Source organism: Stomoxys calcitrans, chromosome 3 (genome assembly GCF_963082655.1).
Source record: "Stomoxys calcitrans chromosome 3, idStoCalc2.1, whole genome shotgun sequence".
NCBI classification, from domain to species: Eukaryota; Metazoa; Arthropoda; class Insecta; order Diptera; family Muscidae; genus Stomoxys; species Stomoxys calcitrans.
This window is the reverse complement of record NC_081554.1, coordinates 97,418,932-97,563,110: the sequence shown is the minus strand read 5'-3', so window position 1 is coordinate 97,563,110 and position 144,179 is coordinate 97,418,932. Positions and strand designations below refer to the sequence as shown.

Genomic DNA, 144,179 nt, shown 5'->3' with positions numbered 1-144,179 from the left:
AACGGAGGACATATTGAAGCTTTTGATGAAAACCCATTTTCCACAGGATACGAAGGGACTCACGGAGACACCGGAATTTTGGAATAATGACGTTGATCGAAGGTTTATAATAACGGAATTTATGGTGAAGGAATCTTTGAGGAGCTTCAAACCATTTAAGTCACCCGGACCTGATGGAATATTTCCGGCGTTACTGCAGAAAGAGGCAGACTATCTGGCGCCTAGTCTGGCCAAAATTTTCAAAGCGTGCCTAGGGCTTTCATATACTCCGAAAGTCTGGCAGGAGGCAAGGGTGGTGTTTATACCCAAGCCCGGTAAGGCAAGTTATGCCTTACGTCCTTTCTACTCAAAACCATGGAACGTATTGTGGACACCATGATAAAGAGTATGACATCCAGCGAACTACTCAAATACAAACAGCATGCCTATGTCAAGGAAAGGTCTGTGGAGACAGCCCTACACGAGGTTGTGCATAAAATAGAAGAATCCTTGGAAGCCAAAACGTACACACTGGCGGTATGCATTGACATCGAGGGGGCATTTTACAATGTGCGGAGCGACACACTAATCCAATCCTTAGAACAGTACCAGGTGGAACCGGTCCTTAAAGACTGGATAAACCATAAGCTAAGGAACAGGTGGATAAATTGTGTGTCCCATGGCATAAATATAAGGGAGAAAGTGGCACACAGGGGCATTTTATCGCCACCCCTATGGTTGACCACCATAAATGACCTATTACGAATGCTGACTGAGAAGGGACTTGAACCCGTCTGCTACGCAGACGATGTTATAATACTTCTAAGGGGTAAGGATCCGAACGAGCTATGCAGAAGGGTTGAAAAGGTCTTGCATATGGCATATGCCTGTTCACGAGGAAGATGTAGGTGGGCCAATTTAACGCACCACGTTTCCCCAATAAGACGATTTCGATATCTGACAATTTCAAATACTTAGGTGTAATCTTCGACAGGAAACTGAATTGGAAGTGTCACATTCAGGAGCGTACTGAAAAGGCTCACAGAAGTTGGGCACTATGTAGTAGACTCGAAGGCCAGGTGAAGGCCAGAGGACTGCCGTCAATAAACTTGCTTCACCCAAAGCCTTTTGGGTCGACGCAGACCGAGTTAAGGGAGTGGGCGACGAATGCGGATGCAACATTGTGGAACAATGAAACGATCGGTAGGAAGGCGAAAATCCTATGGGGGGATCGGGATCGTGTCTGGACGAGGCTATTACAGAAAGGAAGCAAGAAGGAGGTCAGTATAGCTATTGGTATCATGACGGGACACATAGGACTATGAACTCAATTATGTAAAATCGGTGTGGAAGCGATAGCATGTGTAGGGCATGCGGGGAAGATGATGAGACGTTGGAGAATTTCCTTTGTCATTGGCCGTCTTTCGCGTCTAACAGATACCGGCACTTAGGTGGAGACAGGATACCAAACATGAACAACTTAGGGGAGTGGTATTAAAAACATTTAAGGATGTTGTCAGTAGCAACAAAATCCTAATATAAAATTTTTTTTTTTAGAGGTTACTTTATAGTTTTTAAAGCGCACAACAAGCCGATTACTGGATTAGGTGTATTTCCATTGTGGCATGGGGCGGATTAATATCTGCACCCTCTTTTCAAACTAACCTAACCTAACCTGCAGTAGGCAACGGATATAAGAATGTCCAAAAAATCCAACATATTTTTCTCATATGCGTTTTTTTCTATACAGAACGATTACATATAAGAAACCAGCTCCTTATACACAAACATACAGATAAAAGACATTTTAGGTTTAAGTGGCAGTCTGCCATCAGACTCACGTAGACGTTTTCATCCATTGTAATACCACAGGAACAGTAGATGGAAGATGTCTTCTAGTTCCTACCGTTGAACCATCCAAATCGCTTTAAAAAGTCCAATAACTTGCGAATGTTCACATCCGCTTAATTAGACAGGTTCCCAACGAAATGTGAATCTAAAGTGGTTCTCCTTCTAACTGCTAGTGCGGGACACACATACAGAAGGTGTTCTATGGTCTCTTCTTTTTCTCACAGCTCAAAGCTCCTCACAGCTTCTGCAAAAGTCGTTACTGGCAACCTTCAGTTTTGGAATGCTCACATTCCAAAACTATGTATAAAGGATAACACAGTGTCCGTAGCCGCCACATGACCAAAGAGAAAACTCTCTTAACCTAACGGCAATGGTTGCTGCAATTTGGGTAACCACAATGTCCAGAGGCATAAGATGTAGCATTAAATTCAGTGCATCAGATGGTGTCGCCCTTAGTGCGGCTGTGATGCACAAACAAGCCATCCTTTGGATCCGTTTAAGCATTGAGCAGTAGGTGACAGCATAGTGACAGGTGATGAATCGCGGATTTACGCGTATCAGCCCGAAAGTAGACAACACTCGACTGTATGGGTGTTTCAAGATGAGCCAAATCCAACAAAAGTTGCTCGGGTACGAAGCACTTCCAAGCAAAAAAAAAAAAACTGGACATGCCCCAATCGTACGACTAGAACAAAGCAAAACAGTCAATTCTGAGTGGTACACAACCATTTGTTTGTCAGTTGTCTTCACAAAAATCAGGAAAACCAACCGCCGAAGACGGATCACTCTTCACGACGACAATGCGAGCTCTCACCCATCGGGTCAAACAACTGCATTTTTGAGCACTCAAAACATTGATTTGATGAGTCAACCACCGTATAGTCCTGATTTGGCACCGAATACCTTCTCTTTATCCCCATACGTAAAAAAATAAAATGAGAGGCAAAAGTGCTTCGACAATTAGTTCAAATGCATGCAAACAGTCTTACTGGGAAATATTTTGAAAAACAATTAAGCGATTTTCGACGATTAATATTTGTTTTTGTTCACTAATTCCGGAATACAAATCGAATACCGAAATACAACCATCGTATTCCTAAATAAAGTGTTTTGGTCAGTTAATATTTAGATATGGCCCCCATATATATTTTTAATGATTTGCAATAATGTGGTCATTTGTTAACCGATTGTCACGAAAAATTTGAACACATTTGCTCGAAATTTTATTTGAATTGTTTTTTAGCCTATTTGAAAATCTAAACCGAATTAATTCAAAATCGGTTCGGAATTAGGTATAGCTCCCGATTTTCACTTAAAGTGTTTGTAAAATATAGTCGGCCCTTGAACACCGGCAGATATTAATACCCTACACCACTTCTGTGGTACAGGGTACTACACTTTAGTGAATTTGCTTGTAACACCCATTGATAAGTATACCGATCGACTCAGAATCACTTTCTGATTCGATTTAGCTGTGACCGTCTGTCTGACCGTCTGTCGAGGTTAATTTGTGTACAAAGTACAGGTCGCAGTTTTCATCCGATCGTCTTCAAAGGGGTGGGCGGACCCTCGGCGGACCCTCAGGTCGCAGTTTTCATCCGATCGTCTTCAAAGGGGTGGGCGGACCCTCCCCTTACCCTATTTTTCAGAAACGCCAGATCTCGGAGATGGATGGTGCGATTTAAGCGAAATTTTGCATGCTCTCATATAGTACCCTAAAAATAAAAATTTTGTATCCAAATTTCGGATGGGGTACCCAGGGAGCTGCCCCAACCCAATCACGACAATATGGGACTCAAATGAAAGGTATTTAGGATAAGAAAAAGTATCTGATATCCAATTGTCGGACCAAGTGCTAGGGGGACCACCCCAAGCCCCAAAGCACCCCTAAATCGGACATATTTATCGACCATGGTAATATGGGACTCAAATGAAAGGCACTTGCGAGTAGAATACGAATCTGATATCCAAATGTGGGACCACGTTTCTGGGGGTCCACCCCTTCTCCAAAACCCACCCCAAACAGGACCTATTTACTGACCATGGGAATATGGGGCTTAAATAAAAGGTATTTGAATGTAGAATACGAATCTGATATCCAAATATGGGACCAAGTGTTTGAGGGCCGCCTCTCACCAAAAACATCCCCCAATGGGGACAAATTTACGACCATAGCAATATGGGGCTCAACTGAAAGGTCTTTGAGAGTAAAGCACGAATTTGATATCAACCCACAACCACAACACCACCCAAATAGGAAGTATTTGCTGACTATTGCAATATGAGGCTCAAATAAGAGGATTTTTCGAGTAAAACACGAATCCGATATGTATTTTCAAGCCCAACTCACTGAGTGGCCGCCCATCTCCCAAAACACCCCCAAGCCGGTCATTTTTGCCGACTATGGGGCTCAAATTAAAGGTAAGTGGGAGAAGACCACGAATCTGACAGTATAACATTAGGGGCCAACTGTCTAGCGGACGTCCTACCACCATAACAACCCCCAAACAGGACTTATTTCCTCACCAAGACAATTTGGGTCTTAAAGAGAGTGGAACTAAATATTCATAGTTTTTAGGGCCAATACCCCAAACCGGACTTATTTGCAGTAAGGAGTTTAATTGAGATTAAAAAACGAATTTGATATCCAATTTGCCATTAATATGGGGTTCAAATAAATGATATATAGATATATGAGAATAGATTACGTTACTGATATATTTTCCGAGCTTAGTGTTTTGGTGACCTCCCCAATCCCCAAAACACCCTTAAATCGAGCATATTTACCGACCATATCAATGTGGAGCTAAATGAAAGGTATTGGGGGTTAGAGCAAGAATTGATGCCCATTTTCGGGACCAATTTTCTGGGTGTCTACTCCTTTCCCAAAATACCCCACAAACAACAATTTTTTAGTGACCATCGCAAAAGTATTTGGGAGTAGAATAGGAATTTGATATCCAAATGAAGGACCATGTATTTAAGGCATTACCCCTTTCCCAAAATACGCCCAAAGGGAAAACATTTTTCGACCATGCCAATATGTGGCTCAAATGAAAGGTATTTGAGATTAGAAAACGAATTTGATAACCTATTTTGGGGCCATGTGTTTGGGGGCCGCTTCATCCTGTATACTCCTCTTAAGCCAATGGCAATATGGGGTTTAAATGAATGGTATTTGAGAGAAGAGCACGATGCTGATATTTTTTCAGGGCCAAGTATTTGGGGGACCACCTCTCCCCCGAAAACACCACTAAATCAGACATCATGAGAATATCGGGCTGAAATGAAGTATTTCAAGAATGGAGTACACCGTACATCCAAACTTAAATTCGTAGACTTATAAAGATAATATGGGAATCAGACAAAGGCACTTATATTGTTAAACTGTTAATCAAGTTAGCATGGTATTTCAGTAAAAGATCTTTAATTGTCGAAAATAAATATTTCAAGGAAACTTTAGTTCCACATAAAGTAAATGAAGGCGCAGCGGAGCGGGCCCGGGTCAGCTAATATATACATGTATATCGCCCGATTTTCACTACTAGAGCAACTGCAAGCACATTTATTGACCAATATTGCACGACGCTTTCCTCGACGACTACCACAATATACACAGAGTTTGGTCGAAATCGGTCCAGATTTAGATATAGCTCTCAGGCTATATATGTATATATATACCGCCCGATTTTAACTTCTAGAGTCACATCAAGCGCATTTATTGATCCATCTTGCCAAAATTGTGCAAAACGCTTTTCTCGACGACTGCCACAGTATCCAAGAAGTTTGTTCGAAATCGGTTCAGATTTAGGTATAGCTCTCATATATATGTTCGTCCAAATGTTAACCGATTCTGTTGAAATTTTGCAGGAAGGATTTTCTTATGACTCTCAATATTACTGGTGATATTCATCGTCCCAGATTTAGATATAGCTGTCATACATGTATATCGTCAGATTTCCTCGACGACTACCACAATATCTGAGAAGTTTCCAGGAAATCGGTTCAGAATTAGATATAGCTCCCAGGTCAGATTTTTGGTAATTTGCCATAATGTTGTCATTTGTCACTTAACCATTTTTACAGTTTGATCACATTTGCTCGCCGAGGTTCATCAAAATTGGTTCAGACTTGGATATAGGTCCCACGTTGTACTTATAAGGTAGGTGTAGGGTATTATACAGTCGGCCCCGCCCGACTTTGGCCCTTCCTTACTGTTTTTTTTTTTCGTTTTTGGCGGTATCACCAAATTTTTAATGGAGGTTGTCATTCAGGAATCATTTTTTTTTAGTGATAATCGACGCCTTTGATGTGGAAGGTCACATAATCATAATTGAATTGAATGATGTTATCGTGCATATGCCATTCAAAAACCCATTGACTTTTGTCGAGTCAATTTAATTTATTTTAAATTAATGATGTAAGCTTTTGCTTTTGTTTTTGGTTTTTTTTGCTCAACGCAGGCCTTCACAAAAACCCATCTGTAGGTTTCACGGGAAATAGCAGTTATGGTTATGTAGCTTCCCCATAGCCGTAATGCCAAGCCTGAGCGGCCTGTATCTCCTCTGGGGGCCACAGGTTACTCGCACATCTCCCCATGGGATCTTTCACTGATCTATGTTAAATAAACTTATAACATTTTTATTAATTTAAGACAGCAAAAACAGAGAAATTGTTGTTTTTATACTTACTCAGCTGGTTGAAAAAGTTCATTGTGTTCCGATGAAATATGTGTTAGCAGTTCACATTGAAAAAAGAGCAACAAAAAGGACACAATTTTATGCATGTGTCAGAACATAAAATACTTTAAAATGATTTTATGTATTTTTTGTCACCGCAAACATAAACATAAAATTTCAATTCCCCGAAAACGCACGGCAGCAAAAACGACGAACACAACCGAAGCAAAAGGCAATGCAAAACAAAAGCCGCAAAAACGGGGGTTGAATTAAAAACGACAAAAGAGTGCATCCCAGTGACACACTGCTGCATCTTTAGCCACATATCCCGGTGGATACATTGTCGGCAACAATGCATAAAACAAATAATACAACTCCCACGGCAGCATGCCACAGCACATCCATGGCTTTTTCAGCCACCTCTGGCTCTGTCGGCGAATGGGAGAGTCTGTGCAGGTAAATAAAATAAAAGAGCTGAAGTGTACGCCGCGTGGAGGGAAAGGAACAGTGTGCGAAATGATGCAACCAACGTTTATGACAGTTTTTACAGGTGCTGTCAACATTTACAACGAAGAGTAGGAAAAAAGTCTAATAAATATTTATGGTTGGCCAGATCCAATTGAATTGTCCCAGATCCCATCCGTACACCCACACCTACCCTCCATTTGACTTCCACTCGGATATTTGTAAAGAATCTGGGTCACATATTGCTGAGGGCTAAATACCAGCTGAATGAATGACGAATGTTAAGAACTTAGCGTTTTTTTTTTTTTTTGTTTTGATCTTAAAATTTTGAGCTTGAATTCTTTAATTTTTCCAGTTGTAGGCCAAATCCTTGAACCGTAGGAACAATTTCAAACAAGTAAAAAGGCATTAAGTTCAGCCGGGGCGAACTTTGGCTACCACCACCTAGGGTATATATGAAAACCCCCTTTCGGCACAATTTGTTGAAAATTGGATAACTTATGCACCCAAATTCGACACGGATATTGAGTGGGCTATAAATACAAATCACTGTTGAATTTTGTATTTCAAATTTCAACAGAATCGTGTAATAAATAAAGCTTTTATGGGCTTTAGACCCTTAATCGGCACATCGGTCTATATGACAGCTATATCTAAATACAGTCCGATCCAAACCATATTTGGGACGATTGTCGATAGAGCTAAGACTACCCACTGTTTCAAATTTCAGCTAAATCGGGTAATAAATAGAGCTTTTATGGGCTTTAGACCCTTTATTGGCAGATCAGTCTTTATTGTAGCTATATCTAAATATAGTCCGATCTGAACCACATTTGGGCCCTATGTTAAAAGGCGTAAAACTACTCAATGTTTCAATACTCAGCGAAATCGGTTAAAAATAAAGCTTTTATGGGCTTTAGACCCTTTATCGGAATATCGGTCTATATGGCAGCTATACCTAAATATAGTCCGATTTGGTCCATATTTAGGTCTGATATCAGGAAGCTTAAGGTAACCCTCTGTTTCAAATTTCAGCGAAATCGGGTAATGAACAAAACTTTTATGGGCTTCAGACCCTTTAACGACAGATTGATATATCTTAATATCTTAATTCTGGAAGGCTGTAGAGTGATTACAACAGACGCACGGACAGACACTTGGACATCGTTAAATCGTCTTAGAATTTTACGACAATCCGAAATATATATAGTTTGTAGGGTCGGAAATTGATATTTCGGTGTGTTGCAAACGGAATGACTAAATGAATATACCCCCTATTCTACAGTGTTGGGTATAAAAATGTTCAAAGTTAATGTGGCTACCCAAATTGCAGCGATCACTGACGTGAGGTTAAAGGAGCTGTCTAATTGATCATGTGGCGGCTACGGATACTGTGTTATCCTTGATACAAAATTTTATGTTCCAGGCAGTGTGGACTACACCCTACCTGCGCCCCTTTTTGATAAAAATTACTGTACCTTTATTCCTGATAGAACCGATTGGAACTACGATATCCCTACTAGTAGAACCTTAATAGACTTGTACACTGATGGTTACAAGCTAAACGACCAGGTGGGCTTTGGTGTGTACTTTAAAGTACTAGAACTGGTCGAATATCGAAAAGGTTACCCGACCACTGCAGAGTGTATCAAGCAGAGATCATTGCAATTAAGGAAGTGGTGGAATGGCTAAGATATAATGTCGTTACGACGTTTGGCATAAATATCTTCTCAGACAGCCAGGCAGCCATTAAATGCCTGGAGAACGTATTTCTGAACACAAAAACCGTCCTCGACTATCGCAGATCTCTTAACGAGATGGCTGAACAGTTTAAATTCACCTGTTTTGGGTGCCGGGCCACAGAGATATCCCAGTGAACTGTAAAAAGGAAGATCTTGCGCGACTAGGAACTACCCTACACATTCTGTGGGTATGCATCTAGGGACATGAAAGCTAAGTTTTTAGGACCAGGCCCGAAGGACAACGAATGATATATGGTCACAAAGAGGGGACTGTGAGAATTCCAAAACAATGTGGCCTAATCTAGACTTGAAGAGGTCTACTGCTTTGCTGTCATTGGCTAGAAAAGACGTCTCAGTCATTGTGTCCGAAATGACAAGTCACTGTTTAATCGGAAAACATGCTGACAGACTGAAGATTGCCAGCAACGATTTTTGAAGAAGCTGTGGGGACATCGAGGAAGAAGAGACTATAGAACACCTTCTATGTGTGTGTGTCCTGCACTAGCAGTTAAGAGTTCCAATTTAGGCTCTCAATTCTTTGGGAACCTGTCTGATTTAGCGGATGTGAACATTCGCAAGTTATTGGGCTTTTTAAAGCGATCTGGATGGTTCAACGGAAGGAACTAGAAGGCATCTTCCTTCTTCTGTTCCTGTGATATCACAATGAACGAAAATGTCTAGGTGAGTCTGATAGCAGGATTCCACTTAAACCTAAACTAACCTTCCTATATACCAACGGACATAACCATCCGCTTCAAATTTCGTTCGCTGATTGATTTTTACTATACCCTCCACCATAGGATGGGGGTATACTAATTTCGTCATTCTGTTTGTAACACCTCGAATAAGCGTCTAATACCCCATAGAGTATATATATTCTTGATTGTAGTGATGTTTTAAGTCGAACTAGCCATGTCTGTCCGTCCGTCCGTATGTCTGTCGAAAGTACGCTTACTTTTGAAGAAGTAAAGCTTGAAGTTTTGCACAAATTATTTTTATTAGTGTAGGTTGGTTGGGATTGTAAATAGGCCAAATCGGTCGATGTTTTATTATAGCTTCCATATAAATCGATCTTGGGTCTTGACTTCTTGAGTCTCTAGAGGGCGCAATTCTTGTCCGGTTTGACTGAAATTTTGCTCATAGTGTTTTGATATCACTTCCAACAACTGTGCTAAGTATGTTTTGGGGTGTTTTTATATGACTTCCAAGAACTGTGATGAGTATGATGCAAATCGGTACATGTTCTGATATAGCTGCCATATAAATCGATCTGAGATATTGACTTCTTGAGCGTCCTACAAGGCGCTATTCTTATCCGAATGGACTGAAATATAACAAAATGACTTCTACGATGTTCAGCATTCAATTCATTTATATTCCGAATTGGATATAACTATGATATAGCATAATTTTCCTTATTAATTTTTTTCCTAAAAAGAGAAACTGCGCAAAGAACTTGACAAATGCCATCCGTGGTGGAGGGTATATTAGATTCGGATCTTATGATTATTTGGCTCAATATTGGCCTTATTGGCAGCTATATTCAAATATAGACCGATCTGAACCATATAAAACACCGATGTCGAAAAGTTTAACATAAGTCACTGTATCAAATTTCAGCGAAATCGAACTCATTTTATTTGACCAAGGCCTTAAGTCGAGATATCGGTCTATATTGCAGCTATAACCAAATCTGAACCGATCTGGGCCAAACTGAAAAAGGATGTCGAGTGGCCTAACGTAACTCACTGTCTCAAATTTAAGCAAAATCGGATAATAAATGTAGCTTTTATGGGACATTGGATCGGCAGATAAGAAAGAACCTAGGGTCAGAAATGAATATATCGATGTGTTGAATGCGGAATGACAAAATTAATATTCCCTTATCTTTCGGTGGTGGGTATAAAAATCCCAAATTTTTGGGACAACTTTTTTCCTGTGTATTTTGACTTCCAACATTGTACCAGTTTGGTCTGAATCGGACCATACCTAAACGTAGGTCCCACACCAATTGCTCTGTCGATTTGACTTTTTGATCATTAGTACGCAATTCTCTCCGAATTAAAATAAAGTCCAAATACCCTCTTTATACCCGTTATCAGTACTAAGGTACAGGGTGTTATAACTTGCATTAAATTGCCACGCTAAAGAGGAGAAGAGCCACACCCATTTTTGTACTCTAAAACATTAATGTGTAGTTCTGCCGCTCTGCCCGCCTGTCTATCTTCCGACTTGTTTTCATCGCTGGAGCTGTCGAATTTTCGAATGATGTATTCAGCCCGTACTGAAAAACATGTACGTTTTCTACTTGCTTAACCACACTCCATCTCTTATTTCCGATCCCGAGAAACTGCCAGATGGCGTTTTTTCGCAGATAGGCCAACTCGATTGAAGCATTTTCCTTTTTTCTCAGACACTATCTACACTCGGTAGCTCTGTGTCCTTTCGGGAGATCTTTTCCTCCTTCAGTCTTTTATGAACAATTGTTATATACGCGTCTACGGCTCTACAATTCTCCTCCGATTCGAAGTTCGATTGAAGGTTCCTATACTGTCTTCCGATTGAAGGTTCCTATACTGTTAGCCTTAAACCGTTTATTTATGAAGGACTCCAAAGCGAAGCTTTACTTTACGAGATTACTTTTGTAATATTTAGAACTCCCGACCGGTGAGTTGGACGGTGGATGGATTTTCCCTCCACCCCACCAATCATACTCTGGTCTAGGAAGCGCTATCATTCTCTGGTCTAGGGAGGGGCGGGCCTTCGCCGCCGAGATCTTTTCCAAGGGTTGCTCTATCGTTGCTACGCAACGTGGCTTCCTCGAAGGCTTTGAAATTCCTCCTCTCATACTCGTTCCTGGCTGTAATTCGACTCTGTCGTGGGTTAACTCATTTCGGGACTTCAATGGACCATCAAAATTCCGGAAAATATTGAAACAGTGAGGCAGTCAGTTGTGCGTCCTCCGCGGCGTCTTTATTTTTATCACTATAAATTGGCTGTTGTGCAAGTATTAACTGAACGCGATTTTGTTTCTTGTCAAAATACATGTGAAATGCTGATTGACAACCTCCCTAATGGCGCCATAGCTTTTTTTCCAGTGACGAGCTTCACTTTCCCATTTGCGGCTGCGTCAACAAGCAAAGCATGCGTTATTAGAGTGGTGTAAATCGGACCTCGGACCATAGCACACCTCAAGAACAACATTCGCGACCACATTTTCAACATACCGATTGATATGCTGCAAAGAATGGACACGAATTTCAGTAATTGAATTTGGATATTATTGACCTTTCAAATAAGTAAGTTTCTCTGGCTCACCCTGTATATACATGCCCCTGTTCCTTAATAGAATATATGTATTTGTTTGCACTTATACATCGCTATATTTTGACTTGAAAAATCATATTTATATCAATTTTGAGCAGATTTGCTCGAAATGTATTACAGATTGCTTTCTAACCTATCTGAAAACCACCGTCGAAATTAATCACACATTAGGATAGTATATAGTAGGTATAGGGTATTATAGAGTCAGCAATGCCCGACTTTTCTCTTTCGTAAATTGTTAAATAAACCAATCGGTTTAGACTCATTTCATGATTCCATTTATTCTCGAATTCAATGTACAGGTCATTATGTGTGTTGGGCACCGGATGATTTTTTTATACCCTCCACCATAAGATGGGGGGTATACTAATTTCGTCATTCTGATTGTAACTACTCGAAATATTCGTCTGAGACCCCATAAAGTATATATATTCTTGATCGTCATGAAATTTTATGTCGATCTAGCCATGTCCGTCCGTCTGTCCGTCCGTCCATCCGTCTGTCGAAAGCACGCTAACTTCCGAAGGAGTAAAGCTAGCCGCTTGAAATTTTGTAGGTCGGTTGTAAATGGGCCATATCGGTCAATGTTTTGATATAGCTGCCATATAAACCGATCTTGGGTCTTGACTTCTTGAGCCTCTAGAGTGCGCAATTCTTATCCGATTGGGGTGAAATTTTGCACGACGTGTTTTGCTATGATATCCAACAACTGTGCCAAGTATGATTTAAATCGGTTTATAACCTGAAATAGCTGCCATATAAACCGATCTTGGGTCTTGATTTCTTGAGCCTCTAGAGTGCGCAATTCTTATCCGATTGAAATGAAATTTTGCACGACGTGTTTCGTTATGATGTTCAACAACTGTGCCAAGTATGGTTCAAATCGGTCTATAACCTGATATAGCTGCCATATAAACCGATCTGGGGTTTTGACTTCTTAAGCCTCTAGAGTGCGCAATTCTTATCCGATTGGAATGAAATTTTGCACGACGTGTTTTGTTATGATATCCTACAACTGTGCCAGGTATGGTTATAATCGGTCCATAACCTTATATAGCTGTCATATAAACCGATCTTGGGTCTTGATTTCTTGAGCCTCTAGAGGGCGCAATTCTTATCCAATTTTAATGAATTTTGGCACGTAGTTTTTTGTTATAATATCCAATAACTGTGCCAAATATGGTTCAAATCGGTTCATAACCTGATATAGCTGTCATATAAACAGATCTGGGGACTTGAATTCGTAAGCTTCTAGAGGGCGCAATTCCTATCCGATTTGGCTGAAATTTCGCAAGACGTTTTTTATTGTTACTTTCAACAACTATGCCAAATAAAGTACAAGTCGGTTCATAACCTGATTTAGCTGCCATATAAACCGATCTGGGATCTTGACTTCTTGAGCCTCTAGAGGTCGCAATTATTATCCGATTTGCCCGAAATTTTGTACGACGTATTCTCTCATGACCATTAACATACGTGTTTATTATGGTCTGAATCGGTTTATAGCCCGATACAGCTCCCATATAAATCGATCTCTCTATTTTACTTCTTTAGCCCCAAAGAGCGCAATTCTTATTCGAATTGGCTGACATTTTACACAGGTCTCCAACATAAATATAATTAATTGTGGTCCAAACCGGACCATATCTTAATATCGCTCTAATAGCAGAGCAAATCTTTTCTTATATCCTTTTTTTGCCTAAGAAGAGATGCCGGGAAAAGAACTCGACAAATGCGATCCATAGTGGAGGGTATATAAGATTCGGCCCGGCCGAACTTTGCACGCTTTTACTTGTTTTTTTTTTTTTTTTTTGGTTAAGACTTCAAATTTTTGGGTAATGAAAAACAACTGGCACTGTATCTGCAGCCATCTATTTTAATCTCACATATGTTGAAAATTATGCCAAATAAAAGCATCCCAGAATACGTTTTGCATAGCCTTGAATCAGGTGGATTTCAAACTAGGCTCCAGCAGCATTTTATTTAAAATCGTCGACGATTTTACCAGTGTGTGTAAGAATGGGTTACCATTTGTGCGTTTCCCTATTTCGGCATTTCACACATTTCTACTTGGGTAGAGCAATATAAGAATGGCAGGGCACTTGTTGTTTTTATTGCTGAAAAACTGTGGAAATCGTCAATCCCTGTGTACCACAAGCAACTCGTATTTGACCAGTTTCGCAACGAATATGAAGAGGAATATGTACACGTATGACACAACCCGTCGCATGGGCGGGTGTGTGGATGGGGTCGAATATAACTCCAACTACTGTGAGTATTGTGGAGAGTTAACGCGTACGTGAGAGCCACTTTAGCCGTTTGATCCCATAAAACAGCATACCGTTCAGATTTGTTCAACGTTTATTACATTTAAACAAATTGCAAATTTAATTTTACTACAACTGAATTCGAATTCGCATGCGACTGATGCGAACGCAAGCGAATGTAAGCGAAGCTGCCACACCAATGTATGTTACGTGGAGCTAAACAGCTTTTTGGAGATGTGTCCTCTTGGTTCGTTGAAGTGGTGGAGTTGTTCCTGATGTGTGAGATGTGCAAGGAAGGCGAATGTTTTAATACCAACCTTTATTGCTTTAGAAACGTTTTATGTACTTGACAATAGATACGATTTGACGTGTACGTACATGTCCCAACAAGCTGGGCCATTTCTTGAAAATCTTCCATATATGAATGTAGCTAAATATTTTCTGTCAAGTTGGGGAGTTTATCTGCGGTTTTTATACCCTCCACCTTAAGATGGGGGGTATACTAATTTCGTCATTCTGTTTGTAACTACTCGAAATATTCGTCTGAGAACCCATAAAGTATATATATTCTTGATCGTCGTGACATTTTATGTCGATCTAGCCATGTCCGTCCGTCCGTCCGTCTGTCTGTCTGTCTGTCGAAAGCACGCTAACTTCCGAAGGAGTAAAGCTAGCCGCTTGAAATTTTGCACAAATACTTCTTATTAGTGTAGGTCGGTTGGTATTGTAAATGGGCCATATCGGTCCATGTTTTGATATAGCTGCCATATAAACCGATCTTTGGTCTTGACTTCTTGAGCCTCTGGAGGGCCCAATTCTTGTCCGATTTGAATGAATTTTGGCACGACGTGTTTTGTTATGATATCCAACAACTGTGCCAAGTATGGTTCAAATCGGTTCATAACCTGATATAGCTGCCATATAAACCGATCTTAGGTTTGACTTCTTGAGCCTCTAGAGTGCGTAATTCTTATCCGATTTGAATGAAATTTCGCACGACGTGTTTCGTCATAATATCCAACATCTGTGCCAAGAATGGTTCAAATCGGTTCATAACCTGATATAGCTGCCATATAAACCGATCTTGGGTCTTGACTTCTTGAGCCTCTAGAGTGCGCAATTCTTATCCGATTGGAATGAATTTTTGCCCGACGTGTTTTGTTATGATATCCAACAACTGTAGAGGTCGCAATTATTATACGATTTGCCTGAAATATTGTACGACCGATTCTCTCATGACCGTCAACATACGTGTTCATTATGGTCTGAAACGGTCTATAGCCCGATACAGCTCCCATATAAATCGATCTCTCTATTTTACTTCTTGAGCCCCCAAAGGGCCCATTCTTATTCGAATTGACTGACATTTTACACAGGTCTCCAACATATAATTTAATTGTGGTCCAAACCGGACCATATCTTGATATCGCTCTGATAGCAGAGCAAATCTTTTCTTATATGCTTTTTTGCCTAAGAAGAGATGCCGTGAAAAGAACTCGACAAATGCGATCCATGGTGGAGGGTATATAAGATTCGGCCCGGCCGAACTTAGCACGCTTTTACTTGTTATACCCTCCACCATAAGATGGGGGGTATACTAATTTCGTCATTCTGTTTGTAACTACTCGAAATATTCGTCTGAGACCCCATAAAGTATATATATTCTTGATCGTCGCGACATTTTATGTCGATCTAGCCATGTCCGTCCGTCTGTCCGTCCGTCCGTCTGTCTGTCGAAAGCACGCTAACTTCCGAAGGAGTAAAGCTAGCCGCTTGAAATTTTGCACAAATACTTATTATTAGTGTAGGTCGGTTGGTATTGTAAATGGGCCATATCGGTCCATGTTTTGATATAGCTGCCATATAAACCGATCTTTGGTCTTGACTTCTTGAGCCTCTGGAGGGCCCAATTCTTGTCCGATTTGAATGAATTTTGGCACGACGTGTTTTGTTATGATATCCAACAACTGTGCCGAGTATGGTTCAAATCGGTATATAACCTGATATAGCTGCCATATAAACCGATCTTGGGTCTTGACTTCTTGAGCCTCTAGCGTGCGCAATTCTTATCCGATCAGAATAAAATTTTGCACGACGTGTTTTGTTATGATATCCAACAACTGTGCCAAGTATGGTTCAAATCGGTTCATAACCTGATATAGCTGCCATATAAACCTATCTTGGGTCTTGACTTCTTGAGCTTCTAGAGTGCGCAATTCTTATCCGATTGGAATGAAATTTCGCACGACGTGTTTTGTTATGATACCCAACAACTGTGCCATGTATGGTTTAAATCGGTTCATAACCTGATATAGCTGCCATATAAACCGATCTTGGGTCTTGATTTCTTGAGCCTCTAGAGGGCACAATTCTTATCCGATTTGAATGAGTTTTTGCACGAAGTATTTCATCATGATATCCAACAACTGTGCCAAGTATGGTTGAAAGTGGTCCATAACCTGATATAGCTGTCATATAAACAGATCTGGGGATTTGACTTCTTGAGCTTCTAGAGGGCGCAATTCCTATCCGATTTGGCTGAAATTTTGCATGACGTATTTTATTTTTACTTTCAACAACTGTGTCCAATAAGGTTCAAATCGGTTCATAACCTGATATAGCTGCCATATAAACCGATCTGGGATCTTAACTTCTTGACCCCTAGAGGTCGCAATTATTATCCGATATGCCTGAAATTTTTTACGACAGATCCTCTCATGACCATCAACAAACGTGTTTATTATGTTCTGAATCGGTCTATAGCCCGATACAGATCCCATATAAATCGTTCTCTCTATTTTACTTCGTGAGCCCCAATGGGCGCAATTCTTAAACGAATTGGCTGAAATTTTACACAGGTCTCCAACATATAATTTAATTGTGGTCCGAACCGGACCATATCTTGATATCGTTTTAATAGCCGAGCAACTCTTTTCTTATATCCTTTTTAGCCTAAGAAGAGATGCCGGGAAAACAACTCGACAAATGCGATCCATGGTGGAGGGTATATAAGATTCGGCCCGGCCGAACTTAGCACGCTTTTACTTGTTTCATTTTGTTTTTTTCTGCATGTTCACATAAACAATTTGATTTTTCGTCTAGCTTTCCTTCCATAAAGGTGTGAGAGTCGCTGATTTTCTAAACGAAAACGAAACGAATAATATTATGTTTTTCTCATGATAAATGCACCTGCATGGACTAATTTCCTTCAAATAGTTTAGTACGTGTAGGTGCAGGATTTGCAGCGCCGACTAAATTTAAGCTTTTAATCCATGAAATGATCACAGGGCATTGGCGGGCCTTTTATCTCCTTTTATTCCCTTAAGTTATTTTCAATGCTCATGGAATTTAACAATTAGAAGGTTTTGTATAACTAAATGTTAAAACAATTTCAGTTTAAGACCACTCCCAAGTATTAAATGTAATAAGTAAAAAGGCGTTAAGTTCGGCCGGGCCGAACTTTGGATACCCACCACCTCGGGTATATATGTAAACCACCTTTCATCAAAATCCGGTGAGAATTGCATACCTAATGTCCCATAGCAGGTATATCAAAATATGTTTAGATTTGGACCAAATACTAATAAATATAAGGCATTGTTCAATTGTGTACAACAAATTATTGGTCTTTTTAGTAGTTATATCTAAAAATAAACCGATCTGAACCATATACAACATGGATGTCGAAAAGCCTAACATAAGTGACTGTATCAAATTTCAGTTAAATCAGATTATAAATGCGCCTTCTTTGGGGCCAAGATTTTAAATCGAGATATGGGTCTATAGGATGTCGAAGGATCTAACACAACTCACTATACCAAATTTCAGCAAAATCGGATAATAAATGTGGCTTTTTTGTGCCTAAGACACTAAATCGGAGGATCGATCTATATGGCAGCTATATCCAAATCTAGACCGATCTGGGCCAAATTGAGGAAGGATCTCGAAGGATCTAACACAACTCAGTATACCAAATTTCTGCAAAATGGGATAATAAATGTGGCTTTTATAGGCCTAAGACACTAAATCGGAGGATCGGTCTATATGGCAGCTATATCCAAATCTGGACCGATCTGGAAATTGCGAAAGGATGTCGAAGGGTCAAACACAACTCACTTTCCCAAATTTCATCAAAATCGGATAATAAATGTGGCTTTTATGGGCCTAAGACCCTAAACGGTGGATCGGGCTATATCCAAATCTGGACCGATCTGGGCCAAATATGCGAAGGTTGTCAAAGGGCCACAACTTACTGTCCCAAATTTCAGCAAAATCGGATAATAAATGTGGTTTTTATTAACCTAAGACCTTAATCGGCGGATCGGTCTATATGGGACCTTATGGACAAAAAAAAAAAATAATCTGTGCAAAGTTTCAGCTCAATATTTCTATTTTTAAAGACTGTAGCGTGATTTCAACAAACAGACGGACGGACATGCCTAGATCGTCTTAGAATTTTACGCTGATCAAGAATATATATACTTTATAGGGTCAGAAATTGATATATCGATGTGTTGCAAACGGAATGACAAAATGAATATACCCCCCATCCTTCGGTGGTGGGTATAAAAAATTGAACTCTGACTGTTCACGAGGAAGATAAAGGTGAGTCAATTTGACGTTCCCATTTTCTTAACTGAACGATTTCAATATCTGACAAGGTCAAATACTTAGGAGCGATCTGTGACAGGAAACTGAATTGGAAGTTTCATATTCAGGATCACACCGAGAAGACTTAGATGTTGGGCACTATTTTATCTGGCCGTAGATTTGAAATGGGGACTGGATCCGAGAATAGCCCACTGGCTCCACAGGAGCGTGATTAGACCAATACTTACTTACGCCTCAGTAATTTGGTGGACTGGTATGGATAAAAAGTGCAACATAAGAACCACACAACAGGTTCGTTTTGTCTTAGCATAGGCGGAGGGATGAAGACGACGTGCTCTAGGGCACTGAAAACTATTCTAGATATCCGACCCAGCCGTTGCGGCTATGAAACTGAAAGTGATGGGAGAATGGATAGATGACAGAAACAGGTCATACGGTTTAATCGCGGTATTATCGAGGCGACGATAGGAAACCTGGAAGGAATGGAAAAGGTTTCCGATCGGATACCTTAGATGACACTTGAGGTCGAGTGGTAGACACTGCTGCCAGGGACACAGTCTTGGATTGACGGAACTCTGTTATTGCCATCTGGGAGATCATACTATACAGATGGATAAAAGCTAGAGGACATAGTTGGCCTGAGGGTCTACATTGAGAACCCATGACATCTGACATCTGTTTTCGACTGCCTGACTATAATACGATCCTACTGGTAGAGATCCGGGCGATCAAGTAATGCGTGAGGTGGTGTGGTGTTCACGACAGGATGTCGTGTTTGAACATTTTTATCGACAGTAGACTAGCCATTAAGGCAATTAGAACCAGGACGGTAAGTCCACGAATAGTCTTGGAGTGTCAAAAGGAGGGCCAGAGGACTGTCGTCAATAAACTTGGTCCACCCGAAGCCTTTCGGGTTGGCGCAGTCCGTGGAACAGGGAAACGGTCGGTAGAAAGAAGAAACTTCTATCGAGAGATCCGAATCATGGGGAGATGAGGCTATTACTGAATGGAAGTAAAAATTAGGTCAGTATAGCTTTTGGAATCATAACGGCACACATTTGACTACGAACGCACATATGCTGTAACGGTGTGGCAAGTGATAACATGTGTAGGGCATGTGGGGAGGATGATGAGACGTTGGAGCGTTTCCGATGTCATTGATCGGCTTTCGCGGCTAACAGACACCGGCACTGAGATGGGGACACAATACCAGACTTGAACCAACTTAGGGGCATGGTATGGAAAACAATTGGGGATTTTGTTTTCAGCACTGAATTCTTGATCTCCCTATGACGTAGCATAAATTGCATATACACAGAAAACAATAAAACTTATGGGACATTTTTACGACAAACAAAATACATATATCACCAAGATTTTCTTTTCTTTTAATGTAACTTTGTAATGTTTCGCTTTAACATATCAAATGTTACGATTATTCGTTTACTCTCTTGTGTCCCTCCTATTACAAAGAAAGTTTGAGTATTTGTACCTATAGACCAGTAATGGTCAAAAATACTCACACTCTTACACATTATAGTATACGTGCACAAGCAAATAATCGCAAGCAAGCCAATGAGGTTGAAAATAATGGCGATTGTGCGCCAGTCACTGATATAGACACCATTTCACACACAACGATTTTTTTCTTCTTTTAACTGAGCAAAAAGCAGTCAGTATGTTGAGCAGCGGATGGAAAACTGTGCAATGACAGAATTCCTTAGCGCAAGAGACAAGTGGCTGCCAGGTTCAAGAAAATACACACTGTAAGAGTAATCGTATACATGGGGACATTCTTTTATAGGACATTGTAAGCTCTTTAAAACTAGTTAAATATCAGACCACAAATACTAATTTCGCACACCGAACAAATTTTGTAGTGGCCAATTTTAAGGCCCCGGACATCCTAAGCAGCGCTGCGGAGTCGAGCAAATTTTACTCGACTCCGACTCTGAGAAGATTACTCTACTCCGACTCCGGAGTCGACTCCGAGCACTTAATTTTTGAGAATTTTTTGACAAAATTTTATCCGATTATACGAATTATTTCAAGACCGAATACAATTAGCGCAAAACGTGCGAATGAACGGCCTGTCCCAAACAGTGTTGGCTGCAATATACCTTCACTGAAAATTTATTTATATGGCAACTGACGATTGTTTAGATTAGCAGTTAGGCAATTGTGGTTTAGTGTAAAAGTTTGATGTCTTCATTTGTTGGAAATATATGAGGTAGAGTAAATTTCGCTCTTGCTGTGCTACAAAAGGAGATACTCTTAAGAGCATAGTTTCAACATAGAAGACATACCTTTTTGACAAATTCAACTGACGAGTTTGGATGTACCAAATGACATCGCAATCTTCGAAACCAGTCACATGCTTTTAAAAAGCAAAAAAGAATCTGTGCAAACTTTCAGCTCAATTCCGCTATTTTTAACGACTTCAGGTTGATTGTAATAGATAGAAGGTATTCTAGATATAGATCGTCTTAGATTTTTACGATGATCAAGAAGCAGATCAACAAAGGCAGCAATGCAGTTGTTGATATGTTTCAAAAGGGGAAAAAAACAAAACGTCCACCTCATCAGTAGATGGGAAGACGAATATAAACAAAGCCATTATTGTTGTGATCGATTGAATTGAACGCATGGGAATTGGCGATGACTGTAATTCTCAAATAATAGAGAATAATATTGTTAAACAGAGATTTGAAAATAAGATTTTATTATAGAGATATAGACCTGCAGGTAACGGCGACGTTGTTCTCTGCGAGCAGCCTCATTTGCGAATTGCATAGGATGTTGTTTCACAAAAATGAGCTGCGAAGCCGGCCACATGGCCTCAGCAGCCATGTGTATATGAGCAAAGCGATGGTAGTGAACAAGAAAGTCGAGCCACCTTTCGAAACGGAACGTCTACCAATGGCTGCTGCCTATGTCAAAGGATCTGTTGATCAAGCAATCATTATACCCACCAACGTAGGATAGGGGGTATATTCATTTAGTCATTCCGTCTGCAACACATCGAAATATCAATTTCCGACCCTACAAAGTATATATATTTCGGATCGTCGTAAAATTCTAAAACGATTTAACGATGCCCGTGTGTCTTTCCGTCTATCCGTGCGTCTGTTGTAATCACTCTAGAGCCTTCAAAAATTGAGATATTGAGCTGAAATTTGGCACAGATATGTCTTTTTGATGCATGCTGGTTAAGTTCTTGGACGGGCCAGAACAGACCATATTTGGATATAGCTGCTATATAGACCGACTTTCCGATAAAGGGCTAATGCCCATAAAATCCGATTTTGCTGAAGTTTTAAACAGTGAGTAGTTTTCAACCTCCCGACATCTGACCCGAATATGGTTCAGATCGAACCATATTTATATATAGCTGCCATATAGACCGATCTGCCTATAAAAGGTCTGACGCCCATAAAAGCTTTATTAATTGCCCAATTCAGCTGAAATTTCAAACAGAGGGTTATTTAAAGCCTCCCGACATCTGACCTAAATATGGTTTAGATCGGACTTTATTTAGATATAGCTGCTATATTGACAGATCTCCCGATAAAAGGTCTGAAGCTTTATTTAAAAGCTTTATTTATTAAAAGCTTTATTTTTTAACCGATTTCGCTGAAATTTGAAACGGTGAGTAGTTTTAGGCCTCCTAATATACGACACAAATATAGTTCAGATCGGACTACATATTTAGATAAAGCTGCCATATAGACCGATCTGCCGATAAAGGGTCTGAAGCCCATTAAAACTTTATTTTTTAAGCGATTTTGCTGAAATTTAAGTGAGTAGTTTTAGGCCTACCAACATCTGACCCAAATATGGTTCAGATCGGACTATATTTATATATAGCTGCCCAATAAAGGGTCTGAAGCCCATAAAAGCCTATTTATTATCCGATTTCGCTGAAATTTAAAACAGTGAGTAGTTTTAGACCTACCAACATCTGACCTAAATATGGTTTTGATTGGGCAATATTTAGATATAGCTGCCATATAGACCGATCTCTCGATAAAGGGTCTGAAGCATTATTTTTTATCAAATTTCATTGAAATTTGAAACAGTGAAAAGTTTTAGGCCACCCGCCATCCCACCCAAATATAATAAAAATTGTACTGTATTTAGATATAGTTGTCATATAGACCGATATGCCGGTTAAGGGTCTGAAGGTCATAAAAGCATTATTTATTACCCGATTTTGTTGAAATTTAAAATACAAAATTCAATAGTGACTTATATGTATAAGACCACTCAATGTCCGCGCCGAATTTGGATGCATAAGTTATTCAATTTTTATCGGATTGTGACGCAAGGGGGTTTACATATATACCTGAGGTGATGGGTATCCAAAGTTCGGCCCGACCGAACTTAATGCCCTTCTATTTGTTTTTTATTCACTTTTCAATAATCAAATTTCCACTTAACATGATTCAACTCCACTTTGGAGAAAACAAAAAAAACTAAACGATCAACAATATATATATATTTATAGGGTAAGATATGTTGCAAATGAAATGACAAAATGAATATATGCCCATCCTTCGGTGATGGGTATAACAAACGGAATGACATCCTTCGGTGGTGGGTATAAAAAGAATATACATATACATAACCAAGGCGTTAAATAAATTTATAAATAATGAGAAACTACAATATTTAAAACCCCGAAAAATATGTTTTATATATCAGCAAAAAAGGTATTTCTAGGGTAAAAAAAAAACTTTATATTTGTCAAAAATTCTTGCAAGAATTTATGCAAAAAAGCATGTTCTTTCATCATAAACAAAGTCCAACATTTTTCACATAAACATCATTATAACAAATAGAGACTGACTGCCAAAATAAACTTCAGATTTAGCCACATCATTGTCGCAAGAACAATTAAACGAATTTTCGATATAAATCTGCTTGTCATGTAAACTATTTAATACACATCCATTTAATTTTAATGGCTGCAAATTACACTATTTAGAATGTTACTTTTGCATGTTTCACATCAACGAACCGCTCCAATTACTTATGGTCTTAATTAATATATTAAATTTTCATACACAATGAGTGAGTGAGTGATTGTGGCCGGATGCAGCTTACCAAATGGATGACTGGAAGACTGAAGGCAAGCGGCAGGCATGGTGTAACGTGACCCTAACAGCAGAGTCATCCATAAAAGAGTTTGCCCAGCCGTACAATATTTTAATACATGACACACACGAACACGCATTCACAAATAATTAATAACTCCACAGGAACAGAAATAACAAATAAAAGCGTGCTAAGTTCGGCCGGGTCGAATCTTGGGAACCCACCACTATGGATTTTCCTAAAATATGGGAGCTATATCTGGTTGTTGACCAATTTGGACCGTACTTGGCAAAATTTCAGCCAAATCGGGTGAAAATTGAGGCTTCTAGGGGGTAAAGAAGTCAAATCGGGAGATCGGTTTCTATGGGAGCTATATCCAAATCTAAACCGATATGGCCCACTTGCAATCCGCAACGACCTACCTCGACATTAAGTATCTGTGCAAAACTTCAAGCGGCTTGCTTTACACGTTCGACCGCTATCGTGATTTCGAAAGAGCGATCAAGGATATATAATAAGGCGATAAGGGATATATATATACATTATGGGGTCCTAGATCAATATCTCGAGGTGTTACATACGGAATGACTAGACTAGTATACCCCATCCTATGGTGGTGTGTATAAAAATACTGGGAAACAAGAGGCTTTGAATAGTGCTTTGAGAATTAAAACAGTTGTTGATAATATTGTCATTGTTTCACAAGCCCTGAATTAGCAGGTTAATCTAATTAATATAAAGTCCAGTAAATTTTTTCAATTTCGTGTTTGAAGTTTTCATTATTATACCCTACACCCCACTGTGGTACGGGGTATTAAAACTTGGTGCATTTGTTTGTAAACCCAGAGGAAAGAGAGCTAGACCCATTGATAATAACACAGATTGAATAAGAATCACTTTCTGATTCAATTTAGCTATGTCCGTCTGTTCGTCTCTCTGTTCATGTTAATTTGTGATCAAAGTACAGTTCGCAATTTCCTTCCGACAGTCTTCAAATTTGACGCGGGAATGTTTTTCGGCTTAGAGACGAAGCCTATTGAAATCGGAAAAACTCGGTTTAGTTTTGGATATAGCTCCCATATATATGTCCGTCTTTAGTAGGCTATGTATATATGTATGATGATTTATTATACCCACCACCGAAGGATGTGGGTATATTCATTTTTTTTTTTTTTGTCATTTCGTTTGCAACACATTGATATATCCATTTCCGACCATATATACTTGATCAGCGTAAACATCTAAGACGACCTAACCATTTTCGTCCGTCCGTCTGTCTGTTGAAGTCACCTTACAGTCTTTCAAAATAGAGATATTGAGCTGAAACTTTTCACAGATTATTTCTTTGTCGATATGCAGATTAAGTTCGAAGATGGCCTTTGTCGGACTATATCTTCGTATAGCCCCCATATAGACCGATCGACCGATTTAGGGTCTTAGGCCCATAAAAGCTACATTTATTATCCGATTTTTCTGAAATTTGGGACAGTGAGTTGTGTTAGGCCCTTCGACGAACTAAACCTGATTATAGGCAAAAAAAAAAAGAAATTTGTGTAAAGTTTCAAATCAATATCATTTTTTAAACACTGTAGAGTGATTTCAACAGGTAGATGGACGTACATAGCTAGATCGTTTAGATTTTTCCGATCAAGAATATATATATACCTTATAGGGTCGGAAATGGATATTTCGATGTGTTGAAAACAGAATGCCAAAATGAATATACCCCCATCCTTCGGTGGTGGTTATAAAAACGCTAGCGATCATGAGAAAAAAGAAAAAAGCAAGTAAAAGCTTGCTAAATTCTGCCGGTCCAAATATTGGGAACCCACCACCATGAATTATATATAAAATGATCTTCATTAATGTGAAGACCTGTGCAAAATTTCAACCAGCTAGCGTGCGACCGGTCATGACTTTGACAGACGGACGGACGGACATAGCTAAATCAACTCAGAATTTTGAGACAGTCAAGAATAATACAATTTTTATGGGGTCTCAAACGAATATTCCGAGGTGTTACAAACGGAATGACTGGATTAGTATACCCTCATCCTATGGTGGTGGGTATAAAAAGAAATAAATAAATGTATCAAAGGATTCGAACCTAGAGTCTATATATTAATTTGAAGCCATTTGGATGAAGTTTTCCAGATGCTTCCAGATGAGTATTAACAACTAAAAGTGTGCAAAGTTCGGCCGGGTCGAATCTTACATACCCTCCACAATGGATCGCACATTTGTCGAGTTCTTTGCAAGGTATCTCTTTTTAGGCAAGCAAAGGATAATGGATAGGAATTGCTATGCTATCGGATCAATATCATGTTATGTAATTGGAATGAATGTTGGAGACCATAGGAGAAGTCATTGTTTAAAAATTCAGCCAATTCTGATAAGAGATACGCCCTTTAGGGGCTCAATAAGTAAAATCGGGGTATAGGTTTATGTGGGAGCTCTATCAGGCTATACATCAACTCAGAACATTTTTGAAACGTGTGTTGAAGGACATGGGTGAAGCCGTTGTACAAAATTTCAGCCAAATCGGAAAAGAATTGCGAACTCTGAAGGCTTAAGAAGAATAATCAGGAGATCGGTTTATATGGGAGCTATATCAGGTTATGAACCGATTTAGGGCATAGAAGTCAAGATCGAAGATCGGTTAATATGGCAGCTATATCAAAACATGGACCAACATGACCCATTTACAATCCCAACCGACCTACACTAATAGGAAGTAATTTGCCAAAATTTCAATATTTTATGCTAGGACCTAAAATACTCAACTAGATTCCTTAAAAAGCACAATATACATTTTTGGACGTCGTGGCGGAACGAGTTATTGTTAACCGATCGCCATAGTATTCCGTATTTTGCTTATAGGGATCATAAGACAACAAAATCGAGGGTATGCGTTTTTCTGTTTGCAAAAACAATATTTCTCCCTCATAGGATGGAACGGTTTAAAGCATACGCCCAATTATTATTTCCAAATTTTCACTAAATGTACAGCTTATGAAAGTTATTCGATAGTAGTGTATGATTCTTATGTTATTATTTGAAACCAAGTGTGTTGGGGTGACCACAGTATACCACGGCTCCGAACATCTGGGCTCACTTAACTGGAAACGTAGTGGGATTTCCTGTAACTCTGGTCGGGTGGACTAACACCACCGTCCGTCCATTGATGGCACCAACAAATGTAGAACCAGGTGGATGACCCTTTTTAGATAGCCTCAGGTGAAGGAGTATGGAGCCAATTGCCGCCTTCGTAGGACAAGCCCATTTTAATTTCTACACCTGGATGCATCGGCAGTGGATTGTGCTGGGACAAGCGGTGGTACGTGAAGAGCTAGTGAAAATACACGCTTCTCGTTAGTCCCTCACTCCACTGCCCTACTATACAAAGGCCCCTTATCCAAATTTGAATTGATTTCAACAAAATTATGTGAAAGTCAAAAAAGAAAACACTATGCCAACTTTGGAGAAGATTGGCTAATAAAAGAAATGTGCTTTCGAAGGCTCTAAAATTGCCATTTGGGCGACTAATGTATGCGAGAACTATATATTAATCTATAACTCTGTTTTCCAATTAGAATAGACAACGTGCCTAGACTAAAAAAAAGTTTTTGCCAACTTTCAAATTAAACCGATCAAAACTATTTTATTTACCCATTAAGGCAGCTACTGTAATTGCTTTTCGCGATATTTTTCGTCCATTACTTTTTTTCGATAATAGAGATTAAAGCAAACAAAAACTTGTTGATTTCATTCAGTAGGACATTCCCTCATTACTTACGGTAGAATTTTAATAAAATTGTGATTTTATCATTGATATTTGTGTACTGTTTTAAAAAACAATCGCGAATAAAATGGGTTTTCAATGGTGAAAAACGAATATAGTGCCAGCCTTTAATAGGATTTTCTCGTTTAGTTTTTATGGACAAAAATGCTATCCCCGATTGGCTAAGCGACTAATCTCATCGCCGTTTATTAAAAGATATGGTGCCATCATTCAATTTGAATGACAAACTAAAAGAGAAAGTATACAACATATTTATTCAATGATTAAAATATTTGGAATGGCAAAATTGCTTAGGATTTTAATAAAATCACATTTATAACAGAAACATTTTTTTAAAATTAAAACCGCTTTTGTTTATTTTTTTCTATTTTTTATAATCAAATATTACTTCGGAAGTGTGTCAGTGCTGCCAACGTTGAAGTACACAGCATTAAGCGGCAAGAGTGTTTTATTTGTCCATAAGCTAACGAATCCGCTAGAACGCTAATGAATGAAGAGAGACATTTACCGAAAGTGATTCTGAGTCGATGGTTCAATAGATGAACCAATACGTCAATGGTGTATAATAAGAAAAGTTTTGCACTTCATACGCTTACATTTTAATGTATTTGTGAGTGTTCAAGATAAGAGTACAATTTCAATTGACAAAGGATCACAAGGGAACATTCCCTTCTCCAGCAGAATTTATGTTGTTATTTCATACTTTTCCGATGTGGTTGAGTTAGGTTGAAAAGAGGGTGCGGATATTATTTCGCCCCTTGCCACTATGGACATACACCTAAGCCACTAATCAGCTTGTTGTGCGCTCTAAAAAAAAAAAAATTCTTTGAAAATACCGCTATTGCATAAGTGAGCTCGTAGTCCTAGGTGTCCAGTGTTGATAACAAAAGCTATACTGACCTCCTTTTTCCTTTCTTTGTATAATAGCATCGTCCTCTCACGATCCGGATTATCCCATAGGATTTTCTCCGTCTTACTTGTTACTGAACAAGTTATTTTGGTGTATGTCCGGATTATAGTCAGGTAAATGATAAAGTCGGACCAGACCAAGTTGCTTGCTTTAATTGGCTATGACAGAACATTTGTTCCACTAGCCGAACGTAGAATAGTGTTCCAAGCGCCTCGATCTTTTGCGCTCATTCTAAAATCTCTGACACCAAGTTTCGAGGTGTCTCCCACCATTTGTTCTTTCCATCGGGCTTTTGGTCTTCCCGGTTTGCGTGCACCACCGTGTTTGCCTTCAAAAGACTTCTTTGCTGGAGCTTCTTCATCCATTCTGACAACATGACCTAGGCAACGCATTGTTGTATTTTGATGCGTGTAACTATGCTATCGTCGTCATACAGCTCGTGGTTCATACGTCGCCTATATTCTCCATTAACGCAAACTGGTCCATATATTTTACGAAGAATCTTCCTCTCAAATACTCCAAGTACTGCCTCATCTGCTTTCACAAGTACCCAAGCTTCAGAACCATATAACAGCACGGGTAGTATCAGTGTCTTGTTATACCCTCCACCATTGGATGGGGGTATACTAAATTCGTCATTCTGTTTGTAACACCTCGAAATATGCATCTGAGACCACATAAAGTATATATATTCATGACCGTCATGTAATTTTAAGTCGATTTAGCCACGTCCGTCCGTTTGTCTGTCGAAAGCACGCTAACTTTCGAAGGAGTAAAGCTAGCCGCTTGAAATTTTGCACAAATACTTCTTATTAGTGTAGGTCGGTTGAGATTGTAAATGGGCCAACTCTGTCCATGTTTTGATATAGCTGCCATATAAACCAATCTTGGGTCTTGACTTCTTGAGCGCCTTGATGGCGCGATTCTTATCCGATTAGACTGAAATTTTGCACGTGGTGTTTCGGTATTACTCCAACAAATGTGTTCAGTAGGGTTGAAATCGGTCCATGATTTTATATAGCTGTCATATAAACAGATCTGAGATCGGAGGCTACCATAGCGCAGAGGTTAGCATGTCCGCCTATGACGCTGAACGCCTGGGTTCGAATCCTGGCGAAAACAGAAATAATTTTCAACGGTGGTTTTCCCCTCCTAATGCTGGTAACATTTGTGAGGTACCATGCCATTCAAAACTTCTCTCCAAAGAGGTGTCGCACTGAGCCACGCCGTTCGGACTCGGCTATAAAAAGGAGGCCCTTTACCATTGAGCTTAAAACTTGAATCGGACTGCACTCATTAATATGTGAGAAGTTTGCCCCTGTTCCTTAGTGGAATGTTCATGGGCAAAATTTGCATTTTCATATAAACAGATCTTAGGTCTTGACTTCTTGAGCCTCTAGAGGGCGCAATTCTCCTCCGATTTGACTGAAATTTTGCACCTAATGTTTTGGTATTACTTCCAACAATTGTGTTAAGTATGATTCAAATCGGTTCATAATCTGGTAAAGCTGTCATATAAACTGATCTTGGATCTAGACTTCTTGAGCCAATAGGGTGCGCAATTCTCATCCGATTTGGCTGAAATTTTGCATGAGTTGTTTTGTTATGACTTCCAATAATTGTGATAAGTATGGCGCAAATCGGAACATAACCTGATATAGCTGCCATATAATCCGATCTGGGATCTTGACTTCTTGAGCCTCTAGAGGGCGCAATTCTCATCCGATTTGGCAGAAATTTTGTACAACGGTTTCTCTCATGACCTTCAACATACATGTCTAATATGGTCTGAGTCGATCTATAGCTTGATACAGCTTCCATATAAACTGATCTCCCGATTTTGCTTCTTGAGCCCCTACAAGGCACAATTGTTATCCGAATGAACTGAAATATTACACAATGACTTCTACAATGTTCAGCATTCATGTATGGTCCGAATCGGTCAATAACTTGATATAGCTCCAAAATCATAACAGTTCTTATTCAATATTCTTTGTTTGCCTAAAAAGAGATACCACGCATAGAACTCGACAATTGCGACCCATGTGGAGGGTATAAAAGATCTTCGTCTGTCGAGAGGTGGCCTTGTTTCTAAGCTGCTTACTTAGTCCAAAGTAGCATCTGTTTGGCAGTATTATTCTCTTACTTATAGCAAAACTATTAGCACTCGTTTCGGTAACGGCGGTGTCAAGGTAGATTAAGTTCCTGACTATCTCAATGATATGAATACCAACTTTCTCCATTTTCTTTATCTGATCGGTTATGCAAGGCTTTTGGGAGTTGAAACCATCCATTTCGTCTTATCTCTATTTACTGCCAGTCACATTTTCACTCACCCTCTTTCGATTCTTTCAAAGGCAGCAGTTACTTCTTCTGATGACCTATGATATCGATGTCGTCGGCATAAACGAGTAGCATGTGTTCTCTTCTGATTAGTGTGCCATATCTATTGACATCTGCATCTCTTATAATCTTCTCTAGCAGGATATTAAAGAGATCACACGATTGGCTGTCTTCTTATCTGAAACCTAGTTTGGTATTAAATGGTTCGGAGAGATTCGTTCCTATTCTTACTGAGGAACGCGTATAAAGGAGTATCGAAAGCGACTTTGTTAGTCAACAAAGAGATGGTAGGTGTTGATTTGTCCCTCTCGGGTCTTCTCCAGGTTTTGGCGCAGTGTGAATATCTGGTCTAGGGTAGATTTACCAGGTCTAAAGCCGCATTGATAGGGCCCAATTATCTCATTAACTTAAGGTTTTAATCTTTCAAACAGTACGGCCGAAATTATCTTGTATGCGATGCGGAGGAGACTTTTCCCTCCTCCAACTTGTGTGGTGTGCATCGTTACCACGGGAAGCTTAGCTGAAAGCTACCGGGTTCGTCCGCAGGTTGTTCCGTTTTTATGCGGGGTAGCTGCAAATGCGGCTGCGAGCAGCCAGCGATTTTCGAGAGGAGAGTCTCAGTGAGGAGTCAGGTGGCACTGGCTCTTAATTAAATACTGAGTGCCAATGATTCTCGAAATGACAAGGCGAATTATTGGCGCCTTCAAATAACCAATGGCCAAGATCGGCGTCTGTTCCCAGGTTAGAGGCGGTAAGAGGCGAGTGTCAGATCTTGGAGCAAGCGGCTCGCCACAAGGAGGGATACATGTACAATCCCACAAAAGCCATGCGGTCGGGGCGCTAGGCCAGTAACCCGCGCCCGGAAAACTATGAGATCTACTATGGGAAACAAGGGAATAGTAAAAGCGGACCAGACCAAGTTAAACTAGTTGTAAAGTTGAAAACAGACTGTCTTCGGTTTAGTGTTGTAATTTTACATGGAATTGGATATTATAAAAAAATCAATTAAATCATGAATTAACGTATGCTTTTCACTGCCACGATATTTTATACTGCTCGATAAGATTTGCTCACTTAAAATAAATCTGTGGTGGGTCGCTGTTATTGGGAATTACATTTAATGGTGTGTGGTCACTGAATGGGAAATGTTCATTCGTCACGGATCAATTCGTTAACACTAATAAAAACACCTCAATATGTCCCATATGCAGGCAATCCCACTCATTCGAGGGTTTATGAAAGTAAATCCTGTTGATGTGTATTCGTGGTCATAACATAACAAATTAATACAACTATTACCTACACAAATTTGGCGCACAAAAATTAACACATACATATTGACACGAAAAAGTTCAAAGTCGGAAATCTACGACCAGGATGGGCTTCGTTCAGGCCTGCTCAACTTTATGTGCTGTTTGACTCGAGGCAAGTAGCAGGGAAATGACCTTACAAATGTATTTATTTCTCAGTAAATCGCGCTAAGTTCGGCCTCGTTGAATGTTGGATACTCAGCCCCATGGACTCAGCAAAAAAGTAACACAAATCAATTTTGTTGAAGGGCAAATTTGAAGCTTCAGGTTATACACCGATTTAGACCATACTCGGAACGACTCTTGGAAGTCGAAAATTTCAGCCCAAATGGATAATAATGTGGGTTTTTAGTGACTCAAGAATTCAAGTAGAATATCCACATTATATGGAAGCTATATCCACATCCGAGCCGAGAAAATTATCTTTGCAAAATTTCGAGCGGATATCCTTGTTCGTTCAAACGCTGTCGAGGTTTTTACAGATGGACGGGCGGACATGGCCAGAGAGAAAAAGCGAGAACACACCAAATCGACAATGTATATACAAGATATATATATCTAAACCGATTTTTATAAAACTACTAGCTGACCCGGCCCGCTCCGCTGCGCCTTCTTTTACTTTACATGGAACAAAATTTTCCCAGGAATATTTATTTTCGGCAATTAAAGAGCTTTTAGTTAAATACCATGCTACGAAAATAGTATATCGCTTGACTACCTTTATCTGAATCTCATATGATATTTATTGGTCTACGAACTTGAGTTTGGATGTAAGGTGTACTCCACTCTTAAAATACTTTATGTAAGCCCGATATTCTCATGATGTCTGATTTAGGGCCACTTGGCCTTGAAACAATATCAACATCGTGCTCTTCTTTCAAATACCTTTTATTTAAACCCCATATTGCTATTGGTTTAGGGGAGTTTACGCTATGAGGCGTCCCCCAAACTCATGACCCCAAGATAAGTTATCAAATTCGTTTTCTAATCTCAAATACCTTTCATTTGAGACACATATTGGCATGGTCGAAAAACTTTACCCTTTGGGGGTGTTTTGGGGGAAATACGTGGTCCTACATTTGGATATCAAATTCGTATTCTACTAACAAATACCTTTATTTGAGCCCCATATTGCGATGGCCACTAAAAAATTGCTGTTTGTGGGGTATTTTGGGAAAGGGATAGACCCTCAGAAAATTGGTAGCGAAAGTGGGTATCACTTCTTGCTCTACCACCCAATACCTTTCATTTAAGCTCCACATTGACATAGTCGGGTGGTTCCCCAAACACTAAGCCCGGAATATATATCAGCAACGTGCTCTATCCTAATATATCTATATATCATTACTTTGAATCCCATATTGCCTTTGGTCTCAAAATTGGATATGAAATCCATTTTCTAATCTCATATAAACTTCATATTGCAAAAGTCAGCAAATATGTCCGGTTTGGGGTATTGGCCCTAAAAACTATAAAAATTTAGTTCCGCTTTCTTTAATACCCAAGACCCAAGACCTTTCATTTGAGCCCCATCTTGCTATAGTCGTAAATTTGTCCCCTTTGGGCGATGTTTTTGGGGAGTGGCGTCCCCCCAAACACTTGGTCCCATATTTGGATATCAGATTCTAATTATACACTTAAATACCTTTTATTTAAGCCTCATATTCCCATGGTCAGTAAATAAGTCCTGTTTGTTTGTTTAGGGTACTATATGAGAGCACACAAAATTTCGCTTAAATCGCACCACCCATCTCTAAGATCTGGCGTTTCTGAAAATTAGGATAAGGGGGAAGGTCCGCCCCCCTTCAGATATCAAAAAATGTAGTACCCTATTTTCACCATGGGATCATTATGCACCATCTGTGAAAATTTTAAGAAAATCGGTTCAGCCGTTTCTGAGTCTACAAGGAACACACAAACAAACAAACACAAATTGATTTTTATCAATTCAAAAATCAGATCCGATTTTATTCAAGATCGCATGAAAAATATATATGTGAGCTTTATTCATATCTAAACTGATTTTATTGAAATTTTCCACAAATTTTGAGACATCCAATAGAATATCTTTTGCAAAATTTTGTTTCGTAAGATACATAGGAGTGTCATATGACAATCTTAGTCGGTTTCTTCCAAACAATAGGGGTCGTCTTTGGACCCAATTTGAGATTGGTGTAAAATTTTAAGACAATCGGATAACAAATGGGGTCTGTAGTTGGATCACAAATATACTTAACAGACAGACAAACGGCCGCGTCTACTTCGATGGTTCTATATCTTCTCTTTTTAGCAATGCAAAGGAATGCACAAAGCTATTGTAAAATGCACTGTACCACAGTAGTGGTGTGTGATACGAAAAATTCAATCTTGTACTTTGTAACTACACTAAAAACAATATTGGCTTTTTATACCCTCCACCATAAGATGGGGGGTATACTAATTTCGTCATTCTGTTTGTAACTACTCGAAATATTCGTCTGAGACCCCATAAAGTATAAATATTCTAGATCGTCGTGACATTTTATGTCGATCTAGCCATGTCCGTCCGTCTGTCCGTCCGTCCGTCCGTCTGTCCGTCCGTCCGTCCGTCCGTCCGTCCGTCCGTCTGTCTGTCGAAAGCACGCTAACTTCCGAAGGAGTAAATCTAGCCGCTTGAAATTTTGCACAAATACTTCTTATTAGTGTAGGTCGGTTGGTATTGTAAATGGGCCATATCGGTCTATGTTTTGATATAGCTGTCATATAAACCGATCTTGGGTCTTGACTTCTTGAGCCTCTAAAGTCCGCAATTCTTATCCGATTGGGATGAATTTTGGCACGACGTGTTTTGTTATGATATCCAACATCTGTGCCAAGAATGGTTCAAATCGGTTCATAACCTGATATAGCTGCCATATAAACCGATCTTGGGTCTTGACTTCTTGAGCCTCTGGAGGGCGCAATTCTTATCCGATTTGAATGAATTTTGGCCCGACGTGTTTTGTTATGATATCCAACATCTGTGCCAAGAATGGTTCAAATCGGTTCATAACCTGATATAGCTGCCATATAAACCGATCTTGGGTCTTGACTTCTTGAGCCTCTGGAGGGCGCAATTCTTATCCGATTTGAATGAATTTTGGCACGACGTGTTTTGTTATGATATCCAACAACTGTGCCTAGTATGGTTCAAATCCGATACAGCTCCCATATAAATCGATCTCTCTATTTTACTTCTTGAGCCCCCAAAGGGCCCATTCTTATTCGAATTGACTGACATTTTACGCAGGTCTCCAACATATAATTTAATTGTGGTCCAAACCGGACCATATCTTGATATCGCTCTGATAGCAGAGCAAATCTTTTCTTATATGGTTTTTTGCCTAAGAAGAGATGCCGTGAAAAGAACTCGACAAATGCGATCCATGGTGGAGGGTATATAAGATTCGGCCCGGCCGAACTTTTACTTGTTCTAAAATTAAAGTAATGCATTATTTTCTCCAAACACCCAAATCCAAAGCTTCAAAACTTTGTTATATTAATAAAATTTTTCTAAGCTACATTCTGTTGAGGTCCTTTTTATCTTAATTTTTTGTAGAGTGTGCAATTTCACATAAACTGAGTGTAGTTTAAGTTAACTATAATGGCTTTTTCCTTCTTCCTCATAACGTCCTATTGGAAAATAAAAAATGGGAAACACTGTTGTGCTCTTCCCGTTTTACATGCAAAATATTCCGATGACTGTAATTACGTCCGCCATCGACAACTGATATGAGTATCAAGCCTCTATGAACATATACAGCGGTGTGCAGAAAAAAGTACATACACCATATTCCATATCTCTTTCACTGAAACATGAAACAATCGGTTTGTGGTCTTGAGTTATTTTATATCGTATTACGGTATAGCTCTTTAAGAACTCAATGGTCGACGTGAAAGGAAGATTATTTGGTGGTTACTCGTACTGCAACAACTACTTTTTTGCATGGCTCTGTAGGTTCGTTTGTGAACACATTTGAGGGTATGGCTGCATGTGCGTGAAAAAGTGAGTGTACGAATGCTTGTAACCACTATTAGCCAAGGCGCAGCTAAGGCCATATAATTATACGTAAATAGCTTTCAATAAACATTGTTGGAACATACCTAAAAGCCGACATCATTATATGCATTACAGCATGCATACACAAACACACTCTCTGGAATCCAGCACTCACACAGTCATGCTCACAATTGCAGCAGTTGAATACTAGCGCAACGGAAAGAGTTTTGAGAAAATAGCCAAAAACTCTTTGTTCAAATTATTTATTGGTCGAAAGGGAAATTGCGACGGAGCAACCAAATGCTGCTGCCACTTTATATGGGTGATTCAATGGATGTTGTTTGGTATGAAAAAAATTGCAAATATTTGGCTGTGTATAACTAAACTTTTTTACTTAGTCGCAGTCAGTAGATGAGTAAAATAGCAATAAACATCGAATACAGACTGTATGGAAATCATTTCCATAGACAAATAAATAAACCAGTAAAGAAAGGCAAAAGTTGGGCGGAGCCGACTATATAATACCCTACACCTACCCTACAATTTAAAATTCGGGCAATATATAAATATATATTTATTGAGAGCTACATCTAAATTTGAACCGACTTTTAAACAGATCATTTGAAAATTGTTGTTACTACGGTCATTTTGATGAAATTTTGGAAATTTGTTAAAATCAGTAACCAAACGGTAGAAAATTTTAGCTTCGGGCGATACATATATATGGGAGCTTTATCTAAATCTGAACCGATTTTGATGAAGTATCGCAGATATTTTAAAATCGGTAAGGAAACAATCCGTGCCAATTTTTGTGTGATCGGATAAAAATTGTCCTTACTACGGCAATTTAAATGCAAATCGGGCAATACACATATATGGAAGCAATATCTAAATCTAAACCGATTTCAAAATCAATAGCGTTAGTCCTTGGCCCAAAAAAGTGATATGTGCAAAATTTCGTGATGATTGCACAACAAATACGACCTGCACTTTGATTACAAAAATGCATGGACTCACAGACGGACATGGCTAAATCGAATCAGAAAGTGATACTGAGTCGATCGGTATACTTATCAATGGGTCTAGCTCTTCTCCTTCTTAGCGTTGCAAACAAATGCACAAATCTATAATACCCTGCACCACCGTGGTGAAGGGTATAAAAATAGACCCAAAAAATAAGTTTTTTGATGTTTTAAAATTTGAAAGAAACAGTCTCAAAAAATTTAACATTTCAAAGATAGTTATACAATTTCGTATATAAAGTGTGATTATATAAGAGCTATAGGAAAGTTTTTGAAAAAAAACAAATACAAAATTTAGAAAAATGCATAACATTTTTATTTGAGTCTATAGTACGGTTCATATAATTTAATGTTTGAAGATTACTTCATGCAAATGTTGACCGTGACTGCGCCCTAAAAGGTCCATCCGTTGGTCCAATTTGGCATACTCTTTCCAACATTTCGGCCGGCATCTCTCGAACAAATAATTCAATGTTGTCTTCCAGTGCGTCGATTGAAAAGGGTTTGTCTGTATAGACATGAGCTTTAACGTAACCCCACAAAAAGTAGTCTAAAGGCGTTAAATCGCACGATCTAGGTGCTGTGTGGCATGTGGCACCGACTTGTTGAAACCACATATCATGCAAATCAAGATCTTGCATTTGAGCGAGAAAAAATTGGATATCATCTCACGGTAGCGCTCACCATTAACAGTTACGCTTAGATTCGCATCATCTTTGTAGAAGTACGGTCCAGTACGGTCCAATGATGTCACCAGCCCATAAACCGCACCAAATTGTGACTTTTTCGGGATGCTTTGGAAGCTCTGGCAATGCTTCTGGCTAATCTTCGCTTAAAAATCGACAATTCTGTTAATATACGTACCCATTGAGCTAAAAATTAGCTTCGTCGCTAAACACAGAAGCGAGCGATGAGCAGGATTTTTATAATAAAATTTAATAATTTGCAAGCGTTGTTCGTCACCCTTTATTATTGTACGTCTTGACAATTTTCTGCGTTAGTTTTTTGTAAAGGAACATAACTATGATGCCCAAGAACATTCCGTTAATGAACAAGTTCAAGTTCAATTATAAGTGGTCCCCTTTCTGTAGCCGAGTCCGAACGGAGTGCCGCAATGCGACACCTTTTTGGGGAAAAGTTTTTACATGGTAAGGTACCTTACCAAATGTCGCCAGCATTAGAACGGGATAACCACCACTGAAAATTGTTTCCTGATGTTCTCGCCAGGACTCGAACCCAGGAGTTTAGCGTCATAAACACAAAAGCTAATCAATGCGCTACGATGGCCTGGACTCCGACTGCAATTAACTGAACTTCATTAAACAAGTAAAAAGGCGTTAAGTTCGGACGTGCCGAATACCCGGATACCCACCACTTCGGGTGTATATGTAAACCACCTTTCATCAAAATCCGGTGCGCCTTTTATGGGCCCAAAATCTTTAATCAGAGATTGGTATACATGGCAGCTATATCCAAATCTGATTCGGTCAGGGTCAGGGCCAAATTTACGAAGGATATCGAAGAGTCTAACACACCTCACTGTACCAAATTTCAGCAAAATCGGATAATAAATGTGGCTTTCATGGGCATAAGACCCTAAATCGGAGGATCGTTCTATATGGCAGCTTTATCAAGATGTAGCCCATCTTCGAACTTAACCTGCTTATGGAAAAAAAGAATGTGTACAAAGTTTCAGCTCAATATCTCTATTTGTAAAAACTGTAGCGTGATTTCAACAGACAGACGGGCGGACATGTCTAGATCGTCTTAGATTTTTAAGCTGATCAAGAATATATATACTTTATAGGGTCGGAAATAAATATTTCGATGTGTTTCAATCGGAATGACAAAATGATTATACCCCCATCCTTCGGTGCTGGGTATAAAAATTAATCAATTGTAGCTAATTTGATAAATTTGTTTTCTGAAAAACTTTAAAAATTAAAGATAAAACTTAATTTACAAGTTTTTAAAGTATTGTCGCCATTTTGAGGCTATATTTTTTTTGCTGTTTTCATTTAAATATATTTCTGAGTGTAGATTATAATATTCGTCGGTGTTTGAACCTCATTTTAAACATCACATTCCTTCTGTACTCCCGAATAACTTTCATTCGTGCCCCATTTAGTTCTGCCTACATATTAAAAGTTTTCAGAAATTAAGGTGTAGGATCCTTCCCCTTCACTTTGTTCAACAGCAAGGCTGGTGGGTTGGAAATTCCAAGTTGAGGTGACGATATTACATCACAAGAGCAGATCCTAAAAGTTTTTAAAGTAAAGATATTTGGGAGCAGACTACCAATCTGTTGTACTAAATTTGCGGCCTGTTTTCAGTAGGCTGTCCCATCCTCTTCTTTTTCGGTCATTTAAAAGAGCTCTAAAATGTTTTACCTTAAAGCTATAGGCGCTTTTTGGGTTTTTCCCAAGCTTGGCCAACTAATGAAGGTCCTTAAAGAAACTGGAATAAAGGGGAAGGAGCTACTATGCATAAGAATCAGTTGCCACGAGCTAATGTTAGTGGAAGGAAAACGAAGAAATCGAAAAATCGAAATCTCCAAGGAGGCAGGCGGGGGTGTATATATCCCCACTGCTCTCAATATATATATATACATATATATATATATATATATATATATATATATATATATATATATATATATATATATATATATATATATATATATATATATATATATATATATATATATATATATATATATATATATATATATATATATATATATATATATATATATATATATATATATATATATATATATATATATATATATATATATATATATATATATATATATATATATATATTAATTGCGGATTTTTTAAAAGAAAATAAATGCATTTTTAATAAAGCTTAGAATGAACTTTAATCAAATATATAATTGCCATTTTGTTCGATAACCTCTTGCCATCTTCCTGGCAAATTTAGTATTCCACGCTCATAGAACTTCTGGCCTTTATCTGCAAAAAACTGAACCAAGTGCGATTTTATAGCCTCATAATTGCCGAAAGTTTTACCATTTAAGAAGTTCTGCAAAGATCGAAATAAATGGTAGTCTGATGGTGCAAGGTCAGGGCTATATGGTGGATGCATCAAAAGTTCCCAGCCAAGCTCACTCAGTTTTTGGCGAGTCACCAAAGATGTGTGCGGTCTAGCGTTGTCCTGGTGGAATATGACACCTTTACGATTGACCAATTCTGGTCGCTTCTCCTTGATGGCTGTATTCAATTTGTCCAATTGTTGACAGTAGACATCCGAATTAATCGTTTGTTTCCTTGGAAGCAGCTCAAAATATACCACACCCTTCCAATCCCACCAAACAGACAGCATTTCGACTAACGTTGTTGTAAACAATCCAATTGATCACCAGCTATGATTCGTTTTAAAAACGGATCGAATTCATTGCGTTTAAGGTGCATATCACAAGCGATAATTCAGTTTGTTAAATGAATTTCTTTCAATACATGTGGTACCCATATTAAAATTGACGCCAAACAAACAAATGTAAACAAAATTTCGCGCACTTTTTTTCTAAAGCAAGCTAAAAGTAACAGCTGATAACTGACAGAAGAAAGAATTCAATTACAGAGTCACAAGCCGTTGAAAAAACTTGTCAACGACGACTATATTACTACTATATTACCGACAATTACTTTTTGGGCAACCCGAATTTGGGCAAAACGAATTTTCCAAGAAACGCTTTAAGGTGAAAATACTGTCATTAAGTAAACGGCAAGTTCATATATAACATAAGATATGCACACGATGCTACAATATTAGCCGGTGGCATATCCGGTCTGCAAAAAAAACTTTCACGTATAAGTGAGACATATGCACTTACGGTGATTTCAATTCTGAAAAATATGTTTCACCTATACAGGACGACATTTTGCAAATGAAAATGTTCATATGTTGTCATTTCGACCAAATAATACGATAAAGATCGCCTCCTTTTCTTCGGATAAAGAACTTTCTAGAAAAACCTCTAATATGCCGTTAGCTAAATAAAACGCGATCACTTTTTTTTTTTATATATTCTTGACCATCTTAATATTCTAAGTCGATTTAGCCAAGTCCGTCCTTCCTCTTGTCCGTCCGTCTGTGAAACTCACGACAGCGGTCGAACGCGTAGAGCTAGCAGCACGAAATTTTGCACAGATACTTCTTATTGATGTAGGTCGTGGGTATTGCAAATAGGTCATATAGGTTCAGATTTGGATATAGCTCCTATATAAAGTGGTCCTTCGACATGACTTCTTGAAGCTGCCCCTAGAAGCTGCAATTATTAACCTATTGGGCTGAAATTTCGCACATAGTGTTCCTTTTAGTTACCAACAATGGTGCCAAGTATGGTCTGAATCGGTCTATAACCTGATATAGATCGCGTGTCATGCATTGTGTATATACTGCAGTTGTCAGACCTATAATGCTACATGGTGTTGCGGTCTGGTGAACGGCGTTTCAAAAGTCCACCCACTGCTCAATACTTAACCGGATCCAAAGGATGGGCACCGTAGCGCAGAGATTACCAATCGACTATGACGCTGAACGCCTGGTTTCGAATCCTGCCGAGACCATCAGAAAAAATTTTCAACGGTGGTTTTCCTTCCTAATGCTGACAATATTTGTGTCGCACTGCGGCATGCCGTTCGGACTCGGCTATAAATAGGATGCCCCTTATAATTGAGCTATAACTTGAATTGGACTGCACTCATTGATATGTGAGAAGTTGCCCCCTGTTCCTTAGTGGAATGTAAATGGGCAAAGATTTGCAAATTTACAAAGGATGGCTTCTATATGCATCACAGCCGCACTGAGGACGACACCATCTGATGCACTGGGTTTAATGCTACATCTTATGCTTCTGGAAATTGTGGCTACCCAAACTGCAGTGACCATTGCCGTGCGGTTAAGGGGGATTTCTCTTTGGTCATGTTGCGGTTAGGGACACTGTGTTATCCTCGATAAAATATCCGATGTTCCAGGCAGTGTGAATTACACTCTACCTGAGCTGCTTTTTGAAAAAAATGTACTGTACCATCATTCCTTATAGAACCGATTGGAACTACGATATCCCTGGTAATAGAAGTTACATAGACTTCTACACGGATGGTTCCAAACAAAACAAAGATATATAATATAGAATTGAAGAGGTCTACAAAAGGAGTTCCACTTTAGGTTCTCATTTCTTTGAGAACCTGTGTGATTTAGCAGACCTGGATGGTTCAACGGTAGGAACTAGAAGTCATCTTCCTTCTTTTGTTCGTGTGGCATCACAATGTACGAAAACGTCTAAGTGAGTGTTATGGCAGACTGTCACTTAAACCTAACCTTACCTAATGGTTGCTACCAGAAACCCGCCCTTAGCCGATCGGTATAGTTATCATCAATATGAATTGGTCTAGCTCTTCTTCTTTTTGGTGTTGTAAACAAATGCACAAATTTATAATACTCTGTACCACAGTGGTAGTGTAGGGTATAAAGATGGTGGGTCTTCGGTCTTCTTAGTTTTAGCCTTGTTTCATATATTCAAATTTAACTTTAGAAATGCTATGTTAACTTTAGCAAATGTTTTGTAAGTGCCCCAAAAAAACTCTTAAAGTTGTCAAATTATCTCGTTGGCTTAAACTCCATATGTCACATACCATGAATTCTGTCAAATGTCCATACATGGCACAATTCTAGTGGAAATCATGATATGTAAACATCATCATCTTTTTTGGTGGCTTCATACGCCATTCTGTTCAACAAAACATCTCCATTATATTAATGGTCAGTCATTTGTTGTTGTCAAGCAACAAATTGTAGAGTCTCTGAAACAAAGTCATTTGCATTATGCGGCTTAGGGTCAGCAACAACTGCCACAGGCAACATGACTTCCGCCAGTCACATGAGGTCGCGCTCACAGGACACGTATAGCGAGCAGCTAGAGGTGTAGCGTATCCCCCAACCCAAGTGGAACCACACATACCTAATGCAGAGCATTAGAATTTCACAAATTTGCCCGTTTCGCTGTCAATGATGTCGATGCTGTTTAACTTATTTACTAACGTGGTCGATACGGTCGGCCTACCATTTCACACACCAGTGCCTAGGAAGCTTAACAACAAGACCTGCCCATAGGCACCACATGCCGCCACCATTGACGTCGTTGTCATTTGATAATGTTGTCGTAGCTAATATTTTTATTGCCCTGGGCTTCACAAACATGTTTCCTTTTTCCTGTTCATTTCCAGCGGTGTTGCTTTTTTAGTGGGTGCGTGGGTGTGGGCGGTTTGTTGTCGAAAAAAGAAAAATTGAATTATGCCTATGCTAGTCAAAGGGTGTCATTGAATGACGCTTAATTTCCACCTCCACCGATATGTGTTCTGTTGGTGTTCCTCCAAATCGGAGGGCGTGTTAATATTGTAAGGTGTTGTCCTGTAATTTTGTGACCAACTTCATTAGTGTAATTAAATGTGAGCACCTCCTGATTTCCCGTTCAACCTGCACAGGTTTTGTACATAAAAGCCATACGGATTTTATATATTGATGTATAAATGATACAAACACACATTATTGTTGTAATGTATGTGTTCTCAGGCTTTCAGATATTTTCATTTTACTAAACTACTGCAAGTTTCGCATTTAAATCCATCATGGTATTAATTTGTTATAACTTTGTGCATTTGTTTGCAACGCTTAGTGGGAGAAGAGCTAAACCCACTGATAAGTATACCGATCGTCTTAGAATCACTTCTTGATTCGATTTTTTGTATTATTCTTAAGTCTATACATACATATATCCTTACAGACTAATATAAATATACATATACACAAACAACATTGATATTTAACTAGGATTTAAGTTTAGTATAATTTTTATACCCTCCACCATAAGATGGGGGTATACTAATTTCGTCATTCTGATTGTAACTACTCGAAATATTCGTCTGAGACCCCATAAAGTATATATATTCTTGATCGTCGTGAAATTTTATGTCGATCTAGCCATGTCCGTCCGTCTGTCCGTCCGCCCGTCCGTCCGTCTGTCTGTCGAAAGCACGCTAACTTCCGAAGGAGTAAAGCTAGCCGCTTGAAATTTTGCACAAATACTTCTTATTAGTGTAGGTCGGTTGGTATTGTAAATGGGCCATATCGGTCCATGTTTTGATATAGCTGCCATATAAACCGCTGCCATAAATTTTGCACGACGTGTTTTGTTATTATATCGAACAACTGTGCCAAGTATGGTTCAAATCGGTCCATAACCTGATATAGCTGCCATATAAACCGATCTGGGGTTTTGACTTCTTGAGCCTCTAGAGTGCGCAATTATTATCGGATTGGGATGAAATTTTGCACGACGTGTTTTGTTATTATATCGAACAACTGTGCCAAGTATGGTTCAAATCGGTCCATAACCTGATATAGCTGCCATATAAACCGATCTGGGGTTTTGACTTCTTGAGCCTCTAGAGTGCGCAATTATTATCCGATTGGAATGAAATTTTGCACGACGTGTTTTGTTAAGATATCCAACAACTGTGCTAAGTATGGTTCAAATCGGTCCATAACCTTATATAGCTGTCATATAAACCGATCTGGGGTCTTGACTTCTTGAGCCTCTAGAGGGCGTAATTCTTATCCGATTGGAATGAAATTTTGCACGACGTGTTTTGTTACGATATCCAATAACTGTGCTAAGTATTGTTCAAATCGGTCCATAACCTTATATAGCTGTCATATAAACCGATCTTGGGTCTTGACCTCTTGAGCCTCTAGAGGGCACAATTCTTATCCAATTTGAATGAACTTTGGCACGTAGTATTTTGTTATGATATCCAACAACTGTGCCAAATATGGTTCAAATCGGTTCATAACCTCATATAGCTGCCATATAAACCGATCTGGGATCTTGACTTCTTGAGCCTCTAGAGGTCGCAATTATTATCCGATTTGCCTGAAATTTTGTACGACGGATCCTCTCATGACCATTAACATACGTGTTTATTATGGTCTGAATCGGTATATTGCCCGATACAGCTCCCATATAAATCGATCTCTCTATTTCACTTCTTGAGCCCACAAAGGGCGCAATTCTTATTCGAATTGGCTGACATTTTACACAGGTCTCCAACATATAATTTAATTGTGGTCCAAACGGGACCATATGTTGATATCGCTCTAATAGCAGAGCAAATCTTTTCTTATATCCTTTTTTTGCCTAAAAAGAGATGCCGGGAAAAGAGTTCGACAAATGCGATCCATGGTGGAGGGTATATAAGATTCGGCCCTGCCGAACTTAGCACGCTTTTACTTGTTCTTTTTAATGAGTATCTATCCTCAGTAAGATCAAAAAGATGATATTTAATAAAATCAAAAGGATCATTATTTGCAAAATCGCTTTGGTGATATTGAATATTAAGCAGTTAAAAATTTCTCGTTGGTCTTGAAGGAACGTTAATATTAAGCCGGCTCAAAAAAAATTCGGACTTCAAATTCCCTTGTAAAATATTTGAGATAAAAGTGATGTTCAACATTTTCCTGCGACTACAGAGAGTAGGGATCTTTATTAAATCTAACCTTATAGGAAGGAAGTGTTTGATAATTACAACTACGATTACGAAGGTAAAATAGCAGAAATTGTTTCTGTACTGACTCAATTTTATTTCTGTGAATATTGTAAACCGGAGCCCAAAAAACGGATCCATATTCAAGTGAACTTCGAACAAGGGAAATATATAAGTTCTTAGTAACTGAAAGATCTTCAAATTCTTTCCTCCTTTTTTTCATAAATCAAAGAGAACTAAAAGATTTATTCACCATCATAGAAATATGTTGTCTAAAATTCAATTTACGATCTAAGAGGATGCCAAGATCTAGAAAAGTTTATTCTATGTCAATTTCACGACCGTTAAGATGGCAACTTTTTGACAAGTGTTGCGTTCTATAGAAAGACATTAATTTACATTTCGAGATATTTAGTTCCATTAAATTTACATTGCACCACAAATAAAAGTTATCAAGATCGAGTTGCAACAAATCCTGCTCAGAAGGAACACAGAGCGATTGGAAAATATTGACGTCATCAGCATACATTAAGTTTGAAGAATTTTTAATAACCCAAGGTAAATCATTTATAAACGCATTAAAAAGAATTGGGCCCAGATGACTGCCCTGTGGAACACTGGATTTCACAATAATTGACTTAGAAAAAGAATGGCCGCAGTGTACATTCTGTACAGAATTAACCCAATTTAATAATACAGGAGAAAACTCGATTTTACCGAGCTTAAACAAAAGAAGGCCATGATTGACTTTATCAAACGCCTTGCTTAAGTCGGTATATATAGCATCAGTCTGTTTCCTCTGCCTAAATCTATCATTGACAAGAGTTACCAACTGTAAAACATTTATAGCGGTTGATCGAGCTTTACGAAACCCGTGTTGCGCATCTGAATAAATTGAAGAAGCTTGATGGGAGATGTTATCAGTCATAATCTTTTCAAGAAGTTTTGGTATAGTACTTAACTTTGCAATGCCTCTGTAATTTGATACATCGAACCTACTTCCAGATTTAAATAGGGGAATAATAAAGGATTTCTTCCATAGTTCAGTTACAAGACCTAATTATACCCTACACAACTAGCTCCCATATATATGTTCGTCCGATTTGTAGTAATATTGCAATAAAATGGTCTTTTGTAAACCGATTCTCTCAGAATTTGGTAGGAGGGATTTTCTTTTGACCCTCCACATTACTGGCGAATTTCATGAAAATCTGTTCAGATTTATATATAGCTGTCATATATATATATATATATATCGCCCGATTTTAACTTCTGGAGTCAGAGAAAGCGCATTTATTGACCCATCTTGCCAAAATTATGCAAATCGCTTTCCACGACGACTGCCACAATGTCTGATAAGTTGGCTCGAAATCGATTCAGATTTAGGTATTGCTCCCATATATATGTTCGTCCGATTTTGAGAAATATTGCAAGAAAGTGCTCAGTTTTAAATGGATTCTTTTGAAATTTTGCAGCAAGGATTTTCTTATGACTCTCGATATTACGAGTGAATTTCATAGAAATCGGTCCAGATTTAGATATAGCTGTCATATATGTATATCACCCCAAGAGCTACTGCAAGCGCATTGTTTGACCAATCTTGCCAAAATTTTGCACAACGCTTTCCTCGACGACTACCACATTATCTAAGAAGTTTGCTCGAAATCGGTTCAGAATTAGATGTAGCTCCTATATATATGTTTGTCTGATTTTGGGCAATTTGCAATAATAATGTCATTTGTCAACCGTAGTTATTACAGTTTGAACATATTTGCTCGCAGAGGTCCATCAAAATTCGGAATTGGATAAAGCTCCCGCATTGTACTTATAGGGTAGGTGTAGGGTATTATACAGTCGGCACCGCCCGACTTTTGTCCTTCCATACTGGTTTTATAGATCTATTGATTTAGCTATGTCCGTCTGTCCATGTTCCTTGTGATCAAGTTACAGGTCGCATTTATGGTCCGATTGTCATGAAATTTTGCATAAGTCTCTTTTTTGGCTTAAGAACGAACACTATTGATTTTGAACAAAATCGGTTGGGATTTAGATATAGCTCCCATATATATCATTCATCCGATATGAACATTTAAGGCTGTGGAAGCCACAATTTTGGTCCTATCTTTGCAAAGTTAGGCATGAGGTGGCCTAATTGGTGTCTTCACAGTGTGCAAAATTTCATAAAAATCGCTTCAGATTTAGATATAGCTTCCATATATATCTTTTATCCGATATGGAGTTTTAAGGCTGTAGCAGCCACAATTTTGATCCGATCTTGACAAAATTTGGCGTAGAATGTTTAAGTCAACGTCCACATATGTGTGCAAAAATTAGTCAAAATCGGTCCAGATTTAGATATAGCTCCCATATATAACTTTCATCCGAAATGTAATTTTATAGCTATAGCAGCCTCAATTTTGTTCCGATCTTTACCAAATTTGGCATGGGGTGCTTTATTTGATATGTGTGTAAAATTTCATTAAAATCGGTTCAGATTTTGATATGCTTCCCAAATGTATCATTCATCCGATTTGGACTTTTAAGGCCGTAGTAGGCACAATTTTAGCCCGATTTCTACAAAATTTAACATGAGGGGTTTTATTTGACATTCTCATATGTGTGCAAAATTTCGCAAAAATCTGTCCAGATTTAGATGTAGCTCCAATATATATCTTTCATCCGATTTGGTTTTTAAGCCTATAGGAGCCGCAATTTTGGTCGGATAGTTGCAAAATTTAGCACGATACGTTTTATATAACGTCCCAGTATGGATTAAAAATTTCATTAAAATCGGTCCAGTTTTAGATGTTGCTGCCATACATATCTTTCAGCCGATATGGCTGTTGAAGCCACAGTTTTAATCCGATCTTTACAAAATTTTGTAAGAGATGTTTTATTTGACGTCCTAATTATATGTGTAAAATTTCAATAAAATCGGATAAGATTTAAATAAAGATTTGATATATGTTTTTTATCCGATAAGGCCTATTAAGGCTGTAGAAGCCACAGTTTTTTCCGATCCTTACTAAAGTTTCTTCACGTCCCAATACGTGGGCCAAACTTAATTAAAATCGGTTCAAATTTTGATATAGCTCCCATAAATATTTTTCACCCGATATGCCCTTTTAAGGGCAGCCACAATTTAGGTGCTGTCGTAAGAATATCTTACAAGGTTCTATTCAATATTTCAATAGGTATACAAAAAAAAGTCTGACTAGATTTCAACATGTTCCATGTATTGAGAGTGGTACGGTGGTGTGGGGTATAATATAGTCGAACCCGCCCGACTTTTGCCTTTCCTTAGTGGTTTTCTATTTGTAATCAAAACAAAGAACCCTACGGTCTACAGCTGGACAATATCCAATAATATGAGTTTTCAGACAATTGTCATTTTGAGTTCTAACCATTCAAAATTTCAAAATTCTATCTCTATCCGTTCTCAAATGGCTTCTATCGCATTTTTCAAGTTCTTTGCACTAACTTAAAAAAAATATGGGCTGGTGGATGAAATCATCGTGCTAAATTTTAGCTTAATAGAAAGGGAGATCTGTTAGATTATTAACCTATTTGGCCCATGCTTAACTAAATGTTTGAAGTTATATATAAAGTCATCATGCACATTTTGAGGCAAATCGGAAAAAAATACTCCCGCTGTACTCAGCATGCTTTCTGCTGACGGACGGACATGTTTAGTTGGACCTAAAATGCAGTACCAGTAAAGAATATATATACATGGAACGATATTTCGAGGAGTCACAAACAAAATGGCGAAGTTAGTATGACTCTATAACATAAGGGAGGATCACGGCTATTTTTGACCACCCTTAAAATAGTAGAATCTGGCAATCAAAAATATAGTTTCAGGGGTCTTAAACCAACTATCGAGATATTACAAACGGAGCAATAAAGTTATTACATCATCATCCTATGGTAGAGGGTATAAAATCACAGAAGCCTTGTGAGAATGGAACCCAAAACCCCCGCACTGGCAAGCAAAGCTCACTATAAACTCCGCCATCGAGAGTGAAAAAAAAATACAAAGCAGATTGCCGGATATCCAGGCGAATAAATCATAAATGACATATAACAGTGTCTAAAATTCTTTACTTTACTTTCATTGGCTACGACAGAACATTTGTCCCTTTAGCCGAAATTAGACTAGCGTTCGAAGCACTTCGATCTTCTGCGCTTCTTCTAAAACCTCTGACACAAAGTTTCGAGATGTCTTTCACCACTTGATCTTTCCATAGGGACATTGGTGTTATTATAGCTGTGAGGGATCTTGGTCGTCCCGGATTGCGTGTACCACCGTGATCGCCTTCTAAACGATTTCTTCGCTGAAGCTCCTTCATTTATCCATTCTAATATTCATGTTTCCTTACTCCTTCTGATTACAGTTGTTTTTCAATATACATAGTGCAGGTTGAAAAGAAGATGCGGATATTAAACCGCCCAGTGCTAAAATAAAAAATAAGCTAGCCATAACACGCCCCTAAGTTGGCTCATGTCTGGTATTGTGTCCCCACCTTAGTACCGGTGTCTGTTAGCCGCGAAAGCCGAGCAATCACGTAGGAAATATTCCAACGTCTCATCATCTTCCATACAAATCCTACACATGCTATTACTTGCCGTACTGATTTTGTATAAGTGAGCTCGTTGACCTGTGTGTCCCGTTATGATACCGATAGCCCTATATGTCCCGTATGCATCCATTAGCAATTCAAAAGTGTGACTTAATGTCAGTGTCTTTCAACGTAAAGAATTCCATTCCATAAGTGTCCGGAATATCTTGGTATAACGCTGAAACACGTCTGCTTGCAAAGGTTAAACTCCGTCATTAAGCTGCATAAGGATGTGACTGCAAAAGTGTCTTTTTCTCATATTCGGTTGGTCTTTTCTAATATTTACCTTTAATGTTCCCATCCTGAGGTTATTTGTGTTTGTTGTGAAAACTTTTTCCTTCTGTACGAGTGAGTATATGAGGGAAAACCAACTTTACACATTTTCATTGAGTTGAATATGCATTTATTCAGAGTTGTTCATATGAAAAACTTGTCTTGTCGCTTTTACGCGAGCAGACCTAAACTTTATTTACATTTGCAGAAATTGCTAATTAGCTTGGGTCCCTTAATGCACCATAGTTTCTGTGCCACGTGCTTGCGCATAATGGTAACCCTAACGACATGTTTTTAAGGGGAAATTGAGGAAATCACTTATCGAAAAGTTTACTGTTCTGTACAAATAAGGCAACGTTTATACATATATCAGAATAATATACAACGAAATGATTTGCATGTACATTAGATGGTCCCACGCTATAAAGGCGAAATTTTTATCTGCAAATAGGGAACGCATACCCTTCGCTTTGTTTTCCGCTTGATACCGCTAATTGTCTGCGACTGCGGTTGCAGCTACCCCGTGTGGAGCGTTCCACTATCCGGCAACCTATGGACACGCCCTGTAGAACGCAGCTAAGCTTCTCGTGATAGCAATGAACACCACACAGATCGGACCTCAATGTTCCAGCCTGTGCGGTGCTCACAGCTATCTCCACCAAAGGTTTTATACCCTCCACCAAAGGATGGGGGTATACTAAATTCATCATTGTGTTTGTAACTCCTCGAAATATTCGTCTAAGACCCCATAAAGTATATATATTCTTGATCGACATGACATTTTAAGTCGAACTAGCCATGTCCGTCCGTCCGTTCGTCCGTCTGTCTGTCGAAAGCACGCTAACTTTCGAAGGAGTAAAGCTAGCCACTTGAAATTTAGCACAAATACTTCTTATTTGTTTAGGTTGGTTGGGATTGTAAATGGGCTTTATCGGTCCACGTTTTGATATAGCTGTCATATAAACCGATCTGGAATCTTGACTTCTTGAGCCGCTAGAGGGCACAATTCTTGTCCGATTTGACTGAAATTTTGCAAGAGGTGTTTTATTATGACTTAAAATAACTGTGCCAAGTATGGTTCAAATCGGTTCATAACCTGATATAGCTGCCATATAAACCGATCTGGGGTCTTGATTTCTTGAGCCACTAGAGGTCGCAATTACTATCCGATTTGGCTGAAATTTTGAATGAGGTGTTTTATTATGGTTTTCAATAACTGTGCTAAGAATAGTTCAAATCGGTCCATAACCCGGTATAGCTGCCATATAAACCGATCTGGGGTCTTGACTTCTTGAGCCCCTACAGGGAGCAATTCCTATCCGATTTGGCTGAAATATTACATTTTGTTATGACTTCCAACAACTGTATTAAGAATAGTTCAAATTTTACAGCTGTTCTAAGAATAGTTGAAATCGGTTCGTAACCTTATATAGCTGCCGTATAAACCGATCTGGGGTCTTGACTTTAGCTTAAATGTGTACGTCAAAGGAATCAAAAAAAAAAAAATCCTAAATTAAAGGGCATGTGTTTCAAAAAAAAAATTTTTTTTTTTTTTTGGGACACTCTAATGTGCGTATATATATTTTTATACCCACAAATTATAACCCATAAATAATAGTGCAGAATAAAAATTCATACTATCCTCCACATGATAGGGTAGCTCCGTTATACTCCTTTTACTATTTACTAAGGTATCACCATATTATTCGATCTGGCGATGGTTTTATTTGGTTTTTCTGTTAAATAAAGGATTAAGCGTCCCAGGGAGGTCCAAATGATCAAAATTTCGACTAATGTACAAAGCATATGTGCACTAGAGTAATGACTTTTTTTGCTCTTTTCCGGTGACAAGAATGCATGAACATTTGCCGATTATTGACTAAAATGATGTTTATTCTATTAAAATATCGAAAATAGTCACGCACAAACGACTTAGAAGTTTTATTTTGATGAAAAACTTTAAATGTTTTAATTTTTTTAAATCATATAAATACCAAACTCCGAAAAGTTACAAAACAAATGAACAAAATGAGACATTGAGCATAGAAATCGATGAGCATGTCTCATTATACCCACCACCGAAGGATGGGGGTGTATTCATCTTGTCATTCTGTTTGCAACACATCGAAATATCCATTTCCGACCCTATAAGGTATATATATTCTTGATCAGCGTAAAAATCTAAGAAGATCTAGACATGTCCGTCCGACAGTCTTTAAAAATAGAGATATTGAGCTGAAACTTTGCACAGATTCTGTTTTTGTCCATGACCAGGCTAAGTTAGAAGATGGGCTATATAGGACTATATCTTGATATAGCCCCCATGTAGACCGATCGGCCGATTTAGGGTCTTAAGCCCATAAAAGCATTAATTATCCGATTTTGCTGAAATTTGGAACAGTGAGTTGTGGTAGGTCTTTCGACAACCTTCGTTAATTTGTCCCAGATCGGTCCAGATTTGGATATAGCTGCCATATAGACCGATCCCCCGATTTTGGGTTTTAGGCCCATAAAAGCCACATTTATTATCCGATTTTGCTGAAATTTGGGACAGTGAGTTGTGTTAGGCCCTACGACATCCTTCTTCAAAATTGCCCAGATGGGTCCACATTTGGATATAGCTGCCATGTAAACCGATCTCTCGGTTTAAGGTTTTCGGGCCATAAAAGGCGCATTTATTGTCCGATGTCGCTGAACTTTGAGTTTTATTTTTAGATATAGCTACTAAAAAGACCAATATTTTGTTATACACAATTGAACAATGACTTTATTCGAAAGGTGGCGAAATCTCCCTTGTCAATTTTATTGCTCTGCCAATGCCCATACTGCCGTGGCCACTGGCCTTGTAGTTCATATCTGCTTATATCGATATCATAGGAAATCAAGCAAGGACGGGTTAAAGTCTGGCGAAGCCGATCCTTGGAGCTGTATCTACATTTTAACAAATTTTAATCAAAATCGGCAAACAGACGTTAGGTTGGGTTAGGTTAATGTGGCAATCTACCATCTGCCATGTGATACACAGAAACAGGAGAAGGACAATCCTTCCAGTTCCAATGTTGAACCATCCAGATCACTTTAAAAAGCCCACACAACTTGCGAATATTCATATCCGCTAAATCAAACAAGTTCTCAAATTTTATCAAGAACCGGCTCAGGCAGGGTGTAACCCACATTGCCAGCGATATCGGACATTGAATCAAGGATAACATATTGTCCGCAGCAGTCGCATGACCAATGAGAAAACTCTCTTAGCCTCACAGCCGTGCTGCGACAAATTGTCTAGCCAAAATGTTTAGAGGCAGTAGGTGAAGCTTGAAATTCAGTGCGGCTGTGACGCTATCTCTTGGATCCGTCTGATTATCAACAAGTAAAATCGTGCTGTGTTCGGCCGGGGCGAATCTTATATACCCTCCACCATAGATTGCATTTGCCGAGTTCTCGAGAAATAATATGCTATTGAAGCTATATCAAGTTATGGTCTGATTCGGAAAATAATTGAAATGAATGTTGGAGACCATAGTAATAGTCATTGTGTAAAGTTTCAGCTAATTCGAATAAGTATTGCCACCTTTAGGGGCTCGAGGTGTAAACTAGGGAAATCGGTTTATATGGGTGCTGTTTCAGGCCATAGACCGATTCAGACCATATTTAACACGTATATTGAAGTTCATGGGAGAAACCGTTGTACAAAATTTCAAACAAAATCGGATAATATTTGCGCACTCTGGAGGCTCAAGAAGTCAAGATCCCAGATCGGTTTATATGACAGCTATATCAGGTTATAAACCGATTTGAACCATACTAAGCCCAGTTATTGGAAGTCATAACGAAAAAAGTCGTGCAAAATTTCAACGGCTTGTAAGGACTCAAAAAGTCTAATCGGGATATCGGTTTATGCAGGAGCTAGATCAGGTTATAGACATATTTAAACCGTACTTGGCACAGTTGTTGGAAGTCATAACAAATCAATTCACTCAAGAAGTCAAATCGGGGGATCGGTTTATATGGAGCTACATCAGGTTATAGACCGATTTGAACTGTACTTATCACAGTTTTTGGCAGTCATAAAAATCGATCAAAAATTGTGGCTTCCAGGGGCTCAAGAAGTCAAATCGGGAATTCGGTTTATATGGGAGCTATGTCCAAATCTATACCGATATGGCCCATTTGCAATCTTCAACGAACTACATCAATATAAAATATATGTGCAAAATGTCAACCGGCTAGCTTTTATCGTTCGACCGATATCGTGATTTCGACAGACGGACGGACCTGACTAGATCGAATCGGAATGTCGACACGATCCAGAATATATATACTTTATTGGGTCGCAGATGATTATTTCGAGGTGTTACAAAGGGAATGACTAAGCTAGTATGCCCCCATCCTATGGTGGTAGGTATAAAGAAATATGTCAGCTGACGAACACCTCAAGGGGGTGTACTGTCTCCTTTACTTTGGAATATGGCCATTAGAAAAATATTATTGTTACTGGAAGATACATGTGTAAAAGTGAATAGTTTCCAACACCCTGAGAAATATACTTCAGCAATCTTAAAGTGCAACTGCGAAGTGGGCTACAGAAAGTAAACTAGGCATAAAGCGGAGCAAGACAGAGGTAGTTATTTGCAGCAGGAGAGATAAGTTATCTACATTGACACCTGTCTCCTTGGGAGGAGGGAATGTTCCATTTACTGAAAAAGCAATGTACATGCGTTTTTTTCTGGGCAAGAAATTAAACTTCAAATCCAACAAAGGGCCAGAAAGGCAACTCTTGATCTATACACCTGCAAGAGAGCCTTTGGCAAAAGTCTAAACAGCGTGTTATGTACTGAGTATATACTGCAGTTCTCAGACCTGCAATGCTATATGGGGTTGTAATCTTGTGGACGGTGCTTCAAAAATCCACATACTTTTTAAACCCTCCACCATAGTATGGGCGTATAGTGATTTCGTCATTCTGTTTGTAACTCCTCGAAATATTCTTCTAAAACCCCATAAAGTATATATATTTTAAGTCTATCTAGCCATGTCAGTCCGTCCGTCCGTCCATCTGTCGAAAGCACGCTAACTTCCGAAGGCGTAAAGCTAGCAGCTTGAAATTTTGCACAAATACTTCTTATTAGTGAAGATCGGTTGGGATTAAAAATGGGCCATCAAGGTCCATGTTTTGATATAGCTGCCATATAAACCGATCTTGGATCTTAACTTCCTGAGCCTCGAGAGGGCGCAATTCTTATCTGATTTGGCTGAAATTTTGTATTTTTTATGACTTCCAAAAACTGTGACAAGTACGGTCCAAATCGGTCTATAACCTGATATGACTCCCATATAAACCGATCTCCCGATTTGATTTCTTTCTTACAAGCCGTAATTTTTGTCCGATTTGGCTGAAAATGTTGCAGTTTGTAGTGTTTTGTTATGACTTCCAACAACTGTACCAAGTACGGTTCAAATCGGTCTATAACCTGATATAGCTTCCACATAAACCGATCTCCCGATTTGACTTCTTGGGTCCTTACAAACCGCAATTTTTGTCCGATTTGGCTGAAATTTTGCAAGCGGTGTTCTGTTACGACTTCCAATAACTGTGCCAAATACGGTCCAAATCAGTATATAACCTGAAATAGCTCCCATGCAAATCAGTCTCTCGACCATCCTTGTTCGGTTTCTAGAAGTTTTTATTTTTGCTAGTTTGACAGAAGGGTTACCAAGATTCGTCCCGGCTGAACTAAGCACGCTTTTACTTGTTTGATCAACAGATCCCAAGACGGTAGTGCTGATGCCTAGCATCTCCTGCTGCTTCATAATTAAATTCATCTATACACTACTGAAAGCACCTTCATTGTCCAGAAATGCTATCATTGTACATTTATTGACAGCGAGAAAACCCTATATGTAGGCGACTATGTCGTGAAGGGGTGTTTCAGTGGACTTGCCCTCACTATCAAACACTCTAGATCCTACGGCATAAAGGATGACAGATTAATAGGACGAAAATCTTTCGACTTCTTGTGGTAAGGTTTTGAAATGAAAATGACTTTTGTATCCCTACATCCTAAAGATATATAAGACAGGCTGATACAAACAGAGTATGAAGTGCAACTGGTGATACATCATTATGGTCTGGCAACGTCAAGGAGTTGAAACTTTTTATCGCCCAAAGACTTTTCGACTCATACACAATTTTCCGAATTACATCCGACTAATGGATATCAGGGAGATCCTCTTCTGGCGCCACGTTGTCCATTGGAGAGCTTCCCGAGAAATGCGTGTGAACGAGTAGATCTAGTGTTTCCTCACTAGACATTGTCCATACATTCTCTGACTTCTCAATATATATTCACCGTAATAAGTTTAGAATATAGAATCTTTCTTTGCCTAGAGCCCTCAGATGTTTCCTCCACGGAGATGCAGAATTTCACCCTGGATTTGTTCTAATCCTTTCTCAGCTCGCCCTTATATTTTTTTATCTCAACCTTATACACGTCTCAATCGTGCAGTGAAGAGTTTTCTGCGTCCTTTCATTAGACCAACCACTTCTGTTTGGCTCTAGGACATGCTGACACAAGCGAGTCACTCAGGGCCTTCGTGATCCGCTAGACCACGATGTCGACATCCTGCGCAGTTTCCACTGCCTTTTCTGGTCAAGAATGGATAGTCGTGCAGAATGTGTTTAACCGAGGAACCCTTCTGCAGCATCCTCTCCAAGTCTGAAACAAATATAACTATGATCGGAGAAGCTGTGAACATCCAACACTTCCCAATTGCTTATCTTTCCACTTATATCTTCCGATACAAAGGTAACATCTAGTACCACTTGCCTGCTCCTGGTAATAAAGGTCAGTTTATTTCCTTTATTACAAATCGCCATATTGCAACTTATAATATATTCGATAAGCAGTTCACCCCTTTCGCCGATATCCGAAATTCCCCACATCTGATGATGTGAGGATATTCTTCCCTGCAGAAGCCGTTTCAACCAGCATCTTAAGGTTTGAAGGCGACATCTCTTAAGCGTGTGCCATTTATAGTTGGCTACTACTGAATCTTCGGTGTTTAGCAATGGAAGAAGAAAACATTAGGAATTTTCTTTGAAAAAACATAGGCTCTGTGTTTCACATTCTCCTTACCCTTAAATCGATTAATACTTAGTCCACGAACCATTCCTCCACACACCCATGGTTCCGGGATAATCTTCCTGCCATCAGAAGAACCTTTAGTACCACCGAAGCGGTATTACAATGGTGGATATTTATCTACTGAAACCGGATCATAGTCAGGATTCAGAATTTCCATCACTGTTGCGTTCGATCTTTTCAAGATGAGTTCTCTTGCGCATTCAGGGGCAGTTGATAAAGCACTCTTCCTCAGGACACTAAATACTTGCGGTGTAGACGATTCCTCCTTAGGAAGTTCCTTTTGAGTTCCGTCCTTCCCAACATGCGTATGAACAAATTGTCGAAGCACTTTTGCAACTCTGATTGAGGTATTTCCAAAACATACATTCTGAACCCATCAACAGCTTCTTCAGGTGTCGAAATATAAATAAAAAGTATTCATTCGGTTCCAAGTCAGGACTATACGGCAAGAGACTCATCAAATCGATGTTTTGAGTGGTCAAAAATGCAGTTGTTTGAGCCGATGAGAGCTCGCATTGTCGTGTTGAGGAGTGATCCGTCTGCGGCGGTTGATTTTCCTGATTTCTTGGGAGACAACTGGCAAACAAATGGTTGGGTGCCACTTAGAATTGACTGTACTGCGTTGTTCCAGTGGTAGGATTGCGACATGTCCAGTTTTTCCGAAAAAACAGTTGGATTTGGCTCATCTTGAAACACCCATACAGTCGTCTGCTGTTTACTTTCGGGCTCATACGCATAAATCTACTATTCATCACCTGTCACGATGTCATAGACGTATTTCGAAGCACCGCGATCACATTTTTGGAGCATTTCTTCCAACCAATCGACATCCGCCTTTTTTGAGCGATTGACAAATTGTGTGCGATCCAACGCGAACAAATTTTTTTGACGGTCAAATGTTCATGCAGTATTGAATGTATGCTGGTCCCACTTATGCCTAAGGTTGTCTCAATCTCACGATAGGTCATATGAACTTTACGAAATTCGACTTGGTGTGAACCACGACCTCGGTTGAATTTACTATACCATCGATAAACACTGATTGTTGATGGAACTTCATCGCCAAAAATTTGATTAAGTTCACGTCGAAAGTTGTAAAAATTAATCGCACGAAAATGTTCACGATTTAATTCCATTTTTTGGGCGAGATGAATCATTCAAGTTACTGTAAACAACACAAATAGTGCTCGTATGACAAAACGTTCTGAGTATGTATAACTTAAATATGTCAAGCTTTACGATAGAGCCGTCAGTTGGCTGATTGTAACACATGGGTTGTCCAATATCGAAATATAAACACAACCCTCGTATCCCTATATGGCTCTTCATGGTAGTGTTAACGTATGTACACAAAAGTTTAGTGAAAACTTATGAAAATCTTTTGCTGGAAGAACCCAATTTTGATAATAATATATATCACCAAAACCAAACATTTAGACTGATCAGAGGAACATGGGTTTTAAATGACGAGTGAAGTAGGAGACTTGTGAACCAGCCACAAAAAAATCCACCAAACGGGCATCTAGACGGACTTGGTCAATATACTAGTCAAAGTAAAGGTCTTTGGGATAATAGCACACCCTAAAAATCCTGAAAGGTCCGATGTTGACTGATCGGGATAAAATTGATCTCAAATGGAAGGGTTTTTGGTGAATATTATAGATCAAATATTTTATATATTTTACATCCAAATATGGGGAAGATCCTGAAGTGTATATAAAATGTTATAAGCGATATAGAATAGTAGTTAGTGATTTATTAGCTAGAAAATACGGAACATACTTCTGCCAATCCATTTACTATACAATAAAATATGCCTGTCCCTGACAATCGCTGAAAATTTCTACGAAGTCCCAGACTTTAATCTTACACTTGGTGTAATAGATCAGAGTTTCTGCCCATATTAATTTTTCATTACCCAATACCATCACTATGGAACGGGGTATTATAACGTTGTGCATTTATTTAAGAAGGAGAAGAGGTAGATCCAATGATAAATATACCGATCAGCTTAGAATCATTTCCTATGTCAGCTATGTCCGTCTGTCCGTCCGTTTGTCTGCCCTGTACCTTGTGATCAAGGTACAGGTCGCATTTTTGCCTTCTTTGCTTCAAGGACGGATCAGATTTAGATATAGCTTCCATATATCTCTCTCATCCGATATAGCCTTTTAAGGCCGTAGTCGCTACAATTTTGGTCCGGTCTGAACAAAATTTTGCATGCGATGTTTTACTTGACGTCCCAAAATATTATAAAGTCGGCTCCGCCCGCCTTTTGGCTTTCCTTCCTTGACGACGTTTGAAATAGTCCTAACACAATAAAGATATCAAAGTAGAAAATTCTGCATGAATTTTGGAGTCGGGAAAAGACGTAAAGAAAAGCTCCAAGATTTTCGAAAAAACCTAATTACTCCAATGAAGTGTGGTTATTTCGAGTGAATTCAGTCTAATCTATCGTAAGATTTTCCACCTTATTTCAATCTCATCTCAATAAAATTCAAAAATCTTTTTCTCTCTTACCATGCCCATGCAATTTGATCACTACTTTTTATGTTGTTTGCTTGCCGCACACAATTGATTGTATTGCCTTTTTCCCTTCTTTTCAGATTATCCCCGCGTCGAAGTTGGACCTCAAAATCCACTGCGTGTTGAACGAGATCATGTCGCCAAGTTGGATTGTCGCGTCGATGCGAAGCCCATGGTCTCGAATGTTCGTTGGACTCGCAATGGCCAGTATGTCAGCACCACACCCACACATACGATTTATCGTGTCAGTCGCCACCACGCTGGTAAATATACCTGCACTGCCGACAATGGACTGGGTAAAACAGGCGAAAAAGATTTGGTCTTAGATGTGCTCTATCCACCCATTGTGGTCATTGAGACCAAAACACATGAGGCCGAAGAGGGTGAAACTGTTGTGGTGCGATGTAATGTAACTGCAAATCCATCGCCTGTCACTATCGAGTGGCTCAAAGAAGGGGCTCCAGATTTTCGCTTTACTGGCGAGCAACTAACATTGGTTTCGGTGAGAGCGGAGCATGCCGGGAATTACATCTGCAGAGCGGTGAACTTGATGCAACCCTATGGCACAAAACGAGTTGAGGGAGTGGGCAATTCCACTGTGGCTTTGCTGGTGCGCCACCGACCCGGTCAGGCCTACATCACGCCCAATAAGCCAGTGGTGCATGTGGGAAATGGTGTAACCTTGAGTTGTTCAGCTAGCCCTCCAGGTTGGCCTGTGCCGCAGTATCGTTGGTTCCGTGACATGGAGGGCGAGTTTAGCAACACGCAGAAAATTTTAGCCCAAGGACCCCAGTATTCCATTCCCAAGGCTCACTTGGGCAGTGAGGGCAAATATCATTGTCATGCCGTCAATGAATTGGGCATGGGGAAAATGGCCACCATTACCTTGGAGGTACATCAGCCTCCACAATTCATAGCCAAACTGCAGCAGCATATGACACGCCGCGTTGGCGACTTGGATTATGCTGTGACGTGTAGCGCAAAAGCCAAGCCGGCTCCCATTATCCGATGGATAAAAGATGGAACGGAGGTATTGCCCGGTCGCAAAATGTTCGAGATACGAACAACTCCAACTGAGACTTCCAATGGCGTGGTCACTGTACAGAGTATTTTGAAGTTTCGAGGGAAAGGACGTCCCACCGGCAATCAACTGGTTCCCTCGGACCGTGGCCTATACACATGCCTGTATGAAAACGAAGTCAACTCGGCCAACTCGAGCATGCATCTGCGCATAGAACACGAACCCATCGTCCTGCACCAATACAACAAAGTGGCGTATGATGTGCGTGAATCAGCTGAAGTGCAGTGCAAAGTCCAAGCTTATCCCAAACCAGAATTTCAATGGCAATTCGGAAACAATCCCTCCCCTCTGACCATGTCCTCTGATGGCCACTATGAAATCAGCACCAGAGTCGACAACAATGACATCTACACATCAATTTTAAGAATAAATCACCTATCGCACTCCGATTACGGCGACTACTCTTGTCGAGCGGTAAATCCACTCGACACCATACGAACACAGATACGTCTTCAGCCCAAAGGTCCGCCGGAGAGGCCTACATCTCTAAAGGTATTAGAAACATCGCACAACTTTGTCATTATCAGCTGGATACCGGGATTCAATGGCGGCATGATGAGCACAAAGTTTCTGGTAACCTATCGTCGAGTACCCACCCCCAAAGAACAGCTGCTCTCCGATTGTAGCGCTGTCCATAGCTATGTCTTCTCCGGTGGGATGGGCTCGCCTGAGTGGTTGGAATTTGACTGTTTTCGGGACAATCCTTGCAAGGTAACCCCGTTGGATCAACATCAAAGTTATATGTTCAAGATATATGCCCTCAATGCGAAAGGCAGTTCGGGTTACTCAAACGAAGTGCAGGCCACCACAAAGGTGAGCAAAATACCACCACCGCTGCATGTGACCTACGATCCTAATTCACATGTAGTGGGCATTAACATAGCCGCCACCTGCTTGTCTCTAATTGCAATCGTCGAATCGCTAGTAAATCGTGAGTCACCCATGGCAACTTGGGAAGTTGTTGACAACATATCCTTGTTGCCTTCGGGCAAAGAGGCAACCTTCAGGGAGACCACAATTAATCACATTGTCCAGAGACCTCATTACAGCATATCGGGGCATCGAACGGCTGTGGGACATGCAGAGGATATGACGCTTGCTTTGGCCGAAAACAAGCAAGCAAGTCCAGCGGTGCGTGTAAAATTGTGTTTGCACTCCAACCGCGACCACTGCGGCGAATATGCGAATGCTGAGAGTAAGTATGACACATCATGGGGGACTATGGTAATGCACTTTGCTAGACAAATGAACGAAGGTTTTTGTTTGATGATGATTTCGATTCAACTGATGAGATTTTCTTCTCACTAAACAGTGTTGACCATAAACTTTGAACCAAAATAGAATTTTAGATTTTCTTCAATCCTCAACTGATATTTCAATTAAATCGAGGACAAACAGGTCATTAGGTAAGTCAAGTGGAGAAGTCAGAGATGGGGGAAAATAGGACAATAGTTTTTTTTTTGTGCTGTTTTATTTACGCCCCAAAAACCCAATCATTTAAAGCATTTTGTCATTACGACAATGATTTAGTCATTTGAGCGTGACAAGCATGGTTCAGATAGAACTATATATAGCTGTATATAAATGGACCTTACGAGCAAGTTTCTTGGGTACGTATAAGGCTACAGTATTCGGCTCGTTGTGAGCTCTCAATGCTTAAAAGTGCCTCGAAAAAAAATCTAAGTCAGGTATTCAGTGCTTCTTACAAAATCCCAAATTTTTTCCATTCCATGCCCCTTAGTTGGTTTTGTGTCCTCACCTAAGTGTTGGTGTATGTTGACCGCCAAAGCCGGGCAATGATATCTCCTTTAATCGGGAGATATGTTTATATGGCAGCTATATACATCGTGGGACTTCAAACTACTCACAGTTCCAAATTGTATGGATATCGGGTAAATAAATGCGTCTTTTGCGAGCCATAGATCACAAAATGAGACATCGATTTACATGATGAAGGGTCTGACACAACCCTCTGTTCCAAATTTCATCAAAATCGGCTGTTAATGTGGCTTTTATGGGCTTCAGACCTTAAATCGGTCTATAAGGTATCCGTATCCATATATCCTGCGATCTTTACCATATATGGCAATGATATCAAAAGTTCCAACACGACTCGTTATTCATAATATCATCAAAATAGGGTAATAAATGAGTCTTTTATGAGCCCAAGATCTTAAATCGGGGATCGGTCCATATGGGGGTACATCAAGATATGATCTGATGTAGCTCTGATGGATAAACGGAATGAAATGGCTTCATGTTGTAGAGTCGGAAATGAGTATTTCCATGCATTACAAACATAGAACATTTGGACTGATTTGTCCACTGGCTCATTTTTCGCAATAGAAGACTGAAATGGCCGTTTATATGTGTGAATTTGGGGTCAATAGACCGCAAAATAACTGCATGGATGTTCTTATTCACACCTTTTAGAATGAGACAAATTGATAAGTACGCACATCGAATAATTTTTTATCAAAGTTCATATCGCATATTCCATCTGATAAACTTGAAATTTGCCATAGACTAATTTTTCGTCGAGAGACGACGCCTGCGGCAATGAGTTGAAATTGGCATAAATATTATTTACATGTTCATCCGATTTGGACTAATTTTGCAATAATGTGAAGTACCCACATATTTTACCTTATGACCCACCGTGGTACACACGACAAGAAAGTGGATATTACTTCACAATTTCTGATCCTTGTTTTCAAATCCTTGATTCAGAACAGGGTATATAAGTTAAAAGAGCTTGTCAAGATCTAAAAAACAAAATGAATGGTCTAGTTTGAGCATTTCCCGCCCAACACTTACTCCCTTTTTTTTCAGAACCAAATTGTGTATAATCCACTGCAGGGCTCTATGAACATACACCATAGTGGCATGGGGTGGCCTGTAATCGGCTTGTTTTGTGCTCTAAATACAAAAAAGTAATCTCGAAAAAGAAAATTTAATTTAGGAATTCCGTGCTGCTTACAAAATCCCTAATTGCTTTCCATGCCACTCCCCTTAGTTGGTTTATGTCTGGTATTGTCCCCACCTAAGTGTCGGTGTCTGTTAGCCCCGAAAGCCTGGCAATGACATAGGAAATGCTCCAACGTCTCATCATATTCCCCGCATGCCATGCACAAGCTATCACTTGCCTCACTAATTTTCCATAGATGAGCTCATAGTCCTATTATGATATCGAAAGCTTAACTGAGCTCCTGCTTGCTTCATTTCAGTAGTAACCTCGTCTTCTCACAATCCGGATCTCCCCATAGTGCTTTTAAAATACTGAAAAATATTGAACAAAACTAAATCTGTTGTCCCATTCAAATTTAAGCTCAGTGATAAGGGGCCTCCGAGGTTCCGAGGCATGGGTACTTGTGCTTAAAGTATTTGAGAGAAAGATTCTTCGTAAAATATTTGGACAATTTTGCGTAATGGAGAGTATCGGCATCGTATGAATCACGAGCTGTATGATGAAGATAGCATAGGTATACATATCAAAATACATCGGACGCGTTGGCTAGGTCATGTTGTCGGAATTGATGAAGAAGCTTCAGCAAAGGAGTCTCTTGACGCAAACCGAGACCGCCAAAAGTCCGATGGCTAGATCAAGTGGTGGGCGACACCTCCAAAGAAGATCCAGGCGCTTGGAAAGTTATTCTACGTGCGGCTAATTTCATCAAAATCGGACAAATTTTCTGTCATAACCAATTGAAGTAAATTAAAAGATAAGGGGCCTCCTTTTTATTCAAGTCCGAAAGGTGTGCCGCATGGCTGCCATACCATTTTTATATCCTCGACCATAGGATGGGGATATGCTAATTTCGTCATTCGGTTTGTAACTACTCGAAATATTCGTCTGAAAACCTATAAAGTATATATTGGGTTGCCCAAAAAGTAATTGCGGATTTTTTAAAAGAAAGTAAATGCATTTTTAATAAAACTTAGAATGAAATTTATTCAAATATACTTTTTTTACACTTTTTTTCTAAAGCAAGCTAAAAGTAACAGCTGATAACTGACAGAAGAAAGAATGCAATTACAGAGTCAAAACCGTAAAAAAATTTGTCAACGCCGACTATATGAAAAATCCGCAATTACTTTTTGGGCAACCCAATATATTCTTGATCGTCATGATGTTTTATGTCGATCTAGCCATGTCCGTCCGTCTGTCCGTCCGTCCATCCATCTGCCTGTCGAACGCACGGTAACTTTCGAAGGAGTAAAGCTAGCCGCTTGAAATTTTGCACAAATACTTCTTATTAGTGTAGGTCGGTTGGGATTGTAAATGGGCCATATCGGTCCATGTTTTGATATAATGCCATACAAACCGATCTTGGGTCTTGATTTCTTGAGCCCTTAGAGGGCGCATTTCTTATCCGATTGGAATGAAATTTTGCACGACGTGTTTTATTATAATATCCAACAATTTCGCCAAGTATGGTTCAAGTTTTACTACTGCTGTAATAGTAGCAAAATTAAATACATACTTACAACAACCAGACATTAATTGTTACCATCCACCATAGGATGGGGGTATACAAATTTCGTCAATCCGTTTGTAACACCTCGAAATATACGTCTAAGACCCCATAAAGCATATATACATTTTTTTTTTTTTGATCGTCATGACATTTTAAGTCGATCTAGCCATGTCCGTCCGTATGTCCTACTGTCCGTCTGTCTATCGAAAACACGCTAACTTTCGAAAGAGTAAAGCTAGGTGCTTAAAATTTTGTACAAAGAAAACAAGTAAAAAGGCATTAAGTTCGGCCGGGCCGAACTTTAGATACCCACCACCTCGGGTATATTTGTAAACCACCTTTCATCCAAATCCGGTGAAAATTGCATACCTATTGTCCCACAGCAGTTATATCGAAATATGATCCGGTTTGGACCAAATACTAATAAGTACAAGTCATTGTTGAATTATGTATAAAAAAATATTGGTCTTTTTAGTTGTTATATCTAAAAATAAACCGATCTGAACCATATACAAGATGGATGTCGAAAACCCTAAAATAAGTCAATGTGTCAAATTTCTGTTAAATCGGATAATAAATGCGTCATTTTGGGGCCAAGACTTTAAATCGAGATATCGGTCTATATGGCAGCTATTTCCAAATCTGGACCGATCTGAGTAAAATTGAAGAAGGCTATCGAAGGGCTTAACACAACTAACTGTCCCAAATTGCGGCGACATCGGACAATAAATGCGCTTTTTATGGCCCCAAAACCTTAAACCGAAAGATCGGTCTATATGGCAGCTATATCCAAATCTAGACCGATCTATGCCATATTGCAGAAGTATGTCAGGGGGTTTAACTTAACTCACTGTCCCAAATTTCGGCGACATCGATAAAAAAATGCGCCTTTTATGGGCCTAAGACCTTAAATCGGAGGATCCGTCTATGTGGCAGCTACATCCAAATCTGGACCGATCTAAGAGAAATTTACGAAGGATATTGAAGGGCCTAACACAACTCTCTGTCGCAAATTTCAGCAAAATCAGATAATAAATGTGGCTTTAATGGGCCTAAGACCCTAAATCGAAGGATACGTCTATATGGCAGCTATATCCAAATCTGAACCGATCTGGTCCAAATTGACGAAGGAAGTCGTCAAGAATATATATATATTTTTAATAGGTTCGGAAATGGATATTTCGATGTGTTGCAAACGGAATGACAAAATGAATATACCCCCATCCTTCGGTGGTGGGTATAAAAATGTATCATAGAAATCATATAACAGGAATCTCGACAAAAATTCCGCAAGAGTATGCCGAAAACCCCTAACTCAAATAAATACCCTAACAATTATTCCACGAAAGCCTTTAAACTTAACATATGCAACGTTATTCTACATTAGTTCCCAAGATGTTAGGTTAGATTAGGTTGCCCAACATAGGAGAGTTCACGCGGAGGCCAGTTTGGCCCATTGTGATACCCTAGAAAGGAAGAGAAAAGAGAGAAGATGTGAGACCTCAGACCATATTCAGAGGACATATACGAATAAAAGAACCAGAACCAGAGTGTGCGGTGAAAACGGCTACGACACGCTAGCCGGATCTTGTCGCACTCTCCGTCAATGATGTAGAAATAGAACAAACTTTGTCATTTTTGAAATACATAAAATGAAGTTATATTCATTTACATTATTGAGAATAATCTTCCAATATATTTTGTTGCGCAATGTATGCGAAAGCCTTCGCAGTTTAGCCCCTAAAAGTGTTTCAATGTTCTAAGAGATACCCACACGTCCTGCAAAAACTTCCACTACTACTCCTTTCTCACCAATTATATTGCAATTGGTGTTTGTTTATGTTTATAACATGTGTATATTGTTCAGATTTCTCGGTTATTGGTAGAGTTGGGTAGGTAGGGTTATATGGTCTTCATAATCTATACAGTCTTCAATACTCGTAACCATGAATCTTAACTTCTAACATTATCACTTTATAACAATTTGAAAAAAGTGTTTTAATACCATTTAATGTGTTTGAAATAAATCGAATTTTTGTCCTCCAGTGTGACGAATCCCTGTCTTTACTTCATGAAATGCCAGGAACCAACAGTGACGAGTTATTAACTTGGCTGATTCAGTAAAATTTGAAGTTGAACAATGCTGACGCTATTGTTTCCCTCTCTGTTACGGGGTATGAAAGACACAAAGAAATTGGTTTAATTAGACTATTCCAACTAAAACTACGATTTACTCCAACCCCTTTATCGTTGCCAAACAAAGGCCAATGCGGATGTTTGCTTGAACTATTGCTGAACTACCAAAGTGCAAAGTGTTCCGCCAAGTCCCCATTCCCGATTTATGCAGCTTTGTGGAATGCTATGCTGAAGTGTTACAGTGCATGGGCAAATAATTTTTTTTTGCCATTTTCAAATGGTTTCTCAAATGAACTCTACACGTTTCTCTTTTCAGTTGGAAAATCATATCTACCCGAGAAGTCAACCCTGACTACATCTGCGATTGTGGCCATAGTTATAGCGTCTGTAACATTTCTGCTCTTTGCAGCATTCACAATAATGCTGTGTCGCTGCAGGCGTTCGGCAACGGCTACAAAGAAGTCAACAAATACGGCTGCCAAAGAATATGACCTAGATTCGGGACGGCCATCGATTGTGGCCCAAACTAGTGGCCAACAACAGCAGCCACCACCACCGCCCTACTATCCAACGGGCAGCTTAGATAGTAAAACACTTGACACGCATGCCATGGAACTGACACTAACGGCCGTCCACGATCCCGACGACCAACTGCATCACCAGCAACAACAACAACAAGTGCAGCACCAACAACATCACCAGCAACAACAAAACTCAACGACTAACTCTTCTCTTTATGGGAGTCAAAATGGTTACGGTTATCACATGACAAGTGCCATCGGTGTTGAAGGGGACAGCTATCAAGTGATACCATCATCCGGCCTACACACATTAACAGGCGGTCCAGAGTGTAAGTAGAGACCAAACACAAATTCAAAACATAGCACAAATGCACATGCACCACCCTTAACACCCACACTCAAAGCTCCTATTTTCAACAAAAATTTGCCGGAGCACAGATACTTCAAATTTCAAGTTGCTGTTCCAAATATGCCCACTTTCATTGTTCTTGTATTCGATATTAGAGAATTGCTCATTTCATCCTTGGTCCATTAAACCAATACCGTGCTAGGACGGATGTATAATGCGTGAGAATATTTACTGTGCAATGGTTATCTCTTATTAGATGTATAATGTCATGGCAATAGGCTTAGATGGGACCCTATAATAATTAACTAGATGTAACAGACTATTCAACACCAACATACGTACAGTTGTGTTCAAAATAAAAGGATTGTGCTCCTCTAAAAAACAAAATATAATTTTATTATAAAAAATATTTTTTTTGTTTTTATGTAAGATGTAATTATTAATCAATTATCTAAATGAATTAAAGAACAATAATTTTTTTAATTGAAGCTACAACAATTTACTGTTCAAAATAATGAGAGCATTAATACATAACCCAATACTTATAAAGAAAATGGCATAAAAGTTGAAAATTAATTAATAGAAGTTAAATTTTTTTTGTGCCTAGAGTAATATATCCTTTTTTGATGACTTCGGCACATTTATGGTGAATGGAGTCTCAATAAGATCCTGCCATCGCTTTACAGGGTGTTTCTGAGATATCTTTGGGCGGAATTTATGCCAGGCATTAAGTACTACATTCCATAGCTCTTCCGAATTCAACAGTCGGTTCTCTGTAACATAAAGTCCATGTCTCCATATAAATGTTCTATGGGATTGAGGTCAGGAGGATGAGCAGGTCATGGTTTAACCTGAACACCTTTGACCTGAAATAACTCCTTGCTAATTAACTGGTATGTTTCCGATCATTGACTTGTAAGAATACAAATTTTTTAAAAATTTTTACAAAATTTTACATCGTCGGACCACAGCATATTTCTATATTTTTCAATCGACCTATCGATATGTCCTTTGGCGAGCTTTATTGTGTGTACAACTGCATACTCCTTAACAGCATTTTTCCGAATAAGTTCTTTTCCCCAAATCGTCCGAGAATAATGGGACCAAGTGAGTTTAATAACAATTGAAACAGCTTAATTGCAATTTTTCTACACTTAATTTTCGCATATTTTATTGCATTTTATAACAAATCATTCATACTCCTATTTTTTTTTTTTTTTTTTTTGAACAAGGCAAGAAACAACCAATGACAATAACAGACAAGAAAACAATCAATGACATCCATTTGTAATTTTACTTCTTACATATCCTTCTAAATGCCCTTAAAATATCACTTAATTTGGATGTTGATATACCAACAAATTTGACTTGTGAAAATATGAGTTGGCAGCACTTCTATTATTTTCAACACATCTGTATGTGAGGTGGGTTTTGTTCCTAAATCCAACCTTTCAAATAAACCGGTATACAATTTGAGACCGTCTGACAATCGATTTGTAAGATATGGCATTTTCAATATATTTTATGAAAAGTAAGGATAGAATGTGAAAGTCTTTAACAAAATTCCTTGATTATAATAATTTGGGAAAAAGTTTTTAAATGGCTGCTTACTTTCCTACTTAGTTAGCCATTACAGAGCATTTGCTCCACCAGCTGAACGTAGAATAGATTTCCAAGCGCTTCGATCTTGTACGTTCCTTCTCCCATCTCTAACAACTAGTATCGAGAGGTCTTTATCCACTTAATCTTTCCATTGCAGTTTTAGTCTTATTATATATTTTATTGTAGCTTCATCATTTATTCTAACAACATGACATAGCCAACGCAATTGTTGTATTTTGGTACATTTAGCTATGCTAGCGGCTTGGTCCATAATTTTTGCGAGGGATCTTTCTCTTAAACACTCCAAGACTGAATCATATGCTATCACAAGTACCCATGCATCGGAACCATACGTCAGCATCGGTAATATCGGTGTCTTGCATAGTTTGATTTTCGTATGGCGAGAGATGGCTTTGCTCCTGAAGTGTTTGTTAAATCAAAAGTAGATCTATTAGTCTGAATTTTTCTTCGTTTTATTTTTATTTGCTACCGGAACCACTTTCACTGATTCACCTTCGAAACTTTCAAATGCTGTGGTTACTACTTGCGATGAACCACTCATAATATCGATGTCGTTGACATAGGCGAGTATAGCATGTGTTCTCTCTTGAGTCGTGTGCCATATCTATTCATATCTGCATCTCGTATAATTTTCTCCAGCAGGATATTTAAGAGATCACACGATAAGGTGTCTGCCTGTCTGAAAACTCGCCTGGTACTGAAATGTTCGGAGAAATTCTTTTATATTATTACTGAGGAACGTATATCAGCTATCGCCATCCTGCAGAGTCTTATTAATTTTGCAGGGATACCAAACTCAAAGATGACTTGAAATACATTTGGAACGTATAGGGCTTTCGAAAACGGGTATGTAGTCAACGAAGGGTTGATTAGAGTTGACCTATCTTCTCGGATTGTTTTTCAGGATTTGGCGCAGTGTGAAAATTTGGTCTATGGTAGATTTTCTAGGCCTAAACCCTAATTGGTAGGGGCCAATTATCATTGACTTTCAATTTTAATCATTCACACAGTACACTCGAGAGTATCTTGTATGCGATGAGGAGAAGACTTTTTCCTTTGTAGTTGGCAAATTCTACATTGTATCCTTTCTTAAGAAAGGTTAATAGTATTCTGAGGTTCTAATCGGATAATCGGATATGCGTTCTTCTAGCCAAATCTCGCTGACGAGCTGATGCCTTATCATCGTGTTGTTCTCTGCCGCAAAAAGATCAGAGGACAGCCCATCGGCTCCTGCTGCCTAGTTGTTCATTAGTCTGGACACTGCTAACTTGGACCTCATTCTGACTATGAGGTTAACATTCTATATCATAATCTGAAATTGGTTCTGCAGTAACCTCTTCGCCGACATCGTCGGGTACTAATAGAAATATGTTCTTTTCATATCCCAAGCACACTATGTGTATCAGTTCCCAGATTTCCTTATTTGTCTCTCCAGGAGGATGTGCCTGCACCAAAGCCACTGATATTCGATTCTTTAGTAAAATTTTAGGACTTCATTCTGTTGTTGTTGTTGTAGCCAAATTTGCATGTAGAGTTAGCGATCCTCGTCAAGCTCTTATTGGCGAACAAGCTCGTTCCGGTCTATACGATCGATCAATGCATTGAGCATCATATGCACTCAGTAAGTAAGCAAGAACTGAGTCCAACAGACCTCTTCCTGAGACTCTCCACTCGATACCGCTGATTGTCAGCGACTGCAGTTGCAGCTACTCCGTATTGAGCATTCCACTATCCACACCCTGTGGGTGCGCCCGGTAGCACCAAGCTAAGCTTCCAGCCTGTGCGATGCTCTTAGTTATCCCGTGCAGGGCCGAACTTCATTTTGACTCCTGCATATGTCAATTGGCTCACACTCACGTCTTTCTCTTTCTGCGGAATAGACGTATCTCCTTTCCTTCCCATACCTCTCCCTCATCTGGCACGTTGCAACTGATTGCCATGTTGCTCTATATGCCGCATTCTAGGCTTTAGTAGCATTTCAACACTCTTGATCGTACCATGGGTTTTTTGGAGAAGACTTCTGGTACTCAAGTACAGGCATTTTCCATGAAGTCGGCAAGAAGTGCTGCGTCAGCCGAGTTGAGTATACAATTACCATCTGCTGTGTTTGCAGCTTTTCGTCCAGCTTTCGTACTTTGCTCGCCATTCTCAAATGGGTGCGAACCTTTGCTGCAATAAGGTAATGATCCGAATCAATGTTCGCTTCACGGAACACGTTGGATGAATACCTTCCCTCCATCACAATGTTATCAACTTGGTTTCTTACTTCTTGATCTGTGGACAACCATTAATACCTACAGAGCAAGGATTGATGTGCGGTATGTATGTCCTGATTGTGAACAGAGACCATACGTCACCAGTTTAACGGCCAAACCCACTCGTCTCAGACCCAGATCCCTCTGGACGCAACTCATCTTAGTCGCAGAGTTCCTAGATCTGGACAGTCCACTGAATCAAGCAGACGTTAATATATGGTGCTGCTAACTACCAGTTTTTGCCACAGCGAAGTCTTTTCGCCTCAATCTATTAACGGAAGTTTCCACGTGTAGACTAATTTTTCCAACTGTTGGACCAAGGTTATATTTATACCTACCACCATAGGTTATATACCCCCTATTCATTTAGTGGTTCCATTTGTAACACATCGAAATATCCATTTCCGACCCTACAAAGTATAAATGTTTCGGATCGTTGTAAAATTGTAAGACGATTTAACGATGTTCGTCCGTATGTCCGTCAGTAGTAATCACTTACTACGCAGGTTAAGCTCTTGAATGAGCCACATAGGACTGTATATATATTAGATATAGCGGCCATATGGACCGATCTGGCGATTTAGGGTCAGGCGCATTTATTGCCCGATTTCCTTGATATTTGGCATGGTGAGTTTTATTAGGGCCGCCGACATGCGAACCAAAAATGGTTTAGATCAGATCTTATTGGATATAGCTGCCATATAGACCGATCTGCCGATTTTGGGTCTAAGGCCTATAACAGGCGCATTTATTACCCGACTACGATGAAATTTTGAACAGTGAGTTGTATTAAGACTTCCAACATCTGTCCCGAATATGGTCCTGATCGGGCTATATTTACATATAGCTGCCATATAGACCGATCTTCAGCTTTAGGGTCTTATGACCATAAAAGCTAGATTTATTCTCCGATTTTGCTGAAATTTGAAACAGTGATTTGCACTAAGGGCCGCAACTTCCGACCAAAATGTCGTGTATATCGGACCATATATAAATATAGCTGCTATATAGACCGATATGCCGATTTTGGGTCCTAGGGCGCATTTATTACACGACTTTGCTGAAATTTTGAACAGTGAGTTGTATTAAGACTCCTAACAATGGTCCAACCGGGCTATATTTAAATATGGCTGCCTGACCAATCTCCAGCTATAGGGCCTAAAGACCATTAAAGGTGCATTTTTGCTCCGATTTTGGCAGCGGTCGTATTACCTCTCTAGGCGCTCGTAGAAAATATCTTTGGTCTGTGTCTTCCGTCGGAGCATGGGCACAAATAAGGATGACGTTGAAGAATTTGGCATTTATGCGGAATGTGGCCAGTCTCTCATCCACCGGGCATAGGGTGCTTCAGTTTGCGACTAACCACAAATCCACAACCAAATTCTGTGTCATTGTGACGCCATCACCATTCTTCGGTACGGTGGTAATATCGGCCCTGAACCTGAACTTCTCTGTAGAGAGTTTGGACATTTTTGGTGAGATAGGCAATTAAAGGTCCTTTTATTGTTTGTGGGGGTCGTCACCATTGGGTATGCCGTTTGCAATCATTTTTATGAAGTTTTTAAAGTAATTTGTTCTTTTTTCCGTGTGGTGGACTAATAACCCGACGTCTCAACCCAACTATAGGGTGAACCCGTGGCACATTTTTGTGTCCACCATCGAGATGAAGGGAGACCATCATAAGCCTAGGTTTTGCCAACTAAATACGAATCGGAATGTTGCTTGGTATCCAACATCTCCAAGTCACTCATGCAAAGCAATTATATTACGCGTAATTATATTTACAAAGAAATATTTGTTTAAAATCGTTGACATGTTGTAAATTTATTGAAATAATAATGTCATTTAAATTAAAATATATGAGCACCCAAATGGATTAATGGATGGAATTGCCTTAAGTTCTCACAAACTTTTTGAAAACCCATCGTTGGCTATGGAGTACCGTCTCAATCTTGTGAAGCAAATATTTACACAAAATTAAATTGCCATAAAGAAATTGGCAACAACCGAGAGCATGTTGGATGGATAGCCAAAAGAGCACCACATAGCTGCCAACAAAGGACACATTACTGAAGGCACGGAATGGGCAAACAATGCAATGAAAGTCAATGCAATGAAGTCATTTGGAAGCACTAAAACCGAATGTTAATGAATAATGAATATGACCAAGAGCGGTGTTAGCAATGAGCGGCGCACTAAAGAGGGTACGGCGGTGGCAAGCTGCAGTGGAAAACCGAAATTGCTGGTTAAACACAATTGGATGTATTCCGCCAATTACAAGTAGCAACCCATACACCAAGGGCGACAAAAGCCATGTCTGGCGAAATGAGTTTCATTACCCAACATTCGGGAATGTTACACTCTGAAAAAAGGAATTAAAAGCGTATTAAGTTCAACTGGGCCGAATCTTATATACCCTCTATAATGAATTGGATTTGTCAAGTTCTTTGCACAGTTTCTCTTATAAGACAGAAACTAGGAAGGAATAATGAACGGCTCAGGAAGTAAAACCGGAAAATCGACTTATACCTTAACATCAGCAAATGTTTGCGGTTTTAGCAAATAATTTCTGCTGTCCCATTTTATTAGCAGATTTTATGGTATTATAGCAAATTCTTTTGATGTTTTTTCAATTATATTTCTCTGAGTGTATTGGAGTTTAATCTAAAAACGGACCGATTTGACCCATTTACAATGACAACAGGCCTACATCAATAAAAAGTATTTGGGCAAAATTTCGTGCAGCCGACTATACTCATTCGAAAGTTAGCGTGCATTCGACACGCGGACGGAGGGACGGACAGACACGGTTAGATCAACTTAAAATGTCACAGCGATCAAAAAAATATACACTTTATAGGGGTTTAGACCAATATTTCGATGTGCTACGCAATGGCTTAGTTAGTATACCCCCATCCTACGGTGGGAGTAGCTAAGGGAAGGCAATATAGCCTTACTTGTTCAAAGTAAGGATTCAAAACTTGAACCACGAAAACGTCAAAATTTTAGCCTATTTGCAATCTCCTAGACTATTCATCATTATTTAGTATCTGTGTAGCTGTACGCGTTCGAACGCTATCGTGATTTAGACAGACGGACGGAGATGGCAAGATCGACTGAGAGCGTCGATCCTATGGTGGTAGGCATTAAAATCAATTTGTGTTGTTTGTCGGCTTGTTTGTTTGTGTATTCCTTATAGACTCAAAAACGGCTAAACCTATTTTCTTGAAATTTTCACAGATGGTGCATAATGATCCCGTGATGAAAATAGGGTACTACATTTTTTAATATCTGAAGAGGGGACGAATCCTCTCCTTGCACTAATTTTAGTGCGATTTAAGCTAAATTTTGTGTGCTCTGTTATAGTAACCTAAAAACAAACAATTGGTATCCAAATTTTGGATAGGGAACCTAGGGGGCCAAAACCTACGAAATATATATATAGACCAATCACGACAATATGGGGCTCAAATGAAAGGTATTTAAGGTTACAAAATGTATCTGTTATCTACTTGTTGGACCAAGTGTTTGGTGGACCTCCCCAGCCCCCAAAACACCCCTAAATCGGATATATTTACCGACCATGGCAACATTCGTGACCAACTATCTAAGAAACGTCCCAACACCATAATAAGCCTCAAATAGGACGTATTTACTTACCAAGACAAATTGCGTCTTCAAGACAGTGGAGCTCAATATTGATAGTTTTTAGAGCCTACAACCCAAGCCGGACATATTTGCTGACTTTTGCAATAAGGGGTTAAAATGAAAGATATTAGAGATTATAAACCGAATTTGGTAACCAATTATGAGGCCAGTGGCAATATGGGGTTCAAATATATAATATAAAGATATTTTAAAATGGAGCACGATGCAGGTATATTTTCAGGGCTAAGTGTTTGAGGGACCACCCCATTCCTCAAAACACCCCTAAATCGGGCATATTTATAGACCATGTCAATGTGGTGCTCAAATAAAAGCTATTGGGGAGTAGAGCACGAAATTGATATCCACTTTCGGAACGAATTTTCCGGGGATCTACTCCTTTCCCAAAATACCCCACAAACAGCAATTATTTATTGACCATCGCAATGTGGGGGGTCAAATAATAGTTGTTGTTGTTGTTGTAGCAGTTAATTGTGTTCTATCTTTCGTCTGCTTGATTCTGTTGAGTGTCGAGACCCAGGAACTCTGCGACTAAGATGGGGTGCGTCCACAGGGATCTGGGTCTGAGTCGAGTAGGTCTGGCCGGGCAGTTAAACAGGTGACGTGTATCGTGCGGTCCCTGGTTACAATCGGGACATACATCTTGCACGTCAGCATCAATCCTAGCTCTGTGGGAATTGAGGCGGCTGCATCTGCCGGAAAGTAATTGAGCCAGAACTACTCTGGTTTGCCGGGGGAGGTCCATTTCTTCGGGTGCAATGGGTGGTGACCGTTCTTCAAGGACTACATTCACCCGGTAGCCAATTACCGCATCTGCTACCGTGTCTTCATGAATGTTGTCTAGACCTGCTTGATATGCCGCTTGATCTAGAGGTTCTCTCTTGTAGCCCTGAACCTCACGCTCTAGATCATGTAGATCTACCTTAAGGCTTCTGGGCAGTAGATATCTATCCACATGATAATGATTTGGATGGTCTATGCGATAACAGCCCACAAGCTATTGCTAAGACAGCATGAAGTTATGTCTTCGCACTGGTAGGATCTTTGTCTCCTGATGGAGGTGGTCCACATGAGAACTGAGGAGACAGCCCGTCGCAGTTTGGAGGGCGGCATTCTGACAGATCTGAATATTATTCCACTGCGTGTCACAAAGTTGACCAGACCACACTGGTGCTGCATAACTTACCACAGACCGGCCAATTGCTTTGTACGTGGTCAACAAGGTTTCTTTGTCTGCACCCCAAGTGCTGCCAGCAAGTGACTTGAGGACCTTATTTCGCAGATTGCTGTGGCATGTAGGAGAATGTGTAAGAGCTGTCAAATGTTACGCCAAGTATTTTGGGACACTTAATGGTCGGTGTCATTTCTCCATCGACCATCACAGTCAGCTCAGTATTCACCTCACGCGTATTTGTAGTGAACAATGTGGCTGAAGATTTGGTGGCAGATATCTTTAGATTTCTTGCAGCGAAATATGAGGCAAGACGTTCAATCTATCGCAGATGTCATCAATGGGTAGGGGGCCTGATGCCATGATCGTACAATATGATACGATCTCTATGCCGTCTGGAGGGGGTGGAATGGAGGATAAGTAGAGGTTAAACAGTGCCGAAGATATCACCCCGCCTTGTTGAACTCCCTGTTTCACTCTACGGTGTTTCGACTTCTTATCCCTAAATTTCAAAAAATTACTGGCGACCACACAGATAATTCGCGACCCATCGTTTCAGGCCTGGCTGGAGGGAAGTGTTGGCGATGTCCTCAAATAATTTGGCATGGCTGTGTTGAATGCCTCCCATAGGTTCAGTGCCACGAGGACCGTCCTCTCACATGGCCTGGACTGATTGAAGCCACGGCAAATGTGCGGTGATGGCATGCAAAGCTGTTGTTGTGCTATGTAGTCTCCGAAATCCATGTTGATGCTCGGCGAATGGAAATTCTCCTACGAGGCTCGGAAGGAGTAATGCCTCAAGCGTCTTTGCCACTGGTGAGAGAAGGGAGGTCGGACTGTACGACTCCCCCAAACTCGGGTCTTTTCCAGGCTTCAGTAACGGGATCAATGATAGGTTGAGGACTGTGGTAAGGTACTCAACTCCAGGTGAATCCAGATTCTTCAACATCAATGAAGAGATTCCGTCGGGGCCCAACGCCTTAGATGATTTGGCGCCAAGAATGACATTCGTAACTTCGCCCACGGTAAATTGTGATGGCTGTTCATCGGCTCGGAGACCACGAATACGGCGAATGGCTCTCCTCCTTGTCCTGTCTCTCGGGATGCACCATAAATTGACGGTTGAACAACCTGGCGCATCTCTTCGGATTAGTCACGGTTATTTCGCCAAAATGACTGAGGTCCTGTCATCCCGTCTACCGGGGTTCGAGAGTGACTTAACAGTAGACCACAGTTTGCCTACACCGGTGTCTAAGTTTCATTGCTCCAAGTGTTCCAGCCACAAATTCCGCTTATGTTCGTTGACTACCCTGTTTATTTCCAGATTCAGCTCGCTGATTCTGGGGTTAGCGGGGTCCATAGCACGAATGCCATCACGTTCGTCTGCGAGTACCACTGCTCGTGCCGGGAAATTGGACCGCACTTGGGGTATTCGACCATCTGGTATAAAGCGAGCGGTTGCTGCGTTAATGATGACTCGGAATTTCCTCTCGTCCACAAGCACATCTGAGGGGGATGGCAGTTCACTGAAGCGGCGATTGGTATACTCTCTGAAGCCAGCCCAAACGGCCTTCTTATAATTGATAAACGTCCGGCGCTCAGAAGTTATGAATTCGGGTGGTCGGTCGATGGTGAGAATTATGGGGAGGTGGTCTGACCCCAAAGATATGACGGCTTGCCAGAATATGTGGCGAGCTGCTGCACCTCCTCGTAATCCTAAGGCATCCTCATTCACCGTGCAAAACGTGGAGCTTTCAATCTGCTCTTCCAAAGCTATGCTACGCTGGTCATTACCTAGAGGAGAATTCCATGACGTGTGATGCGCATTAAAGTCCCCTAGAACCAGACGTTTATGGCCAGATAGCAACCCACTTATGTCGGGGTTGTAAGCCTGGCCATCAAGAAGTCGGGATATCGGTACTTAAGGAGGCCTATATCACTATATTGACCGATGTGCACTGATGTTGTAAATCGTAAGGTAGGTTTTAGGGTCAAATGTCAACCAAATCAGGTGCAAATTCAGGCTTCTGGGGGATCTAGAATTCAATCTCGGGGATCGGTTTATATGGTGGCTATATCTATTTGTAAACCGACTCAGATCATACTTGGCATGGATGTTGGAAGTCATAATACAAATTTTTCTTTCAAATTTCAACCAAATCTGAAAATTGTAGCTTCTACGGGTACAAGAAGTCAAAACCGGGGATCGGTTTAAATGGGGGATATATCTGTTTAAAGACCGATTCGTATCATACTTGGCATGCATGATGGAAGTCACAACACACGTCTTTGTTCCACAGTTCAGCCAAATCGGAAGAAAATTGAGGGGCTCAAGAAATTAAATTGGTTGTTCGGTTATATATGACCCATTTGCAATACCTAATGACCTACACCAATAGAAAGTATCTGTGCAAAATTTCAAGCGGCTAGCTTAAATCGTTCGACGGACTCAGAATATAATCTGATAAAACTATAACATAAACCTATTTATATCCTGAGTTGATTTTTTGAGCAGATCTCTCGAGTAGCCTTCTACGGCCCCATATAGCTTTAATTTGTGTCTGGCTTGGCAAAAATTTGGTTCATAAAGTACAGATATGCCTTTAACTTATTTAATGTGTAAACTTTTTGCAGAATTCATGGTGCTGGGTTCCAAATATCCGTTTGACACCATCATATAAGGGTCACACAGATATCTTTGGGGCTGCCATATAAACCGATCTTGGGTCTTGACTTCTTGAGCCTCTAGAGTGCGTAATTCTTATCCGATTGGAATTATTGAGCCTCTAGAGTGTGTAATGATTATCCGATTTGCCTGAAATTTTGTACGACGGATCCTCTCATGACCATCAACATACGTGTTTATTATGGTCTGAATCGGTATATAGCCCGATACAGCTCCCATATAAATCCATCTCTCTATTTTACTTCTTGAAGCCCCAAAGGGCGCAATTTTTATTCGAATTGGCTGACATTTTACACAGGTCTCCAACATATAATTTAATTGTGGTCCAAACCGGACCATATCTTGATATTGCTCTAATAGCAGAGTAAATCTTTTCTTATGTCCTTTTTTGTCTAAGAAGAGATGCCGGGAAAAGAACTCGACAAATTCGATCCATGGTGGAGGGTATATAAGATTCGGCCCGGCCGAATTTAGCAAGCTTTTACTTGTTATTTTCGCAAATATTGTCAAAATTAACCCAACTGTCTGATGCATGTTTGCCATGATGTTGAGCTATCAACTTATGGCATGGTGGTTGTTTTGCATCGAAACCTATCACAATCATTTAAGGTAAGTGTTCATGGGATTATGTTGTGTTGATGATAGCATTTTGGATCAATGCATTTGCTTTCGGCAGGTTGGATAAACATAGAAAAATGTGGCATTGGCAGGCTTTTAATCTTTTAGTGTAAACGTACTTTTACAATTTCTTTCAGAACTTTTAGTGACACGCAACTGTTATCAATGTTCCATCCACTTCATATATCTAAGATCGGATGGGAATATATATTAAATTTTATTTCATTTGTAATGCATCAAAAGACTGAGCTGCATTACAAAGTCCAAAGTCATTCGAGGAAACTCAAATAACCCAAATGGAGTTATAATTGCAGTCTTAGCAATGTCAGATTCTTCAACTGGTATTTGATGATATGCTTTAACAAGGTCCACTTTACTAAATATTTGCTTACCGCTCAACATGTGTCGAAAATCGTGTATGTGAGGAACAGGATAGCGGTCGGGAGTGGTAACAGCATTTAAACGGCGGTAGTCGCCACATGGACGCCACTCTCCATTTGACTTCGGGACTAAATGCAACGGACTTGCCCAGGAACTTTTCGAAGGACGACATATACCTTGTTGCAGCATCAAATCAAACTCACGCTTTACAATTTTGAGCTTCTCAGGGGACAATCTTCGAGCTTTTGCATGAACCGTTGGACCTTCTGTGTGGATAACATGCTTCACAGAATGCTTCACTGGTGAAATACGATTGTCACTTTGGGTCAGTTCAGGAAATTGTAGAAAAAGCCTACAAAATTCTGAGTTTTTTGAAATTGATTTTACAGAATTTAGAGATCCAGAAAATAACGTTGCTTTACTTTCTGATCTGGACGTATTATCTATCAGACGATTGTTATTTACATCAACCAATAACGCAAAATGGCTAAGAAAACCAGCGCCAATTATTGGTCTGTTAACACTGACAACTATAAAATTCCAGGTAAATTTTCGGTTGAGGCCAAGAGTTAAGGTAAGAGTTTTTATATCAAATGTTTTAATAGGGGACTCATTAGCTGCTTTTAATTCAAGACTTGATGGGTTTTGGCGTTTTTCAGTTGAGGTAGCCGGAAACACAGACACATCAGCACCAGTATCGATGAGGAACTCATATTTTAGGTTTGTATCACGAGCAAAAAGGCGACATATCTGTTGGCAGTCCTCATCCGTCACCGATGATGAGGAGCCTTTTAGTTTTCCGGAGAAAAATTTGGCACAAATGAGCAGGGCTGGGCACATTTGGTATCACGATGATCAAACTTATAATGATACCAACAAAAAGGTTTATCACGTGACTTACTCTGTGACCTGCCTCTTGATTTTGAACGGCTTCTTAATTGATTTGCGAGTGCCTCGATCTTCTTGGTTATTTCTTCAATTTTGGCTTTTAATCCTGAATTTGTGTCGACTCTGTCGGTTTTCTTGAGGATATAGCACTAACATCCCATGATTCCGCGGTATCAGAAATCTTATCGGCCATAGCCGCCAAATTGCTTAAAGTTTCACTGCTTACCGATATAATTGCTTGAGTTTGCTTCGGAAGTCGTTGCATCCAGAGAGTTTTTAAAAGTTCATCCAAAACCTCACCAGAGGCTAAACAGATCATCTCACGGAGTAATGTTGATGGTTTTTTATCGCCAAGCTCCATTTCACGCAACAAACGCTTCAACCATGCGATACATGGTGGAGGGCATATAAGATTCGGTCCGGCCGAACTTAGCACGCTTTTGCTTGTTTTGCCTAAGGAGAGATGCTGGGAAAAGAACACGACAAATGCGATACATGGTGGAGGGTATATAAGATTCGGTACGGCCGAACTTAGCACGCTTTTACTTGTTTCTTTTGAAACAGCACCATATAAACCAATTTCCCGATTTTATTACTCAGGGGAAGAGAACACTTTTTTCTATACAATTTCAACGAAATTCGATGTGATTAATTATATTTGGCTCTTCTTCATATTAGATATATGGCCATACCAATTTTACTATAACCAAGAACATTCACAGACCGTTTAGACTGGGTCTGAGCTATATTAAAGTTGGTCAGCTGATGTGTACCCTACAAACATTTTTGATCGCCAAACAATCTTCCGCATCGCGGGCAAGCTTGTCTAAGAGTCGTAGACGATTCCCGAAACGAATCTTCTGGAAGAGTGTTCCGCGAATCTTCCGCATGAGTTACTAAAGAGTAAGTTGGAAGAGTCTTGGAAGATCTTAAAATCGTGCAAGAATCGCGTGGACGAGTAACAGATTAGTTTTTTGGAAACATACTTCTAGAAGAGTTACGCATTACTTGCCTGAACGAGTAATGCGTGAATAAGTGTTTTGAAACATTTTTTAAATATTGTTTGAAAAGAGTTGCGCTGTATTCGCTTGAAAGATTTTAAAATGCATATCAAGTTGTTCATCGAAAACGCAACAACTACGAAAAAAAAACTTAAAAAACGGTATTACTCGTCATATTCTTTAATCGTCATACAAACCAAGTTAGAATTATTTTTGTTGTTGTGGAAGTTGTCCACTCAAAACAAAACATCGAATAAAATAATTCAATACAAGCCCTAAACGCACCAGGCATGAAAATAAAAACAATCGCGAAAAGTAAACTCAGGCGTTTTAAAAGCATATCTTCCGGAAGATTATAACGCAATAGGTTGCGTAGTAACTGTCGAGAAGAGTTGCTAAAATAACCACACATGCAACGGATTGTCTAATAATAACCTAAAAGAGTGTTTAAAGACCCATACAAAAGATCTGCTAAATCATCCGCACATGCAATGGATTACCCGATGATATGGTAGAAGAGTGTTTTCCGACTCATACGGAAGAACAATCGCGTAAAAATCTTCCAGAAGTTTTTTTTCATAGCGGGGACGAAAGCACTTCCAAAATTTTGGAAAATGTTTGTAGGGTATTAACATATACAAGCGTATATCTTCGTACATCTTCGTACGTAATACTTGACAACAGTTCCAATTTTTAGTACCTTTGTCTTAAAATCAGTCTTTTATACTGATACCAGAGTTAAAACGAGTTTTGAACACGAAATGTTCTAAAATTAAGCATATTGTGTACGCACCCAAATATTGGATTTCGTATTTTATTTTCTGTGTATATATGTAGTAGATATAAACAAATTGGCAAGCGCTAAACTTAGTCCAGCCCACAATGTTTACAGTTTTCATGGAAGCCACGGGGTGTTGGTTTAAGTGAATCCTTACAAATATATTTGCAAATTACAAATAACACAAACAGTTACAGCAGCAGCAGCAAAGAAACTATTTGTTCCGTGGTGTCCTTTTGTTGGTTGGTTGTGCTTAAAACCACAACAACAACCAGGTACTTGAAATGGCCAAAGGGCTGTAAGCCAACAAGGCTTCGCCCTCCTAATGACATTTCAAATTCTGGCTCCATTAATTCCTACTGTGTTAGTGAGTTTCCTGTGGCCTCCGCAATGAAATTCGTACCTAGTCATTAACAGCGATTCACAAAATATTTCCTCAATTTAGAGGGCGATACTTCAAATTTCCAAAAATGTTGCTTTGGAAAATAGTTTCCTCTTCATTCATTCGCAGGCACTCCATTCACCTCTGAATGTAAATTTACTTCGCAATCCAATAATTTTCCATTCATAACCACTGAAGAAGGGAAAATGTTTCTTCTGCTTCTTAATTCAATGGAAATCCATTCAGGAAACTATGTCCATGTTAATATTGTACAACATTCGTTTTGATTACTTTCAATTTACAATTAAGACGTAGTTCTTCTCACACTGGCAAAGCACTATAATTTCATGCTTCCTAGGAATTTTGCCAACAAATGACCTTTTATCGTACAATTTGTAATGCATAATAAATAAGGACTTGATAGTTTGGAGTAAGAATTTGAGTTCTGTTTTAAATTGCCGTTTTCACTGCTCTTGGGTTCATCCTACTTGAAGGCTTCAAAATCCATAAAAACATTATAATATACGAAAAGAGATGCGTTTGGCATAAATTATGTCATTACTGTACAATTAAAGTGTTCCTTAGTTTAACAATAATTTGAATTTTACATAACAAGCTGTCAGCTTTGTTAGTTTGATGATTAATTTATGGCCTGATTGAACTTTTAATAAATTGATTAACTAAATTTGCTCTCACAGATTGCCATTTTACTTAGCATTCCCAATCCCAAGTTATTAGAAATTATCAATCACAAAGACACTCATTTGGTGTGTGTCCAATTCACTCTCCTAAAGCGCTTTAGAAGTAAAAGGTCGCCATTTTGCACACTGAACAATAACGACGTAAAAAATTTTAAATTATATTTGAATGTAAGGCGGAAGTAGGTAGTAGTTTTTATTCATTCTTATAATCTTCTTTAACACATATTTAAAAAAATATTATTAATATTAATAGTTTTTCTTAAATAAAACTGATTTTAAGTATACCATATTGACTATGGGAACATAATTAAAGAGTGGTCTGTCACAACCAAATATCAATTGTGTCTCAAGTACTAAATTTTTTACATAAAATAAAAGCAATGAATTTTTTAATATAATGAACTTGATATAACATTTGTCGTAACTTCAAAACATTTTCTGTAATCTCTGCAATTCACAATTTAAAAACTTACTAGCTCTCATTCTTCTAAAAGGTGATTTTTTAAAAGCTATAAGAAAGTTAAAAAAAACACATAAAATTCAGAAAAATGCATGATATTTTCATTTGAAAATACGGTCCATATAATTTAATGTTTGAAGATTATTTCATGCAAATGTTGAACGCGACTGCGCCTCATCCATACGTTAAGTCCAATTTTGGCATATTTTTTCTAATATTTCGACCGGTATCTTACGAATAAATGCTTCAATGTCGTCTTCCAATACGTCAATTGAAGCAGGCTTGTCTATATAGACACGAACTTTAACATAGCACTACAAAAAATAGTCTGAAGGCGTTAAATTGCACGATAGAGGCGGCCATTTGAACGTTCCCGAACGTGAAATAAAATGTTCATCGAACTCGCCTCTCAATAAGTCCACGATATCGCTCACTATTCACAATTACGTTAAGATTCCCATCATCTTTGAAGAAGTATGGTCCATTGATGCCACCAGCCCATAAACCGCACAAATTGTGACTTTTTCTTTACCCCAAAATCGACAATTCTGCTTATTTACGAACCGAGAATACATTGTACTCAAGGATGAGTCAGAGGGCAATACCTACCTACCCCTATCCTACCAAAAAAATTAATTAAAAACAAGTAAAAGCGTGCTAAGCTCGGCCGGGCCGAATCTTATATAACCTCCACCATGGATCGCATTTGTCGAGTTCTTTTCCCAGCATTTCCTTTTAGGCAAAAAAAGGATATTAGAAAAGATTTGCTCAGGTTATGGACCGATTTCAACCATTCTTGGCACAGTTGTTCGATATAATAACAAAACACATCGTGCAAAATTTCATTCCAATCGGATAAGAATTGCGCACTCTAGAGGCTCAAGAAGTCAAGACCCAAGATCGGTTTATATGGCAGCTATATCAAAACATGGACCGATATGGCCCATTTACAATACCAACCGACCTACACTAATAAGAAGTATTTGGTCAAAATTTCAAGTGACTAGCTTTACTCCTTCGGAAGTTAGCGTGCTTTCGACAGACAGACGGACGGACATGGCTAGATCGACATAAAATTTCATGACGATCAAGAATATATATACTTTATGGGGTCTCAGACGAATGTTTTGAGTAGTTACAATCAGAATGACGAAATTAGTATACCCCCCATCTTATGGTGGAGGGTATAAAAAAAAAATTGTGTGAATCTGAACGAGACCTATAGCCCTGAATATTTTGATAACCTCCTTAAAAATGCTTCACATTATCGGGCTCAGACAAAATCGTGCTCTAGCACGATGCTGATATTACTTCAGGGTCCGCCTCTAGACTCCCTTAAAACCGGCCATGTTTGCCTACTATGGCGATAAATAATAGGTATTTGATAGTAGAAACGAATTTGTTGTCTTATTTTGAGGCCAAAGGCTTGGGGGTCGTGTCACCCCATAAACTCCCCCTAAACCAATGGCAATTGAGGCTCAAATTAAAGAAATTTGAGAGTATAGCGCGATGCTGATATTTTTCCAGGGTTTAGGATGTGGGTGCACATATTTGTGGAGTATGGAAAAAAGGGGCTCAAATCTGTATTTGTTTCATGGCCAAGTGTTTCAGGGACGCCTCACCTCATAAACTTCCCCTAAACCACACATATATACCGACTATAGCAATATGTAGCTCCAATGTGGTTTTTGGGAGTGGAGTATGAATATGATATCCACTTTCGGGGCAAAGAGTTTGGCTTCTCCAATCCACGACCAAATCCAAGAGAATGATGTACAATAGATCTAACATCCAAACTTTAATCGGCGGACCCTCCCCTTAACCTATTTTCAAAAACTTTTTAATGATGTGACTGTATAGGGTTAAGATCAAATAAGAGAATGAGAGAAGGCGCAGCGAAGCGGGACCTGTCCAGCTAGTCTTATTTAAAAAAATCAATTTGTGTTTGTTTGTGTGTTCCTTATAGACTCAGAAACGGCTGAACCGATTTTCTTGAAGTTTTTAGAGATGGTGCATAATGATCCCGTGGTGAAAATAGGGTACTACATTTTTTGATATCTGATCAGATCTCGGAGATGGGTGGTGCAATTTAAGCGAAATTTTGTGTGTTCTCATATAGTACCCTAAAAATAAAAATTTGGTATCCAAATTTCGGATGGGGTACCTAGGGGGCCGTCCCACCCTAAAACCTAATAAACATATATTTGGACCAATCACGACAATATGGGACTCAAATGAAAGGTATTTAGGATAAGAAAACGTATCTGATATTCATTTGTCGAACCAAGTGGTAGGGGGACCACCCCAACCCCCAAAACACCCCTAAATCGGACATATTTACCGACCATGGCAATATGGGACTCAAATGAAAAGTATTTGCAAGTAGAATACGAATCTGATATCCAAATGTGGGACCACTTTTCTAGGGGTCCACCCCGTCCCCAAAACAAACAAACAGGACTTATTTACTGACCATGTGAATATGGGGCTTAAATAAAAGGAATTTAGAGTGTAAAATTAGAATCTGATATCCAAATATGAGACCAAGTGTTTGGGGGGCCGCCTCTCCCCAAAAACCTCCACCTGGACAAATTTACGACCATAGCCACATGGGGCTCCAATGAAAGGTCTTTGGGAGTAAAACACAAATCTGATATCAATATTCGGGAAAAGTGTCTATGGGGCCACCCCACCCCCATAACACCACCCAACCCCCAAAACACCCCTAAATCGGACATATTTACTGATCATGGCAATATGGGACTCAATTGAAAGGTATTTGGGAGTAGACCACGTATCTGATATCAACATTAGGGACCAACTGTCTAGGGGACGTCCCACCACCATAACAACCCCCAAATAGTATTTGCTTACCAAGACAATTTGGGTCTTAAGGCGAGTGGAACTAAGTATTTATAGTTTTTAGGGTCAATACCCCAAACCGGACATATTTGCTGACTTTTGCAATAAGGAGTTTAGGCCAATGGCAATATGGGATTCAAATATATGATATATTTTGGTATATGAGAATAGACCACGTTGCTATAATATTTTCCGGGCTTAGTGTTTGGGCGACCACCCCAATCCCCAAAACACCCCTAAATCGGCCATATATACCGACCATGTCAATGTGGAGCTTAAATGAAAGGTATTGGGGGGTAGAGCAAGAATTGATACCCACTTTCGGGACCAATTTTCTGGGGGTCAACCCCTTTCCCAAATACCCCACAAGCAGCAATTTTTAGTGACGATCGCAAAATGGGGCTCAATTAAAGGTATTTTGGAGTAGAATACGAATTTGATATCCAAATTTAGGACCATATATTTAGGGAATCACCCCTTCCCCAAAACACCCCCCCAAAGGGTAAAAATTTTTCGACCATGCCAATATTTAGTATTTGAGACTAGAAAACGAATTTGATAACCTATTTTGGGCCATGTGTTTGGGGGACGCCTCATCGTGTAAACTCCCCTAAACCAATGACAATATGGGGTTTAAATAAATGGTTTTTGAAAGAAGAGCACGATGCTGATATTTTTCAGGGCCAAGTGCCTGGGGGACCACCTCACCCCCGAAAACACCTCTAAATCAGATATCATGAGAGCAGCGGGCTGAAATAAAGTATTTTATGAATGGAGTACGCCTTACATCCAATCTTAAATTTGTAGACCAATAAAGATCATATGGGATTCGGACAAGGGCACTTATATTGTTAAACAATTAGTCAAGCTCCTAATGATGACAATATTTGTGAGGTGGTATGCCATGTGGAAACTTCTCTCTAAAGAGGTGTCGCACTGCGGCACGCCGTTCGGACTCGGTTATAAAAAGGAGGACCCTTATCATTGGGCTTAAACTTGAATCAAACTGCACTCATTGATATGTGAGAAGTCTGCCCCTGTTCCCTAGTGGAATGTTCATTGGCAATATTTGCATATTTGCGTTATTACCTTAAGTTACCGGCTACCGGGTGAATGTAGACCTTGAAGAACGACCGCCTCCCATTGCTTTTTTATACTAATTGTCCAAGAAGCCATAAAATACATATATTTTTGAACGCTATGACATTTAACTCGATTCAGCCAAATCTGTCCGTCCGTCTGTCTGTCTGTCTGTGGAAGTACGCTAACTTTCGATGGATTAAATTTAGGCGCTTGTAATTTTGCACAAATACTTCCTATTGGTGTAGGTAGCCTGGATTTGTAAATGGAGTATAACGGTCCATATTTAAATAGAGCTCCCTTATAAACCGATCTCCCGATTATACTTCTTCAGAGCGCAATTCTTATCAGATTTGGCTGAAATTTGGCACTATGCCTTTTTTTGACATTCAACCTTATATAGCTCCCAAATAAATCGATCTCCCGATTATACTTGTAGACCATCCAAAAGGCGTCATTTTTATTCGATTTGGCTGAATCTTGCACAGTGAATTCTCCTATAAACTCTAACATACGTGGCACATGGGGTCTAAATCGGTCCATGACCTGAAATAGCTCCCACATAAACCGATCTCCCTTTTTTTCTGGCCCATAAAAGCCACAATTATCCGATGTTGCCAAAATTTTAGACAGTAAGTTGTGTTAGGCCTCTCGACATCCTTCTTCAGTTTGGCCCAGGTCGGTCCAGATTTGGATATAGGACTGATCTCTCGATTTAAGGTCTTAGACCCATAAAAGGCCTACTCAATGTCCGTGCCGAATTTGGTCCAAATCGGACCATATTTTGGATATAGCTGCTATGCGTGTATAAATTATGCACTTTTCACCGGATTATGATGAAAAGCAGCCTTTTAATTTGTTTGCCTATAAAGTGACACCGGTCAAAGAACTTGACAAATGCGATCCATGATGGAGGATATTTAAGATTCGGTCCGGCCGAATTTAGCTCGATTTTACTGGTTCGATCCTTTTCTCTCAAATAAAGATCTGGTTTTACGTCTTCCAATATCGACTGATTTCTAAAATGCACTTAGAATGGATATTAGATATTGGAAGTCTTGCCAAGCGACCTTGCCACATCTTGGAGCCCAAGAAGTCAAAACGAGAGATCAGTTTATATGGGAGCTATACCTTAATATGGCCGATTTAGACAATACTTGGTATGAATATAAGTTGACATGGATGGAAGTTATAACAATGAACTATGTGCAAAACTGCAGCGAAATCCTGTAATAATCGAACCCATTAGCGGCTCATGGTTTCAAATCGGGAGATTGTTTTATATTTTATCTATACCTAAACATGGTGTCCACCTTGACACAGATGTAGCATGTCCGCCTACAAAGCCAAACGCCTTAGTTGAGATCCCCACATGAATATCGGACAAAATTTCAGAGGTGATTATCGCCTCACTAATGCTGGCTACTATGGTGAGATATCCAGCTAAAAGGTATGACATTCGTATTCGGTATATGAAAGGAGGTCCATTATCATTGAACTTAAAAATTTCCTGTTCCTTAATGGAATATTCTTGGGAAACTCTGTTTATATTATTGTAGCAGGATTTATTGTCTTCAGATCGCCATGATCACAAAAACCTTCATATACCCACCACCGAAGGATGGTGGTATATTCGTTTTGTCATTCCCTTTGCAACACATCGAAATATCCATTTCCGACCCTATAAAGTATATATATTCTTGATCAGCTTAAAAATCTATGACGATCTAGTCATGTTCGTCAATCTGTCTGTCCGTCCGTCTGTCTGTTGAAATCACGTTACAGTCTTGAAAAATAGAGATATTTATCTGAAACTTTGCGCAGATTCTTTTTTTTTTTGTGTATAAGCAGGTTAAGTTCGAAGATGGACTATATTGGACTATTTCTTGATATAGCCCCCATATTAATCGATCCGCAGATTTAGGGTCTAAGGCCCCTAAAAGCCACATTTATAATCCGATTTTGCTGAAATTTGGGACAGTGAGTTGTGTTAGGCCCTTACGTATCCTTCTTCAATTTAGCCTAGATCGGTCCAGATTTGGATATATCTGCCATTTAGACCGATCCGCCGATTTAGGATCTTAGTCTCATAAAAGACACATTTATTATCCGATTTTGCGCTGAAATTTGCGACAGTGAGTTGCGTCAGGCCCTTCGATATCCTTCTTCAATTTGTCCCAGATCGGTCCAGATTTGGATATGGCTGTCATATAGACCGATCTCTCGATTTAAGGTTTTGGGCGCATAAAAGGTGCACTTATTGTAAGATTTCGCCTCCATTTGGGACAGTGAGTTGTGTTAGGCTCTTCGATATTTTTGGCCCAAATCGGTCCAGATTTGGATATAGCTGCCATGTAGACCCATATCTCGATTTAAAGTCTTGGTGCTATAGGAGGCGGATTTATAATCAGAATTCACTGAAATTTGACACAGTGACTTATATTAGGCTTCACGACGTCCATGTCGAATATGGTTCAGATCGGTTTATTTTTAGATATACCTACTAAAAAGACCAATATTTTGTTATACACTATTGAACAATGACTTGTACTTATTAGTATTAGGTCCAAATCGGAACATATTTCGATATATCTGCTTTGTATGCATTTTCACCGGGTTTTGACGAATGGTGGTTTATATATATACCCGAGGTGGTGGGTATCCAAAGTTTGGCACGGCCAAATTTAACTTTTTACTTGTTAATTTTACTTAACTAGTCTGGCTACCGTATCGCAGTGGTTAGCATGTCCGCCGATGACACCGAACGCTTGGGTTCAAGCCTCGCCGTGAATATCAGTGAAATTTTCGACGGTGGCTATCCCCTTACTAATAGTGGCTGAATTTGTATGGTATCCGACTATGTTAAAACTTCTTTACCTAGTAGTGTAGGCCTCTTATCATTGAGCTTAAACTTTAATGCAACTACAGTCATTGATTGAAAGAAGTATCCCCTGTTCCTTGATGGAAAGTACATTTGAAGTTTAGTGTAGTAATCAAATAACAATTGATCAAAACTTTTAAACAAGAACAATGCCTCAACGTCAATGGACTCTAACAAAAATCTTGCATTTTTTATACTCTACACCACTATTGTGGTACAGGGTATTATAACTTATAGCTCCCATATATTTGTTCGTCAGATTTTTGATAATTTGTTGTCATTTGTCACCCGTAGTTATTACATGTTGAACATATTTGATTTGCTCGAAATTTGATACAGGAATTTTAATAATCTATCTGGATACATCCGCTGAGGTCCATCAAAATTGGTTCAGAATTAGATGTAGCCCCCTTTTGTGTTTATAGGGTAGGTGTAGAGTATTATAAAGTCGGCAGCGCCCAACTTTTGCCATTCCTTACTGGTTTCTTTTTAAATTTCGCAAAATCCTGGCTTCTTCCCTGACACTTACATAAACTGATCTTTCCATATGAGATTTTGAGCACATAGAGAAAGTAATTCTTATACAAATATATGAGAATTCATGGTTATATCTTGTTATGACCTGCCAATATATTTTTTTAGCTTTTGCCTGGAAGGAGAAACCGTGCAAGGTATATTGAGGGTATATAAGATTCGGCCCATCCGAACTTAGCACGCTTTCACTTGCATGTAGTGCTGTATGTTCCATACGCCATTTTTATACCCTCTACCATAGCATGGTGGTATATTAGTTATTTTGTCATTCCGTTTGCAAACTCATCGAAATATTGACCCAACAAAGTATATATATTCTTGATCGTCTTGACATACAAAATAGATTTCCCCATGTCCGTCCATCTATCAAATTAGCTAAGAATGGCGCCCTCTAGAGGCTCAAGAAGTATTAACGGGAGATTGTTTTAATGGGAGCTATATCTAAACTGGACCGATTTTGCCCATTTACAATCTCAACAGACCCACATTAATGAGAAGCATTTTTGCAAAATTCCTACTGGCAAGCTTTACTCGTTCGAAAGTTAGCGCGCTTTTGACAGAAGATCGGACCGACGGACGGACATGGCTAAATCGACTTAAAGTGTCACAATGATCAAGAACATACTTCACAAACGGAACGATGAAGTTAGTATACCCCTTATGATGTAGGGTATGCTGAAAAAAGGCTTGTCCTAATTTTAATGATTTGAGCCAAACATTAGCTAACTTTATTTGAAGATGATCAATTTTCCCATTTTTTAGCGAAACCTTCCCTTTGGTGAAAAATATTTTCATTCATATAAAGGATTTTTTTATTTTAAATGGTAGGTTAATAAATCCTTAACTTTGCATTTTGTTATTAAAGACAAAAATCTAAAACGAAGGTCAAAATATCGTTGAAACTTAGGAAATTGACCTTGCAATAAGACATCAGTGAACCGTGTTAAATACCCAAAATAGCCTTACAAATAGGAGCGTATTTAAATGTTTAAATATGTATACCCACCACCGAAGGATGGGGGTATATTTATTTTTTCATTCCGTTTGCAACACATCGAAATATCCATTTCCGACCCTATAAAGAATATATATTCTTGATCAGCGCAAATATCTAAGACCATCTAGACATGTCCGTCCGTCTGTTTGTTGAAATCATGCTACGGTCTTTAAAAATAGAGATATTGAGATCCGCCGATTTAGGGTCTTAGGCGCATAAAAGCTACATTTATTATCCGATTTTGCTAAAATTTGGGACAGTGGGTTGTGTTAGGCCCTTCGACATCCTTCGTGAATTTGGCTCAGATCGGTCTAGATTTGGATATAGCTGCCATATAGACCGATCTTTTAGGTAGTGGGGCCATAAAAGGCGCATTTATTGTCCGATTTTGCCGAAATTTTAGACTGTTAGTTGCGTTAGGCTCTTCGACGACCGGCCCGGCCGAACTTAGCGCCTTTTTACTTGTTTAGGTTAAGATGCTATGCATAAAAAAAAATATTTTTTTAAAAAACAGTCATCTATGAAGTAAAACAACAATCAATCAGCTATCAAATTTTGAAACGGAACGCCGTGTCTATTAGTGATTAGGAAATTAGATTTAAAGATAGCATCTTTATTTTAAAGTTTTGAGTCTTTTGCTCGTTTGCATTGCTACAATCCAACGAATAAGGAAAAATTTTTAATTTTGGGCCGACTTTTTTTTTGTCAGAGTATAAAAACGATATGCTTAGCGCTACTGTTGTAACTTAGTGATCATTTTAATGCCAACTAATAGGTTAATTGTTAATTTTTCTATTAATCAATTAATTGAAAGGCGATAAGAGAATAATGGGACACTTTTACATCGGTTTTAGCCATTGCAAATCTGCTCTGCACTGCACTGATAATGGATGATTGCACAATAAAATTGTTTTTACCTCTTGGCTATCTATTGTCTTCTTATATTGCAATTTCTTTACGGAACTCCGACTATTGTTGCAGGACTATTTGATTTGAATGCTAAATGTACTATGCCGCCGACTGGAACACTCCATAAACAACAGTCGACCAAGAAACAACAACAGAACCAGCAACAACAGCCCACCAATAACACAATCAAAAGCAGAAATTGTAATAGCAATAACAACATAAAGACTAGCACTTCCTCTACAAACGGTGGTGGTCACGTATTGTTGGCCAGTAATAATGGCGTCAGCTATAACGTCGGCCTTAGCATTGGCATTGCCTCCAAGGCAAGAGGTTTACTTGCACCAAATTGTAATAATAAAGACAACAGCTACAACAGCAGCAACAACAACAACAGCAGCATCGACATGAATTGCTCCATGCAAAACTCTGAGACTATATCTCCATTAATATCGAGCCTCGAACGTGCATCCACGTCGCCGCCACTTAATGGGAAAGCAGTTATAGTTCCAGGTAAATTTGTTGATGCACTCACTCATGCACGCACCTCACTCGAAGCAAGCTAGCACAAGGGATGCAAGGGGCGTTCCACCAGTGTCTAGAGTTTACTTACACTTCGCACTCCTAGCACCGTACTGCACCGTCCGTCACCACTGGCCTGTGGCATTGCGCTTTCCATTCTTTTGCTTTCTTTATCTAAACAGCATCTGTTTAATTCGCTCTGTGCCACTTTCTTCAGTTTTAACTTTCTAGCACGTTTCTGCACCTGCACCAAAATTGCACTGCACCCAATCCACATAAACACACACAAACACATTTGCATTATATCTAAGGAAGTTTCCTTGTTGTTATGATTTCATATCCACTTAAAGCACTCACACTTTTTGCTTTTAAGCAAGAACTTGAGCATGATGCAACAGAAAATACTCTTAGCGAATTTAATTCCTAGTTGGCAGATGATACGCACATAAGTCAATGATTTTATAACATTTGTGAAAATTAATACAAGTCAATAAAAGCTGCAGCATATTTAAAGGTAAGCAATGCACTAGCAAGGTACACGTGAGTAACATTTCACTCATGATGTGATCTAGCGGAATAAATATTCTTTAAAGGTCAATTAAAGTAAGTAAAATAAAGATGCAACCACGAAATTCACCATGCACGTCCAAACTCACGAAAATAAAAATTTTTAAAAACAACCACAATGGATCGCATTTGTATAGAATTGCCATGCTATTTCAGTTTTACCAAGTTATGAACCGATTGCGGACATACTTGGTTTGGCTGTTGGAGACCAAACTAAAAGAAATGGGAAGATCCGTTTATATGGTAGCTATTGGTAGCAATATATCAGGTTACGAACCGAATGAGGCCATATTTAATACGAATGTTAAAGGTCATACATGAAGTCGTTGTGCACAATTTCAGTCACATGGGATTAGAATTGCTCCCTCTAGAGGCTCAAGATACTTCATCTTGGGAGATCGGTTTATGTTGGAGCTATATTGGGTTGTGAACCGATTTGGGCCACACTTGGCGCAATTGTTAATGGCCAAACCAAAATACTTCATGCAAACTTTCTGCAAAATCGGATAATAATTGTGCCCTCTAGCGGCTCAAGAAATCAAGATCCGATATCGGTTTACATGGGAGTTATAGCAGGTTACGAACCGATTTTGACCACACTTGGCAGAGTTGTTGGAAGTAAAAAAAAAAATAACACTTGGAACAAAATTTCAGCCAAATTGGATAAAAATTGCGCCCCCTAGAGACTCAGGAAGTCAAGACGTATGGCAGTTATATCAAAACATGAACATGAAACATGAACCGATTTGGCCCATTTACAATCTCAAGCGACCTCCACTAATACTAAGTATTATGACAATTTTCAACAACCTAGCTTTAAACATTCAAAAGTTAGTGTGCTTTTACCAGACAGACGGACGGACGCACATGGCTAATCGACTAAGAATATCAAGACGATTAAAAATATATATTTGGTTGCCCAAAAAGTAATTGCGGATTTTTTAAAAGAAAGTAAATGCATTTTTAATAAAACTTAGAATGAACTTAATTCAAATATACTTTTTTTTACACTTTTTTTCTAAAGCAAGCTAAAAGTAACATCTGATAACTGACAGAAGAAAGAATGCAATTGCAGAGTCACAAGCTGTGAAAAAATTTGTCAACGCCGACTATATGAAAAATCCGCAATTACTTTTTGGGCAACCCAATATATAAAAATATATACATTTTGTTGGGCCTTAGATCAATATTTCGATGTGGTTCAAACGAAATGACGAAATTAGTATACCTCCATCCTATGGTATAACAAACAAAACGTGCTCTTATCCCAATAATGTCTGAGCTTCGATATTCATTGCGTTTGTAACATCTCGAAATATTGATCTGGGAACCAATAAAGTATATATATATAGATATATATATATATATGCTAGCTGACCCGGGCCCGCTTCGCTGCGCCTTCTTTTACTTTATATGGGACAAAAGTTGCCTTGGAATATTTATTTTCGACAATTAAAGATCTTTTAGTGAAATACCATGCTACCAAAATAGTATATCGCTTGACTAACAGTTTAACAATCTATCTAAATCCCATATGATCTTTATTGGTCTACGAATTTAAGTTTGGATGTAAGGTGTATTCCATTCTTAAAATACTTCATTTCAGCCCGATATTCTCATGATGACTGATTTAGTGGTGTTTTCGGGGGAGAGGTGGTCCCCCAGATACTTTGCCCTGAAAAAATATCAGCATCGTGCTCTTCTCTCAAATACCATTTATGTAAACCCCATATTGCCATTGGCTTAAGAGGAGTTTACAGGATGAGGCGTCCCCCAAAAACATGGCCACAAAATAGGTTATCAAATTCGTTTTCGTATCTAAAATACCTTTCATTTGAGCCACATATTGGCATGGTCGAAAAATGTTTTCCCTTTGGGGGTGTTTTGGAAAAGGGGTGATGCCCTAAATACATGGTCCTACATTTGGATATCAAATTCCTATTCTACTCCCAAATACCTCTATTTGAGCCCCATATTGCGATGGTTACTAAATAATTGCTGTTTGGGGGTATTTTGGGAAAGGAATAGACCGCCAGAAAATTGGCCCCGAAAATGGGTTTCAATTCTTGCTCTATCCCCCAATACCTTTCATTTAAGCTCCACATTGACATGGTCAGTAAATATGCCCGATTTAGGGGTGTTTTGGAGATTAAAGTGGTCCCCCAAACACTAAGCCCGGAAAATATATCAGCAACGTGCCCTATTCCTATGTCTTTAGTCGGCAAACATGACCGGCTTGGGGGGTGTTTTGGGGAATGGGCGGGCACTAAGTGAGTTGGCCTTGAAAATATATATGGGATTCGTGTCCCACTTTAAAAACCCTCTTATTTGAGTCTCATATTGCATAATAGTCAGAAAATACTTACTATTTGGGTGGTGTTGTGGGGATGGCGTGGCCCCATAGACACTTTTCCCGAATATTGTTATCAAATTCGTGCTTTACTCCCAAAAACCTTTCATTTGAGCCTCATATTGCTATGGTCGTAAATTTGTCCCATTTGGGGGATGTTTTTGGTGAGAGGCGTCCCCAAAAACACTTGGTTCCATAGTTGGATATCAGATTCGTATTGTGCATTCAAATACCTTTTATTTAAGCCCCATATTCGCATGGTCAGAAAATAAGTCCAATTTGGGAGGTATTTTGGGGAAGGGGTGGACCCCTAGAAACGTGTTCCCACATTTGGATATCAGATTCGTATTCTACATTCAATACCTTTTATTTAAGCCCCATATTCCCATGGTCAGAAAATAAGTCCAATTTGGGAGGTATTTTTGGGAAGGGGTGGACCCTTAGGAACGTGGTCCCACATTTGAATATCAGATTCGTATTCTACTCGCAAATACCTTTCATTTGAGTCCCATATTGCCATGGTCGGTAAATATGTCCGATTTACGGATGTTTTGGGCCTAAGGGTGGTCTCCTAGCACTCGCAAATACCTTTCATTTGAGTCCCATATTGCCATGGTCGGTAAATATGTCCGATTTAGGGATGTTTAGGGCCTAGGGGTGGTCCCCTAGTACTTAGTCCGATAATTGGATATGTAAGATATGGGTCCTAGATCAATATTTCGAGGTGTTACAAACAGAATGACCACCCCCATCCCATGGTGGTGGGTATAAAAAATGCAAAAGTTTTTATTCCCTCCACCCACATTCTGCTAGTAACACCTCGAAATATACGTCTAAGACCCCATTAAATATATATATTCTTGATCGTCATGATATTTTAAGTCTATATAGCCATATCCGTCCGTCTGTTAGTCGAAAGCACGCTAACTTTCGAAGGAGTAAAGCTCGCCGCTTGATATTTTGCACAAATACTTTTTATTAGTGCAGATCGGTTGGGATTGTAATGGGCCAAATCGGTCAATGTTTTGATATAGCTGTCTTATAAACCGATCTTGGGTCTTGATTATTGAGCTTCTAGAGGGCGCATTCAGCATTCATTTGTGGTCCGAATTGGACTATAACTTGATATATGTAGCTCCAATAGCATAACAGTTCTTATTCAATATTCATTATTTGCTAAAAAGAGATACTGATACTGAGATATAAGTTCGGCCCGGCCGAACTTTTCCCAATTTGTCGTTTTGTTCAACTTTAACTTCATAAAAAAATGGAAACTTATCACTGCGTTTTTGACTAATTAGTGGCGTTTGTGAATATAGATATATGAGAGTTATTTAATAACTTGCCGCAAGCAGAATTATGCTCCTAATGTCATGTTGTTTGCGTCGTTTCCATTTCCTTAATATCCATTATTTTTTTTCCCGCAGAAGGAAACTATGGTTTAATGCACGTTTATGGGGTATCGGCAGTATTATCTTCCTATACGTGCATCTTTCTTCTTTTTATTTTCTTTTGTTTTTGTATAGCTGCTTGCCTTGATGAAAAAATAAAATAATAAACGAAACCTATTAGCTTGACATTTGCTGTCAAATTTTGAGAAAAATTAAACTCCTCTGTTATTTATATGCTCTATTTTGTGTGTAGTGAAATAATGAAAGAAATCCGATTTGACTTAAATACCTAAATGGTGTATGTTTGGGAGAATTATGCCATGCTTTCATACAATAAGCGCTCATTGCCAAACAATTAACGTAAGCATAATTAAGTAAATAATATATTCATAATGGATTAAATTATTAAAGCAGATCTGTTAAACGGTTTTAAATTAATGCTCTCCCATCAACATATTGGATATGTGTTTTGGATAAGCGCTGCAAATTTCCATTCGCCAGAAAAACCAGCAGAATAATATTCACTTCAGCATCTGGTATGCAATGCATGTGGGCTAACTTTACAAAATGAGTATATGGACTCTTGTTACTTTGCCCAGTAGTCAGTTGAGGACTCATCCAAATGTTTTTAGTGAAAATTATAGTGGCTTAAATAGGAAAGCTCACCACAACTACTCTCACATACACGTTTCACATCCCATAGCTACGTAGACAGATATGCACATGTGTTCTGTGGCCATCAAGGCACCAGATGCATCCTTATCTCATCCGTATTCCAACCACAAGTCAGTGCATGTATGAAAGAACTAATGAATGCTAATAGAAACCACAAATAAGAATGCTGTTAATAATTAAATATGAAGGGATGTTATGGCTATAAAAGAACGAAAGGAGATATGAAAAATAATAATGGGTTGAAATGGGCGGACGAATAAATCCGAATTCTTGCTTAGTTTTCTTGGAAGGGAAAGAAATCAGTAGACTGTTTATGATTAATACTCAGGGCATAAATCTATTGTGCATCGGCACACTATTATACTTGTACATGTTTCTTGTAAAAAATCCTTCTTAGAAAGGCCTTTTATTATATTCCATTCATAACAAGTAAAAAGACGTTAAATTCGGCCGGGCCGAACATTGGATACCCACCACCTCTGGTATATATGTAAACCACCTTCCATCAAAATCCGGTGAAAATTTCATACCTATGTCTCATAGCAGTTATATCGAAATATGAAACATATTTGGACCAAATAGTTATAAAAACAAGTTATTGTTCAATTGTGTATAACAAAATATTGGTCTTTTAAGTAGCTATATCTAAAAATAAACCGATCTGAACCATATACGACACAGATGTCGAAAAGCATAATATAAGTCACTGTATCAAATTTCAGTGAAATCGGATTATAAATGCGCCTTTTATGGGGTCAAGACTTTCAATTGAGAGATCGGTCTACATGGCAGCTATATCCAAATATGCACCGATTCGGGCCAAGTTGCAGAAAAATATCGAAGAGTCTAACACAACGCACTGTCCCAAATTTCAGCGAAATCTATATGGCAGCTATATCCAAATCTGGACCGATCTGTACCATATTGCAGAGGTATGTCAAGGGGCATAACTTAACTCACTGTCCCAAATTTCGGTGACATCGGACAATAAATGCGCCTTCTATGGACCCAAAACCTTAAATCGAGAGATCGGTCTATATGGCAGCTATATCCAAATCAGAACCGATCAGGGTCAAATTAAAGAAAAATGTCGAAGGGCCTAAGACAACTCACTGTCCCAAATTTCAGCAAAATCGGATAATAAATGTGGCTTTTATGGGCCTAAGACCCTAAATCGGCGGATCGGTCTATACGGGGGCTATATCAAGATATAGTCCGATAAAGCCCATCTTCGATCAAAAAATCAAATCAGATCAAAACAAGTAAAAGCGTGCTAAGTTCGGCCGGGCCGAATCTTATATACCCTCCACCATGGATCGCATTTGTCGAGTTCTTTTCACGGCATCTCTTCTTAGGCAAAAAAGGATATAAGAAAAGATTTGCTCTGCTATCAGAGCGATATCAAGATATAGTCCGGTTTGGACCACAATTAAATTATATGTTGGAGACCTGCGTAAAATGTCAGTCAATTCGAATAAGAATGGGCCCTTTGGGGGCTCAAGAAGTAAAATAGAGAGATCGATTTATATGGGAGCTGTATCGGGCTATAGACCGATTCATACCATAATAAACACGTAGGTTGACGGTCATGAGAGAATCGGTCGTACAATATTTCAGGCAAATCGTATAATAATTGCGACCTCTACAGGCTCAAGAAGTCAAGATCCCAGATCAGTTTATATGACAGGTATATCAGGTTATGAACCGATTTCAACCATACTTGGCACAGTTGTTGGATATCGTAACAAAACACGTCGGGCAAAAATTCATTCAAATCGGATAAGAATTACGCCCTCTAGAGGCTCAAGAAGTCTAGACCCCAGATCGGTTTATATGGCAGCTATATCAGGTTATGAACCGATTTGAACCATTCTTGGCACAGATGTTGGATATCATGACAAAACACGGTGTGCGAAATTTCATTCAAATCGGATAAGAATTACGCACTCTAGAGGCTCAAGAAGTCAAGACCCAAGATCGGTTTATATGACAGCTATATCAGGTTATCAACCGATTTGAACCATACTAGGCACAGTTGTTGGATATCATAACAAAACACGTCGTGCGAAATTCATTCAAATCGGATAAGAATTGCGCCCTCCAGAGGCTCAAGAAGTCAAGACCCAAGATCGGTTTATATGACAGCTATATTAAAACATGGACCGATATGGCCCATTTACAATACCAACCGACCTACACTAATAAGAAGTATTTGTGCAAAATTTCAAGCGGCTAGCTTTACTCCTTCGGATGTTAGCGTGCTTTCGACAGACAGACGGACGGACGGACAGACGGACGGACATGGCTAGATCGACATAAAATGTCACGACGATCAAGAATATATATACTTTATGGGGTCTCAGACGAATATTTCGAGTAGTTACAAACAGAATGACGAAATCAGTATACCCCCCATCTTATGGTGGAGGGTATAAAGAGAATCTGTGCAAAGTATCGGCTCAATTTCTCTATTTTTAAAGACTGTAGCGTGATTTCAACAGACAGAAGGACGGGCAAACGGTCGGACATGGCTAGATCGTCTTCGATTTTTTCGCAGATCAAGAGTATATAACTTTATAGGGTCGGAAATGGATGTTTCGATGTGTTGCAAGCGGAATGACAAAATGAATATACCTTCCATCCTTTGGAGGTGGGAATAAAAATCATTTCATTGCTGCACAGAAGTCCTGGGTAGATTGTTTGGTGTTCTTTTATCTTTTACTCATTGTTTGGTGTTCTGATCGACTAAGAATCACTTGGCGTTTCGAATTAACCATGGCCGTCTGTCTGTCCATATTATAGTCGTTAAATTTTGCATTGGGTCGTGTAGTCACTAGTTTAATCGGCTTTGCAAAAAATAGTGCAAGGGATTGTTTATTCGACGTGCGAATATATTTCAGCGAAATACGATATACGAATACGCATTTAACGGCCCAGGACCCCAATTCGGTATTTATAGCAGCTATATATATGTACAAGCCGGCACGGGATAACTATGAGCATTAAACAGGCTGGACCTTGAGCTTCAATCTCCGTGGTGTTCTTCGTTATCATGAGAAGCTTAGCTGGGAGCTTCAAGGCGCGTCCACAGCTTGTGGATAGTGGAATACTCCATACGGAGTAGCTACAACTGCAGTCGCGGACAAGCAGCGGTATCGAGTCGAGAATGTCAGTGAGACGCCGGGTGGCACCGGCTCTTGCCTAAATGGTGAGTGTCAATGATTCTCAATATGACAAGGCGAGATTTTGGCGCCTTTAAAGACCATGTTTTCCGATTAGACAATGACCTGTCATGACGGACACAATGACTGATACGTTCTAGCCAATGACAGTAAAGCATTAGACCTCTTCAAGGCTAGATTAAGCAACATAATTTTGGAATGCTCACCGCCCCATCTTTGTGACCATCTACCATTCGTTGTCCTTCGGGCCTGGTCCTTAAAACTTAGCAAACATGTCGCTAGAGGCATACCCACAGATTCCAGTATCCCTGGAATGTGCAGGGTAGTTCCTAGTGCTATGCTATTGGAACTATATCAAGTAATGTTCCGATTCGGACCATATTTGATTTAAACGTTGGAGACCATAGTAGAAGTCATTGCGTAAAATTTCAGACAAATCGAATAAGAATTGCGCAATTTAGAGGCTTAAGAAGCGAAATAGGGAGACCGGTTTACATAGGGCTGTATCCGGCTATAGACCGATTCAGAGCATCAAAAAGCCAAAAGGCTAGAGGCTCAAGAAACCAAGATCCCAGATCGGTTTATGTGACAGCTATATCAGGTCAAAGGCCGATTTAAACCATATTTGGTACAGTTGTTGGAAGTCATAACAAAACACGTCGTGCTAAATTTAAGCCAAATCGGATGAGAATTGTTCCCTCTAGAGGCTCAAGATATCAAGATTTCAGATCGGTTTATATGGCAGCTATATCAGGTTATGGACCGTTTTAAACCATTCTTAGCGCAGTTACTGGAAGTCGTATTAAATCTCGCCATGCAAACTTTCAAACAAATGGGATAAGAATTGCGCCCTCAAGTGGCTCATGAAGGTCGGTTTATATGGCAGCAATATCAAGTTATAGACCGATTTAAAACATACTTGTCACAGTTGTTGGAAATCAAAACAAAATATTTCATGCAAAATTTCAGCTAAATCGGATAAGAATTGCGCCCTCTAGAAGCTCAAGAAATCAAGATCCCAGATCGGTTGATATGGCAACTATATCATAACAGTCGCCGATATGGCCCATTTACAATCCCAACCGACCTACACTAACAAGAAGTATTAGTACAAAATTGCAAGCGGCTAGCTCTGATCCTTCGAAAGTTGGCGTGCTTTCGACAGACAGACGAGTCGACAGACGGACGGACATTGCTAGATCGACTTAAAATGACATGACGATCAACAATACATATACTTTATGGGGTCTTAGACGAATATTTCGAGGAGTTACAAACAGAATGATGAAGTTAGTATACCCCCATCCTATGGTGGTAACATGTCTCTTGTCCAAAAACATTTTATTATTTAAGCAAATTTGTAAATTTTTAGCAAATCTTTATGATAGACAATTGATTATAGAATTGCAGCGGAACCGAAAGCAGTGTTTGAGACACACGATCTGTTTTCTACTATATATAATGGCAATCTTTCCCATTTCATTAACAAGCGACCACCGAAAGAGCATCTCAAAAGAAATCTAGAACCATATGCAATTAGGCTAGGTTAACTTAAGAAGGGGGTGCTGATAGTAGTCCTTCCCATGCCACTATGGACATGCACCTAATCCAGAAATCGTCTTGTTGTGCGCTCTATATACTTACAAGTAAAAAGGCGTTAAGTTCGGCCGGACCGAACTTTGGATGGTTTACATATATACCCGAGGTGGTGGGTATATGTGTAAACCACCTTTCGCCAAAATCCGGTGAAAAATGTATACCTTATGACCCATGGCAGCTATATCGAATATATGAAATATATTTAGACCAAATAGTTATAAAAACAAGTTATTGTTCAATTGTGTATAACAAAATATTGGTCTTTTAAGTAGCTATATCTAAAATTAAACCGATCTGAACCATATACGATACGGATTTCGAAAAGCCTAACTTAAGTCACCGTGTCAAATTTCAGTGAAATCGGATTATAAATGCGCCTTTAATGGGGTCTAAACTTTAAATCGAGATATCGGTGTATATGGCAGCTAAATCCAAATCTGGACTGATTTGGGCCAAGTTTCAGAAAAATGTTGAAGAGCCTAACACAACTTACTGTCCTAAATTTAGGCGAAATCGGACAACAAATGCGCCTTTTATGGCCCTAAAACCTTGTATCAAGAGATCGGTTTATATGGCAGCTATATTCAAATCTTGACCGATCTAGGCCATATTGCAGAAGGAAGTCGAATGGCTTAACTTAACTCACTGTCCCGAATTTCGGCGACATAGGACAATAAATGCTCCTTTTATGGGCCCAAAACCACAAATCGAGAGATCGGTCTATAAGGTAGCTATATCGAAATCTGGACCGATCTGAGCCAAATTGAAGAAGGATGTCGAAGGGCCTACACAACTCACCGTCCCCAGTTTTGGCAAAATCGGACATAAAATGCGCCTTTTATGGCCACAAGACCTTAAATCGAGAGATCGGTCTATATGGCAGCTATATCCAAATCCAGACCGATCTAGGCCAAATTGAAGAAGGATGTCGAAGGGCTTAACACAACTCACTGTCCCAAATTTCAACAAAATCGAATAATATATGTGGCTTTTATGGGCCTAAGACCCTCAATCGGCGGATCGGGCTATATGGGGGCTATATCAAGATATAGTCCGATGTAGCCCATCTTCGAAATTGATCTGCTTATGTACGAACAAAGAATTTGCACAAAATTTCAACTCAATATCTCTATTTTTGAAGACTGTAGCGTGATTTCAACAGACAAACGGACGGACATGGCTAGATCGTCTTTGATCTAGAATACATGTACTTTATAGGGTAGGAAATGGATATTTGGACGTGTTGCAAACGGAATGACAAAATGTATATACCCCCATCTTTCGGTGGTGGATATAAAATTAACCTCGTAAATGAAAATCAAAGTCAAAAATTCTGTACTACTTACAAAATCCCTAATTGCTTTCCATTCCACGACCCAAAGTCGGCTCGTGTATGGTATTTTGTCCCCACCAAAGCCCCGGTATCTGTTAACTAAGAGCCGGGCAATGACATGTAGATGCTCCAACCCACAGTGGGACAAACCCGTATTTTGGACGATACTGGCTTCGTAGTTTGCAATTAACGAAAGCATTTGTATGTCGATTTTCAGTTTGATACATAGGTGCGGAAAGTGATACATGTGTAGGGCATGCGGGGAAGATGATGAGATGACGGAGCGTTTCCTTTGTCATTGCCCGGCTTTCGCGTACAACAGATACCGGTACTTAGGTGGAGACACAATATCAGACGGGGACCAACTTAGGGGAGTGGCATTGAAAACAATTAAGGATTTTGTAAGTAGCACTGAATTCCTAACTTAAAACTTTCTTTTTAGAGGATACTCTATAGTTTTTAAAGCACAAAACAAGACGATTACTGGCTGAGTTGTATGTCCATAGTGGCATGGGACGGATTAATATCTGCACCCTCTTTTCAACCTAACCTAACCTACATAGATTGGATTGGTGACAAAATTTGCAACGACAGAATTTTGGAAACTGGACCACAAATGAATAAGAGATAAATCTCTACCCGTTTTGTCCTGTCCTTCACATGCTTTCACTTGCAGCACCTATTTTGCATAAGTAAGCTCGTAGTTCTAGGTGCAATGTTATGAAAGTTATACTGACTTCCGATAAGATTTTCGTCGTCCAACCGACAGTTTTGCTGTTCCATGGTGTTTCATGCCATGGTGTTGCATGCTCCATGGTGTTACATGCTCGTTCATCGCCCACGCCCTTAACCAAGGCAGTCTTCTAGCCTTCAATTTCATGTCACCTGCTCTTTCATTCCTCCGCTATGGCCTGGCATCCAAACAGTGCGGATCGTGTCATCCTTCGAGAAAGCGTTAATAACTTTTTCAACATTTTTTGGTTTGAGTACATGGTGCGGTTTTATAAATTTGGCATTAAAAGTCAGATAAATCCAGCTCGTATTTGATTTTAATTCCAGTGAACCAGCGGTGGAATATCGTTGGAGTCTTTCAATTAATTAATATGAAACTTTTGGATGCTTTCAGATTTCGTATAGGAAATTTTCCGAAAAATCCATAGTGCTGCAATCAGACTCCATTGTGATATCACGGAAGTAAAACTAGCTATGAATTCCAGTTCCCTTCCTTCGAAACAATTCAGATTGTTGTAAAAAACCTTCAAACGGTCCAGAGAAGTCTCCTCTCCAATGATAAACTATAGTGAAACATCTTTTAACATATTTTTATCTAAAAGTATAAGAGGCTATAATGGTGAACGAAATCTTTTTAACACATCAAAAGCACATGGTCCAGTAAATATGAACGTACGTAGTCTTAGAAGCTATACGGCCAATTGCTAATCTTTAAACAAGTCAACAAGGATCAAGGTATACTTACATAAACTTACAGTTGGAACACCATTTATTTGACGATGGCGTTAGTACCAACAACGGCTTTAGTGACCACAATAGCTGGATTGCATTGTCCGTAGAACAGACAAAAAGTTATAAATGAATTAGTAACGAAGCGAAAAAAAAACACACACACAACGGAGAACAAAAAATAAATTAGTGATGATGATGATAAACCACATCGGCACGAGGAGTACAACATGGTGCTTATTCATCTGATACCATACACAAACTTAAGTGTATGGGTATGCTGGTAGAACAGGCATTGCAGCCGGATTATGAAAAAAAATACGAACTCGACGAAATTGAAAAGATAGCAGATGGATGATGGAGACATACGGCAGACTCTTCATATCAGACGGATGGAAAGTCCAACATTTAGACAACGGATGTGACTGCTGTTACTGAAGCACAATATCAATGTAATTGTGCAAATTGAAACTCAGGACTAGAATGTAGCCAAACAGTAGTCGTTGGCAAATACACTATTTGGTTTAAGCCAAGAATAAATTCACCCACACACACACACACACAACTCACACAAATAGTCATGAATGTACTTAAGCTAACACCACACAGCAACAAACTTGTACACATTCATCAGCCTGATGTCGGATGTGAGCATCTAAAACCATTTGAGTTAGATGAGATATGAATACTAGCCATGAATATTGTATTATGAGATATTATTACATCAATCCACAGAGCATGTGTGAACCCATGTACACACATATGTATTCCAGCGGGGATGCAGTGAAAATTACCCCACACATATTGTTTTCAAGCCAATTGGGAAAAACGGAAATGATAGCGCCACTCAATTACAATTGCCTTGCAATCAAAAGTAATTTGGCAAATTCTTTGAAAGACTTATGAGAAAGAAATAATATATAAATCACATGGCAATGGTAATCTTCATCATATCGTGTGTATAAGGAAGCAGCTTAATTTCTTATCTCAAGCGAAATTTTTTTAACCTTACTTGTAGTCTCTAACAGCTCTGGATTGTATCTTTAGAGTCAATCATCTTTAAAAAAATGTTGAATGACAAAAAACGAAGTTTAATTTTCGCCCTTCATTACTAATATACGATTTCGTCCCTTTTCAATGAGATTAGTATCTCGGGTAATTGAATAGCAATATGCAGAGGTGTGTAGTGAGTAGTGAGTTGTCGTGTCACACGTGAATCACGCGTGATTCGTAAGTGAGATCCAAATCTAACCACGGGATCATGCGTGACAGTGATTGAACTAAGCGTGAGTGAGTTAAATCATGCTCACGGCACTAATAAAGTTGAATGCCAATCAACGAAGTTAAGATTTCGTCCCTTTCAATGAGTTTACTATCGCAACGAGGGGGAATTGAATAGTAATATGTAGAAGTGTGCACGTGAGTTGTGAGTTGTCATGCCACGTCATTCGTCACGTTATTCGTAAGTAAGATCTAAATCCCTTTACGGGATCATGCGAGTCCTTGATTGAACTAAAATTCTTCAAGCATGAGTGTGAGTAAGTAAAATCATGCTCACGACACAAATCACGAGACACTCACATAACGAAGAACAAAATTTTGTCCATGTTCTCAAATCACACGGTATTTTTTCTAGGCTTGCCAGATGGCCGACTTGCTGTGGCAAATCCCAACTGCCGAGAATTGGGAAAAAATATCGCAAATTCCAGATTTTGAATCGTACTCAGTAATCGAATGAAATTTCAGTATTAATGCGATTGTATATCGTTCAACTCTCATAGCAAATACACATATTTAAACTCATGTACCTTCACCAACACCCTTGTCAAGCTGATAAAGGTACTCTACATACCCAACAACTTTTGAGAATGGTGTAGATTTGATCTTTTGTATTTTCTATACCCAAAAAGTAATGCCCATTGCGAAAAAGTGTTCAGTAATGTATATACCAAAGAAAAAACATTAATATGAATTGTAATGAGTTCTATACATTTTTGGCAACTGAAGAGGGGAGTCAATAGTCAACCAAAGACCTGACTGTTTTTGCTGAACTCGTAAACGCTGAACCCACATAATGTTGTTTTAAAGACTACTGAAGATAAAGTAAAGCGAACAAGTCACTGTTGAGTATATAATTTTTGGTCGGAAGTATATTTATGTCGAATTCATCGCCGCTACAATGAAATATTAGAAATTACTCACTGCAAACTGAGTCATTTGAAAGCGTCTCGTTGTCATTCAAGATGACTGAACTGATCACACAAATCGTTTGCAAAGAAATTGTTTTCTTATATAAAAATAACCTTCCCATACCCTAAATTTACCCATGCTTTTCTCAAATCAACCACGTTGCCTTCGTACAAATTTCGTATTACGAAAGGAGACGACAAGAAAAAGACTTTATCTGAAGAAAAGTGTGCAGGCCTTTGTAGTCATCAACCCACAGTATGCAAGAAGACAGGTTGGATAAATGAAGTGTTACCCATTCCATTCCCATCCACTACTTGAGATGGAAAATTACTTGCAGTCCGTAGACTTAAAGTAGAGTAAATACGATCATTTTCGGAGTAAACGACCTGCTCAATTGGGAAATTTTGTTGTCGTAAAAAATGCAAATTGTTATCGGGAAAATATTTTTAAAACTGATTTGGGCAGTTAAACATGTGACGCACAGTGGGATTAGAAAAATTAGTGCAAATTAGTCTGCCAAATGTTAACGGATACAGATATCTTCAATGATAACTAAGTGTCCGTAGCCGCCACATTCCCAAATGGAAAGCGCCCTTAGCCTCACATCAGTGGTCGTAGCAGTTTATCTAGCTACAATATCCAAAAGCATTAAATGGTAAGTCCAAGGTATCTGCGTCAGCACAACAAGTGTACTTTTGTATACGGTGATGGCATGTAATGCAGTTGTAGTCCTATGCAGCCTTCGAAATGCATGCAGATGCTCGCCAAATGGAAATTGTCCAACAAGAGGAGCGGGAGTAGTATTCCGTCATGCGTCTTGGCTACTGATCGGTCTGTACGACCCCCCTTGCTCGTGTCCTTTTCATGTTTCAGTATCGGGATCAGACTGCCCATCTTCCAAACATAGGGTACTTTAATAATGTTCCGATAGGCTTAGGACAGTTGTAAGGTAATTGACTCCATTCAGATCCAGATTCTTCAGCATCAGTGTAGAGATTCTGTCTGGAACCAGCGCTTTGCGTGACTTGGCGCCACGGATGATGTACGGTTGTTGTTGTAGCAGTGTGTTATACACAGAAAGACTCCATCGGTCCAATGCGGTACGTACAACCACCTGCCATGAGATTACACGGTAATTTGTGATGGCTGTCCAGCGGTACGGAGATAACGGATATACAAATGGCTCCCCTTCTAGCCTTTTCACTCTCGGGTCAATAAATGGATGTTTATTTAATGAAAATACCTCACAAGTATCGCCAGCATTTTTTATTTAAAAAAAATTGTTTTCTAAAAAAACCAAAACAAAAATTAGCTGTTTTTCTGAAAATTTTCACTGGAAGTCGTTCGCGTACTTATGCTTGCAAATTTTTTAAAGAGAGTAAAATGGTTCTTACTCTTCTGCAAATTTTTCTGGAAAAGTATTCAAACTGGCCTATAGTCGTATTTTCAAATACTGTGTGATTTAAGAAGCATGGACAAAATTATTATTCGCTTCATGGAAAAATATTTGTTTAACCGGGACTCATGAGCGCCATGTAGGTCGTGATTGTCTCATGAGTCTAGAGAGTTCCGAGTGAGTAAAATTTTCATCTCGTGAGCGTGCGTGAATGTGAGTTGAAATAAAAATGTCGTGGGTGAGAAACTTTTTTTTTCTCGTGAGCGTGTGTGGAAAGTCCCCACGCGCACATATCTAATAATATGGACTAGAAGGTTTGCTGTATCATTTCAGTTCGTTGCTTGCTACTTAGTTAAGCAATTGCTTAGCAAATGGTTGTGTGTGTTGTAAGAGCAGCCCAGCGGGAAACTTGAGAAGGACCCACATTTGGAATCCTTCCATAAGACCTATAATTCAACCCCAAACAAAGCAAAACAAACTCTAAACGTCCTTCCAAATTTTGCCATTATATAAGCCTTTGCTAAACCGACGAAAGCAAATAATGTTTTCGAAAATATAGAAATAAAATAAAAATTAAATTCTCATTCTAAAAATAGATTTCCGGAGATTCTAAAGAGAAAATTTAAAATTGAGTTGTTTCTCTCAAATAAAATTGAGAGAGCGTTATTGTTTTTTATACCCACCACCGACGGATGGTGGTATATTCATCTTGTCATTCCATTTGCAACACATCGAAATATCCATTTCCGACCCTATAAAGTATATATATTCTTGATCAGCGTAAAAATCTTAGACGATCTAGACATGTCCGTCCGTCTGTCTGTTGAAATCACGCTACAGTCTTCAAAAATAGAGACATTAAGCTGAAACTTTGCACAGATTCTGTTTTTGTCCATAAGCAGGTTAAGTTCGAAGATGGGCTTTATCGGACTATGTCCTGATATAGCCCCCATATAGACCGATCCGCCGATTTAGGGTATTAGGCCCATAAAAGCCACATTTATTATCCGATTTTTCTGAAATTTAGGACAGTGAATTGCGTTGGGCTCTTTGATGTCCTTCTTCAATTTGGCTCAGATCGGTGCAGATTTGGATATAGCTGCCATATAGACCGATCCTCCGATTTAGGGTCTTAGGCCCATAAAATCAACATTTATTATCCGATTTTGCTGAAATACGGGACAGTGAGTTGTGTTAGCCCCTTCGACATCCTCCGTCAATTTGGACCAGATCAGTTTAGATTTGGATATAGCTGCCATATAGACCGATCCTCCGATTTAGGGTCATAGGTCCATAAAAGCTACATTTATTACCCGATTTTGCTGAAATTTGGGACAGTGAATTGTGTTACGCCCTTCGACATCCTTCGTCAAATTGGCCCTGATCGGTTCAGATTTGGATATAGCTGCCATATAGACCGATCTTCCGATTTAGGGTCTTAGGCCCATAAAAGCCACATTTATTATCCGATTTTGCTGAAATTTGGGACAGTGAGTTGTATTAGGCCCTTCAACATCCTCCGTCAATTTGGCCTCTGATCGTTCCAGATTTGGATATAGCTGCCATATACACCGATCTCTCGGTTTTAGGTTTTGGGGCCATAAAAAGCGCATTTATTGTCCGATGTTGCCGAAATTTGGGACAGAGAGTTAAGTTAAGCCCCTCCACATATTTCTGCATCTTGGCTCAAATCGGTCAGATTTGGATATAGCTACCATATCGACCGATATCTCGGTTTAAAGGCTTGGCAACATAAAAGGCGCATTTTTAATCCGATTGCACTGAAATTTGACACACTGACTTATGTTATGCCTTTCGACATCCGTGTCGTATATAGTTCAGATCGGTTTATTTTTAAATATAACTACTAAAAAGACCAAAATTTTGTCACATACAATTGAACAATAACTTTTACTTATTAGTATCTGGTCCAAATCGGAACATATGTTGATAAAGCTGCTATGGGGCATAAGGTATGCATTTTGCACCGGATTTTGAGGAAAAGTGGTTCACATATATATCCGAGGAGGTGGGTATCCAAAATTCGGCCCGGCCGAACTTAACGCCTTTTTACTTGTTTTTGTTGTCCTACACGTTCAAAGCCTTTTTCCACATACGGCCGTCTGTAAGCCCTTCTTTTGGATATGAGAAGTGAAGGCCTTATATTTTTGGACACATCTTGTTAAATAAAGGAGATTGGGAGGTCTCTGGCGTGGCGTCGTGTATCTCCAAAATAAGGCCTTTTAGAAGTAGCTTTTACTCCTGAACTTTCCCGTCGGGAGATAGCGTTAAATGTGTGTGTGTGCCAGCAAATATGTAGCCGCTTCAACAGTAGCATACTCCATAACTATAGCGCCATCTATAAGGTTTTCATCTGCATAGTTGCCGACGACAACATGTAGAAATTGTGAAATTTGGAGTTTTTCGTCATACTTCTACTATAACTAGTCCCTCCATCAAATAAATGGAGTTTACAACAAGAAAAAACTTGCTACCCTGCGAATCTTATCTATCCACCACCATGGATAGCATTTGTCAAGTTCTTTGCCCTGTAGCTCTTCATAAGCAAACAATGCTAAGCTATTGGAGCTATATCAGGTTTTGGAGCGATGCAGACCGTATTTGGTTTGGATGTTGGATCCCATGGTAGCTGGTTAACTAAATCTCCGCCAAATCGGATAGAAAATGCGCCCTACAGGGGTTTAAGAAGTGAAATCGAGAGATTGGATTATGTGGGAGATATATCAAGTTATGAACCCAATCAGACCATATTTAGCAAATATAATGCAGGTTGTATGGGAAAATCGTTGTACGAAGCTCTATCCAAATTCGATAAGAATTGCGCTTTTTAGAGGCTCAAGAAGTATAATAGAAGATATGTTTATATATATATATATATATAGGAGATTAAGACTCAAAATCGTTAGATTGGTTTATATGGGATCTATATCAAGTTATGGGAGGTATATCAGGTAACGATTTAGACCATACTAACCATAATCGTTGGAAGTCAAAATGAAACACTTTATGCAAAATTTCACCACAATCAGATAATAACTTTTGAACCTCTATTTGCAATTTGCAATAGAGGTTCAAAAGTCAAGATCCGAGATCATTCTAAATGGCCCATTGACAATCCCAACCGACTTGCACTAAAAACATGTGTGCACAACTTTCAATACTTCGAGGTGTTACATAGGGGATGAAGAAATTAGTATACCCCCATCCATGGTGGAGGGTATAAAAATACCAATAATAACAAATTTCAAATAAAAAACAACAACATCCAACAGCAGGAAATTACTGTTGCATTGCACAAGAGTGATAAGATGCAGTTGTACTTACTATCAAGGGACAAACAAGAAGTGGTAGGTAGCCCAAAAATGAAATAAATAATAAAAATTATTTTCTTTTCGCGACTAGTTAACTGGTTTCCACCACGACGAACGAATAAGTTCCAATCCCGACGTGAACATCAGAAAAAATGTTTACCTGTGGTTATCCCCTAACTAATGCTGGCTACATATGTCAGGTTTCCTGCCATGTTAAAACTTCTTTACCAAGTGGTGTCCTTAGGAGGTACGGCGTTCGTATTCGGCATAAAAAAGGAGACTCCCTTCTCATTGAGCTTAAAAATCTAATTAGACTGCAGTCATTGATATGAGAGGAGTATATCCAGTTCCCTAATAAAATGTTTACGGGAAATTTAGTTTTTAGTTACTAGTTAATCGCAGTGCTAAGATGCACAAACATGCTTTTTTGAGAAAATCAGACCTATTCCAATCAGGGCTGCGGAGTTGACCAATTTTGAATCGACTCCTACTCAGACTCCGGAGTCGAGTCCGGGCTCTTAAAAATACTATTTTTAAACCCACCACTAAAGTATCAGGGTGATACCCAACGTAGTCGATATGGGTATCAAATGAAAGGTATTAGCGAGTTGGTTACAAATATGTAAAAACAAAAAATAAAATTTGGTCCTGGGAAGGACCAACGAGATCTTGAGGATTTTGTATCCCTATTAACCCTAGACAATATGGGTACCAATTTTAAGTATTATTCAAAATTTAGGATGAAGAGGTGGAGGAGGATAATGATGAGTATGAAGACATCACATCGTGGCTGTAAAGGGAGCCCACATTAAATTTACTCCTGAAGGCATTAAAATGTGATTGCAACATTCATGCGGCAATCCCTGGATTGCGCCAACTTCAACAATAAAAATTCTTCCGTACTACGTACATTTCTAAAGTGATTAATTGGCCAACTTTTTCCTGAACTGATTTTTCAAACTGTTCCAGAGGTGAGCTTATTCTAACAACATGTGCAAGTTTTTTATATTTTTAAATATCCATTGCAGGATATACATGAAAAATATAAAAAAAAACTAAAACTTGAAATTTTCACTGAAATAATTCAACAATTTTTGTTCTGTGGTACAAAATTCAATGAAATTTTTTCCAAACATAAAAAATAAAAAAAAAATCAATCAAACTTTCTCTAAAGCCAAAATTTTGATCAAGTTTTCTCCAAAGACAAAATTTAAATGAATTAAGGCAGAAGACAAAATTTTAATGACTAAAGACTAAATTTCAAATTAATTTTTTCTGCAGACCAAATTGTAATGTTTTTTTTTATATATATTTTTTTTGTCTAAACATTTATTTCTATTTTATCCGGAGTTGGAGTCGGATAATTTTTTCAAATCCTAATCCAGGGAAAATTGCTTAACTCCTGCGGAGTCGGAGTTAAGCCCTGGTTTCAACAACCGAAATCTTAAGAATTTGGCGAACTATCAACGAACTTACAATCAGCAAACAGTGTTTGCTATTGTCAGCAGACTATTTCCTACGAGTGTATCAAATTTCTATTAAGGTAAGGTTTGGTTAGGTTAGGTTCAAGTGGCAGTCTGCCATCAGACTTTTCGTCTATTGTGATACCACAGGAACATAAGAAAGAAGATGCCTTCTACTTCCTACCGTTGAACTATCCATATCGCTTTAAAAACCCCAACAACGTGCGAATTTTCACATCCGCTAAATCAGACAGGTTTTCAAAGAAATGAGAACCTAAAGTGGAACTCCTTCTGACTGCCAGTGCGGGACAAAGACTCAGAAGGTGGTCTATAATCTGTTCCTCTTCCATGTTTTCAGAGCTTCTTGAAAAGCCGTTACTGGCCACCTTCATCCTGTAAACATGTTTTCCGATTAGACAGTGACCTGTCATGACGGACACAACGACTGAGGCCTCAGTTCTAGCCAGTGACAGCAATGCAGATGACCTCTTCAAGGCTAGATTAGCCCACATAGTTTTGGAATGCTCACAGACCTCTCTTTGTGACCATCTATCATTCTAATTTGTTCTAATTAGGGCCTGGTCTTGAAAACTAAGCTTACATGTCGCTTGAGGCATACCCACAGATTCCAGTTTCCCTGGAATGTATATCGTAATGACATTAAATCTTAGTCATTCCACCACTTCCTTAAGTGCAAGGATATCGCTTGATACGTAGTGCAGTGGTCCGGTAAGCTTCTCTAGATATTTAGAGTACACCTCAAAGTCCACCTGGTCGACTAGTTAGGAACATTCCGTATAGAAGCCTATATCAGGAATAAAGGTACATTACTTTTTATCAAATAGCTAATCAGGCCGGGTGTAATCCACACTGCCTGGAACATCAGACATTGTACCAAGGATAACACAGTGTCCGTAGCTGTCACATGACCAAAGAGAAAGCTCCCTTTGCCTCAAGGCTGTGGTCGCAGCAATTTTGTCTAGCCATATTAGTTGTAGCATTGAATTCAGTGCATCAGATGGTGTCGTCCCCCTGTGATGCAAAAACAAGCCATCCTTTGGATCCGGTTGACTATTGAACAGTAGGTGTAGTTTTGAGGCGCCTTCCACCCGACCACAACACCGTACAGCATTATAGGTCTGACAACTATAGTATTTACCCAGTGCATGACCCGAGGTTTAATTCCCCAAATTTTGCCAATGGCTCTCTTGCAGGTGTAAAGGGCAAGAGTTGTCTTTCTTGTCCTTTCCAAAATGTTAGGTTTGAAGTTCAATTTCCTGTCCAGCAAAACACACAGGTACTTTGCGCTTTCTGTAAATGTAGGTACTTTGTATCTCCTGCTGAAAAAAAAACTACTTCTGTCTTGCACGTATTTATACCCAGATCACTTTGGGTAGCCCAATTTGCTGTTGCACGTAGAGTTTCCTGAAGTATATCTCTTAGAGTGCTGGGAAACTTTCCCCTAACCGCTATTGACACGTCATCAGCATACGCGACCACTTTTACACCTTTTTCTTCCAAAGACAATAATATATTGTTAATGACTATATTCTAAAGTAGAGGAGATTGTACACCTCCTTGAGGTGTTCCTCTGCTGACCCATCTTTATAGAATCCACAGATCCTAAGCCTGCCGTAATGCATCTTTTCTATGGTAGAGTTGATGCCTGGAAATTACAACTCCTTCATGATTGACATCGGTTTTATATTATGAAAGCACCTTCAATGTCAAGAAATGCTACCATTGCATATTCCTTGACAGCGAGAGAATCCTCTATATAGCCGACTAGGTCGTGAAGGACTGTTTCAGTGGATTTTCCTTTACTACATGCATGCTGCTGCTGCGACTGGCGATCTCCAGGGATCTTTGCCCTATGATATGTTTCTATCAAACTCTCAAGAGTCTTCAGAATAAAGGATGACAGACTAATAGGACGAAAATCTTTTGCCTTCGTGTGGTAAGGTTTTCCTGCTTTCGGAATGAAAATGACTTTGTGTCCCTCCATTCCACAGGTATATATGACATGCTGATACAAGCAGAGCATGTCTCCCTTAGCCAATGAACTATTATTTCAGACACAGCTTGTAAGTCAACCGGTTATAAATCATCAGGGCATGGCGACTGAAAGGAGTCGATACTTCTTATCGCCCAAAGTATCTTCCGCTCAGACACAATTTCCTAATAACCTCCGACGAATGCATACTACAACCTCTTTTGGCGCCCAGTTGTCCGTTGGAGAATTTTCCGGGAAATGTGTATCAACGACTAGCTAGTTATAGTGTTTCCCCAACAGACATTGTCCACACATGCTCTGACTTTTGAATATACTCCACCGTAATTGGTGGAGTTGTGGCTTTTGCCCTGTTAAAGAGTTTCTGCAGTCCTTCCATAGTCCAACCAGTTCTGGGGTCCACCATGGCCGGGCAAACAGCGGCTTGGCACTTGGACGTGCTGACACAAGCAAGTTATGCAGGGCCTTCGTGATCCGCTTGACCATTATGTTTATATCCTGCGCAGTTTTTACTTCCTTTCCTGTTCTAGAAGGGATAGACGTGCAGAATAAATAACAAAAAGGTAAAAAGGCGTTAAGTTCGGCCGGGCCGAACTTTGGATACCCACCACCTTGGGTATATATATAAAACACCTTTCGATATATAGCAGCTATATCGAACTATGTTCCGATTTATATGGTCTCTATGAGAGCTATAACCAAATCTTGAACGATCTGTGCCATATTACAGAAGTATGTGGAGGAGCTTAGCTTTACTGACTGTCCCAAATTTTGGCGACATCGGATAATAAATGCGCCTTTTATGGGCCCAAAACTTTATGTCGAGAGATCGGTCTACGTGGCAGCTATATCCAAATCTGAACCGATCTGGGAAAAATTGAGGAAGGATGTCGAAGGGCCTAACACAAAATCGCATAATACATGTGGCTTTTATGGGCCTATGACCTTAAATCGGCGGATCGGTCTATATGGGGGCTATATCAAGATAAAGTCCCATATAGCCCATCTTCGAACTTAACATGCTTATGTATCTCGTTTTAGGCAAACAAAGAATAATGAATATGAACTGTTTTGCTATTGGATCTATATCAAGTTATAGTCTGACTCGGGCCATAAATGAATTGAATGCTGAACATTGTAGAAGTCATTGTTTAACAGTAGGGGCAAAATCTTAGGACCGGTTTTTATGTGAGCTGTATCAAGCTGTATATCGATTCAGATGATATGAGACATGTATGTTGAAGGTCACTGGAGAAGCCATTGTACAAAATTTTTACCAAATCGGATGAAAATTGCGTCCTCTAGAGGCTTCAGAAGTCAATTATCCCAGATCGGTTTATATGGCAGCTATATCAGGTTATGTACCGATTTGCGACATACTTAGCACAGTTATTGGAAGTCATATCAAAACACGTCGTGCGAAATTTCAGCCAAATCGGATGACAATTGCGTGCTCAATTGGGTCAAGAAGTCAAGATCCAAGATCGGTTTATATGGCAGCTATATCAAAACATGAACCGATTTGGCTCATTTATAATCCCAACTGACCTACACTAATAAAAAGTATTTGTACAAAATTTCAAGCGGCTAGCTTTACTCCTTTGAAAGTAAGCGTCCTTTCGACAGACGTACGGAGGGGCAGACGGACGGACATGCGGACGGACATGGCTAGATCGGTTTAAAATGACATGATGATCAAGAATATATATTCTTTATCGGAGTCTCAGACGAATATTTCTGGGTGTTACAAACAGATGGACGAAATTAGTATACCCCCATCCTATGGTGGAGGGTATAATTAAAGTCGAATATCTCCGAAACCAGTGGAGATATTGTAGGTCTCAAGCGAACTTTTTTGTAAGGATTTTCGAGTACTATCCACTAAATTTTTGAAAATCAGGCCATAAATTAAAATTTGGCAAACCGAAAAATTTTTCGAAATACCAAGGTGACCAACTTTAAGGGCCTGCCAAAAGTACAAAAATGGTGGCTTCTACAGCCTTAAAAGTCGAAAAGCATAAACAATATATATGGGAGTTTCATCTAAATCTGATCGATTTTAATGACATTTTTTGCATGTAGTGCGATGGATGGGTGCGTAAGGATGGGACCAAAGTTGTGGCTACTACAGCTTTAAAAGGGCGCATCGGAGGAAACATATATATGGGAGCTATATCTAAATTTGAACCGATTAAAATCAATAGCGTTTGTGCTTGGACCAAAAAAGAGACATATGCAAAATTTTATGAAAATCAGACAACAAATGCGACCTGTTACTTGATTACAAGAATATATGGACAGACATATTGTAAAACGATCCGCATACTTATCAATAGGTCTAGCTCTTCTCTTTTTTAGCGTTGCAAACAAATGCACAAATCTTTAATACCCTTTAACACAGTGGTGGTGTAGGGTATAAAAATAGATTTTCAAGTAACTGCGCAAATCTTTCGATTAAGACGACTTCCTATTTCATTGAAAATGCATGTAGATACATGTCTTTATATGACGACTAGAGAGTCTTCTGTATACAGAAAGTGGCAGCACATATGTAACGCACGTATCGTGTGATAGCAAGTTTAAACTTGAATCGGACTGTACTCATGGACATGTGAGAAATTTACCCTTGTTCCTTAAGGGAATTCTCATTCTCATTCTCATTGCATATGCAAATTTATGTTTAATGATTGGAAACTTATTTTATCCGATTTCGGAGGGTGTAACGCATATTCTCACTAAGAACCCACTAGTCCACAAATGTTGAAAATTCTACCTTCTTACCCACTGTGTTGTGTTGAGCATCCTTTTATTTGATAGAAATTCCATAAAAAATTCCATCAAAGTTAGAAAATATGGTTGTCAACAAATTTCTGGATCAGCGTCTGGAAAGTTTCATAAAATATCCTCGGATATACTTAGTTACTTATATATAGAAATCTGGGAGTGTGTATAAATTTGTTTATACAAATACCATGACGAAGATGAATTTATATGTATTATTAAATTAAATAGAAACAATGTTTCATCCTGATGTGTTACATCCTGACAAACATGATCCAATGGACAGCATGTGGCTGTATGTATTTAGGTGAGACTATAAGTGTGCCAGCGACTATTTGTATTCTACAATATATACATACAGTGCACAGTGCCATCAAAATCACTTAGACGTTTTCGTCCATTGTGATGCCACAGGAACAGGAGAAGGAAGATGCCTTCTAGTTCCCACCATTAAACCATCCAGATCGCTTTCAACAGCCAAACAACTTGCAAATGTTCACATCCGATAAATGAGAGAGGTTTTCAAAGAAATGAGAATCTAAAGTGGAACTCCTTCTGACTGCCAGTGCGGAACCCACAAAAGGTGTTCTATAGTCTCTTCTTCTTTGATGTCCTCACAGCTTCTGCAAAAGTCGTTACTGACAACCTTCAGTCTGTCAGCATGTTTTCCGATTAGACACAATGACTGAGACGTCAGTTCTAGCGGTAGATCTCTTCAAGTCTAGATTAGGCCACATAGTTTTGAAATGCTCACAGCCTTCCTGGCTGCCTGAGAGGATATTTATGCCAATCGGCGTAATGACATTATATCTTAGCCATTCCAACAATTCCTTAATTGCAAGCATCTCCACATGATACGTACTACAATGGTCGGGTAACCTTTTCGATATGACCAGTTCTATATCTTTAGAATACACCCCAAAGCCCACCTGGTCGTTTAGTTTGGAACCATCTGTGTAGAAGTCCATGTAACTTCTATTACCAGGGATATCGTGGTTCCAATCGGTTCTATCAGAAATAGTGGTACAGTAATTTTTATTAGGGAGGGTGTAATCCACACTGCCTGGAACAGCGGACATTGTATCAAGGATAACAAAGTGTCCATAGCAGCCACATGACCAAAGAGAAAGCTCCCTTAGCCCCACCGCAGTAGTCGCAGCAATCTGTCTGGCCACAATGTCCAGAGGCATAAGATGGAGCATTAAATTAAGTGCATCGGATGGTGTCGTACTTAGTGCGGTTGTGATGTACAAACAAGCCATCCTTTGGATCCACTTGGCTATTGAACAGTAGGTGAAGTTTTGAAGCGCCTTCCACCAGACCACAAGACCGCACGTAGAGCTTCCAGAAATATATCTCTTCCAGAGACAATCATATATTGTTAATGGCTTTATTCCAAAGAGGAGGAAACAGTACACCTCTTTGGGCTGTTCCCCTGCTGACAAAGATCCCCTGCCTGGCGTAATACATATTTTAGTAAGTTTTTAATATACTTTCTTGCGGTAGAATTGATGTCTAGAAACTCAAACTAATTCATGATTGACGTCGGTTTTATATTATTGAAAGCACCTTCATTGTCAAGAAATGCTATCATTGTGTATTCCTTGACAGCAATAGAACCTCTATGTAAACGACTAGGTCGTGAAGGACTGATTCAGTGGATTTTTCTTTACTATATGCATGCTGCTGCAGCGACAGGCGATCTCCTAAGGTATGTTTCTATCAACCTTTCAACAGTCTTCAGCATAAAGAATGACAAACTAATAGGATGCAAATCTTTCTCCATCTGGATCTAGGCCAAATTGAAGATGCATGTCGAAGGGCCTAACAAAACTCACTGTCTCCAATTTCAGCAAAATCGGATAATAAATGTGGTTTTTATGGGCCTAAGACCCTAAATCGGCGGATCGGTCTATATGGCAGCTATATCCAAATCTGGACCGATTTGGGCTAAATTGACGAAGGATGTCGAAGGGCCTAACACAACTCACTGTCCCAAATTTCAGCAAAATCGAATAACAAATGTGAATTTTATGGGCCTAAGAGCCTCCATCCTTCGGTGGTGCGCATAATAATTGCTATACTATTGGAGCTATATGAAGTTATGTTTCGATAAGGACTATAATGGAATGAATGTTGGAGACCATGGTAGAAGTCATTGTATAAAATATCAGCCAAATCGAATAAGAATTGCGACCTTTAGGTGCAACTTGCAAATTTTGCCCATGAACATTCCACTAAGGAACAGGGGCAAACTTCTCACATATCAAAGAGTGCAGTCCGATTCAACTTTAACCTCAATGATAAGGAGCCTCCTTCTTATAGCCGAGACCGAGCGGCGTGCCGCAGTGCGACACCTCTTTGGAGAGAAGTTTTACATGGCATAGTACCTCAAAAATGTTGCCAGCATTAGGAGCGGAAAACCACCGCTGAAAATTTTTTTTGTTGAAAGTCATAACGAAACACGTCAAGCAAAATTTCAGCGAAATCGGACAGGACTTGCGCCTTCTAAATGCTCAAGAAGTTAAGATTCAAGATCGGTTTATATGACAGTTATATTAGGTTATGGCCGGATTTTAACCATATTTGACACAGTTGTTGGAAATCATAACAAAACACGTCTTTCAGCCAAATCGAATAAGAATTGCGCCCTGTAGTGGCTCAAGAAGTCAAGATCCAAGATCGGTATATATAGCAGCTATATCAAAACGTAGACCAATATGGCCCATTTACAATTCCAACCGACCTACCTATAAAAAGTTTTTTTTTTGCAAAATTTCATGCGGTTAGCCTTACTCCTTCGAAAGTAAGCGTGCTATCGACAGACAGACGGATGGACGAACATGGCTAGATCGACTTAAAATGACATGATTATCAACAAGTAAAAGCGTGCTAAGTTCGGCCGGGCCGAATCCTATATACCCTCCACCATGGATCGCATTTGTCGAGTTCTTTTCCCGGCATCTCTTCTTAGGCAAAAAAGGATATAAGAAAAGATTTGCTCTGCTATTAGAGCGGTATCAATATATGGTCCGGTTTGGACCACAATTAAATTATATGTTGGAGACCTGCGTAAAATGTCAGCCAATTCGAATAAGAATTGCGCCCTTTGTGGGCTCAAGAAGTAAAATAGAGAGATTCGATTTATATGGGAGCTGTATCGGGCTATATACCGATTCAGACCATAATAAAGACGTATGTTAATGGTCATGGGGGAATCCGTCGTACAAAATTTCAGGCAAATCGGATAATAATTGCGACCTCTAGAGGCTCAAGAAGTCAAGGCACAGTTGTTGGATATCATAACAAAACACGTCGTGCCAAAATTCATTCAAATCGGATAAGAATTGCGCCCTCTAGAGCGTCAAGAAGTCAAGACCCAAGATCGGTTTATATGACAGCTATATCAGGTTATAGACCGATTTGAACCATTCTTTGCAAAGTTCTTGGATATCATGACAAAACACGTCGTGCGAAATTTCATTCCAATCGGATAAGAATTGCGCACTCTAGAGGCTCTAGAAGTCAAGACCCAAGATCGGTCTATATGGCAGCTATATCAGGTTATGGACCGATTTGAATGTTGTTGAAACTCATAACGAAACACGTCATGGAAAATTTCAGCGAAATCGGATAGGACTTGCGCCTTCTAAATGCTCAAGAAGTTAAGATTCAAGATCGGTTTATATGACAGCTATATCAGGTTATGGACGGATTTTAACCATACTTGACACAGTTGTTGAAATCATAACAAAACACCTTTTTCAGCCAAATCGAATAGGAATTGCGTTCTCTAGTGGCTCAAGAAGTCAAGATTCAAGATCGGTTTATATGACAGCTATATCAGGTTATTGACGGATTTGTCAACTTGGAAATCAGAATAAACCACCTCATGGTAAATTGCAGCCAAATCGGATAAAAATTGCGCGCTGTAGTGGCTCAAGAAGTCAAGATCCAAGATCGGTTTATATAGCAGCTATATCAAAACATGGACCGATATGGCCCATTTACAATCCCAACCGACCTACACCTATAAAAAGTTTTTTTTTTTTGCAAAATTTCAAGCTGTTAACCTTACTCCTTCGAAAGTAAGCGTGCTATCGGCAGACAGACGTATGGACGGACATGGCTAGATCGACTTAAAATGACATGATTATCAAAAATATATATACTTCTAGGGGTCTGAGACGAATATTTCGAGTAGTTAAGGATGGGGGTAAATTCATTTTGTCATTCCGTTTGCAACACATCGAAATATCCATGTCCGACCCTATAGAGTATATATATTCTTGATCAGCATAAAAATCTAAGACGATCTAGACATGTCCGTCCGTGTGTCTGTTGAAATCACGCTACAGTCTTCAAAAATAGAGATATTGAGCTGAAACTTTTCACAGATTCTTTTTTTTGTCCATAAACAGGTTTAGTTCGAAGATGGGCTATATCGGGCTATATCTTCATATAGCCCCCATTAGACCGATCGGCCGATTTAGGGTCTTAGGCCCATAAAAGCCACATTTATTATCCGATTTTGCTCAAAATTTGAGACAATGAGTTGTGTTAGGTCCTTCGACAACCTTCGTTAATTTGGCTCAGATTGGTCCAGATTTGGATATAGCTGCCATATAGATCAATCTTCAGATTTAGGGTCATAGGCCCATAAAAGCCACATTTATTATCCGATTTTGCTGAAATTTAAGACAGTGAGTTGCGTTAGGCCCTTCGATATCCTTCGTTAATTTGGCCCAGATCGGTCCAGATTTGGATTTAGATGCCATATAGACCGATCCTCCGATTTAGGGTCTTAGGCCCATAAAAGGAGCATTTACTGTCCGATGTCGCAAAAATTTGGGACAGTGAGTTGTGTTAGGCCTTTCGACTTCCTTCTGCAATATAGCACAGATCGGTCCAGATTTGAATATAGCTGTCATATAGACCGATCTCTCGAATTAAGGTTTTGGCCCTATAAATTGCGCATTTATGGTCCGATGTCACCAAAATTTGGGATCGTGAGCTAAGTTAAGACCCTCGACATACTTTTGCAATTTGGCTCAGATCGGTTCAGATTTCGATATAGCTATCATATAGACCGATCTCTCGATTAAAGGTTTTGGCCTATAAAAGGCGCATTTATTGTCCGAGGTCGCAAAAATTTGTGATAGTGAGTTGTGTTAGGCCTTTCGACTACCTTCTGCAATATAGCACAGATCGGTCCAGATTTTAATATAAATAATATAGAAGAATCTCCCGATATAAGGTTTTGGGGCCATAAAAGTCGCATTATTTGTCCGATTTCGCCGAAATTCGGGACGGTGAGTTGTGTTAGGCTCTTCGACATTTTTCTGCAACTTGGCCCAAACCGGTCCAGATTTGAATATAGCTGCCATATAGACCGATATCTTGATTTGAAATCTTGGCCCCATAAAGGCGCATTTATAATCCGATTTCATTGAAATTCGACACAGAAACTTATGTTATTCTTTTCGACATCCGTGTCGTATATGGTTCAGATCAGTTAATTTTTAGCTACTATTTATAGCTACTTAAAACACGAATATGTTGTTATACACAATTGAACAATGACTAGTTGTGTTAGTTCCAAATCTGAACATATTTCGCTGCTATGGGGGATAAGTTTTTTTCACCGGATTTTGACGAAAGGTGGTTTACATATATCTCCGAGGTGGTGGTTATCCAAAGTTCGGCCCGGAACTTAAAGCCTTTTTACTTGTTTTATTTTGTTTTTTCTCTTGTTTTAAGTATTTTTTTTAATAATTTTTAACTAATTTTTAACTCAACTTTTTCATGTTAACTCAACTTTTTCAGTTTTTCCCTATTTTTTCCGTTATTCATTTTCCTATTTTTTTACAGGCTTTTCAAGTTGTTTTTAAATAATTTGACTGTTATTTCTCCCATCCATTTCTAATTTGTCTCCCCTTTTTCACCTTTACATTTATCTATTTTTTTTTTTAATTTTCACAGCCTTTTCCTAGCATTTTTATACCCTCCACCATAGGATGTGGGTATCCTAATTTCGTCATTCTGTTTGTAACTCCTCGAAATATTCGTCTAAGACCCCATAAAGTATATATATTCTTGATCGACATGACATTTTAAGTCGAACTAGCCATGTCCGTCCGTCCGTCTGTCTGTCGAAAGCACGCCAACTTTCGAAGGAGTAAAGCTAACCGCTTAAAATGAAAGTTACACAAATACTTCTTATTAGTGTAGGTTTTTTAAAAACTTATCTTTTGTGGTAGAAATGCAGGTTTTTTCATTTATTAACCGATCAGTCTGAAATTTTGCACACATGTTTCTATTGGCTATTGGCTGCGGTACAAAGTGAGTTTGAAATTCAAAAAAAAAAAATGGTTCAACTTTAGCTATAGCTAGAATTGAACTTCAAATCCAACATTTTGGAAAGGGCAAGAAAGTCCACTCTTGCCCTATACACCTGCAAGAGAGCCATTGACAAAAGTTGGGAGTTACCCGACCACTGCCGTGTGTATCAAGCAGATATCCTTGAAATTAAGGAATTGGTGGAATTGCTAAGATATAATGTCATTACGACGATTGATATAAATATCTTCTGAGACAGCCAGGCAGCCATTAATTTCCTGGAGAACATATTTATGAACACAAAAATAGCCCTCGACTGTCGCAGGTCTCCCAACGAGATGGCTGAACAGTTAAAAATTCACCTGTTCTGGGTGCCGGGCCACAGAGATATCCCAGGGAATTGTAAAGCGGACGAGCTTGCGAGACTAGGAACTACCCTACACATTCCAGGGATACTGGAATCTGTGGGTATGCCTCTAGCGACATATAAGCTAAGTTTTCAGGACCAGGCCCAAATGATAACGAGTAACAGATGGTCCCAAAGAGGGTGCTGTGAGCATTCCAAAACTATGTGGCCTTATCTTCACTTGAATAGATCTACCGTTTTGCTATCAGTGGCTAGAACAGACGTCTCAGTCATTGTGTCCTTATTACAGGTCACAGTCTAATCGGAAAACATGCTGACATGCCAGTAACAACAGAAGCTGTAGGGACACCGAAGAAGAAGAGACTATAGAACACATTCTGTGTGTTAGAAGGAGTTCCACTTTAGGTTCTCATTTCTTTGAGAACCGGTTTGATTTAGCGGATATAACCATTCGCAGGTTATTGGCTTTTTAAAGCGATCTGGATGGTTCAACGGTAGGAACTAGTAGGCAGCTTCCTTCTTCTGTTCCAGTGGTATCACAATGGACGAAAACGTCTAAGTGAGTCTGATGGCAGACTGTCACTTAAACCTAACCTTGCTATAGCTGTCAAATATTTTTATGTTTGTTTAGCAATAAAGGTAGGATTTCATTGAATTTGTTTTTTTTTTTCGAAAATGACCACCTCTGCATTAACATCAATTATCATTTGATCTAATGAGGTTTTTTCTGAAGTATTCGGACAGGCCAATAACAGCGATAACTCCAAGGAATATTCACAATATTTTTACCTTTTCTCGCCACTGTTCTCGATGCTCGACTCTGCTTATATACGAGTATGTATGTAAATTGTCGAGTGTGTGTGTCAGTTTGAAGCGGAAAACCAGGACGGAAGTGTGCTATACAAAGCGTTTGTTCTCATGCACAGTCATTATGTCCATCTGACTGTTTGAGAATTTTTCATAGAAATATACAAAGAATCCATAGACACTACTGGTACTTTGGGTATGATGTACCTTCATGTTGGCCCCATGAAAAACGTGCGACTTCAAGTATTTGTCTGAAAAAAGGATTATTAAGGAAACTTAAACTGCATCATCAATTCCGGAGTCTGGTGCAACCATAGTAACAAAGTTCTATAAATGTTGCCCTCATGCACCTGTATTCAGCACCCCCTTCTCGATGCTTCAATATTATACAGAATAAAAGGCTTGATTGTAGTTTTTCCAATGAAATTTGCCCTTTCATTAAGAGATAATTTTGTAGCAAACAAATTTTTATAATTACTGTCTAATCGTTTGTGTTTCTGTCAATTTAAGGTTTGTGTGTCTCTCTCTCCTTCCTTTGCCATAATTATATGCATATTCTATGTTTTGATAGAAATCTCAGCAAGTCTTAGTTTGTGACTTATTTTTAATACAAAAATCTTTTAATAAAGGTCGAAATGTCGTTGAAGGTAAGAAAATTGACTTTGGGAAAAGGGCAACGTTGTAGCACAGGCCTAAAAAATGGCAGAGTCTTTAAATAGTCTTAAAAAGATTGGTTTATATGGTAGCTATACCAAGTTATGGACCCGATTGGAACAATGTTTGTTATGGATGTTTTGCCACCGAAACAAACAGGTAGTAGTCCATCGTCTTGTTTTTTACGTTTTATTTCCCGACCCACCGTTTTTCATTTCCCTTTACCCCCTCGGGCTCGGCACTCAAATTCTAGACACCCAAAATACATAATCGTAGGAAGACCTCTAGGTCTTTCGGCTGCCCAAATCAGCCGAAAATTACCCAAAGTTGGTATACACATTTTATTACGCTTTATGAATTTTTCTCTTCTGTTATAAAAATTTGCTTTACTACGGAAAAATATCCTATTAGCAAATAAATTGCAACTAGTGCATATACTTAAAGTGGGTATGGAAACTCATATTCAAAAATCTTTCCGGAAGGGAAAATTACATCCTAAATTGTAATCTATGGCATGCCAACAATTTTTGTAGCTAATTTTTACTGAATGTTATTACCATTTATTTTGAGGACATGTCAGTATGAAGTCCACCAACAACGTGGTGAGCAAGTTTAACACACAATTTTTTAGTTAGTGGGTAATAAAATATGGTAAAAATTATGCTGTAATTGTTTAAGTGATACACTCCTTTACAAAACAATCAGGATGTTTTGTTGTGTTTTGTTTTTCCATAAATTTTCATTAACGAAACTATTTTAATTTTTTAGAATTTCTTGCGCACATTAAAGACAATCAATTTGTATACCTACCACCATAGGATGGGGGTATACCAATCTGGTCATGCCATTTGTAACAACTCCAAATATTCGTCTAAGTCCCCATAAAGTATATATATTCTTGATCGTCTCGACGTTCTGAGTCGATCTAGCCATGTCCGTTCGTCCATCTGTCGAAATCACAATAGAGGTCGAATGCGTAAAGCTTCCCGCTTGAAATTTTGCACAGAAACTTAATATCGATATTGGACGTTGAAGATTGCAAATGGGCCATTTCGGTTCAGATTTAGATATAGCTCCTATATTAACTGATCTCCCGATTTGACTTCTTGAGCCCCTGGAAGTTGCACTTTTTGTCCGATTTGACTGAAATTTTGCATGTGGTGGTGAAATTTTGTATTATATAATTCATCAGTACGACATTGGAATCATAAATTAAAATGGATGTCCCTTTACTAGTTGGAGTAAAAGCTTTACAGCCTTATTCACAAAACTTAATAAAGCCTTAAATAGGTTTATTTAACAGTTCTATAAAGAAAATCTGTCAAATAAATCTATTTCAAATATTAAGTTTTGTGAATACAGGTGTTAGTTTATAAAATTTAGTAAATAACAGAAGGGTTGACAAGTATTGAGAAGTTCATTTTTAACTCTTTATTCTAAAAATTCAATGTGATTCATGCTTAGGTATAATTAGATTTATCACTGTTGAACACGCTTCAACAGTTTATGTGCAAATTCATATTTTTCATAAAAGGTGAAACAGGATCTCATGAAGACAGATGACAACTTTTTGATAAAAAAATGGTTGATAGCTTTGTTTTTTCTTTGAAGATGACTGCGACTATGTACATTTGGTTTTTTTGCCTTTCCCTTAATGCAAGAAAGGCACGCAAATTGTTTGTTTGTCTCTGTATTAGAGAACTGCATGAGACCCAAAATTTGACACTCAATAGCCACTTTGACCAAGGCAATTGTCTGTGTCGCATGCAACATAAAAACAAAGTTAGCTAGAAACACACGCAGAAATACAACAGAGTGAGACATGCGCGAACTCAGTGGATTTGGTTTTCAATTTGGACGACGGACATCGTGTGATGTTTGCAAATGAACACCACTCAGATAAGTGAAGTATGCAGCCAAAGCAAGCAGAGGAATGAGACATCAAGTTTTGCTGAGCGGCACAGATATACTTTTTTATACCCAGCACCGAAGGATTGGGGTATATTCATTTTGTCATTCCGTTTGCAACACATCGTAATATACATTTCCGACCCTATAAAGTATATATATTCTTGATCAGCGTAAAAATCTAAGACGATCTAGGCATGTCCGCCCGTCTGTCTGTTGAAATCACGCTACAGTCTTTAAAAATAAAGATATTGAGCTGAAACTGTTCAGAGATTCTTTTTTTGCCCATAAGCAGCATAAGTTCGAAGATGGGCTACATCGGAATATATTGTAATATAGCCCCCATATAGACCGATCGGCCGATTTAGGGTCTTAGGCCCATAAAAGCCACATTTACTATCCGATTTTGCTGAAATTTTGGACAGTAAGTTGTGTTAGGCCCTTCGACATCCTTGTTCAATTTGGCTCAGTTCGGTTCAGATTTGGATATAGCTGCCATATAGACCGATCGGTCGATTTAGGGTCTTAAGCCCATAAAAGCCACATTTATTATCCAATTTTGATGATATTTGAGACAGTGATTTGTGTTAGGCTCGGTTTATTTTTGGATATAGCTACTTAAAAGACCAATATTTTGTTATACACAATTGAACAATGACATAACAGAAACCTAGTTCGATATAGCTGCTATGGTATGCATTTTTCACCGCATTTTGATGAAAGGAGCTTTACATATATACCCGAGATGGTAGGTATCCAAAGTACTGCCCGGGCGAACTTAACGCCTTTTTACTTGTTTTATGCCAAATAAGTCGTTTAAATTTAGTGACCTCTTTCCCACAATGTAGGCGGCTAAATTATGCCGCAAGTTGGTTACAAAAACGCAAATGAATTTACAATTACTGACATGGGATTTTGGACAATGAAACGTCAATATTTGCTGTGCTGTCAAAAACCTTACTAGCCCCTGGGCTGCTCAAAAATTATTCACCTTACTTAGTTTAGGTTAGGTTTAAAAGAGGGTGCACATATTAATTCGCCCCATGCCACTATGGACATACACCTAAGCCTGTAATCGGCTTGTTGTGCGCTCTAAAAACTATAAAGTTACCTATAAAAAGAAAATTTTAAGTTAGGAATTCTGTGCTACTTACAAAATCCTTAATTGTTGTCCATGCCATCACGCTAAGTTGGTTCATGTCTGATATTGTGTCTCCACCGGTATCTATTGGACTCGAAAGCCGGGCAATGACAAAGGAAATGCTCCGTCGTCTCATCATCTTCCCCGTATGCCCTACAAATGCTTTCACTTGCCGCACCGATTTTACATAAGTGAGCTCGTAGTCCTATGTGCTCCGTTATGATACCAATAGCTATACTGACCTCCTTCTTGCTTCCTTTCAGTAATAGCCTCGTCATTTCACGATTTGGATCCCCCCATGGGATTTTCGCCGTCCTACCGACCGTTTCGCTGTTCCACAATTTTGCATGCGCATTCGTCGCCCACTCCCTTAACTCGGACTGCGTCGACCCAAAAGGCTTCGGGTTAACCAAGTTTATTGACGGCAGTCCTCTGGCATTCACCGCCAAATCGTCTGCCCTTTCATTTCCGCTTAATCCGTTATGGCCCGGCACCCAAACGATGCGGATTTGCCATTAATCTCCTTCTTACACTGCAAGACTGTTCGTGACCTAACCGCCCCCGTTGTTATTGCCCTTATGGCAATTTTACTGTCGGTAAAGGTGTTTACACTCGACGTCCTCGCGTTAGCACCACACTTAACGTCATATTTTTACTATCCCCACAACTTTTCTACCATACAGCCAAAATCACAAAACTTGCGCAAATAGCCATCGGAACATCTCAAATTGCAATGAATTATAATCAGAGTAACTTTAACTCATTAAATGAATTTTTTATAATAATATTAATTATTATAACAAGTAAAAGCGTGTTAAGTTCGGCCGAGCTGAATCTTATATACCCTCCACCATAGATCACATTTGTCGAGTTCTTTTCCCGGCATCTCTTCTTAGGCAAAAAGGATAAAAGAAAAGATTTGCTCTGCTATTAGAGCGATATCAAGATATGGTACGGTTTGGACCACAGTTAAATTATATGTTGGAGACCTGTGTAAAATGTCAGCCAATTCGAATAAGAATTGCGCCTTTTGGGGGCTCAAGAAGTAAAATAGAGAGATCGATTTTATGGGAGCTGTATCGGGATATAGACCGATTCAGACCATAATAAACACGTATGTTGATGGTCATGAGAGGATCCGTCGTAGAAAATTTCAGGCAAATCGGATAATAATTGTGACCTCTAGAGGCTCAAGAAGTCAAGATCCCAGATCGGTTTATATGGCAGCTATATCAGGTTATGAACCGATTTGAACCAAACTTTGCACAGTTGTTGGATTTCATAACAAAACACGTCGTGCAAAATTTCATTCCAATCGGATAAGAATTGCGGCTTGAGGCTCAAGAATTCAAGACCCAAGATCGGTTTATATGACAGCTATATCAGGTTATGGACCGATTTGAACTATACTTGGCACGATTGTTGGACATCATAACAAAATACCTCGTGCAAAATTTCATTCAAATCGAATGAGAATTGCGCCCTCTAGAGGCTCAAGAAGTCAAGACACAAGATCGCTTTATATGACAGGTATATCAGATCATGGACCGATTTAAACCATACTTTGCACAGTTGTTGGATATCATAACAAAATACGTCGTGCAAAATTTCATTCCAATCGGATAAGAACTGCGCACTCTAGAGGCTCAAGAAGTCAAGACCCAAGATCGGTTCATATGGCAGCTATATCAAAACATGGACCGATATGGCCCATTTACAATACCAACCGACCTCCACTAATAAGAAGTATTTGTGCAAAATTTCAAGCGGCTAGCTTTACTTCTTCGGAATTTAGCGTGCTTTCGACAGACAGACAGACGGACGGACATGGCTAGATCGACATAAAATGTCACGACGATCAAGAATATATATACTTTATGGGGTCTCAGACGAATATTTCGAGTAGTTACAAACAGAATGACGAAATTAGTATACCCCCCATCTTATGGTGGAGGGTATAATAATAATTATATTTGCAATCAGCTGATCCACGTCGTACAAAAAAAAGTTGGAGACACCAATTTAAAAAGGTTTATTTTTGCTTTTGACTATTTGGGGCAAGGTATATTCATTTACAGGTGGAGGCAATTGCCCAACAACAAAATATTGAGTGCACTATCTGTTAAAATCAGTGATTAGTGCAACTCTGATTTTGTGTATGTTACTAGTTAGCGCCATTTTTCGTTGTTTGTGTGTGTTTTGATTCTTAACAATAATAGATACACACAACCAAAACTCGTTGACAGATTGTGCACTTCGCGAGAAAAATTTTACTTAGCTGTTTACGATACACTCCCTGGTAATTATGTCATGATTTGGGGCTTTCACGGTGATGTATCAAATAATGTAAAAGCGTCCGCTCTAAAATATGTATACGCGTCCGAAATTTTGTCAAATTTTTAAAAAGTTTTAAAACAGTTTTAATAACTGGTATAAAATATATGTATCTGCATATCGTTAGATCATTTTTCAAAGTGTCCAAAAATCCTCCTTGTTTTTCAAAAGATTTTTATCGAAATATTTTATTAGATAATATTATTATTTTGCGAGTGTGTGCTGAAAAAGGTCATTACTTGATTAAAGCAGGTCGGGGCCTACAGGAACTGAATTAATCTTTCTTAAACCCTAAATAGGCTATTTAAGATTTGTGAATACGGTTTTTGGTGCAAATGCTTATTGGTAACTTATAAAACCTACATAACTTTGTATACCCACCACCATAGGATGAGGTATACCATTCTAGTGATTCCGTTTGTAACACCCCGATTTGACTTCATGAGCTCCTGGTAGCCTCAGTTTTTGTCCAATTTGGCTGGAATTTTGCATGTAGTATTTTGTTATAACTTCCAACAATTGTACAAATCGACAAAGAACCTGATATAGCTCATATAAAAACCGATCTCCCGATTTAACTTCTTGAGCCATTACAAGCCTCAATTTTTACCAGATTTTGCTGAATTTTTGCACATTGTGTTCTGTTTTGACTTCCAACAACTGTGCCAAGCACAGTCTAAGTCGGTCAAGAACCTGATATACCTCACATATAAACCAATCTCACGATTTGACTTATTGAGCCATTACAAGCCTCAATTTTCACCCGATTTTGCCGAATTTTTTCACATTGTGTTTTGTTTTGACTTTCAACAACTGTGCCAAGCACAGTCTAAGTCGGTCAAGAACCTGATATACCTCTCATACAAACCAATCTCCCGATTTGACTTCTTGAGCCCCTGGAAGCTTAAATGTTCATCCGATTTGGCTGAAATTTTGCACATTATGTTCTGTTATGACTTACAACAACGGTGCTAAGCACGGTCTAAATCGGTCAAGAGCCTGATATAGCTACCATATGAAACTGAAATTTTGCATGCGGTGTTCTGTTTTGACTTTCAACAAATGTACCAAGTATGGTTCAAAACGATAAAGAACCTGATATAGCTCCCATACTTAGGACGCTTTTATTTGTTTTGTTTGCATTGTAGATATTTTACGTGCTAAATGCAAACTTCGGTTAATAATTTAAAACCACAAGCAACCACGGCTTTTTGCAGTAGATAATGTAGAAGAATATGTAAAAACATTTCAAAGGATGCGGATAATAACTCATCTTTATAATAAATAAATGTTTTAGATAATTTACTTATAATTGCAACTGGAAAGTGAAATGCTAGTATTCAGAGCAATCAAACCTGATCTTTTTGTTTAACTAAATTATAAACGAAAATAGTTAAATCCGTATAAACCAGCAAGGAAGGGCAAAAGTCGGGCGGTGCCGACTGTATAATACCCTACACCTACCCTATAAGTACCATGTGTGAGCTATATCCAATTCTGATCCAATTTTGATGGACCCCGTCGGATGTTTTCAGATGGGTTATTAAACAACCCGTATCAAATTTAACTGTAATAACTACGGTTAACAAATGAGCACTTTATTGCAATATTTCCCAAAATCGGACGAACATATATATGGGAACTATATCTAAATCTGAACCGATTTCTAGCAAAATTCTTAGATACTGTGGTGGTCGTCGGGGAAAGCTCTGTACGAGATTTTGGCAAGATTGGTCAATAATTTTGGGCAAGATTGGTCAAAAATGTGCTTGCGTGACCATAGAAGTGAAAATCGGGCGATATATATATCAGGCAGCTATAACTTAATCTCGGCCCATTTCTATGAAATTCACAAGTAATCTCGAGAGTCATAAGAAAATCCTTCCTGCCAAAATTTCGAGAGAATCGGTTAACAAATGAACATTTTATTACATTATTACTGCAAATCGGACGAACATATATATAAGAGCTATATCTACATCTGAACCGATTTCGAGATAACTCTGTGGATATGTATTATCCAGGAAAATGTTGTTTAAAGTTTGGGAAAATTGATCAATAATTGCGGTTGCAGTGGCTCTAGGAGTAAAAATCGGACAATATCTATATACAACAAGTAAGAGCGTGCTAAGTTTGGCCGGGCCGAATCTTATATACCCTGCACCATGACACGCATTGTCGATTTCTTTGCGCTGTATCACTTTTTAGGTAAACAATGCTTTAGGCAAACAATTGAATGCTGAACTTTGTAGAAGTCATTATGTTATATTTCAGTCCATTCGGAAAAGAATTGGGTCTTGTACGGGGCTCAAGAAGCAAAATCGGGAGATCGGTTTATATGGGAGATGTATCAAGCTATTGATCGATTCAGACCATATTGCAGCCAAATCGGATGAGAATTGTGCCATCTAGAGACACAAGAAATCAAGATCCCAGATCCGTTTATATGGCAACCATATCAGGTTATGCACCGATTTGCACCATACTTAGCACAGTTGTTGAAAGTCATAACAAAACACCTCATTCAAAACTTCAGTCAAATCGGATGAGAATTGCGCCCTCTAGAGGCTCAGAAAGTCAAGATCCGATATCGGTTTATATGGCAGCTATACCAAAACATGGACCAATTAGGCCCATTTACAATCCCAACCGATCTACACTAATAAAAATTATTGATGCAAAATTTCAAGCGCCTAGCTTTACTCCTTCGAAAGTTAGCGTCTTTTCGACAGACAGACGGTCTAGATCGACTGAAAGTGTCATGACGATCAAGACTATATATACCTTATGGGGTCTTAGACGCATATTTCGAGGTGTTACAAACAGAATGACGAAATTAGTATACTCCCATCCTATGGTGGTTGTTTTTCAGTTCGTGTGAAAAGTAGAAGTCAGTACTAGGCTTAAGGCATGATGACCACACGCAATATAGCTCGCCTCCTCTTGTAGTAATGCTGAAAATATTCCTTCAGAACCTGGAGATTAAATGGCAAATTAATGTTATCGCATTTTGTCTTCGTCACGACAAACTCATGATTTCTTGTTTTAAATAAATATGAGCAATAGTAAGTGTACGAAAAATACTGCTTATTGATTCTCACAAAGCACTCAATGTATATTCGTTTTATTTGCACATCAACATATTCAATTATCTGTTCCAGCACTTAATTGTAAAAATTAGGATAATTAAAATTGGAAGAAATAAACTTATTTTGTGTAAACTATCACAAACTTTTATTTTATTTCTTTTTCAGGGTCTTCTCTTCACTATCCCTCATCTGAGAACAATTACACGAATTCCAGCAGTATTTGTGCTAGTATTGGCAGTAATCAGGACACACTGTGGCGAATGAAAATGTCAGCGGCTGCCGCAGCAAATGCAGCCTCCATGCAACAACAGCAGCAGCAACATCCTTCGACACAGATTTACATTGAAAGAACACCGTCCGCATTCAGCAGCTGTGGCAGTGGTGGTGGTGGTGTTGGCATTGGTGCTGATCCACTAACGCAATATGTCGTCGACTACGTCGGATTTCCGGTGCCACCACCACCACACATAACATCAGTTACTGCTTCCGGAAGTCAACACAGTTTTCAAAGTGGCAGCAGCCACAATGTGCCAAGTTTAAGTGCTGCTACTGCATCCTCCCAGTCCAGCACCACTACCAATTCCACAAGCTCAACCACCACACCCATTGCAACCGGTGCATCGAACAACTGCACCACTCTTCAAAGGCAAGAGAAGAAGCAACTCAAGGATTCATCGAATCAGCCGGCAATAGCATCACAACGTTATGGCACCCTAAAGAAATCAACCAAGCATCACTCCCAACACACAGCCGCGGGAGCAACAACGCAAACATCCATGGACCACAGCCAGCTGGGTAAGTGGACAAAGCCGAAATCTAAAAATTGAAGAAGTGCTCCACTCCTGTGATGGTCAAAATGTATCAACCCAACTCCCCAATAAACCACCACAGCCGCAATCCATCGCTGGCGAGGGGAATCGACCAGCAGTGGCATTTCAACCCTCCGCCAATGGCGGCTCCGTTCATGTTTCACTTCACTTATTAATAATTAAGTTACCGATGCGGATTCAGATTGGAATATTTGTTTTAATTTTTTATCGATTTCCTTGGCTTTTATTTAATTCGCACAAGAATATTTGCTGAGTTACGAAATTTTAATTGAAAACATATTTTTTCAACTCCATTAATGGGGCGATAGGCAACTAAAGGCGAACGCTTTAGTTGCTTTGGCTGTGCATTTTTTACTCGATGGCAACATAAATCATGATTCCCAACCTATTTACAATCCACGCATTGCGGTGGTATTGACTTGAAATTATGGTAGTTTTCAATGAAAATTTGTTCGTGCCAAAAGGACGTGGAAAAAAGATTTCCAAATAGCAAATGTAATGAATCTTCACTAACTTGAAAGCTCTATTAGTTAATATATTTCGACATTATTACCAAAACTGAAGAGTTTTACTATTGTATAAACGTATGTAAAGAGGAGAAAGGATTTGCATTCGAAAACTTTTTGATTAAATGCGATATTGCCAAGTCGAAAAATTTTGCTCGATTCTAACTTCATTCAAAAGACCTTTTTTGAAGAACAACAATAATTCTAAAACGATCTGATGATGTCCGTGATCGATCTGATGACGTCTGTCTGTCTGTCCTTCTATTGTAATCTCGATCCCACGATTTCAATGTTCAACTCACCCCAAATACGCATGCTTCAGAGAGTTCACAAATTATCATAGCCTCCATAAAACTACAATACAATTTTAAAGTTCAATTTATGAGGAGGGAGGAGGAAGAGGAGGGTGCAGAAAGAGGAGGGAGGAAGAGGAGAAAGGAGAAACGTCCCTTCCGCAGAAGGAAAAAGAAATGGAAAGACGTGAGTGTGAGCGATTTGAGATATACAGGATTGAGAATGTCTTCTCAGTACCATTTCAACTGGCAAAAACTGCTGTTTTCTCAAACAGATTTTGAATAACAAATTTCGTTGTTCAATAAAGTTTCGAGTTTGCTCCTTTTTTGCAAGGAGTGCAGTGTCGACCAACTCTTGCACGACTCCAAGGCAAAATATTTTTCAACTTTACTTGCGGAGTCGACTCCAGATATTATGTTTATTGTATTAAAACCAATATATTAGCTTTTATAGCCACCCCCATGGGTAAATTCATTTAAGTTATGTTAGATTAGGTTGAAAAGAGGGTTGAGATATTAATCCGCTCCATGGCACTATAGACATACACCTAAGCCAGTAATCGGCTTGTTTTACGCTCTAAATACAAAACAAGTAAAAGTGTGCTAAGTTCGGCCGGGCCGAATCTGATATACCCTCCACCATGGATCGCATTTGTCGAGCTCTTGCCACGGTTTCGCTTTTTAGGCAAACAAAGGATAAAAGAAAAGAATTGGACCAATATCAAGCAATGGTTCATTTTGGACCATAATTGAACTAAATATTGGATACCATAGAAGAAGTCATTGTGTAAAATTTCAGCCAAATCTAGTAAGGATTGCGCACTTAAGGGGCTGAAGAAGTAAAATAGGGAGATAGGTTTATAGGGGAGCTGTATTAGGCTATAAACCGACTCTTGCCATATTCGACACGTATCTTAAAAGTCATGAGAGAAGCCGTTGTAGAAAATTTCAGCCAAATCGGGTGGTACTTGCGCCCTTTAGAGGCTTAAGAAGTCAAGATCCCATATTGGTTTATATCGAAGCTATATCAGTTTATGGACCATTTTGAACTTTTCTTAGCAAAGTTGTTGAAAGTTATAACAGAACACCTCATGCAAAATTTCAGCAAAATCGGATAATAATTGCGCCCTCTAGTGGCTCAAGAAGTCAAGACCCCACATCGGTTTATATGGCAGCTACATCAGGTTATGGACCGATTTGAATCATTCTTAATACAGTTGTTGGAAGTCATAACAAAACACATCATGCAATATTTCAGCCAAATCGGATAGGAATTTCTCCCTGTAGAGGCTCAAAACAAGACCCCAGATCGGTTTATATGGCAGCTATATCAGGTTATGAACCGATTTGAACTATTCTTAGCACAGTTGTTGAAAGTCATAACAAAACACCTCATGCAAAATTTCAGCCAAATCGGATAATAATTGCGTTCTCTAGTGCCTCAAGAAGTCAAGACCCCAAATCGGTTTATATGGCAGCTATATCAGGTTATGGACCGATGTGAACCATTCGTAATACAGTTGTTGGAAGTCATAATAAAACACCTCATGCAAAATTTCAGCCCAATCGGATAGGAATTGTGTCCTATACCGGCAACAAGTCAAGACCCCAGATAGGTTTATATGACAGCTATATCAGGTTATTGTCCATACTGAGCACAGTTGTTGGAAGTCATAATAAAACACCTCATGCAAAATTTCAGCCTAATCGGAAAAGAATTGTGCCCTCTACCGGCTCAAGAAATCAAGATCCCAGATCGGTTACAGACTTCCTTTAGTAATAGCCTCGTCTTCTCACGATCTGGATCCCCCCATAGGATTTTCGCCGTCCTACCGACCGTATTGCTTTTCCACAGGGTTTCATGCGCTTTCGTCGCTTACGCCCTTAACTCGGACTGTGTTGACCCGAAAGGTTAACCAAGTTTATTGACGGCAGTCCTCTAGTCCAGTCCAGCCTTCGTCTGCCCTTGCATTCCCTTTCACTCCGCTGTGGCCCGACACCCAAACGATGCGGATTTAATCTCCTTCTTACATTGCAAGACTGTTCGTGACCTTACATTCCAGGTTGTTTTTGCCCTTGTGGCAATTTTACTGTCTATTACATACTAGACGTCCTCGCGTTAGCACCTCTCCACTTCACGCATTCCGTGATCGCTCGGATCTCCGCCTGTAGGACCGTTTTATGGTCAGACAGTCTAAAACAGATCTCAGTCCTTGGGTTCTCAATGTAGATCCCCAGGCCCCCCAGAGGGCATGGTCCTCATCGCTACGCCTATGCCAAGACAAAACGTTCTCTGAACCTTTTGTATGGTCCTTATATTGAACTTTTTCTCCATAGCAGTCCACCAAACTAGTTAGGCGTAAGTAAGTATTGGTCTAATCACGCTTCTGTAGAGCCAGAGGACTATCCTCGGATTCAGGCCCCATTTCGAACCTATGGCCCGTCTACAAAGTGCCCAACATCTGTGAGGCTTCTCAGTACGCTCCTTCCAATTCAGTCTCCTGTCCAAGATCACACCTAAGTATTTGACATATTGGCCCACGTTCGTCTTCTTCGTGAACAGGCATATTTCTGCCTTCTCTGGGTTAGCATTGAGACCCCTGAGTCGAGCCCAGTCATGTGCCATATGCAAGGCCCTTTCGCCCCTTTTGCATAGGACGTTCGCATCCTTACCCCTTTTAAGTAGTAGATGGGCTCTAATCCCTCCTCAGTCAGCACTCTAATAGGTCATTTATGGTGGTCACCCATAGAAGTAGCGATAAAATGCGCCCCTGTGGCGTGCCTTGTGCCACTTTCTCCCTTATATTTATGTCATGGGACACACAATTTATCCACCTGTTCCTTATCATATGGTTTACCCGATGCTGGTCAAGGATCGGATCAGTGTGTCGGTCCCCAAATTGTTAAAAACCACCTCGTTGTCAATGCATACCGCCAGTGTATACGTTTCTTCTATTTCTATTCTTCTATTTTATGCACAAACTCGTGTAAGGCACCGACCTTCATTTAGTCCTTCCGTTGGCAACATATCGAACTTAAAGCCTTTACAAATTATGTATTGGGCCCAAATTTGGAACAGACCCGAATTTTTTTCTATACGCACGATAATTTCTATTTTACTTTACCTTAATTGATTATGACAGTACATTTGTTTCACTAGCCGAACGCAGCGTTTTAAGCGTCTCGATCTAAAGCGCTCATTCTAAAAACTCTGACACCAAGTTTCGAGGTGTCTCCCACCACTTGATGTTTCCATCGGGCTTTTGGTCTTCCCGGTTTGCGTGAACCACGTGTTTGCCTTCAAAAGACTTCTTTGCTGGAGCTTCTTCATCCATTCTGACAACATGACCTAGCCAACGCAACCGTTATATTTTGATGCGTGTAACTATGCTATCGTCGTCATACAGCTCATACAGCTCGTAGTTCATACGTCGCCTATATTCTCCATTAACGAAACTGGTCCATATATTTTACGAAGAATCTTTCTCTCAAATACTCCAAGCACTGCCTCATCTGCTTTCACAAGTACCCATGCTTCAGAATTATATAACAGCATGGGTAGTATCAGTGCCGTGTATAGTGTAATCTTCGTCTGTCGAGAGGTGGCCTTGTTTCTAAACTGCTTACTTAGTCCAAAATTGCATCTGTTTGCCAGTATTATTCTTCGCTTTTTTTTCGAAACTTATATCACTCGTTTCGGTTAAGGCGGTGTCAAGGTAGATAAAGCTACTGACTGTCTCAAGTTGAGACCATCCATTTCGTCTTACCTCCATTGATTGCCAAACCCATTTTCACTGACTCTCTTTCGATTCTCTCAAAAGCAACAGTTACTACTTCCGGAGACCGACCTATGATGTCGATGTCGTCGTCATAGGTGAGTAGCATGTGATTAGTGTGCCATATCTATTCACATCTGCATCTCGTATAATCTTCTCTAGCAGGATGTTAAAGAGATCACACGATAGGCTGTCTACTTGTTTGAAACCTCGTTTGGTATAAAATGGTTCGGAGAGATTCTTTCCTATTCTTACTGAGGAACGCGTGTCATCCTGCAGAATCTTACTATATAATAATTTATATAACGTGAGCAAATAAAAGCGTGCTAAGTGCGGCCGGGCCGAATCTTGGGAACCCACCAGTATGGATTCTGCTAAAAATGTATACCATATAAATTTAGTTGAAGGGCATAATTTAGTTCTACAAGCCAAGCTTCTGTCAAACCAGCAAAAATTAAAGCTTCTAGGAACGGAGCAACGATCATCGAGGGAACGGTTTACATGGGAGCTATATCAGGTTAAAAGCTGATTTGGACAGTATTTGGCACAGTTACTGAATATCGTAACAGAACACTCAAGCAAAATTTCAGCCAGATCGGACAAACTTTTCGGGCCCAAGAAGTCAAATCGGGAGATGGGTTTATATGGGAACTATATCAAGTTATAGAAGTCTTAATATTTGCATCATATTATTTGCGAAAATTTAAATTTAAAATGAAATTTAAAATGAAGTAGTGTATATGTGTCAAAAAAAAGTTTGTCGTTACACAAAAACACATACATTGGGAAAAAGCACAGCTATAGACAGGGTTGTCGACCGTGGTTAATGTGGCAATTGTATCATAGATGCGTTTTCGCAATTAATAAGATTCAAACACAAAAACCAAC

The 144,179-nt window shown here is 39.2% G+C and overlaps 1 protein-coding gene and 1 long non-coding RNA gene across 2 annotated transcripts; one reads left to right on the top strand and one right to left on the bottom strand.

The window, feature by feature from the left end:
* Nucleotides 1-5,240: 5,240 nt before the first annotated feature.
* Nucleotides 5,241-6,560, bottom strand: LOC131996312 (uncharacterized). Its single transcript, XR_009397762.1, has 2 exons — nucleotides 6,522-6,560; nucleotides 5,241-6,459 (listed from the first exon to the last, which is right to left on the bottom strand). It is a non-coding gene; the product is annotated as an uncharacterized LOC131996312 (long non-coding RNA).
* Nucleotides 6,561-60,697: 54,137 nt separating this feature from the next.
* On the top strand, nucleotides 60,698-139,091 carry LOC106091695 (uncharacterized). Its single transcript, XM_059365808.1, has 3 exons — nucleotides 60,698-62,835; nucleotides 68,571-69,104; nucleotides 138,052-139,091. Exons 1-3 carry the CDS (start codon nucleotides 60,732-60,734, stop codon nucleotides 138,711-138,713), a joined length of 3,300 nt encoding a protein of 1,099 aa, XP_059221791.1. The 5' UTR covers nucleotides 60,698-60,731; the 3' UTR covers nucleotides 138,714-139,091.
* The last annotated feature ends 5,088 nt before the right edge of the window (nucleotides 139,092-144,179 follow it).

Bases quoted from the DNA above. Each gene is read 5' to 3' on its own strand.
- LOC106091695 (XM_059365808.1), top strand. From the start codon at position 60,732: ATGGTCTCGAATGTTCGTTGGACTCGCAATGGCCAGTATGTCAGCACC. The intron at 62,836-68,570 runs GTAAGTATGACA...TTCTCTTTTCAG, and splicing joins CGAATATGCGAATGCTGAGA to TTGGAAAATCATATCTACCC. The intron at 69,105-138,051 runs GTAAGTAGAGAC...TTTCTTTTTCAG, and splicing joins ATTAACAGGCGGTCCAGAGT to GGTCTTCTCTTCACTATCCC.